We start from the raw sequence: 138483 nt of genomic DNA on the forward strand, positions 1-138483 counted from the left end.
CCGGTATTTTGCTCATTGAAATTGCAGTTCTCGCACCGTCAGTTACTGCGGTCCATTCATGTGGCTGCATTTCTCACACATACTAAACACATTTAAATGAGCCAGACATGGTGAGAAACCTTGAGCCAATAAAGGTTATGCATTTGCTTTAGGAATGTCTGGATTGGTATGATACGCATACAGTAGACATGCAATGTATTACATGTTCAATATCAGAATAATGAAGCAATGTACTTTTTTAGTCCATTTTAAAAATACAATAGTCTTACAATTTGAGAATAAATAATCAGGATAAGGATAAGTTCTTGGATTTTGGAAAATGGCCTTATGTGCACTGTTGGCCTATATAATTAATCAGGACAGGAAGATGGAAATCATTAAGACTGTTGTTGTTCTCACATTGCTATTGTCTACACTGTTTCTTTCCCATGCGCCTGCAAGCTTCCTGCCTAATTTACCTGCTCTACAAGAGTCTATCTTTCACATCACAACAACATGTCAATGTGTCCAAACTAATCACATTTCAACCATGTACACACTCTTTGAGCTTTCATGCCAAGGTGCCAGCAAGAGATAATGCCAACGATGTTTTAACATGAAGTGTAATTGTAGGCTATTGCTTTATTTTTGAACATAATCCAGTAATGTCCAATTCCTGCAGGTGACACAGAAACAAAAACATCAGCAGGATGACAGACGGACGCACATCAGAAGGAAACAAAATCCAGCAATAATACTTGCTATTTTGAGATGAATTTATTAGGATTCTTGTTAATAACATCTAGATATCATCTAACACATTCAGAGTATATGTAAAAATGAATACATTTATGGAATACATAAAATTCATTATAATGGTATAAAAACTTTGTTGTGAAACTATGCTGCTGATACAATACAGGAATCTTTCTCTACAGAATTCTTAATTATCAAACATAATAATTAACAAGAAAATATGTTTATATTTATAGTACAACAGCCAAAAATAATCTTAAAGTGCATACGCATTGTGTGCTCTACACTGTTAGCACTCTAAAATGTTCCAGTGCTATTCAATAAATTGCAAAGTACTCCAGCTTTTTTTGGCAAGATTAAATCTATTGTCTGTCATAAGGTCATAACAACAGATTGCAACAACACAACTGTCTGCATCACTTATGAATACATATAATGCTAGGTAAAGCTAAATTGATATGAAAATCAAGGGCAAAGTGGTCATCCTTATGCTATATTCTCAGAAACATCCTATTATTATGCCAACTTTGAGAGCATTTAGGTAACAAGGAATCCAGATTGTTGCAGTTTGGGGCTCCAATTGCCGCAGTCCAAGATGCCATCCTTTTTGGCATGACACTAAATTTGGAACAATTGTTTGTTAATAATTAACTACTCAAATATAGGTAATCTTTTGTCCCTACTAAAACATTAGTCAAGTTTTCTGTTTTGTTAAAACGGCTCCAATGGTGCCAATAAATTATAGAATTACTGCAGTTTCTAACTATCTGTGCTCTTCCAATCAACTTTCATTAGCACTTCACCTTTCTCTTTGATCTCTAACCATTTAAACTTGATGTTTTTTTGACTAGCTATGATCCTGTCAGGTAGCTCATAGCCACTTAGCTAACGTCCTGTTTGCACTACAGGACTGTCGCTAACAACTATCCCTCTTTTGTGCTGTCCCAGTGGATAGGTCTGACTTGCCTTCAACTCACAAATATCTCCTTCATGTCTCACAAGCCTTCATCTCTCCCATTCTGTCTTAAACGTGCGACAAAGGTTCCGTTTCCACAGGACTGTCCTTGATCAATGCTGCTTCTAGATCGCAGCGTATGCATGTTTTGCTGCCCCTGGTTTCACAAGGGACATTTTTTGTTCAAGTGCTCGCACTCCTATCTCTCCTCCAGGTTTAAGAACTTCATCTGTAGCCATGTTTACTGGCCTTGGATGCCTTTCCCAGGGCTCTGGCTCTAGCCCTTACGAGGTTCCTGTAAAATCAGATGGGTTTGTTGTACGTAATGGTGTTAATGAGGACACATTCACAGAATAAAGTGTGCAAACATGAATTTCGTGATTTGTGTAATGTGGCCTTACCTAAGGAAGGTTATGACGTCTGACCGAGCCCCAAGGGAGGAAGACTTTCCTAAAACTATAACTCCTGGACTAGCATTTTCTGAGTTATTTAGGGCAGTCAGTTGATCTGATTTGGGTTGTTCCTGTTTTTCAGGCACAGGTTCAGATGGGTGAACCAGCATGATGGCAGGATTCTCAGAGCTTGGAGAAATATGCGCAAAATTAGTAAAAAAAAAAAAAAAACACACCAAAAAAAAACATTCTTGGCAGTAAATGCATCAAAATAAACATTGCATTGTCCTAGATGACTGCTATAATGGCTAATGAATCTATTAAAAAGTCAATACGTGTCGGGGAAGCTACTTCAAACGTAGCTAGAAGCTAATTACAATTTCAAGTTTGGATGAAAAATTATCAGTTGCTACTTCTGTTGCATCATGTCTCTATAAACAGTATATAATGAAAGATTTGGTGATACACCACTAGGCCTACTCATTATGGGTACAGATAAGCTACCCTTTAAAAAAAGTAGTTAGCTACACTATAAACAACTGACAAATAGCTAACTATAAAATGTTTGGTTGTGCTACATTGTTAAACTACACTGTTAAACTAACTTTTTGAAAATGCTATTAAAAATCTAGCAACATTAGCAGCATTGTAGCTAGTTAAGGCCCGTTTACACCAATGAACAATATAACTGGAATCACTTTTAAAGTGACTTTTTTTGGCTGATAAATGATAAAGACATTGACACTAAACCAGCTAAGACCAGTTAACAGTTGGTTTTAGCTGTTTTTCTCAGCAGTTAATAGGAAAGTAATTCAGTTTTTGTGGGCAAGTCAAAACTATTGCCTATTTGGTTGTCATAACAACAAATTGTAACAACAAAACGGCATAGTTTATGGATACGTAACAGTGGTTAAAAGCTGATAATAAATAAGACTATTTTAATGACTAAGCAGCCTGTCATAATGACAATTATTCTTCTTGCAATATCAAATAGCAGTCATGACCTGAAAGCCATTAGATAAAACTCTGACTCATTAGATGAAACTCTCTCCATTTTAGTCATTCTAATTCAGAAACATTCTCCAGTCATATAGTCTGGATTCTCCAACAGTGTTTGTCTGGTATCACCTCACACCCTCATGATAACTCCACACGCCCTAATCGTGCACACCCCTGCATTAAAAATAGCCTTCTAAAGAAGAATGACTGCCACTTCCCACAAATTTGCGCATGGCTGTCACTTTATCGTTAAGATGCATATGAGAGATAAGGCTCACCTGTATTGACAGAATGCATTGCATGTCCGATCTGCAGGACTGGAACAGAAGCAGCGGCCTGTAGCCCTGCGCCGGCGAGCCAATGGACTGCCCAATCCATACACTGTGGTCTTACTGTGGAAGAGAGAAGACACCCAGAAAGCATCCAGTTATTGATTAACTCATCAGAGAGGGAATCACAGGAATACAAGACAATGGGACTTTGTACTTTTTTAACTTTAAGCATGAGAATTACAACTGGCGCCAAAAGTATTCTAGATAAACAGCAATAAAAAGCACAATAACTCAAAAGTGAATCTTTTTGAACTATAAAAACTCTTATTGGAGTCACAAATGTGCACTGGTTTATTGAAACGGAAACAGATTTACAGAATACGTCCTTAATGTTTCCTTTCAGCTTCTAAAGAGTCTTCGGCATTGGTTGAACTTCTGCTTTGGTTTACTTACATACAGTTTATGCAGGTTAGCCCATGCATGGGTGAACACTCACCTTGGCGTGTTCACCCAGATGATGTCCAGATGGCAGAAATAGTGGCATTCCGAATCCAGCTGGTTGTTGCAGGAGCAGCGTTTGCTCCTGACCCTATGGGTTGCAGACGGGTCACTCGGGTCAGTCTGGGGCACTAGAGGCAACCCCCAACCTGCAGACAAGAGATATATTGCGGTCCATAAAACTTTCCATAATTATATTCTGGGCCAAAAAGCTCAAGCAGAGACTATATGACTGAGTCTCAGAGAAATGATGAGCTCCGCACACCACATGTTATTATTATACTTTTACGATTTTGATTTATCACCTCACTCTATTCCCACTTCTTTCGCTATCTTATGTAATGACAAACAAGGTCTCAGATGTTTAATCTTAACGAATAGTGGGCAGCTGTAAAGTTCATAGCTATTCACACACATCTGTGCTGAGCTGTCAATTTTGGCTTTAATTGTCGACACCGAGGCGACAGATTAGTACAAAATGGATATGAACCCCTGACTGTGTTCACATATTGTCAGACAGATGTTTAAAATTATAAACAGTAATAGAACTGTATGAAGCGGAGTTTAAATGCTAAACTAGAAGTAAAAATAAGTATTTTTTTTTTAAATAAGTAAATAAGTAAAATGACAAATATTTCATCTCAACAATCTTAAGAATGAAGGCACAGTTAAAAAGGTATTTGAAATCTCAAACTTAGATTTATAATCAAGTAAAAGTAAAATCCTAATTCTAAAAATTCTAAAATCCTCATTTAAATGGGAAATATATATATGTAATTTATATATATAAATTATTGAAAAATACAATATATCAATATATTATATTTAAAATATAATATTTACAGTAAATGACATATACAGTACATAATAAAATATAGAAAATAAAAAATAACAAGAAATATCAAACACAAATGTTTTACCTTCAAGAAGAGTTGTGCACAAGGTGAAAATGAAGATCAGAGTAGTTCTTGAGTCCATGTTGCATGTATGTTTCAATAGAAAGAAGTGCAGATGTTCACCTAAGCAATCCCAATAGATCTTACTCAGCTGCAGGTGCTTGTCTAATGTTGAACTGTCCTGTTTGGCCACACTTATAGCTTGTGCTATGCACCACCCCTCACTAGGTTGGCTGTTGTGGGTGTTAGTTACACAACTCCAGCTTGTCTTTGCACTCTGCAAATTCCAATTATCTGCTACCTCATTGACAAACGATGTCACGGGATTGTTTGTGAGGAAGAGACCCAAGCTCCCGAACAATGATGATCAAGAGTAAAAAATAATAATAATTTTTCTTGCCTGGAACTTAACAGTGTGGAACTAAATTGACTAATGGGACTTAGGGGTGGGAAGAGGGTTGCTATGGAGGGCCAGCATGAAAAGAGGTGTCACAAGAGGATATCAGCAGATTTGCTGCTTTGCATTAATTCTGTTGCATGCACTTTGCAGGGAAAGACAGCGTCCCGTGGAAAGAAGGAACATTCTAGAGGGCAGCTCCTGTCTAAGAGGTCCAAGTGTGGGTGGACAGTGGGGAAAGAAGCTTCCTATGCCCTCTGGCCACTATTTGTTTCTGATTATACAAATTAGTCAGAGATATGAAAATGTAATTCAAAATTGATTTGATTATTTTGTGTTGCTACATACAGGGCCAGCATAAACCAGTTCATTTCCTTTAGATATCATTAAAGAGCTGTAGAGTACTTTGATAAAATGTAACATTTATGCATCATCTTGTATTAAATAGTTTCATAAATCGTTCACTTAATGCCACCACTTATATTTATATTTCAATAATCTAAAATGACTAATCTTCTAACATTTAGCATTTTCATTTAGTTAAATGTACTAAAATAACTAAAACCTAAAAATTAATAAAAATATTTAAAAAAGCAAGTTATTAAAAAGCAAAAACTAATAAAAGTAAATGCAAAGTAGGCTAAATGTAAGGTTTCCTATTTTTTTATTATATTTTTCTATAATATAAATAAAAACACTACTATTTACTAAAACCATCATTACAGGTGCATATTAAAAAGCAAACACTAATAAAAAATATTTTTTTGAACTAAAATTTAAATGAAAATAAAAAAAACAAGTTAAAAATCTTACAATACTGTAATAGTATCTCCATTATGCTAAAATAATATACAAATAATAAAATAAAATACAATGTAATTTGCATAAAAATAGAATGCACTGTAAGACAAAAGCATAAGTGCAAAGTAAATGAACATTTTAATAAAATAAAACTATTTAAAACTATCACTATAAAGATACATTACATTGTATGAGTGACAATAAACGTTGAGTGCCTCTGCACTGTCAAAGAAATCTGCCTTACAGGAAATGCAGATGAGCAATGCTCATTAGTGAATGAGCAAAGTTGGGTTTCCGTGATGGTTTTCCATGACCTGTGCAAAGATAAGACACAGCCTCGCAGGTATCTGGCTGAGTTTGCAAATGCAGCCCCCTAGCGTGGGATGTGCACATAGTGTCCATTCACAGACTTTCCAGCACATGTGTACTGAGAGTCAGCAGCAGCCGCTGTGGGTCATGCAAATGCATCATAACAATCTCACCACATAGTTTGATTAGAATGTTTTATCAATTACATCGTTAAACCCAGATGAGAGTTTGCTGAAGCACTTCTCTCATTGCAGCTGAGAAAAGTCCCTCATGCTGATAGGAATATTAATATGGAAATCTTATTGAATTACTAATCTGGACATACAGATTGCATACATCCCACACTCAGATGGAAAGATTTTACGCACTGCAAATATTTTGAATTGTGAAGAACAGGACACTTTAAATCACTTTTATATTTGATATATATATATATAGCTGCCGTATCCTATCTTCTGCAGATGGATGAAAGAATGTGTGACACTGTGGAGGAAGGCACTGCATAATTCATGATAAAACACATTCCTCTGCATTCCACAGACAGAGGAAATGTGCTCATCCCTCCAAAATCCTATCATGTTCTTTCCGGTCTCTTCCTTCAGAGCATGTTGATCAGAGAGCTGCCCCGAGGAGGGGAGGGGAGGGGAGTGCACTCTGATTAAAGACAGGTGTTACATTTTTGGCTTCTTTATCATTCTTGAAGAACAGTTAACACCGAATATGATTTTTTTTATATGATAAACTTTAGTTCACAGCACTTCAAGGAATTCTTGATTCTGATTGGTCAGTCGCATTCATTCATTCATTTGAAATGTATAAAACATATATTAAATATATAACTAAATGTTATGAGATTTCCTACACCATTGAGCTAGTTTAATATCTCTAAGTCTTTTTCTTCTCACATTATCAATTCCATCTCAAAACAATATTTCAGTTTCAATATTAAGTTAAATAAATTAACATTTATTTATTAAGTAGCCATAATGATCTTGACAGTGTACAATATTCAGGCCCTGAGTAACAGAAAATGACTGCATATTAACCTTGATTTATTTCCTATATTTGATGACTGTTTAAAAGTTTAAGGTCGGATTTATGTTTTTACCAAGGCTGAATTTGATAAAAAATATAGTAAAAACAGTAATATTGTGAACTATTATTACTATTTTAAAAACAGTTTTCAATTTTAATATATTTTAAAATGACTTTTATTCATGTGATTCCAGCCATTACTCCAGTTTTCAGTGTCACATGATCCTTCAGACATCATTCTAATATGCTGATATGATGCTCAAGGCTGGCTGCTTATTAGTTCTGTGGAAAATGTGATCATTTTCTTTTATGAAAAAAGAGAACAGTTATAACAATGATAAAGTCTTTATTATCAGTTTTAATGCTTCTTTGTTGAACAGATGAACACATTTCTTGCTTCTTGACTGATCTCAGTCTTACAGAATCCACCGCGCTCTACTAATATGTGTAATGTTTAAACTGTTGTTTCAAACAGTGCACACTTAAAATACTGTATCCTTACTTACCTTCAAGTAGTTTCACTTCTTGTTTCCTGGTTATAAAGGATTGCAGCAGAATCTTGGAGCCAGACCTGCACTTAAAAAAAAAAAAAAAGATGGATTCAGGCATAATAGGTTGATGTCATAACATACAATTTTACCATAAGTTATAAGGTAATTCATATACAAAAACAATATATAATTTGTACTATATTTGATTTCAGTAAAAATGAGCAATTCTGCAAAGACAGTTTTTTCTAATTATTTTCTATTAACTAAATAGCATTTTTACTTACAATAAAAAAAAAGTAAGAGTGTAATATACACACCTGCAATGCTTTGTGGTTATATCTTCCAGTGTTGTATAAAGACAATCCCAAGTGTCACACTGTTGCAAAAACAGAGACTGAACATAAAATACATTGTTGTGGAATGTATCACTTAATGGGATGGTTAATGTTTACCCCCGACTGTATTCAAGAGAAAGTGGTAACGATAAGGCAAATAAAGATACTGGTATGGCACTAACTGCACAAGGGTTAAACCACATTCAAATTTTAATCACTTGACCCATTTAACCTGTAGATTTACATTGATTAATGATTGTACTACTTACATTTTTGGTTTATGGCATGAGAATGATAATTACACAAAGCCTGATCCTGGTGGGATCATATAACTGAGCTCAATAGCATTGTTTCTATTGCATTTCTTATTGAAGGGAACCAGACTGAAACAGAACATTGCCTGTTCTTATTCACACAGATCCTCAGTAAACACTTGTTTAGTAGTATGAGCAACTGATTACAAGTAATAATCTAATATAAGATAGTCTGCATAAAATTAGTCAAGAATGATGAAACATTTCACATTACATCTTTTGTCTTACTGTACGTTTATGCCAATAGCACAGCTTGTACTTGAATCTTTTCAGAGAAAAATTTGACGAAATGATAGAGTGGCTTCAACGTCTGTGCAGCTGTGGAACTCTACATGGATAAAACAAAAAATATTACAATCACTGAGTTTGAAAAGTCTCAAGAAGAATGAACTAAAAAAAAGAGACACTTCTGAAATAGCTTTGGACAAACGGCCTTTAGGAAGTGAACGGATGATCTGCCACATCTCAGACTCGAATGTTTTTCGCCTGGAAATAGAAATTCTTGCAGAAGCCCAGATATTTGACTCTACAGTGCTATCTTTTTGTCCCGGAAACTATAAAAACCTGGTTGGAACAGGCCATGAATTTCTCCCACACAGCTCACATAAGTCCACCTGCTCAGGTCCCTGTGGGAGCGCTACAAAATGAGAATGAAAGTGGCATGAATAAACAAACTGCACCATCTGCTGGTCGCAAAACACTGGACATCATCAGAAGCAGGTTTAGTAATTCCTGGTGTACCTTTATTGGTTCAGAAATGCAAAATGTCTGACAAATTTGGAGGGCATTTGATCCACCCAGAACTTCGGCTATTGACCGACTTCACTGAAAACCTGTCCAGTTTCTTCATTTCAAGTCTTGAGGTCATAACTAAAAAAAACTAACTATTAACAAAAAGTGTAAAGAATAATAAAATTGACAATAGAAATCCCTTTGAAAACCAAAGTAAACAAAACATAGGCATTTTCATTTTTTTCACATGGCAATAAATATGGACCATAGACTTTCTATCTGTACAGAGACGATTTATCTAATCATTTAATCACTTGTATTATAAAAAAATAGGACTTCAGTGCAATTTCCCTGCAAGGCTCTCCGCCAAAACCTTTGTTTCTGGTCTATTCAACAGCAACGCCTGTCTCTTTTACTCTAATATATAAAGAAAATCCTTTCGTTTCTTCAAATACCAGCTCAGTTGAAACAAAAAAAACTATATTCATAAAAAGAATTCACAGCCTTTTATCTTTGACACTTCAAGCAGTAAATCTGGACAGAAAAAAGGCACACATCACTAGAATTTGCGCAATACTGGACAAGAGACGAAATATTGGAATTACTCTCTATTTAAGTTTTCATCTTGGTCATTTAGAAATGTATTCATACCCAATTCTTAATGTTTTGCAAGTACAAGTTTTTTTCTTTTTTACATATACATATTCAAATAGATATATTAAGATTGCAATGTCAATAAAGATACAGGAGGGACAGACGCAATCGATTTACAGAAATATTTTTTCCAAGAAAAAAAAAAAAGTGCATCATATTACAATCTTGAATATTGCAGAACAAACATTTACCAAGTTACCAATAGTATTGAAAATTTTGTATATAAAAAATAAGCGCATTACAAAACAAAACAATAGTAGTATTAGCAGTAGAAAGCATTTCACCATTGTGCACAGAGGCTTTTAAGTGCTATCTGTATCACCTTCCTGAACATCCTTCTGAAAAAGAGCCACATCCCCTGAGTGGCTTCGCTACAGGCTTTTCCATCTCACACAGCTGTCTGGTTTCACGTGAGGAACTCGCTGCATCCCCCTGCGAGATCCTCTTGGCTCCTTCATCACTGTCTGCCGCCGCTTTCCTGGATGTTTCGGGACCGAAGGTGCGAGTCTTTGTGGCGGAGCTCGAGTCGCCATATTGCTTTCTGACCTTTGCAGTCCGTTGCTCCCCTCCTCCTTGTTGTGAAGGGAGGAGTTTGGGTAACGTCGAGCTTGTACTGGGACAAGACAGGTCAGACTGGCTGGTTCCCTCATCTTGGTTTTTTGTCCTATTGTCCGCCAGAGTTCTTTGCGGACTGGCTTCCAGAAGTGAGATCCATGGATAATCCCTCCTGGTGAGGGAAAAAGGGGAGTCCTCTTTGGGAGAGGTGGGTGAAGGGGTGGAGGATGACTGTCGTTCCAGTTTGGGGCGTGATCGGGGTCTGAGCTGCACCATTTGGATGCCCCCAATGGGAATCATGTGATAGGGCATGCGGGCTTGATCTTGGGAGTGTAAAGGAAGGTGGCTGAACACGCGGTCCACTGTCCATGGCGTCACAGGACTCGGAGGGAAAGACTCGCTTGGAGAGAAGCGTAGGGATGGGGAAAGCAGGCAGGGATCCGGGGGCAAACGCTCCTGTAGAGTTGGTTGAGTACCAGGCTTGTCCTGTAGGGGGAGACATGGCATTGCAATCAAACTTGTATATTCCTTTGTTTTACTGGGAGTCTTCATTTTTTACACTGCTTTACTCATTGTTTTTGTCTTTTGACAAATGTTTTTGACGAGCAAATTTACAGTGATGTGCATTGTTAATATTTGTCTTTTTTCATAATAATTTCCTAGCCAGTGTATATTTTTAATATAACATTTTTTGGTTTGAGTTTAAAATATTTTCTGATTATCGTAATTTTCAATTTTTGTTCATAAAATCAAAAACATTAGTCAAAAAACATTCGTCAACATTCATTTAATAATAACTTTAAAAAAGTTTCCAGAAGAATGAAAATTAATGGCAGTAAAACACCAACTTTTTTACACAATTTATGCCCCCTGGGGCAGGGTGGATTATTATCTTCATGCAGTTCCTTGCATAATACTGTTATGACCTCAAAACACTTTTTAACATACATCATTTTTAAACTAATCACATAAACTACTCCATATGTATGTCTTTTTAACAAAGTAAACTTCCTTGGTAGCTCAGCTGGTATAGCACTGAACTTAGGATGCAGAACGCTTGGGTACGAGTCCCGTGAAACACAAAGACTAAAGTAAGTAAAAGTAAGCTAAAATGGCATAACCGCTCAATCAAATGCCGTTTTATTTCAGGTTTGCCTTTGCCGTGATGCATGCAACCAATATAATAAAATGTTGCCACAATAACATTCATCTGTTTCTAAGAAAACTGAGCTTTAATGTCACATTTGCCTTTGCTAGGTAGAGTTTAGTAGGTGGTACATTATTTTCAAACATGACAATGCACTCACTCCCGCCATACGTACAACAACCAACATCATAAAATTTTTTACTTTTAAATCACACGTTAGTCATTTAGGTGGTATGTTATTTTCAAATGTGACAACATTCGCCTTTCTTTTCTGAACTGCTGCAATATGTACAACAACCAACATAATATAATGTTGCCACATTCATGTTCATCTAATTTTTGTGCTTTTAGCTCACTTACTGGACATTTTACTTTGAAAGTGCCGAGTAGAAATGTAATATACTTATGCCAACCTGGTCTCATAAAAATACGTACCTCTGTGCACTTTCTGTGCGACACCGTTTTACGAACCTTACTGCACGTTTCGCCACAGTTTCAAAGAGAAATGTCCACTGAGTGGCACTAAAACACAGGTTAAATACGTGAACCCTGGCACGTTTTTATTATGTTGATATAGGCACGTATTGCTGTGTTTTTATTATGTTGCTACAGGTACGTACTGCAGCGGTTCAGATTTCAAATATTTGGGGTCTGTCCCTAAAAGTTAATGCTCTATCGTGTTGGAAATATGCCCTACCCAACCCTAAACCTACCCGAGAGTGTTAACAAATACAAAACTGGTATTCAAACGTATTTGTTGATGCAACCGTGCCATTTCAACTTCCTTTTATGCAGATTTGAACTGTTTTGTCGAACCATAGTTACACGGGATTCTCGCCTTCTAAGTATGGCTCCGTACTCCGTCAGCTACCGAACAAACTGTCCGTTTATCACCCATAGATAAGAAGGCTGGATATGTGCGATGCCAACATTCAAAAGCATCAGTTTTCAACTCTCCCAGCATATTAATATTGTTTTGAAGTCGTAACATGATATTCTTAAAGTAATTGTGCGAAAAATACTCTTTATTAATCAAAACTCTGTAAATTTGTGTGAAAGGGAGCAAAAGGTGTCAGTTTTACTGCCTCTAGTGTTTGTTTCTTTAGGAAACTTAAACTGCAGTAATATGTAGTTATTGGTACGTATTTCGTGTCTCGCTAAAGAGTGGACCCAAGTACGTAAATTCCATGAGACTAGGTTGACTTATGCAGAATTGTCATCACAGGCACGGTTTTCCAATAAGCCTGTATTGAAAACGTTATTTAAATTGTATCGCGTTACCCACCTTTTGACCCTCATTAGCTGGTGTGCTAGGCTCCCAGTGAAGCCCTGCAGGTGAGCTGTGTGGCCGATGCTGGTGCTTTAGGGGCGTATGAGAGGAGACAGCTCTTGCTCTTCTGTACCGCGCCGGGGAGACAGGCCTCAGAGCTGAGAGAGGCCTGAGAGGGGAGAGGGCTCTGATCGGTGACGGGCCCCTCTCTGGGGAGGGAGAGAGATGACGGCTGGGTGAGGGCAAATCGAGCCTTGGAGACAGGCTTCTAAGGGGAGAACCTTCACTGCTAGGAGAGAAGGTCCTCGGGGAAACCTCCCAGCTCTTGCGGAAGAACGACGCCCTCTTGCTGCCTGGAGACACGGCTCGTATGCCAGGCCACGGTCTGTGGGGTGAGGAGTATTCCTCTTTGGCTGTAGGGTCAGAGGGCTCTGTCTGTAAGCCTTGGCCACTTTCAGAGAGGTCACCTGTGGATTGACGAGTATCAGTGGAACAGGCTGAAGATGGTTCATCGTGGGAAGAGAAGTCTTCCTCCTCATCCTCATCATCTTCTGCTTCAGAATCTTCAACATCAGAGAACTGGTGCCCCTCCTGTTCTTCTGACTCACACACTTGCTCCTCACTGCCCCCTGTTGGAAAGAAATTAATGCGTTCATAAATGTTACAAAGGAGTCAACACACAAAACAAAGATTCAACAGTAACACTTTACAATAAGGTTCATTAGTTAACATTAGTTAACATGAACTAAGAATGAACAATACTTCTACAGCATTTACTTATTTTAGTTAATGTTTTTATGCATTTTTTTAAATGTATAGGACAGTGGAGAGAGATGACAGGAAAGCACTGGGGAGGAGAGAGGGAGCGGGAATCGAACGCGGGTCACCGTGAGCGCAGTTGCGCTGTAACCACGAGGCTATTGGCGCCGACTATCTTAGTCCATATTAATTTCAACATTTGCTAATGCATTATTAAAATCAAAAGTTATGCTTGTTAACATTAGTTAGTGCACTGTAAATTAACATGAACTAAGAGTGAACAACTGTATTTTCATTAACATTAACAAAGATTAATAAATACTGTAATAAATGTATTGTTTGTTCTTCATTCATGTTAGTTAATACAGTAACTAACATTAACTAATGGAACCTTATTGTAAAGTGTTACCGATACAACTTGTACAGATATAAAAAAATGAACCAAACAGGAGATCGGGGGCAGTTGTCACGCTTTTTAATCTAGTTAATATTTCTAGGTGTAGACTCATTTTTGAAAGTCATTTTAGTACTACTATTCAAAGGTCTGGGGTTGATAAGAAGTAATTTATGCTCACCAAGGCTGCATTTATTTGATCAAAATATCTAGGGAAAGGGGGAAAGGAAAGGGAAGGGCAAGTGGTGTGTGGCCAAGTATGGTAATAATAATAACCCTGGTCACATGATCCTTCAGAAATCATTCTAATATGCTTATTTGATTTAGGGGGAAGTCGTGGCCTAGTGGTTAGAGAGTCGGACTCGTAATCCAAAGGTTGCGGGTTCGAGTCTCGGGCTGGCAGGGATTGTAGGTGGGGGGAGTGAATGTCCAGCGCTCTCTCCACCCTCAATACCACGACTGAGGTGCCCTTGAGCAAGGCACTGAACCCCCAACTGCTCCCCGGGCGCCGCAACATAAGTGGCTGCCCACTGCTCCGCGTGTGTGTTCACGGTGTGTGTGTGTGTTCACTGCTGTGTGTGTGCACGTTGGATGGGTTAAATGCAGAGCACGAATTCCGAGTATGGGTCACCATACTTGGCAGTATGTCACTTCACTTCACTATTACTATTAAATGTTGAAAACAGTTGTGCTGCTTAATATTTCTGTGTAAACTGTATTTTGTTTCAGGATTTGATGAATGGAAAATACAATTTTTTTGTAACATTAATTATAAATGTCTTTACCATTACTTTTGATCAATTTGAAACATCCTTGAAAAAAATAAATAAAATACCAACCCCAAATTTTTGAACGGTAGTATATAACGTTTGAAAGGCATGTGGCAATTTGCCTCATCTTGACATCTATGAAAAATGTCCTTTTCTTGAAAACAATTCAAACTTTGGTTACAATTCTTCATTATATAGTTGATATTTGTCTGAATGTATACTAGATGTAGTTGTTTGATGAACAAGTGTACACAATAAAACCACAACAAAAATCAGGAAAATACACATGTATAATTGACTCAAAGCTCTTGTGACAACTAGCCCCAGTCTCCTCTCAAACTCTCATTAATCCCCCATGGAAAGCTATATATAACATTCAAATGCAAAAAAAAATAAATAAATTTTGAGTTGTGCTTCATTCATCAGCTACATTTAAAATCTAGAGTGTGGCTGAATGAAATGTCCTTGTAGCTCTTAGATGCACTGAGAATGAAAAATGTCAAGAAAAAGACAAAGTAAGAGAGAGAGAGAGAGAGAGAGAGAGAGACAGACAGGGAGAAAGGCAATTTTCAGTTCTGGCTTTATATAAACACAGTAAACTGAAGGTCAGTCTTGCTTCTCTTTATGGCAAACTATTTTCATTGGCTTCTTTCAATTTTCAAGTCAGAAAGCACACCGCAAGGTTGACATCACTTTTGCACCAATGAAGCAAACAAGCTAAAAAATATCTGGATATGGTGGAATATGTTCTAGAATTAGTCTGTAGCCCAAAGGGTGAGCAATTTAAGGTTTTGAAATTTATACTGAACTATACCACAAGCCATCTACATTTTCAATGTGTGAAGTATCATATGAATGTAATGTAACACACTAAACTACACCTGAATGTAAGGAATCATTACCGAGAACTGTGAAAGATGGCTTAAATTATCAAATTGCAGTTACATATCGTCATTCACACCCCTAATGTCCATCAAACCACAAAAGCTCTTTTTGGCAACCCTACCTGCTTCCTCAGACTCCAGCTCATCCACAGATGACTCTGACACACCCATCTCCAGGCATTTCTTGCCATGGGACTTAGACTTCATGTGTTTGGTAAGGTTCCCTTTGAGGAAATGGTATTCTCAATTACACAAAACTAAAATCACATCTTTTTGTGACAAGAACACAAACACAGAGGAACTGTGATGTAGCTGGATGGGATGCGTTTAGAAAAAGATATATGCCTACCTTTGGTTTTAAAGGCGAAGTTGCAGTGCTTACAGACGTAAGGACGGACGTCTGTATGAGTGCGAATGTGCTTTTTTAGCATGCTGGGCTTCTTGCAGCGAATCCCACATTCACCACACACATATTTTCCTCTCCCCCGACCCCGAACATATATATAGTCCTCATTTGATTTATACCTGCTCAGGTGAAAGAGAGGGAGAGAGAGAGAGAGAGAGATAGGTTAATAAAAATAACAGATTCGTTAATATGAATAATATAGAGTCTTCACTTTGTCAGGATACTGATATAAATTTTCTAAAACACTGAATCCCTCATTAGAAGAGGTCTGGACTGCCACTATATATTTTCAGCACTTGTCAGGCCACTGATGGTCTCAAGAAACCATGATTTGGCTCAAACTAGGTGTTTTTTTGCTGGCAAGACAATTCCAATTGAGGACAGAGAGATAAAATTGGCCATATATAAAAATCTACTAACTCCATTGTTACGTACCACCATATCATGCATCTACTGAAGGTCTCTTACAAAATACACGTTTTTTGTTGTATTAGACTATTCTTTTGAACAGACACATTAACCTAATCTAAGATAACTTAAATCCTCATTTCATATCCATATATTTATTTACTTCGTATGAGCAGTCAACAGAAAACTGCAGAGCCAGTCAGTCAGTATTGCAAAATAAACCTCTTTAAAGAAAATCAAAATGGTCCTAAATACCCTTTTGGGGTTAGCACATATACTTGATATATATTATAGCAACAAACATAAATCATTTTAAATAATACTTAATTTTATAAAAATATTAAATATAAAACAACTGAATAATACAAAATAAATAAGCATATATATTTTTTTTTATTTCACAAAAATAAGTATATAATTTAATATAATATTTTTAATAATTATTATTATATATTTAATGTTCACTGTTCAAAAGCTGGATGTGACCATCTTTGTTACAGGCTTATGAGGCAATGCTGCGAGTCCCACAGTCGCGGAGAATATATTAATGCATAATTTCATTATTGATGGCTAGAGTATGAATCCTGATCTGCTTTATGGCAGCTATGATAGCAGCAGGATGGGATGTGTTATTATAGACCGCATATGCATTTTGAAAGCTGTCTGTAGGCTTTCATGAAGTGTATAAATGGATGAGGTGGAGAGAAAACGACTTGCTAAACATCTGTTTCTAGGTAAAAAAAATTAAATAATCTAGTACACTCCATTTTGTAGGATCCAGCTTTCATTCAGGACACTGCAAATGCAATCAGAGGGATGACAGTAAAGTCTTTTAATATACAAACACACCTGTCGGCTATTTTTAGAAAGGTGTCTTTGAAAGGGGCCGGTGCCTACAGAAGAACTGGCACCTCTGTCCTTCAGTAAGACAGTGTTCTGCTCATGAGGAAGAAAGCAAACAACAAATACAGTTATGAGAGGTGCAAAGACAAAAGAGAGCTGATGGATGTGAGAAGTTTTGGAGACAAAATGGAGTGTGTGTGTGTGTGAGACAGAGCGCAGAGACTGATGTGATTAGGGAGTGCGTGGGTGTGCAAGGCGGAAGAACCGTATGAGCGAAATAAAGGCAGCGAGAGAGACAAAGGAAGCAGGGATAAAAATGCAGGCTGTAGTGAGTTGCTGCCGCAGTTTAAGCACTCAAACACATTGAGAGCCCCGCATAAGCAGATGAATTCAAGAGACCCAGCTAATGAATCCAAAGCTTTTGATGTTTACAGGTCAGCTTTCCTATCTCTCCTTTTTATTATCCATTCATCCATCAATCTGCTGTCCTTTAACTTTTTTTTATAATACATTTTTTTTTCAAATCATCTACTACAAACTAGGGTTGCACGATTATAACAAATCATTGTTTCCCTTCATAATGTACTCATGAATATTAATGTTGTGTAGCATTTTGATTACCTTATCTCAACAAATTAAACAAACAACAGCTAACTAACAAATGATTATCTCACTGTGAAGTTGTGCGTACATGAAATTCAATAGTTATTGTATTTATTCAAAGTGATTTTTAATCTTGATGTTTTTACTTGTTAACTGTGCTATGCAGATTTAGTTGGCACAACACTAATGAGCAGCAGACTTCAAAAATAAATCTGCAGAGCTACTATCTAAGTTATCAGCACTCACTCTACGCTCCATCCAAATTCATACCTTTGAGCAAGGAATGAATTCTGCAGACAACTGAACAAGGCAGGATCAATGAAGTCCCTAATGGTTCGTAGTCTCACCTATACTACCATATCTTTGTCACTCACACAGCAAATAAACAGAAAACCTCAAGCTGAGCGGTAACTGTGCTGTAATTGGCACTTACAAAAATGCACTTCCATGGCAGGAAGATAATGAATAAATTGCAATTCAAACAGCATATGCTATATAATTATTAGATAATGCTATAGGTAAATGGGGTACAACATTTACCTATAGTATTATCTAATAATTATAAAAATAATTGATAACAAATGGCATCTGCTGGTTAGGTATGTTTTGAAGGATGGCAGCTGGTTTGAGTTGGTTAAATCTGGTCCTTAATTGGTCATGAGCTGGTTTATGCTGACCCTGAGCAGGAGCTAGTTGCTCAACTAATTTATGACCAGCATATGCCCAGCTTAAACCAGCTAAGGACCAACTACGGACCAGCTTAAACCAGCTGCCTTGTTTCAAAACAGGATATATAATCAGCATATGTTTTTTTACAACAGGGTATGTAGGGAAGGTCAACTATTTTTAAATAATGCATTTTAAGTGACAAGCTACTTGTACCAATAAATAGTAGTCTAGTATGACAAAACGTTACATCGCTATTTTTACAATATTGTATTGTTGGTAGCTTGTAGTATAGCTAACTATTTAAGCTTGACTGTATCTAAACCACTTTATCTTATCTCGGCAAGCTACAATTTCAAAAATAACAAGTAAGAATTTACTCACCCGCCCTCAAAAATGCAAATATGCGCTGTCTCACTTTGTGTCGAAGTAGCGGGCACGTCATCAGCACTCTTCTTCTCTCCATCACCTTGTTCATTTGGTAGTTCCTCTTTTACTTTGATGGGTGTGTTGGGCGGAGAAGCATGTACCTACACTCCAGACAGGTTAATTCACAAACACTGTAGTAAATCTATACACAACAACACCAGCAGGCAGTTTATTTATTTTTTTATTAAACATTCTCTGCAATGTGTTGAAATGAAAAATTACAGTGATGTTTACCTCTGACCCACTGGTCGTCTTGCTGTCTGTAGGAACCAGCTTGTCAGTGGTTGGTGGTGGAGCTGTAGCCATAGTGTATGTCTCAGCACTATGTTTCTGTTTGGAGCGCAGCAGGGACAGTAATATTTTGGTGGACAAGCCAGGTATATTGGGGTTATGCATGCTAACACTCCACGAGGAATAGACAGAAGTTGAATCTCTATGTGTAGAGGGGTTGGGCTTTGTGTAATTCAAGTAGCACCAGCTGACGGATGTAGTGGTATGCAAACTGGGGTATGAGGGGTCCACAGTTCTCTCTGGACTTGTTACCCTTGGAGCATACAGATGTCCTGCCTCTTTCCTTCCCTCCTCATTTAAGGTCTCAGATTTGTGTTGGGTTAAGTCTTGCTTGCTTAACTTTTCAGGTTCTATTACTTCTCTTGGATCTTTGGCCCTCCCCGCTGTCTCCACTGTTAGCCTCTGCTTAATTTTTCCCTGACTCACCTCCTGAGATTTATTGTCACATTTGTTATCATCTTCCTTGTCACCCTCTTCTTTTTCCTCCTCCTCTTTCACCCGTTTTTGATGCCGTTGTGCCTCTAAACTGAGTTCTAGACTACCTGCAGGTGACAGCATTCGCTTACTTCCTCCAGCACCGAGCTGCCCACAGCTGTCATCAGATGAAGCACCTGCTCCTTGCTCGAGCGGGAGCGGGAGCGGCAATGGAATATAGCTCTTGGGGCTAGGTGAGGGCAGCCTAAGGTAAGATCTCTGAAGCTTGTCTTCCTCCAGCTTACCCATGATTACCATAGCTGTGCAGCAGACTGGATGTTGTGTTGTGGCTAAAATTTGTGAGATGGTTGTATACATGGCACTAGCATAGGTAGGAATGTGAGTCTGTAAGCGCACAGGCACTACAAGAGACACCACTGGCATAAGCTGTTGAAGGCAAGGGGCAATCACGGGATGGGGGTTGTGGCGGACAACTAGCTGCTGTTGTGAATGACCGGGAGTATGCAAGGAGGAAGGTGATGACCAAGACTCACTGAAAAGAGGCTCTGAGGGGACCTGAATAGTCAGACCACCTGGCATGGGAAAGCAAACAGCCTGAGCAACATCACTTGATTGTAGCGGGAATAAAGTGGTGAGTGGCTGAAGAGGTAATCCCAGGCGCTCTACATATTCTATGTGTCTTGGATGTGGTGGAGGTGGCTCACTGTGAAGGAAGGCTTGCTGAAACATCTGGGTAGAAACGACTGCTGTTGTGACTGGAAGGAATCTAGAGAGCTGACTTGGGGAATAAAAGTCAGGGTTTGCTTGTTGTAGGGGGAAAACTGCTGGTGGGAGTGAAAGAGGGGATTGGAAGAGCTGCAAGGTCTTCCCTATATGCTCTGAGCTAATCCTTGAAGTCCTGCCTCCCATTCTATGCTCTGTGAATGTGAATGGAGGATGACCTAGGTAGGACTGGCAAACAGCTGAGATGCCAGGTTTAGTACATGGCTCCTCCTGATCAGTTTCACCAAGGGTTCCGTGCTTCACCAAGAGACATTTCCTCCTCTCCTTCCAAGTGGCATAAGTGCGCTCTTGAGAGAGGGAGCCATAGTCAAATGACTTACTTCTTGTTTCCTCTACATGTGCAGGGTGTGGAGGACTTGCAGTTGCCTGTTCAGAGGTTGAGCGGCGCATCTCTCTGTGAGAATGATGGTGCTGATGGAGACTTGATGGAACAGTCAGCATGTGAGAGCCTTGGGAGCTCCAGGTACCACTTTGCATCTCAGAGTCTGGCCTTCCTGATTCCTCAAAGGATGCCGATCGACTGGAGGCATGGGAAAAATTGCTCTCTTGGCTTGGGCTGTGTGGCAAGGATACTGACTCAAAGCTAGACTCTCCTGATGATTGGGCTGCCTCAGCCAAACGGAGACGCTTCTTCTTTGGTGGTAGCTTCTCTGCAGGGAGTTGAGCTAGACTTTGGCTTCGCTGAGGCCACTGGAATTCCTCCACCTTCTCTGATTCTTTAGAGGGGTAAGTATTTGCTGGATGAGAGACCATCTCGGTATCTGGCTCCTCTGTAACCAGAATTTCTGGCACTTGAATGTTGGGTTGACGGATTAACCGGGATGTGGAGATTGGTTTTGGCTCCTGTGATGGCTCGTATTCTGGCTCTGCTTCCTGATTTGCCATAGAGATGCTTTCCTGCTTTTCAAAGGATCTAGTATGCTGGATAACAGAAATTTCTTTCCAGGAACTCCTTTTTTCTACCTCACTTTGAGAAAGGCCATAAGGTGTGCCCTGATGATCAATACTGCCTAGCATTGATGGAGGCTGTGTGCTGAAAGACACTGCTGTTGGACTTGGACTGGGAGGGTCTTCAAGACTTTCTTCTTTTTTTTTCCTCTTGCGCACAGCCATGGCCATTGCTTTGAACTTGTAGCTCATAATCCGTGGCCGATTCTCAAAAGAACTGCCTTCCTCACTTTGCAGACTGTGTGGAGATTTATTCATACACGCTAGTCTGTGTGCAGTGTAAGAGTCCTGCTTATTCAAGCGAATCCCACAAATTTCACACTCATAAAGGTGCAATTCTTTGTCTTGCTTCTTTCCTGATTCTACTTCTTCCAAAGTAGAAGAAGAACCTGCATCCTCATAAATGAGGTCCACTCCAACTGGCACCTCAATAGCAGGTTGGCGTCGTAACATTCGTTGATGTGGCCCAATCCTCATTTCAGCTGCTATGGCCTGCTTATCATCAAAAGAATGACTTAGACGAAAGCCGTGTGAAGCAGTATCTGAAGTAATACGAGAAGATGGCACTGATTGACTCCTATAAAGAAGAGCACTGGAGCTCTGACCAGTCAGTGTTTCTGTTTCAGCCAAGTATGAGCCAGGTAATTCACTTGAAAAACTACCAGGAATAAGTTGAACAGCGGAGCCACAAGAGCCTGGGGTATCCATTTTTGGTTCAAATACACAGGGTTCTTTGGGTGAAGAGAATTTTACAGACTCAATGCTACTTCTTCTAGAGAGTGAGGAACGTCTTGGTTTGACACTATCAATTTCACTTGTATCCACCACGGCTTCATTTATAGTAATTAGCTTAGTTATATGCTCAATGACTTGTGTCTTAGGAACAGTGAAAGGGATTGATTTTTCCTGTTGACCTGAAGATGATGATAATTGCAGTTGTTGATGTGAAATTCGTTGCTGTTGTCCTAGGCGTCCATACTTTCCTAGAATTATCTCAGCATACGTTTTAGCACTGGCATTTGGTGGGCTCACTTGAGAGAGCTCAGCACTCCCAGAACTGGAAAAATAGCCAGATTCTGTGCTCCCCTTGCTGCCGGGACCCAGTGAGGATCGGGTTTCATCTGAAGATGCTCTGGGAGCTCGCTTCCTCTCGCTAAGCCTCATTGCTAACCTTTGCTTGACTGCCTGTGAATCCTCTGTTTGGGGACCCTCCTCTATAAATGACAACTCCACTTTACTGCTTTTTTTCAGAGTTGGCCTGCCCTGTGAGGTAGATGGTTGGTGTTGCCCCGTCTCATCCTCAGAACCTGAACTCTCTCCTTCCGTACCCTCCTCTTGCTCATCTCCCAAGGCTCCACCTTCCGGCCCAATGAAACTGGTCTGTTCACGACTTGAGGCCATGCCTGCTTTTATTCGATGAGCATGGGATTTGCGGTGTTTGTACAGGTTGCTTTTGGTCTTGAAGGAGAAGCCACATGGGACACATGGATAAGGTCTCTCTCCAGTGTGAGATCGGATGTGCTTTTGGAGGACGCTAGGCTTAGCACAAGGACGGCCACAGTATGTGCACACATATTTCCCTGGTTTTTGGGGTTTACGTTCTCGTCTACATGGGGTGCCTTCCTGTAATTCCATATTGGGCAGAGACTGAGTTTGCTTAACATTATGAATTTGGGGAGATGGATCTCCCAGGCCAGAACAGCTGCCTCTTGAAGGACCAGGTACTTCTGAAAGCTGCCAAGATGACCCCCCCAACTGTGACTGTTGCTGCTGCTTCTGCCTTTGGAGCATTTCAAAGCGTTTTGTCTGCCTGTGTTGAAGGCGGCCATGTGATCCACGGACAGATTGCGAGGTAGCTTGTTGCTGTAACTGAGGCAGCTGTACTGCTAACAAAGACTCTGATGGCTGCTGTTGCCCACCAGACCGCCCCCCATCGGCCGACTGCTTTTCCTCCGCCTCCATAGGATGTGGGGAGGAGGCCTCAAGAACGCAATGGGAGTGCTGCTTTGAGAACCAATCCGATAAACATCATTGCATCAATACTCTTCCGATAGGAAAAAGTCTTTACGCTCGCTTTAGGGGGATAATTGTATTATGGCATAATTAATATAAGATTCCGGATTGTGCCTTAACTGAGAAAGGCATAATTAAACAGTGTCAGTATGCAGGCGCCATATATGTGAGTGCTGGTTTGGTGTTAAATGTCGCCTCTCCTGTTCACAAATAGTCTTGGTGAAATTCATCTTTGTCTGTCTTTTGGGCTGATGCCTGGCAATGGGGCTTGACAAAGAATGTCTTGCGATGCTTTTGAGGCACTTTCTCTGCTGACATCGAATAATTCTTTAAGACCTATTTGTCTCCCATCTTCAGCTTGTCACTTGTTAGAACTTCACTGGCCCTGCAGAGACACAGAAACAAAAGAAGTGGTTAGTGTTGTTGGGTAAGCTATTCAAAATTGAAAGTGAAAGTGAAGTGACATACGGCCAAGTATGGTGACCCATACTCGGAATTCGTGCTCTGCATTGTAACCCATCCGAAGTGCACACACACAGCAGTGAACACACACACACCGCGAACACACACCCGGAGCAGTGGGCAGCCATTTATGGGGGTTCGGTGCCTTGCTCAAGGGCACCTCAGTCGTGGTATTGAGGGTGGAGAGAGCGCTGCACATTCACTCCCCCCACACAATCCCTGCCGACCTTTGGATTACAAGTCCAACTCTCTAACCATTAGGCCACGACTTCCCCTTTAGGAAGCAAGCAACCAATTGCAATTGCAGTAACCGATTGCAGTAACCAACTACTGCTTAGCTCATTTTAAATTATTTAAATCAATCAACTTAAAAGATGAATTTGCAAATCATATTTTCCCATTCCTGAATCTAAACTGCTATAAGAGAACTCCAGACAGATAATTCTTTAAAACACTCTAATGGGAAATGAGACATGCTACTTGTTGACTTCATTTAATTGACCTACAGCATTGCTCTTTTAAAATTTCAAGTTGTTCCTTGAACACACAAGTTGAGATTGAACATTCAACCTTAGCTTTGTAAAAAGCGGTTGTGACAAGATGTCATCCCTTCAGCAAAAACAAAAATGAATGAAAGAAGAAACATAGCTTAGAAGCTGATTTTGTCCATGTACATACATCATATAAAACACTATGACAAGCCAAGGAGTGCTAGGTACCATCAGTGGTCTGACTCAATGATATATTCACTGCTACGTCCTGACTGGACGAGAGGAGGAGCTGGGGATGGAGGTGGGAGATTAGTTCCTGAGCGAAGCGATAGCTGCTGAATAATGACTGAAGGGACCTTATGAAGGGAATTATGACTGATGTCGTGATCCTATAGGTAGACGTGGATCAGCTGAGTGTCAGCTGATGCGAGCTTGACTAACATGGCCAGCCAAAACTACCACTATGCTCCATTAGTTTGTCAGCATTTATTAATCTTAGTTAATGTTCATTTCAACATTTGCTAATGCTTTATTAAAATCAACAGTTGTGCTTGTTAACAGTTAATGCACTCTGAATTAACATGAACTAACAGTGAACAATTGTATTATCATTAACATTAAGAAAAATGTATAAATACTGTAATAAATGTATCATTCATTGTTCGTTCATGTTAGTTAATACATTAACGCAAATTAACTAATGGAACCTTATTATAAAGTTTTACTCCTATTCCTTACCCGCCAGAGGTAATTCAATCAAAGACCACATTTTAGGCTATATTTTGAGATGGACAGAAATTCCACAAACAGTTTGTATAGTTTATTTCTGAACATTTTGTAGTTTTTCAACTCTCTAAGAAGAAAAGATTTGTCAGAAAAATGGTCATTAATTTTTGTGAATAAATTCAGGGCTCCAGGTTTCTGATTAAACTGGAAAAAATATTCTTCTTAATTAGCATTTAAGGCTTGTTGGTCACAAGTAAACAGCTTAAGACTTTTTTTTTTTGTTCAGGGAAAATATCTAGAATTAACTTTAGCCCATAAATTAAGCCTAAATTTAAAAACATACTTTATTCAATATACTGTAGGCTATACTCTCTGTAAACAAGTCTTAATATCTTACACAATTTTGCTTCTAGTAAATTTATATTTGGTATAATTTCACTGGAAAACAACTAAAATATTAGATTTGAGCAATTATTTACCGTTTCAGTGAGGTGTCTTACTCATTTTCCATATGTTCACAAAAACTATAGCATCTTAGGTTTCATTAGTTGGTGTTCACTGAGGGAAAAGCAGTGAGCAGAAAAAAAAAAAAAAAAAAAAACTGTTTTCCTCTTGAAATAACTTGACAGATTCTTGACTGAGTTTGCTTTCTCAAACAGCTGCTCCTGGCTGAGTGATGCACAACAATTTAATGAGCATTCTCAGAGCAGAGGTAGGCTTTGGTTACACAGTGTTTTTATCATCAGCAAGCAATTATAGAAGATATAACAATATAAGACCTTTATCATTATTCATGATAAAATAGGTATATATATTTGACTGCAAAAAGGACTGAACCACAAATTTATAATGAATTCACCGGATTTGCATAGGGTTTTTACTGCAAATGGGGTGTACCGTTTATTATAGAATTACACTGCTGGATTTATACAAACTAAAAGGGCAGAGAGACAAACATAGATAGGAGACTGTTGTTATCACTTCATAACGGATGTCTGTTCATACATCAGAAATAAGTGTAAGACAGCTTAAAAACCTCTGACACAGTATCTAAATCGCCCTCTTAAACAGGGCGGTTTAGAGGGTTTCAGACGGGGAGAGCACTATGTGAATTATTCATAGCTGTCTATGTGCAATGCACTGGACTGGGAGACCCTCTATTACGACATTTTCAAGCAGATAGAAAATACTGAAAGGAAGTTTGCACATGCTCAAGCACATACAAGGATCTCCAATCATTCATATTCTATCTCTGTGATCCAGTGGCGGCTGGTGAAAAATATTTTAGGTGGGGCTGTTATTGTGCGGGGGGTCTGGGGGCTCCTCCCCCATAAAAATTTTAATTTCATAGATGTGATTTCCTGCATTCTGGTGCATTTTAGGCCACCCATGTCCCTTGCTTATACCAATAAACTAACTCAAACCAGTCAATACCAATGGTCTAAATTTCTAAAAAGACAATATTATTTGAACTGCCATGTAGAAATCAACAGTTTCACAGGTAATGATAATGAACAAGTTGCATGTTTATTATGCTCCATGTCCAGATAGAAAAAGTGCAAACGCATAACGATAAATTATTATAGGAAATACAACAATCTAGTTCTTTAATCAATCCCCAACTGTAGACTACATATCTTTAAAGTTCACTGTAGACAAATTGGATAATGGATAACAGTCTGTGTTGATACTAGAGAAAGAGAGAAGGCTCTCAAAGAAAGGGTGGGACAACATTCTTGAAGAACACCAAGTATGAGAAGAAAAATTATTTTAATATTTTAACTAGTATGAAACACAGTAATCCAGCTCAGAACTTCGAAACAAAAAAAGCAAAGCAAACATACAGTTACATTCCTATTGAGATCACTATTTTAATGGCAAATGTGTGTGAAACGTGGTGTGTGACTGTGAGTGAGAGAGAGAGACTGAGTGAGTAAGAGAATGACAGCATAAAAATGAATACGCTATATTCACTCAAAATTGTGGCAACAGATTTCAAGCAATATTAAATACATTTAACAAATTAGAATTGAGTAATAATTAATCTAATTAATTTCTTAAAAGTTAACCATTTAAAATCAGTAAAATTTACAAAAAATTTTTTAAACAAAAATATCTGAATTCTTTTTTTTTTTATTTTTATTTACATTAATGCTACTCGACGTCGCCGGCGCTACCATACTGCACTCGCACTCCTCTGAGGTAAATGTCCCGCGCAGCAGGTGCACTGCTCTAATCTTGGTACTAGGGGCGATATTTTCAGAGCCCCCAAACCAAAAAATTCGACGACGATGATTGGCAAAATATAAACTTTTTTGCGTAGCAACAGGGGAACCATTGGCTTAAATTCCAGCACTGTAGGGCTGAGCGAACTGGCGCCCAGGGAAGACAGCCTATTGGCTACTACTACACCAACATGAAGTGAATGCAAATATCATTCTGGAGAGTTCTAAACACATTCTAAAGTAAAACCATTAATAGCATGTCATTAACACAGATAATTTTTCAAAATGAGAGATTATTAAAAACTTCTTATTAAATAAAAAAAAATAAAAAAAATAAAAAACTGGCAGGGAGGTCGGCGCCCCAGCGCCCTCTATGGGCGAGTCACTGCTGCTGTGATCACAAAGCAGCAGACAAAAAAATAAATAAATAAAAAAAGACCAGATCAGACTTTTCATATCGTCATAATTTATCTAAATGGAAAATTTGATCAGTTTACTAATGATGGCAACAATTGGCATTGAAAAGTGACCAAGTCAACAAGTCTTGGTGATTTACAGCTCCATTTAATTTCTGTCAAGAAATAATTATTTATTTGATATTTGCTTAATTATGTCTAAAATCTCACTCGAATTATAACAATGATACTGAAATTGCCCAACAGACAGAGAGAGAGAGAGAGAGAGAGAGAGAGAGAGAGAGAGAGAGAGAGAGAGAGAGAGAGAGAGAGAGAGAGAGAGAGACGTTGGCATGGCATGAGAAAGAATGTGGAAGAGTAGGGTATGGATTGTGCGTAGGCAGCAGAAGAAACAATAATGCTGGACCATGAACACTGGAGACCTAAAGAAAAAAAAATACTACTTTTTGTCAGCCTTTCTGTAACAGACTCATGTAACATCAACAACAGTGAGAAAACAAAGCCAGGCAGAGGTCAAATGAAGGATGAACTAAATACACAAGGAGAATGTGACAAAACATGACGCAAGATACTCTTTCTTCATTCTCTTGCTCCCTCTCTCAAACATATGGCCCTACAGCTGGAACCTCCTCAAACTGACATACAGACAGTTCTGTACTGACACTTCACAACACCATCCTACTTCCTATTTTGTAATTTACATGCATGTTAAAAGTGAATTTTTAATTTTAAATATTTACTTTCAGCAATGATATGCATTATTTTCATATATTCATATAGCAATGCGCTAAAAACATTGATAACTGCCCACAAAATAGTATGGTAATTATAGTTTTGAAAAGATAAGCACCATTAACATTTACTTTATATCTAGTTAATATTAATCTTGCACAAATATGGAAAAGACACTGAAATTCAAGGAAAAAACCCCCCAACTAATCTAAGTTTGATTTCACTTTCAAGATTTGCTGGCATGGTAATCCGATCTGGATCATGAACTAGTAAACTTTGCATGTCGAAAGTCTCACATATTGTGAAGAAAACGTAAAAAAAATATGCTTGAGTATATGAAATGATCAAACCATCAAGCCTTTTCATAGAATAGCCCACAGACACTTTTAGACAGCAGTGGAAAACACGTTTTAAAGCTCTCCCATCTTGCTTTTTCTCTGCCTCCCACTCTCCTAGTGACAACTCGGCAGATTTGATAACAGAAATGTCACCTTGTTCGTTGTATGTTAATTGCAACACCAAGAATGATATAAATATCTCTCGACTGGATGCGGTTGGCTCGTTTCTAGTGGTTTCCAGGTTAGCTGACCCTGCTGGTGTAGAACATGGGCTCTTTAATGGAGTTGAGAGTAGACTCGAGGACTCTAGAGGCCACGTGGCGGCTTGTCAAGACTGTAGTAAATAAGAAGACCATCTTGATTCAAGGAGCTAATTTTGTCTAATGCTTGCATAATTACAAACAATACTTACAAAACCGATGGCAGTGCGCTGGCTTTTAAGCGATCAGAATAATCCAATCACGCTGTATATGAAGACAATAACTCATTGTCTCCATAATGTCATGACCATTAAAATGGTGTTTTTTTATTATTAGTTTAGCAGAATGACGGATAAAGAGTTAGCGCTTCTCTTTCCAGCTCTTACTCTTGGCAAACTGGCTCCGGTTCCCATGGAGACAGGCCTACAGCTAGCCACGGCAGATGGAGGGTGAGCTGGAGGTCTAAATTTGTCCCCCAGCATCCTATCTGAGTGTAGTGGCACGCAGGCAAGAGGAAGTAGATAAACAGGCTGACCTCCGCACGCCAGTGGCAGCATCTCATGACCCCACGTGCCCCCTCGCTGAGACCTCAACATGTTCATCAAAGACAATCCGGAGGAGGCGGTGCCGCTGGTCCACGTTGCCAGAAGGCCCCTCCTGAATGTCACGCCGCAGGAGTCAGAGGCACACCTCACCACCCCGTCTGTACTGGCACAAACATCAATGTTCAGTAAAGATCATGGGGGGAAAGACATCACGACCCCTCTGAATCGTACTGGTTATCGTCCCTGTCCAACATCCTTTCCTTGCGACGGAATAATCACCGGAGACTTGTTAGACTAGAAAGATAGGCTGCACAGCTTTGTTTACAGAGCAATAGGCAGCCAATGTGAAAATTATTTTCTTATGCAAATCAGTCAGTTACCACAAACTATTTATGTATAGTCCACCGTAAAAGCATAGAATTACATATTGTGACTGTTTTCAGAAAAAGGACCTCACGTGGACGTCCACATGCCACACCCTGTCACAGGCCTGCAGTCTGTTGGCTCGACGAAGTTTGCATTTGTGTGGACTCCACCAAAACAAATGCTTGCTCTAAATCGGAAAACAAAACATGAGCTTTCCAACTTTGTGTGAACATTCAGTCTAAAAGCAAAGATGAATTTGGACAAAGGAGTACAACAAATGAATAGGACTTAGGATAACAAAAAAAAGTTATGCAGTACAAAGAAAAATAATAAAATCAATCAAATCAAAACAAGAAAAAAATTTAGAGAGCTCCATTCAAACATTTAGGGTCAGTAAGATTTTTTTTTTAAATTAAAAGTTATTCTGCAAGGACGCATTAAATCGATCACGTCCAAGACATTTACAGTGTAACAGAAGACTTCTATTTCAAATAAATGTTGTTCTTTTGAACTTCAAAGAATCCTGGGGATAAAAAAACCCATATGGTTTTCACACAACTGTTTTAACATTGATAAGAAATGTTTCTTCAGCACCAAATCAGCATATTGGAAGGATTTATGAAGGATCATGTGACACTAAAGACTGGTGTAATGGCTGCTGAAAATTCAGTTTTTCCATCACAGGAATAAATTACAATTTAACATTTATAGAAAACAGTTATAATAATATTTCACAATTTTACTGTTTTTACCATAATTTTTGGTCAAATAAATGTGAAAATGAGACTTTTCGAAAACACACACACATCTTAAAGACTCCAAACTTTTGAATTTATAACCAAAATTTACAGGCCTTATAAACTCGGGGCTACACTTAAATGAGCCTAATATCACCATGCATCACAAGAAAGACACCACTTGTAAAACACCAAACATGACTCTGAATGACTCTGAAATATTTGGTTTATCTCACAGACCTTTAGATGCTGGCAGAGAGACTTTAACGTTAAAAGGGGAGTTCAAGAGGCCTTTTGTGGTTACTTTGATTAAGGAGCAACAAGGGCAAATCAGGTCAGAGGGTCTTCAGTTTCACCAGCCCAAGGTGCTTTTTTCTGAGCAGGTATGCATATCAGCAAAAAAGCACAAGCCATGCTGGATCACTTTATTTGTTCAGCCTCACCTTACTTAGAACAGAAATGAATGATTTTCAATTAATAGCTGACTAAAACTAAATAATTCTGTGAATATCTGTGAAAATTTCAAGCTTAAAAGTTTTCCTGATACTTTTAAGCTTCAAAAAGCACCATAAATGTATCATGAGGTCTACGACTTGTACACTACTTTCTAGCTTTTCTGAAGTCATAGTTTTCTGTGAGGAATAGCCCCAAATTAATGTAGTTATTAACTAAAAGTCTTTGGCATTCATCTTCAGAGATCACAAGAGAAAAAAAACTCTTTCTTTCAAAACCAGTCCACTAAACCAGTTTGATTGACTCATTCACAAATCAGACTGATATGGTTAAGTGACTTAAGCGAGTCGCAATTTATGTAAATTTATGCATTTTGGTCCGTTCCTCAAACAAAACTACCGATTAGCTTCAGAAGATTTGAAATACAGTACACAAGCCATACGAATTGCTTTTATCATACCTTTATGGTGCTTTTAATCTTTTTTAAAGTTCATTCTTCAAAATCAATCTCTTTTTATTCTACACAACTGTATGCAAGAAAGTCACACGAGTTTGGAACAACTGTGGAAATACTGGCAGTTTTCATTTTTGATCAACTAAGGTTTAGACTGGTTAGATCATAAAAAAAAATACTAGGCGACACATGCCTACTTCAAGCGTACTGCTAAACACAGCCACTCAGGGCTTCCATAGTAACCCGAGACAAAGAATGAGAAAGATGAGCTGTGCGAGTTTCATTCACAGAGGAACAAGTGGAACGGCTCAGTCTTCCAAGCCACCCACAACATCATGCTCACGGGCCCGTCAATCACCTCACCCTTCGGCTTTCAGAGCACAGGGCTGATAGGAAAATTCCACCCACATCAGGAAGTGAATCAAGCAGTGCTTCTAACGGGGAGCGACGGTGAATCAGATGGCCCCCAGAACTCTAACAAGCGCACGGGCTGGCCCACACAGCCGCCACGGAGCGCTCTCATATGATTAGTCATACTCCGGCTGCATTTCTGAGTTTCTTTATTCCCTCGTTACTGCCACCTTTCGGGTCTCTCTTGGCTTTAAACTTCCAAAAACAAAGCAGCGTTAATGAGGAAGCCTATCAGGGCTTTTCAGAAGTGCACTTTACCTGTACTCCACATCCTCTTCCTGATGGAGAGATTCTCTAACTAAGACATGGAATATAAGGCCCCGGACACTGCAAGGAGTTCAAGCTCATCAGATTTGACACGCTAGCACACCGAGTTAAGGAAACATGGTGTTTCGCCTAAAGAGCCTACAATCACACAGCCTCAGGCAGTTTCAACTCAGCAGATTCTTAGAAAATGTTTAGTTAACAGGTTATTGAAAACGTGTAGAACATACAAGACAAACAAAGGAATGAGTCTTTGAATAATTTATGACGAATTTCCCCGGATACACAGAACATGTGAAAACACTGCAAAAAAAAAATATTTCATTTTCGTAGACATTATTTTATTTTCAGTAAAATATCTAAACATCAATAAAAAAATAAAAAAAGATGTTGTGGCCATGATTGTTCCCACAATCATGATTTGTTCTCATTGTAATTTGTTCCCACTATCTAGGTTCAGTTAAATCAGTGCCACAAGTTAAAACGAGGTAATGAATTAGTACAACATGGCCACAAATTAAATTGTGGGGCCTAATTAATTTGTGGCCAAGATAGCCATTTTTTCTTATTCATGTCATGAGTGGACCACCATATATACACGTTTTTGCCGCATGGTGTAACAATTTATTTTATTATAAATTTTTAATAAATGTATTTATTTAATATATTTTTATACAACATACATGCGTAGTTAATATATATATATATATATATATATATATATGGGTCAATGACGTGACGCCTACATTTTCTGTCCGACTGCATTTTTTTTTAAAATGCATAAAAAAAGATGCCATATATAAGAAGTACCTCTCCCACATATGCACCAACTTTAATTTGTCAAAAAACATTAGTTATTTGTAATTTTTCTGTTATTCAAAGTGTCAAAACATAATGTGGTGCGACCGTCCGGCCATAACTTTTGTTTTGGAAACATCTTTGAAATTACCATTTTGAAATTGCATTAAATTTATTCAGATTAATTTTCTGCACTATTTGGCATGTTTTCCAAAGGGTTTTTTAATCCTGTATAAAATTGCAAAGCATTTGTATTTATATCATAATATTCAAAACAAACTTTGTCCTATAATCTCCATTTTATGAAATATCATGTGGTGCGACCATTAGGAAACTACCATTTTGGTACTTTTATGTTGAAATCCATTCAAAGATAAGACTTTGCATCATATAACAATTTCCCAAGGACCCATAGACGCATCAAGCTCGTTTGTAACTCTTTCAAATTTGGAAGAAAATTACCTATTTAATGGCTGGTATGTAGTTACCACATTTGGATATCATGTGGTATGACCTCAAAAAAAAAAATCAACGAATATTATTTAAGTTAAGTTATTTCTACAAGCATTTATTTTTATTATAAATTGCATAGTGACCTTTCATGGGAAGCTAGCTTGTTTTGTTTAGGTGGCTAATTCTGTGCTGGTAAATTTTGACTGAATTTGAAAATATCATGTGGTGTGACCAAATATCATGTGGTGCGGCCACTGCAGAGTGTTTTCCATTATAGATACATGTCCCAGATTCACAATTTTTGTGCTTTTATTTTCAATTAATGGTTTATATACACAAAATACTTTATTTTAATATAATTTGGAGTAAATGTTTATGCAGTTTGTGTAATTGAGCGGTTTATGTGTAATTTGTACAATGAGAAAAAAATGTAAAAATAGTAATTTAGAGCATCTAATTTCAGTTTGGTAATTATGCATTTATTATATATTTATTATGTATTTAGTAATTTATTTTTTTACCAGATTCCACTGCCAAGCAGAGCAAAATAAACGCTCACCATAGGCAGCATGTTAATTCTGACCCTGCAGTCAAGCACAAACTCCAGATGTAATTTTACACACTTTTTAATTTTTCAAGTTCAAGTCCATCAACGTTAATCTACTCTCCTGTCTGGTTTGTTTGCCGGACAAAAATGGCAGATTTGGCATTATAATTGCTCAGATTGCCTGTTAATCAAACTCCCGGCGAAGGGTCAATTAAGCAGCCAAGGTTGGGCAAAGTTTAAAAATAACTGGGTCTAAAATAAATGATTGCAGTTAATGCAATATGCTGAACTTTTCACACGTTTCTTTAAATAGATTTTTAATGATGTAATGTCTTTGTGTCATTTGGAGCAACCACTCATCATGTGGTGCGACCAATAATAGCAATAACTGTATTAAATTAAAAATAAATTCTAATTTCTGTGGCTGAAATATGACTCACTGCTATAGTATGCTTAAGTGAATGGTATTTAAAAAATATTTTTCTCAGTTTTATGCAATTTACAGAAAAAAAAAAATCAGTCTGCTAATTACAATTAAGAAGGCAACTCTGAAATTATAGAACAAAAATGAGATCACAAAAACGCAAAAGAAATGGAAATACTTTGTTTCTAAACACTTCAGTTACTGAGAACATCTAAAAAAATGTTAAGCATGTTAAGGAAATTAATAAATTTTAATATAAATCATGGTCGCACCACATGACATTTTTTAAGGCTACGGATGATTCATCTAGATGAAAAAACACTAAAATCACTTAATTTAAAATTTTAATATAAGTGTGTGTGTGCGTGCGTGCGTATATATATATATATATATACACACACACACACATACATACACACACACATACACATATATATACACACGCAAATAAATAAAATTATTAATTTATTATTTTATTATTTATATATATTTATTATTTATAAACATAAGCCACTAATTTTGTATTTATACAAAACAAGAATGAAAAAAAAAAAGATCTGACATCTAATTTAAATGAATGAAATAAAATGACAATAAATAAAACTCATTTTACCATTTACTTTAATGGCATTTCAAACCTGTTTACATCGGTTTCTTAAATGAGAGATATTTAACAGATTGTCCATGCTGCTTATTTCCACACAATCAAAGTAGAAGTACAAAAGAAGGTCAAAAGGGTTTGGAATAACATAAGCTTAAGTTTATAAATCACAGGATTTTCATTTTAGGGGTATTATGTCATCATTTCAAGGTACATAATTATTACATAATTGACTTGAGAAGCAAAACTGCATAAGATGTTTGGGTATCTTTACTGAAAAAGAAGACCAAAAAAAAAAAAGATTAAGAAAATGTTTTTGCAGTGCGCACACACATTCAGTCTTGTGTAATGTAACTCAGACACCACGCACTCAAAAAAATGCAGTGACATTAAACTTAAACGCACAGTTAACAAAAACAGTGAAATACTCACTCTGAAAGCTGATCTCCTTATGTCTAGTAATTCCAGTTAGCGTTCATTTTCCAAACATAACAGAGCGTACGGTCGGATAGACGGCAGGTAGTGCCGTCCATTACCTGAGGAGTTCTGCCACCTCACACGGCTAAAGCATGAATGAAAGCCACCAAACGACACAGCGGATATGAATGTTTGCGTTTGAGTGGGTGTACTTCTGTGAAGTGAGTGAGGGGGAGGAGGGGAGAAAGACAGAGAGAGATGGGAGGAGGAGAGTAAGAGTGAAAAAAGACGGAGTAAGAAAGGGAGTGGGTGTGAGAGAGACATGGAGACACATGGCGGGAACGAGGTGGTGGAAAAGGGTGTGTGAATGAATACAGTTACAGTGATTGAATAACAGGCTTCTCCTCGATGCACAAGGACAACAAGGAGTGTTATTGCGGTGATGACCAACTGACTAAGCCAGAATACAGAATTGGTTATGTAGCTTATTACAGGGTCATCACATGATCATCACAGACATTGAGGGAGACATTTACACTTTAACATGAATCATAAATTCTCACTAGAATGGTTAACTTATAGCATTTCATTTTCTAAATTATTAAAAACAAAAATTAAATGTATTTTTAAATATATAATTTCGAAATATCGTGAATAAATAATTATACAGTATATAAATAAATACATCATATTTATACTACCAGTCAAAATTTGTTTGATTAAAAATACAGATGCAAATGCAATATCATGAAATATTATTACAATTCAAATTATGTTTTCTATTTTAATATATTTGAAAATTAATTTGTAATTTATTCCTGTGATGGAAAAGCCAAATTTTGAGCAGTCCTTACTCCAGTCTTCAATGTCATATGATTCTTCAGAAATCTGACTAATTTCCAGATTTGGTGTTTAAGAAATATTTATTATTATCAATGTTGAAAACAGTTGTGCTGCTTTATTTTTGTGGGAATTTTTTTGATGCACGGAAAGTTCAAAAGAACAGCGTTGACTTTAAATAGAAATCTTTGGTAACGTTATAAATGTCTTTGCATTAAATCAGTCAAAAGTGACCACAATCTTAACGAACAGAATTAATTTATTTAAAAAAAAATATTAGTGTCTATACTATTAGAAATAATTTTTAATAAAATACTTTAGATGCATGATACGTTGTAAATTGTTTTGTCCCAGTACATATGAATCAATCTACTGAGAATTCATCATGAGGAGATCATATGATGTCATTACACAAATGGGAATTTGTAAGCTTATGGTTAGTGAATTACTATCATGTCAACTCAGTTTGGCTTTCCTAACTTCCACAGTTCAATTAAAATGGGCAGCTCCATATTTGGATGATAACATCATGATGAGCTAGTCCACTGGCTGGGTGGAGCTCTCTCAACTTTGGAAGCACATATGACTACTGTATTTGTGAACGTGCACAAGTAATCACTGCCACACATTCTAAAGAATAAGAACTGATTTTGAGTCAGAAAAGATGCTCTAAGCCTTTTTTTTAGTAGTTCCTGGATAATGAGACCAAGCAGGATTTTGAGAAAAGTTGAATTTGATATACTGTACGAAAGATTCAAAGCAAGATATATACCACTACTGACAGATAACTACCGGCCAGGTCACAAATATTTATTCTTTCAAACAAAAAAAAAAAAATCAATCAACTTCTAGATTTACACACACATATCCACATGTGCACATGGCCAGATTTATCACAACAGCTCCTGAGCATGAAAACAGGTCACAGTTATAGGAAATTCCTCCAGGGCTGCGGCTCACAAATGTTCCTGCTGCACAAACAGAGAGCCGTAATGGTGCATTGTGGGCCGATGAATCAACACACTGCAAATGGGGCTTTCCCAGTGTACGAATGACATGAGCACTAAGAATCCTGGGAGAATTGAACTGCCTACTCGTGACACCAACGGCACTGAAAACACTCTTTATTAAGGTGGTTTTTAAATTAACCAGTCTTCCTGATTCGTGATTGCTGATTCATGCCACCACATTCTATAACAAATGGCCAACTAAAACAGGTAACTTACAAAGGTGAAACAAAATCTAATAAGAAAGCATGAAAAAGAGAAGCTTTGACTTGTAGATATCACCCTTTGTTTTCTACAGAAAATGAAAAATTTCTGGATTAATAAACCAACTAAAAATAGCAAAAATTGCATAGACAATTAAATGGAGTGTCTATTTACACTAAGTGCAAATAGCCTGCCTTGTTGGCAGAGGCTATTTACACTAACTTTCCTTGACAGAGTTCTCAAAAAACGCTTTTTTTCAACATCGCGTCATATTACGTCACATAAGGGAGTCGTGTGCCGCACTCTGCTTTGAGCGCGCGTGAGTCAGTGTTTTCGGTAGTTATTTTTATTTCAATTTATCATTGTCATGGTAAATTATTGTGTTTGTGAGAGGTTGCACAAACTCCAACCTGTCAGGACATCGAGTCCACAGGTTTCCTAACAAGAAATAGGACGGTATCTTCCGGGCCTCGGTGCGTTTGTGCAGCTGAAGAGACGGGACTTCACTAATGCATCTGCTTCAAACACCGCGGTGGTGTGTAACTTAACGATCACTTTACACCGGAGGATTATCATCATTGGAGTATATCTAGCACAGCCTTCACCATTTAACACACTTTAACAACACAGTGTGATACCCAGACTGAAAGATTGTTAAATGTTTTTAAATGGGTCAGATGGTATTTCTTTTGGTAGTATATGTTTGGTACATCTACATATACATATATATATATATTATTAACGGTTGAAATTTTGTGTTTTGAGTTGGGTATTAACAGTGCTATGAAATAATATTTATGATTTAGTGCTGTATAAATAAAACTGAATTGAATTAACCATAAATGCAGATCTGCTTGATTGTGATTTATTTTTTATTGATTGTCAACAAAATGGGGCCATTCAAAACCTTTATAAAGTCCTCCTTCCTCTGTAAACTATCTTCTAATGGCTGACACAACACATGCACCATAGGTCCAGCGGACAACTTGTCTGTATGCTGTCATTATTGATTGTGTTATACCAATGGCATCAAAAAGTGTTACTTATAGGTAGTCATGACCTAAATAGAGTTAACTTGTAATTGAGAATCAAAATTATTCAGACTGTTAAAGATTTTAATATTAAAACAATGTATTTATACATGTATACAAGTATTTAGCTTAGAGTAATAAATGATGTCTGCCCTAAAACGTGTCTGCTGGCCTGGAGAGGTCTATGCTCCTGACTGAAGTGCACAGAGGCTATCTGTAGCACATATGGGTTCAGACAGCAAGCCTCAAAGCCTGGGTGTAGAGTCGGACACTGCACATCAAGTGTGGGGGTCACATTCTCCACTAAGACCCGGTATCTAACTCCCTGCAGCACTGACTTTCCTCAGCTGTGACCATGGCCTCGTATTTCCCACACAAGCACCTATGAATCAAAAACGTGTTTCTCTCTCTCTCTCCTGCGGTGATAAGAAACCACTATCACGTAACGTTAGTGTCAGATATTAACGAGTGTGACACGCCTGATCAATGCTTATTAGTTTCTATTACTGGTAAGTATCAATACTCAGATGACCAATACTAGCATTGCTATTGCCTGATTACATTAGCTAATGTGTGTATATTATAACACCTGCCCTGTTCTCCTCACATCAACTCAATTTGTCTTCTCTGACCGTTGTTCTGTCTAATCCTGGCCTGTCCTGCTCTCTTGGCTGCATAGCAGGCTCATAATTTTATCTGTGCTCCGTCATACGAGTATAAATACACATTTAAAATTTCCTCAGCGTCCGAACTGTCATTGCGATCCATTGTTTTCCTGTGGTTTAAATGGACTGCTCTCCCTTTTGATGCGTCACTTCCGGTTTTGGTGCGTTTCAGATGCGGAAGTAAAATTCTCTCACAAAAACGACTCCAGAAGCCTTAGCATATTTTAAAGTATATTTTAAAGAAAATCTAGTTCCTACAGTATTTTTCTATAAATCGAATCACTGGAGTCTCTAACCTGCAATATGCTCTTTAAAAACCTTAAAAACTCTTCAATTTAGTTGTATCAAATTTAAGAACCCGTGTGAGCAATGTTCCCTCGGATTTTATTTCTTGCTGAGCAAAACTTTTCACTATTGGGCAGACATTTCGGGCACCTGATCAAAAGCATTCTTTATACCAGACCTATACAGCACGCACACAAATAAAGTGTGTAACTTAACTTGAATGTGGTATTTATATTTGATTTGACCCTTGATGTAACTAAATTATGTACATTTTAGGTTACCTGAGAATTTTTTTTTACTGTACAATACACTGCAGTTCAAAGTTTGTATCAATACATTTTTTTAAAGAAGTTTCTTATGCTCATCAAGGCTGTATATATTCGATAAAAAAAATACTGAATATTATTTCACAAAATAATGTTGTGAAATATTGCAATTTAAAATAAATGTTTTCTATTTTAATATACTTTAAAATTTAAATAATTCCTGTGAAGCAAAGCAGTATTTTCAGAGTCACATGATCCTTTAGAAGTCATTATAATATGCTGATTTTTAATCAATGTTGGAAACAGTTGCACTACTCTCTTTTTTCTTTTTTTTTCTTCATACGGTATTTTTTTGGATCTGTGATAATTAAAAACAAATAAAAAGTTAAAAAGAACAGTGTTTAGTCAAAATAGAGATTTTGTTACAATATAAACTATTCAAAAGTTTGGGGTCAGAATTATTATTATTTTTTTTAAAGATACTTTAAAAAAAGTTTAAAGAAAGTTAAATAAACTTTATTCAGCAAGGATGTGTTAAATGGATAAAACTGATAGTCAAGACTTTTGTTAGAAAATATTTCTATTTTGAATAAATGCTGTTCTTTTAAACTTTTTATTAAATCAAAGAATCAAAGAAAAAAGTAACAGGTTCCAAAAAAATATTAAGCAGCACAACAGTTTCAACACTGATAATAAATCAGAATATTTGAATGATTTCTGAAGGATCATGGGACACTAAAGACTGGAGTAATGATGCTGAAAATTCAGCTTTGATCATCACAGGAATAAATGCTATTTTATAGTATAGGTATTAAAATAGGAAACCAATATTAGAAATTGCAATAATATTTCACTATATCACTGTTTTTTCCGTATTTTTGAAATTAATACAGCCTTGAGCAAGAGACTCAAAGTCAAACACCTGATAAATAACTGATCTTGTTTTTGAGTCTATAATATATCTTATCAAAACAAACTATTTAAACTGATAGAATAGAATAGAATAGAATAGAATAGAATAGAATAGAATAGAATAGAATAGAAACTGAAGCAAAACTTAAGCTGAGATCTGTGTTAAATATAAAAAAAGTGAACATGAATTCTTCTATAGCGGTCTAAACATTGATATGAAGTACAGTTTGTACAATACTCTTGTGTGTGACTGTACGTGTCAGAGTTTTGTTACCGTTCTTTGCCCATCCTTCACTATTTCCAGCACTTAATCAAGCCACTATTTAATACATGAGGACGTTTTATTTCACATGTCATTGCGTTTGCGTTGGCTCTCGTGTTGAGCGCGTCGCAACCATTGAAGTATTCAGTTTCTACAGCGACTCATTTGGTGCATATCCTTCTCTTTCTATGAAACCTGTAAACCGCATTCACCGGCTCTAACTCTGTCGTGACATCAGCTCTATAGCGGTTTGCCCAAGCATTGCCATTCTTTCCCTTTTACTGGCGGCATTCAATCAAATGGCTTCCCAACTCATTTTTGTGTGAGCGAGGCACATTATTTCCTCTGCGCGGCCGCGGTGGAAGAAGAGCACGGTCGCACGCACGCTCAGCTTAGAGGGAACACTGCGTGGGAGCCCTGTATTTAAGGTAGCCCGTCGGGCAGGGCAGTGATACATTTTGGTAGTCCGACTGGAAAACACAATAGCCCCGGGACGTCGGGCTAGCGATTTTGTGAGCCCTGAATACCATATATAGCTAAGAAAATACCGCTATTTTCACAGTTTAAATTGAACCCATCCACTAGCATCTATCACTATTTTCACTTAGTGTAAATGGCATCCATGGGCAACATTTGACTCTCGAGTCAGGGGGGGCAAGAAAAAAAATATATATATTTTTTGGATGTAGCCAATGCATCAAAATGTGGTACTATATTGCAACACATTGTGTAAATACAGCGCAGAGAAGAATAATTTAAAGAGGTTGCCTGCATTTACTAAGCTGTGAAACTTTGACTCTTGCTGCTGATTTGAATGGCGATTGCTTATCACTGATATTTCGAGAATAAATCCAGCATCATTCCTGAAACTTTGCAGCATGCATGTGTCCGAAAAACGAAAGTTTCATTCGAATTCGAAGCTAACTAGACCTTACCCAAAATAAAAATAAAAAAAATAATATTTTATGGAAATTTCATGGATATAAATACATTATAATACAGTAATATGGTCCCTGGATTCTGGAACTGGTTTTCAGAAACATTATTAGCCCTAAAGAGAAGTCAATTTCTTTCCACACATTTTTACAGTTAGTTTTTTCTACCTCATTTCTTTTTTTCTTTCTTTCTTTCTCTCTCTCTCTGTCTGTTTTCTCAATTATCCTAAATGATTGTGTGACCTTCAGCGTCATGTGGAGCAGGGCAGTGTGCAGGCCCTGGGGCCGTGCGTGTATTGTGTCTGTCTGAATGTGATCTTTGTGGTAATGGTCAGCCTATTTAAAGGAGGGGGGGGGGGGGGGGGGGTCTGTGGCCAGGCATTGCCCATACTGTAGCCCTCTGGGAGGGTAACTCACATTTCCGTCATCTCTTTGTCTTCTGTTTTTCCAAGAAGAGATGGGACAACAGAGGCTCTGTAAATCTGATCAACAGGCCGAGTGCTGTACAACAATGGCATGACGGATTGTCTTGTTAGAGCGAGATCTCTGTTGCCACAGCATACGAAGAGAGCTGTGCCGGTGTCATTGGACCTTGTTAGACAATACAAGATAGGATATGAAATAAAATAAACTACATTGAATTATAACAATCCAGACTACCAATACCAGACCAAAACGAAAATAACTCTTGGAATACCTTGATATCATAAAAGCTACAGAGATTACATAAAAGAAGGTTTAGAGTACGTGTTGTTTCTACAAACTGGAACATCTCCAGGAAACGGTTCCAGCCTCAGGCTCCTCTCCGCTCAGGCATTTGTATAAGCATGACAGAGTGCGTAAAGACCACTACCTTACCAGGTGTGTTTACACCAGCTTGTATATTAAGAATTCAGGGGAGTGGCATTGTTACACAAAGAAATTTCATCCGCCCTCATGCCAGCCCTCTATATGAAATTCTCATTCTCAGACTATTGTGGCACAAAGCTCAAGTTCAACTTTTCAGACTGGTCTTGAGGAAGTACGTTTGGTCATTTTACACCTGGTCATCTTGGCCTTGCCTAACCCAAAGTATGAGCAATAGCAATTACTTAGCAAGCACTACTACTAAGAATGAGCTTTTTGTGGCTGCTGAAAGTCAGGTACTGCATTTCCTCCAGGTGGAATGACATGCATAAAGACGCTTGCCATTAGTCTGTACCTCCAGGGTGACATCTCCACATGACTCCTGTTTGTTATTCTCATTTAGGCTCTTATGCAACTAATGCGTCTTCTCCGGAAATTCAACTGCAGGCGCTAAAGCAACAGTTTAAACAGATGGGGTCCTGAAAATTTAAGGAAGTTATTTATAGAATGCAGACATCATTCTCAGTTTTAACTAAACTTAGGGCCCTATGATTTCTGCGATGCGGAAAACGTGCATGGAATTGCTGGATACAGTCATAAAAATTAAATTTACTGTATAATTCGGAATGTCATCATGGAATTTGCCAAATTTGGATGGATACATCAAAAGTAGGTCAGTACACTTAAATCAAAATGCAATATAGATGTCTGTGAATATTAAGCCACAAAAATACTTAATTTCATGAGCATTTTACCATTTCTTTTGAGAACAAATATCATCATATCATATACAAACAGAAACCTAAAAGGTGTTCAAGGCAACCTCTCAAAATAAATGTTTGGTTTAAATTGAAGAAATCGTGAAAGAAATATTAATACAATGCTAGTTCTACTTCTGCTAATAAAATTATTATTAAAACATTATCTTTACACAAATATTTACCAGACAAATTATTCACCAGAATATATTCAGCAGAAAAAAAAAAATGTAAATACACAACACCGTATTTCTGGATTTTTAAAAAAATAAAATCAATTAATTAGACATGCTTTTGATTATTAATATTTAATGAAGCCATTAAAATGGAATCCAGAAAATTAAAGACAAAAAATAAAATAAATAAATCTGAATTTGAGGGCCATACAAAATTATTAATAAATTGCTGTTTAATATTGTAAGTTTCATGATTTCAATTAATTAGACATACTTTCCGATAATACAATTTTATTTAACCATTAAAAAGGTCAAAAAAAAATAAAAAAATGAATTTGACAAAAAAAAACCCCAAAAAACACGTATTCCATAGGGGGTCTATAAACTGTGCGTGTACAAAAATGTATTTAACACTCTAAAACGGGACTGACAATTAGGGCTGGGTATCGTTCAAAAATGTTCGATACCGATACCTTGAATTCGATACCGGTTCCTGAACGATACTTTTTTCGATACCAGTTTTATGAAATCAGTTTTAATAAGATTACATTATATCAAAAAACTATTTTTTAATGTTGACATTTATACAGACTCAAAGCCTCATCTCCTGAGCCACTGCACAAAAGGAACAAAATATATTCAACACAATAAATAAATTATTTGAATAAAGTTCAAATTGTTTTCAGTTTACACATCTGTTAGGCTACGTTTACATTAGTGCGTGTTCATTTTAAAACACATCATCATTTCTAGGTTGTTAAAGACTTCAAGAAATTTAAAATCTTCATCCACTTTCATAAGTGGGTGTTTTATTTTCTTTCACCATATGTTTTATTGTTATTAAATTCTGGTGTAGTATGTCTAATTATTTGAATGCATAAAAACAACTTTGTTTATTTAAATTTATTCTTAAAACAGCCTTATGAATTGTTTTCTTTTTCCTCAGAAATTATGTGTTCTGTATCTGGTTTTCAAATGAAGGCATAAAACATTAATTTAATTTCTTTAAATTATTGAAAATCAAAGTTTATTTATTTTGGCAAACAAACGGGGTTTACTTTTAAAATAAAAAAAAATGGAATAACTGTTGTGTGATCATTACTAAAAAAAAATAAAAAAATTAAAGTTTTAATAATTGTAATAGTAGCCTAGTAGCAGTATGTACACTCTGCTGAACAATATTAATATATTTCTGCCGCAGTGTCTTCCAAGTTAAACCGAACTTTTATTTTGACGGGATTCCGGGAATACCTTTACAGTTCTGTGTGTATATGATATGAATCTAGTTTTACTCGAATCAAACTGTAAAATGCGCATGTACTGCCAAGTGAACATGGTCAGCGTGTCACCTATTCGAGCTGAAGTCACTCTCTAAAAAGAATTGAATTCATCTTTTATCAAATGTCATTAGAAGCACACAGATTTAGAGGGATTTAAAAAGGGTTTCTTGGACTAAAAATGCTGGCTCTACGGCAAACTGTCCCAGCCTCCTCAGCTAAAGCCTCACTTCTATTAGTGTTCTCCTGCAGTGGGAGTGATGAGGGTTTGTTTTTAGAGCGAGAGCGGTATAGGAGGCCTTTGTCTCCTCAACTGTCACCACCCAGCTTCTCTCCAGATGGGAGATGGTTAAAGGTGGGGGATTGAAAGTCAAAATAGCCCGATCCCCAACGATATAACACCCACACATGAAAAGGTGAATAACTCTCAGCCAATGACACTCCCTCACACCCCTGATGGCAAACAGAGATAGTAGTTTGGTTTGGAACAAGCATCCACAGTTCCCCTCGTTGTGGCCGTTATGTGGGTAATTCCACACTATTTTCTCTCTTAACCTGTCAGGCTTATCTGTTATTAAGTTTGCATGGGTAATCTTGTAACTTCAACATAAGTTATACTCCCTAGACGGGCGATGTGATGCAACGTGTACGTATCAAGCTTTACGAGGGACATTTATGTAATTTTGGCCCAATCCTGGACTGTAATTTAAATCAAATTAGTGGTCTTGGATTTGCAGACAGATGAAATGTATTTTTGCACCGCCGCCCACAAAATGAGGACCTATAAAAAGGGAAAAGGTAAAAATGGATCTGCTTGTGAAAATATTTGCACAGAGATTTCAAATGTTAGACTAAATGGACAACAGGATTTTGGGGTTCAAGAAAAGAAGAAATCAACAAACGAGCAATTCCTCAATTCATTGGGGGTTATTGACACTTGTTAAATGCTTTTTATCCGCAATGATGGTGGGGCAAGACTCGGATTTCTTTAAGTTCAGGTCAATCACGCCTACAAACTAAACTTGCAACTTTAGTAGCTCTCCTATAGTATAGCTGCTTTTGTAGCTCAACTGACTAGAACTAGAAAATCAATTCCCATGAACGTTTGGATGAGTCACTTTGGATTAAAGCATCTGCCAAATGCATTCATGCAAACAGACATAAAATGTACAGAATGTGTATGGCTGTAAATAAGTGGATAAATAATTCATGATTTATTTGATAAATACAGGAACATTTTAAAATATTTATATTTGAATTTATTTAAAAATGTAATTTACAGTATACCTATGATGGCAAAGATGAATTTTCAGCAGTCACAGGCAAACTCATCACTTCATCACAATTTCACCTTCCAGTTAGGCTCATCAACCATAACTCCTGCAAAAACAGCCAGAAACCTTGGAATTGTGATTGATGATAAGCTGAATTTCTCAAACCACATTGCTAAATCTGCCCGGTCCTGCAGATTTGCATTATACAATATTAAGAAGATCAGGCCCTTTCTCTCAGAACATGTAACACAACTCATTGTTCAAGCTCTTGTTCTGTCCAGACTTGACTATTGCAATGCTCTCTTGGCAGGTCTTCCAGCCAATTCCATCAAACCTCTACAACTAATCCAAAATGCCGCTGCAAGTTTAATCTTAAACGAACCAAAAAGAACGCACGTCACACCTCTGTTCATCAGTTTGCACTGGCTACCAATAGCTGCTTGCATTAAATTCACATTAATGTTTGCCTACAAAACCACCACTGGCTCTGCACCCCTTTACCTAAATTCAATACTTAAGACCTATGTGCCCTCTAGAAGCTTGTGTTCTGCAAGTGAATGACACATTATTGTGCCATCCCAAAGAGGCACAAAATCACTTTCACAGACTTTTTCATTAACTGTTCCCACCTGGTGGAATGACCTGCCCAACTCAATCAGAGCAGCTGAATCCTTAGCCATCTTCAAGAAATGTAAAATACATCTCTTCCATCTTTATTTGACCCTCTAACTCTAGCACTCTCTATTCTAATTCGATTTTATCTATCCGTCTTCTTTTTATATTAAAAAAAGTAAGTCGCTTTGGATAAAAGTGTCTGCTAAATGACTAAATGTAAATGCATATCTGAATGATTTCTGAAAAATCATGTGACACTGAAGACAGGAGTAATGACGGCAGAAAATTCACCTTTGCATCACAGGAATAAATTACATTTTAAATTATATTAAAATATAGAAGAGTTATTTTAAATTGTAAAAATATTTCACAACATTCATGTTCTGAGACTTTTTCAAAAACATAAAAACCTTAACTATTCCAAACATCTGGTCTACGTACACAACACACACACACACACACAAACAAACACAAACACATATATACAGTCGTGGTCAGAATTATTGGCACCCTTGGTAAATATGCTCAAAGAAGGTTCTGAAAATAAACCAGCATTATTAATCCTTTTGATCTTTTATTTGGGAAAAAAAAAAAAAAAAAAAAAAAAAAAAAAAAAAAAAAAAAAAAAAAATCACAAAAATCATTTGAACTAAAACAATTGAAAATGAGGGAAAATCTCATTATGAAAGAAATGTTTTTCTCAATTATACGTTGGACACAATTATTGGTACCCCTAGAAAATCTTAAACCCCTAAAATATCTCTTAAGTATTTTCCCATTCATATTTACAATTTTGAGCACTCCAGGGGGATTATGAACATTAAAATTACCCAGCCATGGCTTCCTGTTTCACATAAATATAAATAGGAGGGAAAACAAAGCCCAAATTCCCTTAAATCATCCATCACAATGAGAAAAACTAAAGAATATATTTCTGATGTGCAGCAAAAGATAATTGAGCTTCACAAATTAGTGAAGTTTAAGAAAAGAGCTATAGCAGTGAAAATGCCCATTTCCACCATCAGGGCAATAATTAAGAATTTCCAATCGACAGAAAATGTTATGAATCTGCCTGGAGGAGGACATGTGTCTATATTGTCCTAATGCACGGTGAGGAGGAGAATTTGAGTGGCCAAAGACGCTACAAGGACCACAACTGGGGAATTTTAGAGAAAGGTTGAGTTTCGGGGTCACAAAACCTTAAAAAAAAAAAAAAGGTCAATGGTGACTACATCACCACGTTGTTCGGGAGGGTTTCAAGAAAAATTCTCCTCACTCATCCAAAAACAATCTCCAGCATATTCAGTTGTCTGAATTGACTGGAACTTCAAATGGGACTGGCTTCTATGGTCTGATGAAACTAAACAAATTTTGCTTTTTAGCAGCGAACACTCAAGATGGGTTTGGTGCACACAGGGCCTATATTTCTGCTGGAGGTCCTGGACATCTTGTTTAAACGCATGGCATCATGGATTCTATCAAATACCAACAGATAAAAAAAGTCAACAAGTGACTGACTCTGTTAGAAATCTTATAATGGGCCATGTTTGGATCTTCCAACTGGACAATAATCCAAACACAAACCTCAAAAACAACACAAAAATGGGTCACTGAGCACAAAACCAAGCTTCTGCTATGGCCATTCCAGTCCTCTGACCTGAACCCTGTAGAAAATTAGTGAGGTGAACTGAAGAGAAGAAGCGCCGTCATGGAGCTGTGAATCTGAAGGATCTGGAGAGATTCTGGATGAATTAATGGTCTCTGATCTCTTGTCACGTGTTCTCTAACCTCATCAGGCATTATAGGAGAAAATGTAGAGCTGTTAAACTGGCAAATGGAGGTTTCAAAAAGTACTGAATAAAAGGGTGCCGTTAATTGTGGCCAATGTGTATTAGAGAAAAACATTTATTTCATAATGATATTTCCTCCCATTTTAAATTCTTATTCTCCAATGTAAGGTTAGATTTTTTGTGAATATTTTAAATAAAAGATCAAAAGGATTAACAATGCAGATTAATTTTCACAGCCTTCTTTGATCATATTTACCAATGGTGCCAATAATCCTGACCAAGAGTGTACATATAAGTCAAGCGGATAGACAGGGATGCACATGGATATCCTCCCACCCTACTGGCCTAATGTGAATGAGATGATAGACTGCTGCATGCAAGTCTTTTTTGTTTTATGATCGATCAATAAGGCTGCTCTTTGGCTTTGATATGTGATCTGATTATGTCTGAACATAGTAATCCTGATTCTGTGTATAGTTCGTGTCGCACTAGAGCACCAATATCCCTCACAATTCTCTTCACCGAGCCACAGTATACAGAAAAGCAGCCAAGATTCCCCCCCGAGTCATGGGCTCGATGCCAAATTCAAAATACACAAATCTAGACTGTTCCAACTCAGGTGGCACAGCGCAATACTGCGGCTTGAAGCTTTCAGCAGAAGTATGAGTAGGAGTGAAGCTCTCCGGTGTTATGTGTTGTGTAATACAGCACTTGTGCATCCTCCCCTATCATTTACATTACACTTATGCCTTTGGCAGACACTTCAGTACATTTTATTGGTATGTGTGTCCCCTGGGAATTGGACACATGACCCCGGTGTTACTAGCACTACGCTCTACCAGTTCAGCTACAGGAACTACTGTCGGCATCTTTGGGGCACATTAGAGGTTTTGCCTGTATTGCCATTATGAGGGACAAGAAAACGCTCTCTCTGTGAAAAACACACAAAAAAAAAAATACTGGCGAGGACGGGAGTAAACAATGTTTAGAATACGACCAAAGAACTGGGACGTCTGTGAAAGTAGAGGGGTAAAATGAGACATTCAGGCAGAAATTTCCAGCTGTCATGGCAACAATCAGAATCTCAAGTTACTTAGCGGAAGAAAAATTAAAGGGAGCAACAAAAGGTGAGAGAGAGAAATAAGCATGACATGTCATGGGAAGAGAACGCAAGCGATAAAAATAGAAGGAGGAAGTCACACTTTTAGAAGCCGCCTACTCATTTCGAAGCCGACAAGTTTCACTTGTCACTGCGTGGGTGACGAGGCTCAAAGCACAGGGAAACCACAACACACACTCTTCAATACACTCCCCAGCAACAACTTGAACTTGCTGAGACATGACCGACAAGACCAGGAAGTGGTCACTGAGGCAGGAAGTGACACTGATGAAAGAGAGGGCATGAAGTCAGAAAGAACAAAACTGGTTTCACTTGTGCTAGGTTACAAATGAGGGCATCTGAAGCGGCCCACATCAACCAGCAACTGATTTTTTAATTGTGTACTTTACCAGTCATTATTTTAGATATTAGCTCCTTTCAAATGTATCAGAAAATCAGCTCTTTTTCAAAGACATCAACCTGACAATGATCCAAGAAGGAATTTGTTAGTGTAAAAACAACGGAAGCATCATAAAATAAGCTAGTCTGATTTCTAACTTGGCAAAAGAACAGAGCTCCTCCAACCATGTGTGAAGAAAAAACAAACGCAGCCAAGGTCACGAGAGACGAACTCACTTTTTTTGACAGCAACAAACACATTCGAGACAACAAACATATTAAAACTCCATCATTTGCATGCATTGACTCCGATGTATCAAGTGCACCAGACTGAGTCCAGCACTTTGTGTGAGTACATCACACAAACAAAACACAAAAAATCTAAATGGGTCAAAGAAAGGTTGAATGCGACTGATCTAAACCCACAGCTGGAACAGTATTCCTCTTGGTCCTTGAAAAACAAAAATTACACCTTGGCAACTTATATACCCCTAATGTGCGCATAGTTCCCTAAAAAAAAAATAATACTAATATGCACCCTTTATGGGTAGAGAAAAGGTGCAAAAGGATCCCTTTAAGGGTTCTATCCCAGTGATAAGCTAAAGGTGCTGACAGAGCATCAACCATTCAACTTTTAGAGTTAGTGTTCAGATCTGAGATTAGGGGTTGAACAACATTCTTATCTGGTTGACCAACAAAGGTTTATATCATATATATACACGGGTGTGGTGTGTGTGTGTGTGTGTGTATATGTGCGTGCACACGCACACACGCACACACGCACACACACACAGTGGTTGATCAATATAGTAACAGCTGATTTAAAGGGATAATTCACCCTCAAATGAAAATTCTGTCATCATTTACTCACCCTCAAGTAGTTATAAACCTGTAGGAATTTCTTTGTTCTGCCGAAAACAAAGGAAGAAAAATTATGAAGAAAGTTTGTAACCAGGCTATTTTGGGGCACCACTGACTTCCATAGTAAGAAAAAAAATACTATTGAAGTCAATGGTGCCCCAGAAATGCTCTGTTTCCCAAATTCTTAGAATATCTTCCTTTGTGTTCAGCAGAACAAAGACATTCATACAAGTTTGGAACTACTTGAGGGTGAGTAAATGATGACAGAATTTTCATTTTTGGGTGAACTATCCCTTTAATATCTATAAAGCATTATTAAAGCCAAATACGTTATAATAACTACTGTACATACACCACAGTTCAAACGTTTGGGGAGAGTAAGAATTTTATTTTTAAAAGAAAATTTATACTTTATAATAAATTATTTATTTAAATGATATATTACTTAACAAGGATTACAGTAAAGCCATTATTTTTAAAGGGGTCATATGATGCTTTTTTAAAAATCATTATTTTGTGTATTTGGTGTAAAAGAATATGTTGACATGCTTTAATGTAAAAAAAACCCGACATTTTTCAAATACTGCACATTATTGTAGGTCCTCTATGCCCCGCCTCTCTCAAACGCTTCGTTTTCTACAAAGTCCCTCCTTCCAACAAGCGCAGTCTGCTCTGATTGGCCAACTGGCACATTGCATTGTGATTGGCCGAACACCACAAGCACTCGTCGGAAATGTAACACCCCTTTCCATAATCACGAGCTTCAGCTTTCAAAATAAAAGTAAAGACAGTTAATAATGTCCTTAGTTTTACCATCAGTTCAAGCCCGAGGGGAACAGGGTCACATGACAGACACAGTGATGAAGCTCATGTGTTTGCACACAAGCTGCGGTTAAGACAGCTGACTCCACTGTGATGTGACCCTCTCTCTCTCTCTCTCTCTCACATGCACGCACACACACACACGACGCGCAAAACTCCGCATTTGAACAGTCAATAGCAAATACTTAAACTAATAACAAAACATACAGTCACTGATTAAGAAAAAGTCAGAGTTACCTCCTCTCCTAGGTTCACAAAACGGTCGTCCATAAAATGCGTTGTGATAACATCTAGGTTGTGCTGTTCTGTTGCAAGTAATCTTGATGATTCCTTAATGCATCTACTTTCGAAAGGCCAAATAAAGTGCTTTTGCTTTCGCCTAGAAACACACAGCGTCTCCCTGACATGGCTGAATCAACACTACTGCGGTTACTGAAACCATGCCTTCTTTCTTTGCGTGGACATTTGGGTGGCATTTTGCAAATATTTCCACATCGTGATGTAGACATGTGGGGGGTGTGTTTGAATGAGCTGTTTTAGGGGGGCGTGGCAGTCTTAACATTGATAAATGTTCTTTGGTTTTGAGACTTTAGTCTTTGCAACTTCAGGGATCGTATCCATGCATGAACAGCTTGTAACACTCCAAAGAGAAAGGAAAACTTGAAATCGCATCATATAAACCCTTTAATAATTTTTTTTTTTTTTTGAGCTTTCTATTCATTTCTTGAGCACCAAATAAGCATATTAGAATTATTTCTAAAGAATCATGTGGCACTGTAATGATAACAAAACCGTAATAATGTTGCTAAAAATACATACATTTTTATTAAATTACATTTAAAAATATATTAAAATAGAAAAGTTATTTTAAATTCTAGAAATATTACACATTAGCCTTGACTAAAGGACTTTGTTTGAAAACAAAAAAAAATATATTGCTGACCCAAACTTTTGAACAGTAGTGTATGTAATACAAATCAATGAGAAAAAAAATTCAACCAAAAAAAATTATGGAAATTAAACGAATGCATTTCACACAATATTTGCACTAAAAATAAATAAAATTTGAATGCACAAAATGCTAATTTACCATTAAGGCTGCCAGTAGATTTGTAAATGACAATGTGGTCACATCAGTGGTCACTGACCAATACCTAAACCCAGAGGTGGGTAGTAACGAGTTACATTTACTTCGTTACATTTACTTGAGTAAATCTTTTGGGTAACTAATACTTTTAGAGTATATTTTAAAATGGGTACTTTTACTCTTACTCAAGTATATTTTTAGAGAAAAAAACGGTACTTTTACTTCGTTACTGTGGGCGACTCTCCTCTCGTTACTGTATCTTAATGCAACACAAGTTAAAAATGCTTCAGTTTATTCCAAACGCGCCGTCTACTTTTCTCTGTTCAATGAATGATGCCCATTCGCGAATGATTCATTCTTTTGAGTCGATTCTGTTTAAAGGCTTTATCAAACCAGTTGGCAAACCAGTGAATCGGTTCGCGAATCAGTTTGAATGATTCATTCAGTTCCCTGCCGCACGCGCTGAGTCTCTGAAGCGGTTCTCACTCAGATAACAGAGAGTTTAAGAACATCAAGAGCGCTGAAGACGTGGCTTTGGATCTACAGTCAGTTGAAAGCAAATCTGCAAAGGCTTGTTTGCTAGAGCTATATGAAGATCTTTTATTAGATGAACACCGCGTGTGCTGTCTACTGTTTCACAGGTATAGGCCACGATACCACTATGACATTACCAGTTTGTTGTACATGTACCTTACATTAAATACAATGTATCATTATACATTAAATAAGCTGTCACAGAGTATGAAATGAACACCCGCGGAACCCGCGTTAGCTCTGCGCAGCGGCGCGCGGCCTGTTCTAGACACAATTAATATTCATATTTTTACAATATTTACTTGCAAAAATATAGGCCACATTTGTTTACATTTTGCAGAACAGAAGATCCGTCAATATGCATTTGTTTCGTTATGTTCAGAGCACTCATGTGAGGCGTTTTCAGAGGTTTCAGTGTCAGAGGTTATAGGATAATACATAATTAATTTACTTTAAAATATAATTTAATTCAGTGATGCAAATCAGAATTTTCATCAGCTGTTATTCCAGTTTTCGGAGTCATATGATCCTTCAGAAATCATTATAATATATTGATTTATTACCAGTGTTGGAAACAGTTTTGCTGCTTAATATTTTTTGGAACCTGTGATATTTTGTTCAGGATTCTTTGATTAATAGAAAGCAAAAAAGAGCAGCACTGATAATAAATCAACATGATTTCTGAAGGATTATGTGACTCTGAAGACTGGGGTAAAGGCTGATGAAAATTCTGATTTGCATCACTGAAATAAATTACATTAAAATATATATTTTGAACAGCAGTGTGTGTGTGTATATACATATACACATTACATAAATGTAATCTATATATCTAAATAAAAATAGACTATATTCAGTACCTATATGATCCAAAGTAACTAGTAACTAACTACTTGAGTAGTTTTTTTATCCGGTACTTTTTTACTCTTACTCAAGTAACTATTCAGACGATTACTTTTACTTTTACTTGAGTACAGTTTTTGGCTACTCTACCCACCTCTGCCTAAACCCTCATTAGGACATTAATATACATGGTTGTAAATTTAATATATATCGGGCTAATGATACAATAATTTCCCTGTAATTCCCCCGCTGAGAAGTAATTATATCACATCCGAGCGTTAGCATTGGGTTATACAGTAGCACTGATGGAGACAGACACTTAATGAAACAGGCATTTAACTCAATCATATACTTTTCTCTATTTGCTTATTCTGTGCTGAAAAACGGTGTTTATCTTTCTAGACTTATGTCTAAATGGCAAAAGGGGGCTACATAAGATTACCAGTGCTGTTCAAGTGTTTTTCAGCCAATCAGAGTGCATGTGACAAATTCGTCCTCTGTTAGGGGAAAGGGAAAGGGAAGTGGTGTGTGGCCAAGTATGGTGACCCATACTCAGAATTTGTGCTCTGCATTTAACCCATCCAAGAGTATACACAGTAGTGAACATACACCCAGAGCACCCAGAGCAGTGGGCAGCTATGTTATTCATATGTACAGCAGTTGGGTCGCATACAGCCTGCTGCAGTCATCTAGTAGTTGTCATTTTAGAAATTCAAGTCACTTTCAGCTTTAATAGAATTAATCTATTTAATTTCGCCTGCACAGCTGTTTGCACAGCTCATATCACGCACAGCATATTTCCCGTAAGGCTCTCATTCTTAAAGGGCCATCTCTGTGTTTGCTTTTATCAAACACACATAAACATAGCTTGCAAGATAGCAGATATCTTCTCATCAAGTTCTCCTAATCAGCAGACATCTACAGTTGTGCACCATCTGCTCTCCATCTCTCGTCGAGCGCTGAGCTAAAGACACTGTAAATCACGCATGACAATAATATTAGGGACAGTTCAGCCAGTCGCACATTAAATTACAGTTGGCAGCCATCAGTGCAGTGCAGCTCCAGTGCAAAAATTACCGCAGTTTAGTCTTCGCAAATAAACTACACATTTCACGCCCAACAAATGACTGCCTGAAAGAAAAAGAAAAGGAAGAGCCTCAGACATAAACAAGCTAAATGGAGAAAAAAAAACTCATCTGCCCATTGGAAACGCTTAATTAGCTTTCAATAAGGGCACAATGGTTGGAAGTCAGTGACTTGGTGGTAGTTTCTCTTATACAAACGGCCTGAACAAAATGAGGCTTAATTCGCAGTTAGCTGTCGTTCAGAGACACATTAAGCCAGGGTAGGTTACTTTATGTTCTGTGGTTCCTGTTCCTGGATGAGAGCCGTCCCGAGGACTCTCCCCTGACACTGGCGTCTATTTCTATCCTTTCTTGCTCATGTCTCCTGGCTCGCTATTAGAGCTCGCAGAGAAACATGGGTTTGACTGTGCCTGATCTCCACTGCAGGCCTCCGTGGGGAGTGTACGGCTGGTGCACGAACACACACATGCAGACAAATATCATTTAGAAAGATATTTCTCAAGTAGGGGTCTGAAAAGCACCCCAGGGTTTAATGTCTAGCAAACTCATTCACAACAAGAACCTAATACAGCATTTTGGAGGGAAAACATGATGAACAGACCATTTAAAACTTCTCCTCCTGTAAGCATATCAATCAATCATTGTGATAAAAGTGAGCTAATGTTTCATAGTTCAGAGTAATTCTAGGTCATTATTCTAAAGGGGAGACAGCGATTTGCAGCGACAAAGCAACTAGAAGTCATTAATTTTAAATCAGAGTAGGAGATTTGTCTGTGCCATATCTCTGCAAATATTATTTTTTTTCGGTTGAAAATGAATATTTAATTGTGCATGCTCATTTCTGCTCACTTTTTATATTAATTCTACTGTTCGAAATTTTGGGGCTTTGTAATTAAAAAAAGGTTTTTTTTTTTTAAAGAAAATGCTTTTATTCACTTATTTATTATTAAGTTACTATTTAAAAATACAGTAGAAAAATTACAATTATGAACTACTATTACAATTAAAAATAATATAAAACAACAATAAATGTTAATATTAAACTATATTTAATAAATAATAATAAATATTAAACAAAACTGTAAAAATTCGATTTTCATATATTTTAAAGTGTAATTTATTCCTGTGATGGCACAAATTAATTTCAACAGGCATTACACTCCAATATTTTGATTTGGTGTTCAAGATTTCTTCTTATTAATGATAAACAGTTGTGCTGCTTAATATTTTTATGGAAAAAGGATTTTGAGGACTTTTTTGATTAATAGAAAGTTCAAACAAACAGCAATTATTTGAAATATAAAATGTAAGTGTATACATGTTAACAATGCAAAGTCTTTAGTATCACTTTTGATCAATTTAATACATTATTGCTAAATAAAAGTATTAATATAAATTTAAAAAAATACAAAAATGAGAAATTGAACAGTAGTGTACATGACCTTTGCCTTCATCTGAAGCTCAGATAAAATTACACTTTAAAAACAATAAAAACACTGTTAAATTCTTGTAAATTATACTGTTGTGCTGCCTAAATGTATTTGTAGCATTTAAAATTAATCATTTAAGTTTTTTCTAACTGCTTTATTTTATTTAAACCAAGCAGCTTAACATGAAAATAACTTGTGAATATCTTGTGGCTTGATTATAACATTAACTTGTTAGAGTGAGTTTTATTTAAAGGTGCAGAGACTGTATACCATTAGCAGCTGAAACATTAAAACTCATGTTATCTGCAATCTGATGCGGCTGGACATAGCATACAACAATAATGACTTAACACCTCCAGCGAGGTGTGAACGCACCTTTACAGAAGTCCGTAGGGACCAAAGCACAGTTAACTGTTACTACCTGGCAACAAACACATATAAGATTAAACAGCTATCAAATATCTAAAAAAAATTTAAAAAATAACGGGGTGGCTAGTGGTCCTGAGGACGAATTAAAAAGAAGCTGGCATGATGTGATACGGCAGTGCTAACCCTCTCTGGCATTAGTAAAAGATTCTTCTCAATTACAAACCCAACTGGCCCAGTTTTCCACCATCAACAAGGCAGAAGTGTGTCAGAGGAGCGAGCCAGGCTTGCTGGTGGTCTGGAATCAGGTCAGAATGGACTCCAGGGATGTGGTCACACACACCCAACGAGAAGCAACGTTATCTACCTTATGAGCGAGTGGATTTGTAGTCACATTGCTGCAGCAGAGAGGAAGAGGAGTGGTTGGGGATCCCTTTCACGGGCTGAAGCAGAAACCCTGATCTACTGTACAACTGTACAAGCAATGCATTTTGAATGACTGCTGACAAGGCAACTTTAGCCTACATCTCCATTCTATGCCACATGTGTCATTGAGAAGCTTAGGGTTGGCTCAAGTAATTGAGGCAGGGGTCACATGACTCTTGTCAGGGGGATTGGCACCACACTCCGGCAGCTGTCATCAACTCATAAAAATCTGTTGAGGGGAAATCTGACCTCGCTTCCACCGTGGCCCGTCGCTCCCAGCAGCTCTCAAACAAAACCCCTAGGATCTCATCTTCCCTCTCACTTTGACTCGGAGCTTGTGGGGAGGAGGGCACATATAAGTGTCTCTGCTTGATGGCTCAGAGCTTCTGTTGTGTATTGATTTTGTTCTCGCTCATTTTTTTTGTGTGCGAGTCGATGTGCCAACCAATTCCAACACATGCGGGAAAAGGGGACTACTTCTTGAACACTGGGAACAAATGGATGTAGAGAAAGAATACTCATATCCTGAAAATCTACCTTCATCGGGTTTAGGTGCTGTTGGTTAATGAAGTTCTACAGGATTCACTTTAAATGCACAGTTGGAACCAAATACTGCAAGTAGGCAGATCAAAATAAAAATAAATAAATAAATAAAACTACACACCATCTATAGCTGAGTAACTTCATTCTACTACTAATTTCGTTCTTCTGTTTTACCCCATTATTTTAGCTTTTTTTCCCATTAAGGATGCACAATATTTATGTAGCATATCAGTTATTCGCTGATACAAAATTTTTGGTTCCACTTTATATTAAGTGTCTCAAATACCGGTGTACTTTCATAGTAACTAGATGTGTACGTAGTATGTAACGGCAGTGTAAGTACATATTGGTACATAGTATCTACAGCTTTATTATTTCTGTAACTACACACATGAAACAACCCTCAAAATAGTATGTGTAAGTACAAATGTGTAACAGGTCATTGGTAACAACACTTTTCAATCACTTCATTAAGTACTCGTGTAACAGGAATCATATAACTACATTTTGTAACAACAGTAAGAGTAATTGGAACAGTTTGATCCAGGGGGTGGAAACATGTAGGTTTAGGGATATGTAAAGTGGGAGGAATTGGATCTCGAGTTGGTGGAGTTGGTGCATCACTGTAATACTCCTCAGGAACTGTCCACTTAATATAAAGTGTAACATTCTGGACACCAACCACAATTTATAAGTAAAGCCTAGCTTACTGGCTGCTGCTGTGTAACATCAAAGTAATTACATGGTAAATCCATAGGAATTGTCTACTTAATATAAAGTGTAACAACTTTCTTTAACAAAAAGTGCTGGTAGTCCTGTTACACATTTGTACTTACACATACCATTCAGTGGGTTGTTACATATGTGTAGTTACACAAACATTAGAGATAATGTTGGCACTATGCATCAATGTATGCATAGTGCCATACATTGATGTAGATACTATGCATCAATGTGTACTTACACTGTGGTTACATACTATGTACATATCTAGTTACTAAGTACACAGGTATTAGGGACAACACAAAGTGGGACCAAATTTTTTATTATTATTTTTATCTGTAAATTACAGAGCCCTTTAAGGGACATGGTGTGGGAAAAATTTGGGGTGCGTGAAAAAGATTTGGGGTGGGAGGAAAAAGTATATTTTTCAAATGTTTTGCATTCCCTCGCAAAGATATTTGTGTTCTCTCGCAAAGATGCGTTCCCTCGCAAAACTTTTGTATTACCTCACAAAGATATTTGAGCTCTCTCGCAAAACCAGTTGAGTTCTGACAAACTCTTCATGTTTACTTTACAGCTTGCAGTGGTTACAGCTCATATGTTAACAATGGAGTGGTTCATAGAGTTTTATTCTGAACTTGGACTCGAAGTAATACAGTCAGTGCTTAGTTCAAGGCATGGTTTTAGGACATTCTAAAACGCTTAATGTGGCTTAATGTTTTAAAACCGTGACATTGGAAGACTAAATTCGATAATAAATCCTGATAATAATTATTAGGCTAACATTAATAACCTTATTAATAATATTACTATTAATAAAGCAGAATATGAACGCATGTTCAGAATATGAATGCAACCCTGCACGTTAAGCCTTTTCTTCCCTATAGAAAACGCTTAAGGTAGGCTAATGAAAGGTTCATACAGCTCATATGTTCACAATGGAGCGGTTCATAAAGTTTTTATTTTGAACTTGGACTCGAAGTAATACAGTCAGTGCTTAGTTCAAGGCATGGTTTTAGGACATTCTAAAACGCTTATTGTGGCTTAATGTTTTAAAACAGTGACATTGGAAGACCAAATTCGATAATAATAAATACTAATAAAATTATTAGGCTAATATTAATAACCTTATAAATATTACTACTATTAATAATGCAGAATAGCCCAGAATATGAATGCAACGGATTTGGTATTTTTAAAATCACCGTTTTCATTCATTAGACTAACTTAAGTGTTTTATGGGGAAGAAAAAGCTTAGGCTACGTGCAGGGTGTTGCGTTCATATTCTGGGCAATTCTGCCTAGTAATATTATTAATAAGGTTATTAATATTAGCCTAATAATTATTATCAGGATTTATTATCGAATTTGGTCCTCCAATGTCACCGTTTTAAAACATTAAGCCACATTAAGCGTTTTAGAATGTCCCAAAACCATGCCTTGAACAAAGCACTGACTTATTTCTTTACTTAGAGTCCAAGTTCAAAATAAAACTCCATGAACCGCTCCATTGTGAACATACGGAGCTGTATTAACCACTGCAAGCTGTAAAGTAAACAGGAAGAGTTTGTCCGAACTCAACTGGTTTTGCAAGAGAACGCAAAAGTTTTGAGGGAATGCAAAACATTTGAAAAATATTTTTTCCTCCCACCACCATGTCCCTTAAAGGGCTTAGTGTGTGTCTATTTTATATACATATATATACATATATATACACATATATACACCATTATGGTATACTGGATAATTTCTCTATTTTTACATTTAGATTACCTTTGCAGTCAGCAAACACTCATTTAAAGTTTAAAAAAACACTAATAGTTCATAAAACCGTTAAATGTTATCTTTAGCAAATTTTAAAATATCCATCTTTGATATTATACATTATTATGTTGTGATGCTTTAAAACAACTGGTATGAGTTTTTTTTTTGTGAAATTAGTGTAGAATTTGAATACAAGTTATCAGCCATAAATGTAAATAATTATTGGCTTATCAGTACTAGGCCAGAATTTAGAATTGTGCATCCAGTTTAAATCAAGAGGATCATAATAAGGAACATAATAAAAAGGTAAAAAAATAAAATAAATTTAGGTGTGGTCACATTTACTGTTATTCAGCAAATTGTTAATAGGAATCATTGCATCAAGGAATTCTGTGCGAGGACGAAAGATTTCCCCACAGATTTCACAACCGATCAAGTTAGTTTCAACAGAAAGATGCTTGGTTTGAAAGTGATTCTGTGAAGTGAAGCTACGCTCCAAACATCACTTCATTATTGAGAAGACATTTTTTTGCCAGTGAAATTTCATAAACAATTCACTAATGTGACCTTGTGTCTGTCTAGAGACTGATGCAAAACAAATCTAAAATTATAGTTCAGACGAACACCAACAAATATGTATTTTCTATGAATACATGCTCATGAGGGCAGGTTAAAAAGCTACGTTATCTCTCACCTTTCAATTCAGCGCAAAAGTGAAATCACTTCAAACACAGGTAGCACTGCCAAAACTGCATCATCCCTCACCTTTAGGCCAATGACGGTGTCATTTAAGAGGACTGGATGAAATTCAAGTAAACTACAAATGTCAAACAAGGGTAGCAGCACTGCAATGTCCTTACAATAAACTAGCATGTGATAAATGACATCATGTTAATCTCTATCATGTTAATCTGAGTGTTTGTCAACCTGACCAGCCACACTGTCAACAGCGTTGCACATCAAGATGTTTTGACGGATGCTTGGTCTCTATTTTTAACGCATCATGCAAGATAACCTCACACAAGGTGATGCGTCACACCTAGTTAGAAGGAAAACATGTAACAATTCGAGAGGTAACATCTCCAAATTAAATTGAGAGAATGCAGACTTGTATTCAGCAAGGCATACTTATTTTACATACTGCAGAGACAAGGACAAAGGATAACAGCTGTAGGAGGATGTCAATGTTACGACACCCCAGAGAGATCATTCCAGCCGGCCCAAAAGGAGTTTAGTTGCAAAAATTAAATGCATTAGGTACAAGCTTTTTTAGATCATACAACATTCACGTATGATGAAACACCTGAGGTTTATGTTGCAGTCTTTATAGGTCCTTAGGTTGCTGACTTTGGCCTCATGATTTAATACCCGTCAAGTACTGAGCTCCAATAAAGACGCTTTACAATTTAAAACACTGCCTATTCTGTCTCTGATCTACCCGCTGCTTGAAGAGTAGTGATATGTGTGTGTGGAGGAAAATGTAGATGAGGAAGGGCTCTGATCCACTGAGCTCACAGCCTGTCTTCATTATACTCTAAATGTGCTGTACAACGACATCCTGCTGTTATGGAGCCAAGAGTGGCATAGTCACAGTATTCTGTCTGAACACTGACAAAATGCTTCATTAATCTTTCCTGATGATCCGGGGACACATCTGAATGATTCTGATGGGGTCTAAATGGTACATGTGCACAAATATCAGTTATTTTAAAGGGATAGTTCACCCCAAAACTTCTATGTTGTTCCAAATCTGTATGCTTTTCTTTCTTCTGTGGAACATTTTGAGAAATGTTTTGATATGCGTTCAGTTTGGCAGGGTTCCTACGCAGTGTTTGCTGCTTCCTAATCTCTGAGCATGGGATGTGTTAAATTTCAGTTTGCTTGACAAAATGCATTCATTCACAACACCCTGCAGTGTCACCACACAGACAAAACTCGATTTGCACATATCAGAGGACTTTGATGTATAATAATAATAATAAATAATTCAGATTAATTCGGATTAATAATGATAATACATGTCCGTAAATAAAAGTAATATAAATGACTGTACTTTGTACATATACAGTGGGTACAGAGAGTATTCAGACCCCCTTAAATTTTTCACTCTGTTATATTGCAGCCATTTGCTAAAATCATTTAAGTTGACAGAAAAACACAGAAGAGCCTTGGTGAGAGAGGTAAAGAAGAACCCAAAGATCACTGTGGCTGAGCTCCAGAGATGCAGTCGGGAGATGGGAGAAAGTTGTAGAAAGTCAACCATCACTGCAGCCCTCCACCAGTCGGGGCTTTATGGCAGAGTGGCCCAACGGAAGCCTCTCCTCAGTGCAAGACACAAAAAAACACCTGAAGGACTCCAAGATGTTGAGAAATAAGATTCTCTGATCTGATGAGACCAAGATAGAACTTTTTGGCCTTAATTCTAATCGGTATGTGTGGAGAAAACCAGGCACTGCTCATCACCTGTCCAATACAGTCCCAACAGTGAAGCATGTTGGTGGCAGCATCATGCTGTGGGGGTGTTTTTCAGCTGCAGGGACAGGGCGACTGGTTGCAATCGAAGGAAAGATGAATGCGGCCAAGTACAGGGATATCCTGGACGAAAACCTTCTCCAGAGTGCTCAGGACCTCAGACTGGGCTGAAGGTTTACCTTCCAACAAGACAATGACCCCAAGCACACAGCTAAAATAACGAAGGAGTGGCTTCACAACAACTCCCTGACTGTTCTTGAATGGCCCAGCCAGAGCCCTGACTTAAACCCAATTGAGCATCTCTGGAGAGACCTAAAAATGGCTGTCCACCAACGTTTACCATCCAACCTGACATAACTGGAGAGGATCTGCAAGGAGGAATGGCAGAGGATCCCCAAATCCAGGTGTGAAAAACTTGTTGCATCTTTCCCAAAAAGACTCATGGCTGTATTAGATCAAAAGGGTGCTTCTACTAAATACTGAGCAAAGGATCTGAATACTTAGGACCATGTGATATTTCAGTTTTTCTTTTTTAATAAATTTGCAAAAATGTCAACAATTCTGTGTTTTTCTGTCAATATGGGGTCCTGTGTGTACATTAATGAGGAAAAAAAAATGAACTTAAATGATTTTAGCAAATGACTGCAATATAACAAAGAGTGAAAAATTTAAGGGGGTCTGAATACTTTCCGTACCCACTGTACATGAGTATTTATATAAATATTATTATTATTAAACTAATATAAATGATCATTTTTGAAAGTGCTAAACTACATTATAAAAGCCTTTTGCTTTTATCATTTTAAATGTTTAATATGAAAATAAACATAATTTGTTTTATGTGCATTTTATCTTTAACCATAATCATGATGGTCGCACTTTAACCGCTGCATCTTGCACACTTTATACCCACAAACAACCATGTACAAAACACACTTGAGACTAATTAAGGTCAGTGTTAATAATGTTGGAACTAAACTGACTTCCCATTGACTTCCAATGTATGGACAAAAATACAATAGAAGTCAATGGGAACTAAAACTGTTTGATCACCAACATTCTTCAAAGCAACTTTTTTTTGTGAGTTTAGGTTTCATACATGTTTGGAATAAGATAAGGGTGAGTAAATGATGTCTGATCAATGATTTTCATCTTTGGGTGAACTATACCTTGAGATGATATGCAGTGACTTCCTAGTATGTTTTCCCTCGTTCCCTATGCTGTTCTCAGGGCCCTTCAAATGAAACATGCACATTCCATTCTGATTGGAACTCACGTAAGGTGGCAGAATGGACTGCACTGAAATCTCTTCACTCTACTGAAGGAAGAAAGTCATACAGGTTTGGAATGACATGAAAGGTGAGTAAATGACGAAATTGTCATTTTTGGGTGAAAGTATCCCTTTAAGTATGTGTGAAAAGCAAAAACGAGTGTGAACCAAAAATAGCAACTTGGAATTATGCTTTTACCATTTACATTACTGGAAAACATCTGATGCAACTTCAAATCTGCTTCAAACTTGCTAATGATTGTGATCTTTTGTATAACCCCTGAAAGCTCACTCCTTTTTAACAACATAATATTTTCTGAGAAAAGTGAGAGAACCAATATAGGGAATATAAACCACAATATCTGATATCCCAGGGCCTTTATCTCTGGATCCCACCAAATGACCTCAGCAGCTCCAAGCAAGAAATGAGGAGACAAAGAAAAGACATTCTCTCTCTCCCTATATCTCTCTCTCAAACTCTTCTACTCGTGAACTGCCACAGAATGGGAACGGGCCAAGGCCTTCAACTCCAGCACTGCACTCAGAAATCAATATACAGTGTGTATTGAGTTTGGAGAGCACACAGAGGAAGCAGAGATCAAGACTGTTTTATCGAGCACACCAATCTTGGGTTCCAGCCAGAATCTTTGTATTTCAAGGAACTGATCAACTTCTTTGACTTAAAACCAAACTGCTGTATAATGAGACCAAGGGAAAACGAAAGGAGAAGAAAATAAATCTGGTCTTCTGCAAGGTTTAATGAAAGCTAAATGTGAGTGAATACTTGAATATAATATCATCTGGCCTGTGTTTAAAGTCTTTTGATTGAAATGCCAAACCTTTTTTCCACAAACAAAAAGCAATCGTTCACAAAGTGCTTCAGATGAAATGTCCACTTTGAGCACAGATTTCCATTTTAATGGCCCTAATATGCTGCTGGTCAAATTTGCTGATCTGAAAACCACCATCTCACCATGTCCTACAGGTTAGTTAACTGCTAGTTAGGTACTGTTAACAATTATTACAAAAAAGCATTCAAAAATCCCTGTTCTGGGGTGGAGGGAGGGATTCCATTCTTTAACATCCATGGACACTTTTCATTGCAAAGTTCTTTATAGTGGAAAAAGGCCAAAAAAACAAATCTTTTAAGAACTGTTCATAGAAAGGTTATGTGGGGAAACCAAGATGGTTCTTGCATGGCACTGCGGTGAAAACCCCCTTTTGGAACCTTTATTTTTAAGTGTACGTTAAAATTAGCATTTACAGTATATTGTACAATATGTGGGTAGTAACACCTTAGAATGCTCACACTGATTATGTGTTGTCTACTACTTTTATACCTTGGAAAGGAACCCAGGAGATCAGTCAAGTGCAAGTTACCATGTTAAAATATTTGAAGCTTTTGAAGTGACCACTTACGGCCATGCAGCTCCAATAAGTTATCACTAATGAAAAGGTCAATGTGTCCTGACACATCAAAACAGACCTTTGCATCCTTGCATAAACACATATGTGACCCTGGACCACAAAACCAGTCGCTGGGGTATATTTGTAGCAATAGACAAAAATACATTGAATGGGTCAAAATTATCAATAGTTGTGAATAGTTATGACAAGCTACAACTAAAACTAGTACTGCTTTCGGCAACTGAAATAATGCAGAAGTTTTTTTTTTTTTTTTTACTAAAACTTACCATTAAAAAAAAACTGAAAATATATACAAATTTTAATAAATACTGTTATAGTACATAAATAATACTACAATAATACTGGAATGGATGACCACAAAACAGAAAGAGCTCATGAACCTTCTCTAAATTATGTAATACAATATTCCACTAGCTGAAACACATGGGAGGACTAAATGCTAATTGGGAAGGGCTCGAGAGCGTAAGCAGAAATAGTGGCGCTTCCTACTGAGTGTGAGACACAGGCAGACTGTTGCAGAACAGGGTTGCATCCTGTCCTCTGGCCCTCATCCAGTTACACAGCCACAGCCACCCTCCCTAACACTCCAGCTCCCACACACATATCGTCCTTAATCTTATTTACTGGTAAGCTGACATGTCCATTTTCTGGGTGCTAGCATGGCTGTAAGGGGTTGAGGTGGGGAGGTCTCCTCCACGCGGACTGAAGGGCTGAATCAGCTCTAACAAACACAATGCCAAGAGCACGATAGATATATCCAGTCACACCCAGCACAGGAGACAGAGGGGCCCCTGGGTCAGTCACATCCAGTCCACATACTGCACAGGGCCTCCATTGAGCTGTGTTTGGGCTAAACATCATACTCTTAAGGGCCGGTCACACTACACTTTTCATTCTATTGACTTCATTCAAATGCATGCGAGTGTAGGAGATAGGAAAAAAATTAATGTGAATTTTGTGATGAATTTGTTTCATGTATCGTGTGGTGTGACCAACAGAAGCTCGGTGTGACCTCTTAGCTGAATTTAAAAAACACAAACATTAAACCTGCAGGATTGCAGTGTTGAAGAGCAAAAAGCAGATTAAATACAGTATTTGTACATTTTGGATGCATTATATTTGGAATTGTGTTTTTAAAAAGACACCAAAAGTGTGATATCAAATTATGACTGTTTCAGTGTGTGTATTAATATTGCGTGCTCAATCTAGTGTGACCATGACATTTTTGTAAGATTCTGTTCCTTTAGTTATGTTCACAAACTAGCAACACAAAACTCATGTAAGAGTTAAACTCAAAAATAAATAAATAAAAAATATAATGTATACCTGTCAAATGTTTTAGATCAGTTATTGTATACAAAAAATAAGTTATAATATTAACAATGTTAATACAATATTTTATACTTATGTTTTTTCCCTTGTAAATCTAAAAGTGTAAATCGAATATATAAATGTAGTTTATATATTTTTTTTTATTATATAATATACATTTGTAACACTATATTTTGTGCTTTTTTTCATTTTTATTTTTACATTGATATTAAATGATAAAAATCTGCTTTGAGAGTGTTACGAATTCAAATTTTTAATACAAATTTTTCTTCTTTCTCTTCTCTCACCAACACAATGTCCCTATATTTTCCCCTCTTTTAAAATTCATAGCAATGCTTTTTGTGGATTTTTTTTTTATTTTGCTATTGAGGCAAATGACTGCACAAATAATAATTAGATAAGTTGCAGTTTCCTTTCATCACGATAGAAGTATTACTTCCCCCCCAGAAAAGGGTCTATTAAATATTTTAGATTAAAGAAGTATTTTAAAATGATACATTTGTTTCAGCCTTTTAAAATCTCAAGTCTTCTAGAGGAAAAAGCAACAACAAATAACTGAATCTTTTACTTTGGAATTTCAGCTGCAAATCATGCATCTATACTTCATTTCCATAACACCTATAAATTCATAAACGCATACTTGGGCCAAAATGTCAGCATGCCTGAAAGATGAAGTTCTTCATTATCAGTCCTCTGTTGTTAACCTGAAAATTGCTCAGACTAATTTCTGAACAAATTGTTCAGACTGGTTTTGTGACCTGAATAAACAGATTCATTGAAAAAAATAAGCTGGCGCACCCTAGCCAAAATAGAGTACAATGCTATTGAATGTGTATAAATAGCTGGAATGAGATTGGGGGCAAAAAACCTCTACAGTGACTAAGCACAGACGTTCCGGTACAGTCTTCCATAGACTACTGACACAGCCCAGCTGCTCCAAGTTGAGAAAACGGATGAAGTGAAAGAAAATAATGGATGTACACATCCACTCCGCTCCCTCCTGCTGGCGGCTGAGAGGAGCTGTCACAGCCTGGCAGGGTTGAGGAACTTCCGACGAAAGGAATCTGCATGTGTTTGCAGCATGTAAGCCTGTACATCTCAAAGCAAACACGCAGACAAAGAAAGGCACTGTCAGAGACACACTAAGGTGTTTGTGCTACACCGCACAATTTCCTGAAATTCAAAGGCATTCAGATAAGCAGAAGTCTTCAGAATCTAATACAGAAACTACTTTCGATCTTGTAACAAAAACATTAACAGACATTTCTCTGGAAAACGGCGCTGCATGCAGCAAGCAATACTGTATGCTGTGATCTCCGCTGGGTCAGGTGTGGGGTGGGAGGATGAGGCAGATACAAACCCATCCATCTTCGTGTGCAGAGGGAATTCCTCACAAAAACACAAAGCTATTACAAATGGCCTACTAGATTGACCATCATGGCTTGAGAGAGTGTAAATCGCCTTTTATGTTTCTAAAGAGCTGCAAAGAGAGACTGTAAGGCCGTGTTCACACTTGGCGTCTTTTTCGAAGCTGCCGGCGTCTGTTTTACATTATAATCCTATGGAGTAAACCGTGTTTTCAAAAACGTCCTGAGCGCTTTTTAAAACGCCACCGCCGGCGTCTTTTTCTGCAGCTCAGAGCGTTTTTCCGAGTTGAAAAAATTTCAACTTTTCTGAAAAAAACGCCCTACGTCAAGCGCCTTTTTGACAGCTGACCAATTACAAGCGAGTAGCGAGTTCTGTCGTTTCCATAACAACAAGAAGAAAAATGGAGAAGGTGCCGGTAGATAGACTGCTCGTACTAGTTTCGGAGCACAAGGAGCTGTATGATATGAGCACAAAACTCTATCATAATATTGGTTCCTTCCCCGTATAATGTCGTGCACCCACAAACGTCGTTGTGAATCGACATTTTCTTTCCCGTTAAATTCAAAAGCCGACGCAAGAGCCAACTTTTTACTCTTTCTTGACATTTCTGCAGTACACAGCGCTAGGCTACTGTTACAGCTGTTGCTATGACAACAAAAGACGCTCTCAGCTGCTATTTGTAACAGACGCTGCCAGCTTTGTTTTTCATTAAAACAACGCTCTTGTCAACTTTTTCTAGTCAAAAAAGACGCCAAGTGTGAACACGGCCTAAAGCAGCACACTAACCAGGTGTGAAGCAAATACCGAAACTGCAAAAAAATTATGAGCGATTGAACATTTTAGTGTTACAGTTGATTTCGTCACTGACAAAAAAGTAATTAAAATTCACAGTATTTTTCTAATTTTCCAATAAAAACATCTAAACATTTTTAAAACAAGAAAATTAACTTGTGAAGCACAAGTACATAGGACTGCTACTTTAAGAAAACATAGATCAAATAAAAAATAAGTAGAGTTTTGTTTAGGATAAACAATTCACAAAAAAAAAAAAAAAAAAAAAAAAAAAAAAAAAAAAAAAAAAAAATTAGGTTGCTTCAGGCAGTGGAGGACTGGCCATCTGGATAACCGAGAGTTTTCCCAGTGGGTCGCTGTACAATGTGGGCCGGCGCTTTGCGTAAATATATATCAAAATGAGTTGTAGTAAATGTATGTATATCCTTACATCGGCCCAGACGAATGGCCCGTGTGGCCCACTTGATTCAAAAATTCTAATTAATTGAATGTGCTCCGGCTCAAAAGCGCTCGTCAATGTCAAAATGTTTGAAATAGCCAATCAAAGTGTAGAAGGCGGGATTTACTGTTCACAGACGCTAAGCTGCGTGCAACTTGAATGCGAGCTGAGGTAAGATGTAAGCAGCTAAACATATGAATATTTGCCAAATTTAAAAAAAAAAAAAAAAAAAAAAGTTAAACGACAGACATTATCAGGAAGGCAAATTACTACTGGCCTTTTCAAATTTCTCAGATTTGAATGCCATTTATGTTATTCGTCACAAATGTACATAAAATAGCAGTTTTCAGCAGTGATGAGATAAGAGTTAATGTATATCTCTATATAGGCTTTCTTCCATGATTTCACATGTCTAAAGAAAATGTTTAAAAATCTATAAAAATCATTCTCAATCTTACTCTAGAACATTGTAATTCTGAAGACTTTTGCTTTCGAGTGCTGTACATAGAAAAGTGCTACATATATTAATAAAAATATAATTTGCTTATTAATTCACATGTATTATTTTATATACACACTGCTGGTTAAAAGTTTGAATGATTTCTGAAGGATCATGAGACACTGAAGACTGGAGTAATGATGCTGAAAAATCAGCTTTGATCACAGCGATAAATTAGATTTAACTTTAGCGATATTAATCAGTGCCTCGTAAATTTTTTTTTCATTATTATTTACTATTTGCCACATACACCAGGAAAGACCAATTATAATCTAAATAAAGCCAGTCATTTATGGTGTGTTGCGGACCGGGTTTGGCCCCAGTCCGCCCCTGGCTCCAGGGGGACTGACCCTGTACTGAATTCATGAAAGCCCATAAACCAAGAGAAGTGTGATCTCGGAATCTCATGACTGGCCAACACATCAAGGTGAAATTCATTTCTGAGCCAAGCGTCAATGACTGGACAGAGCCAGACATGCTTGCTTTACACCTCACAGACTGTAAGGTCTGTCGCTGACCCAGCATATACTCACGACTAGTCATAGATCTGTTGAGCTTTAACAAGGCTCAGTGAATATGCCATTGGTGCTTCGGATTTGGAGCAAGATCTCGAGCGAGTGCCGTGTGTCAGTGGTCAGCCTATTCAAAATCAGTGATCGTTGCCAAAACATTCAACTGGGTACTTCACTGACATTCCAAAACAGTCTATTTTTCACAAGTGGGAACAGTTGGGACCTGAGCCGAAGTTAGAGTTATCTGAGACTTCCAGCGTGTTTCCATGGTTACTGGTTTAGCGAGTGTGTCTGGGTTTTCATTTCATTTTAGGTTTCTAAGTTTAATATCATCACAGTATGGTAAAGACAGAGCTTAGATGAAGTCTGAAACTGGTGTGACATTTGTTTAACACACTTCCTTTTATTCATTTTATGAATGCAATTTTAGTGAGATTATCGTTGCCAAAAATTAGCACATGGGTAAGACAGAGCAAGTCCTCCATTTTGTCTTCCAGTCCTCCTAAAAACATCTTAAACCAGACTAAAGTGGTCAAACCCCACAAAGGCTCACTGCAGCAAAACCACAATAAAGTAATTAAATGATACCTATTATTGACAAAATATAACTAAACTATAACCTAAAACTATATATAAAAACAGTTCATATTCTAAAACACTTTTCCACTTTTTTTGGAATGGTGGAAGACGGCAACTCTGGGAGAAGAATTGCAGAATTAATTGTTATTGTTTTCTTTGCACACAAAATGTATTATTGTCTCTTTTTTTCCTTTCTCAATCCTATCCTGTTCTTCAAACTCGAAGCCTTTCTGCCAAACAAAACAATGACCAAATCACAGATCTAAGCCTTGTCCACACTAATACTTTTTCGTTTAAAAACACATAACACTGAGATGGCGTTTTTCTCAAGGAAAACTGAAGAAAACTTTTTGAAAACTCTCTCAAAAGTGGATAAATTTGAAAATGGCTTTTTCGCGTTGTAGTGTGGACTGTGAAAAGGCTTTGAAAATGATGACACATGTTTAATCATGTGACATATTGCACCGATATTGATATCTATGTTTATATGGGTATTGTGCCTTTTCTATTCACTTTCACACTATTGCTACAGATGTGTTACTTTGTACACTCAACATATCATAGTCCTGCAAAGATGACAGAAAATTCTCACAATTGCTGTTTGCGGCAAAACATGAGCACAGTTGCATTTTAGATCACATCATACAATTGTGAGTGAGTCAGTGAATGGTAATATTTTCCTAAATAAAATTATCCTGCCAGAAGAATTGCATGAAAACATATGTCTGCTCCATTTGCATCATCTCAGTGAGCATTTTTGAGGCTTGCGCAGTAAAGCAAATTTAACATTTTATGACGTTTTAGAGTGGATGAGAAACTTTTGAAAAACTCTAGTGTGGTCGGAGAGCATTTTAAAATGAAAACACCGTGTTCAAATGCATCTAGATTAGACAAATACCTAGTCTACTAAAGAACATACCCGTTACTCGCAGGTCAAACAACTTTTACCTGGAGATTTTCTAAGATTACTCAAGTTTTTTGTTCTTCTCCAGAATTCAGAAATTTCTTATATTAAGCAACCAAAATGAAAACATGAGGAACAAAATCACTATATGTCTTTGCATTTTCATTGAGTGGGTGCACTCTGAAATGGAGCATCACCATTCATAAAACCTGACCTATACAAATGTCACCCACTGCCTGACAAACAGGCTTTTTCATATTAGTATAAACAGAGTCAATGCTGCATAATATATAATTAATCTGCTGTTTATTTTCCAAATTACTGCAGCATATTTTTGCGTCATTGGGCAGAACGGGGGACACCCAGGCCTCCCTAGTGGTCTGAGGAGATTTCCTAAGGGGCACTGTAGTGCCACAGTGTGGAGACCCTTCAACAATGTACACTAGATGTACATATATAAAAACATACACCTGGAAAAGTGCAACAACCCTTAGCGTGCATGCTGGGTTATAATGCACTGAGAGACATGTTATGAAACAATTCAAGCTCTTAATGATAAATCTGGCTGCATTTAAGAAAACATTATCACTACTTGGCTGTGAAACATAGCACTTCAGCTCGATATCAAATGAAGTCCCTATCTTCTTTGGCCTGAGGGAAGAGGAATGAATTTGATGCTAATGGCGGGCAGTTTACAAGCTAACATCCGTTCCATTGGCTCATGCCATACAATGTGATATTACGGCAGCGCTGAAAATAGCTGCTGTTGTAGAAAGATGAACTGTGAGAGAAGCAGCACAGAGACATGAGTAGGCGTTCGTTTGTCAGAATATTTCTGTCCATTGAAATACCACACGGGCGTTGCGTAATGCAGCGCGGGCCATTATTGGATCTCAGGGATTTGAAGGAAATGAGCTAGTGCATTCAAGATTCTGTTTTACAGGTAAAGTGGTTCATGCAGAGCAGGAAAAAAAAACAATTGGTTCTCAAATCTCCTAAGAATAAACGTTTGCGTTTTATTTTAAGCTTTTTGCCACTTTTATTAAAAATAGAGAGAAAAGAATGGGGACATGATACAGGCAGGGTTGTTTCCCACCAATCTAGCTCAAATAAAAAGTTTGTTAAATCTAATAGAACGTTTATAAGAACTGCTCTCCTCTTTGCCTGCAGAAACAACAATAGCATTATTAGAGTTGTAACTGACTGCCGTATTATTGTTCGGTAATACTGAGAAACTATTATGGATTGGTGATATGACCGAAAGCTTATATCACAATACATGTAATTTTATTTCACAATAACAATATATATCCCAATGTAATTATTTTTGCTGGAAATATAATTGCTACAATCCGAAAATTTATAAATGACACTGAAAAGTCACAAATATACATTCTATACAATACTATGCTAGCCGAACTAACATAAGAAAAAAGTTCTCAAGCTTACTAAAGACAAGTAAACAGCCAGTTATAAAATTTTAAAGAAACCAATTACAACCAATTGACCCTTACCAGAAAGTTTTATTGACAGGCGATCTGGCCAATCATAACACTGAATCGCCATTTTGTCCAACAAACAAATCAGTCAGGAGAGTAGATTAATGTAGGTGGACTTAAACTTGAAAAATCGTGTGTATTGATGCCTTTCCAAGGTTGAAATAAAATACCGTCTGATGTTCATTCAAGTTTATCTCATGCTTTATGTAAATACAAAGAGACGATCGCTTCACGTGCTGCTTGAATTGAGGTGCTACAGAGATCTGTCACGACTTAGTAAAGAGCTACAAAATGGTATTTATTGTTTGCATTTAAAATTAGTCTTTTTAAAGAATTTCAAAGACTTTGTTTCATACCATAAGTAACCTGCTCTGTCTTTTTTGTTGGCACGTTGTAAGTGTCCTCTTTGCTCCGCGATTTATATGTCACTGTGTCAAACATAGCAACAGTAACTAAGGGGGCAGCTCTTGGTGAATGGTCAGTTTAAACCAGCACGACTAAAATCGCATGAAAAGGATAAACTTTCATGACGCCACAATGTCAATGGAGTGCAACTGCTATAAAGACAATAATCAAAAAATTATAATGTTTGAATAGGTAGCACTGATGTATAGGCTAACGATACCTGGATGATTTACTGCATTGGTTTATTTGAAAGTATGCAGCTAGTGAAATCTTTGCTATCCCATGAGGCCACTGGAAGCTGTTGAATATTAACATAAATATGGCAGAATAGCAAGCAGCCAAATAGCTTTTTTCAAGTGTTAATTAATCTGAATTTGTAAGAAAAACAAATATATATTAAAAAAAAAAAAAAAAAAAAATATATATATACACACACACACACATATATACACTCCCCTCTAAAAGTATTGGAACAGTGAGGCCAATTACTTTATTTTTGCTGTAGACTGAAAACATTTGGGTTTGATCAAAAGATGAATATGAGACAAGCGATCAGCATTTCAGCTTTTATTTACAGGTATTTTCATCTGGATCTGATACACAACTTAGAAGATAGCACCTTTTGTTTGAACCCACCCATTTTTCATGTTACCAAAAGTATTGGAACAGATAGAATTAACAGATTAAAGTGAAAAAGACTTAATATTTAGTTGTGAATCCTTTGCTTTCAATAACTGCATCAAGTCTGTGACCCATTGACATCACCAAACTTTTGCATTCTTCTTTTGTGATGCTTTTCCAGGCTTTCACTGCAGCCTCTTTCAGTTTTGGGGGGTTACTCCCTTCAGTCTCTTCTTTAGCAGGTAAAATGCATACTCTACAGGGTTTAAGTGTGGAGATTGACTTGGCCAGTCTAAAACCTTCCACTTCTTGCCCCTGACAAACTCCTTTGTTGTTTTGGCACTATGTTTTGGGTCATTATCTTGCTGCATGATGAAGGATCTCCCAATCAGTTTGGTTGCATCTTTCTGTAAATTGTCAGACAAAATATTTCTGTAGACTTCTGTAGAGTTAATTTTGCTGCTGCCATCATGTGTTACATCATTAATGAATTTTAATGAGCCTGTCCCAGAAGAAGCGATGAAAGCCCAAGCCATTACATTACTTGTGTAATGTGTACTATAATGTACACCTGTGTACACTGTGTTTCAGATGAGCTTGTATGTTTGAGATCATGAGCAGATCCTTTTTTTCTCCAAACTTTAGCCTTTCCATCACTTTGGGCCATAAAATCAGTTCATAAAACCTTGTCCCAGAATTTTTGAGTCTCGTCTCCTATTCTTCTGGCTAATGAGTGGTTTGCATCTTCTGGTGTAGCCTCTGTACTTTTGTTCATGAAATCTTCTGCAAACAGTAGATTGTGATACCTTCACTCCTGCCCTCTGGAGGTTGTTGCTTATGTCACTAACAGTTGTTTTAGGGTCTTTCTTTACAGCGGTCACAATGTTTCTGTCATCAACTGCAGATGTTTTCCTTGATCTACCCATTTGAGGTGTGTTACTTAGTACACCAGTGGTTTCTTTCTTCCTCAGGAGATTCCAAATGGTTGTACTTGCTATTGCCAGTGTTTGTGAAATGATTTGATTGATTTTTCATCTTCTCTCAGCTTCACAATTGCTAGTTTTTCACCCATAGACACCGCTCTGGTTTTCATGTTGGTTACACGTCTAACTAACTATAAATGCAGTCTGCACGGATCTGAAACAGAGTGCAGACATTCAGTGCTATTTATTGTTTGAATAATCAATTAATAGGACACACCAGGGCAACAAAACACACCTGTCAGTCACATGTTCCAATACTTTTGGTAACATGAAAAATGGGTGGGTTCAAACAAAAGATGCTATCTTCTAAGTTGTGTATCAGATCCAGATGAAAATACCTGTAAATAAAAGCGGAAATGCTAATCTCTCATCTCATATTCATCTTTCGATGTCAAACCCAAATGTTTTTAGTCTACAGCAAAAATAAAGGAATTGGCCTCACTGTTCCAATACTTTTGGAGGGGAGTGTGTGCGCGTGTATGCATGTATGCATGTATACACAGTGGGGCAAATACGTATTTGATACAATGCCGATTTTTCAAGTTTTCCCCACTTACAAATTACAGAGAGATCTGTAATTTTCATCGTAGGTACACCTCAACTGTGAGACAGAATATATATATATATATATATATATATAAAAACCCCCAGAAAATAACATTGTATGATTTTTAAATAATTAACTGCCATTTTATTGCATGAAATAAGTATTTGATCACCTACCAACCAGCAAGAATTCTGGCTCTCACAGACCTGTTAGTTTGTCTTTAAGAAGCCCTCCTATCCTCCACTCATTACCTGTATTAATTGCACCTGTTTGAACTCGTTACCTGTATAAAAGACACCTGTTCACACACTCAATCAATCAGACTCCAACCTCTCCATTATGGGCAAGACCAAAGAGCTGTCTAAGGACACTAGGGACAAAATTGTAGACCTGCACAAGGCTGGGATGGGCTACAGGACAATAGGCAAACAACTCGGTGAGAAGGCAACAACTGTTGGTGCAATTATTAGAAAATGGAAGAAATTCAAGATGACTGTCAATCTCCCTTGGACTGGGGCTCCATACAAGATCTCGCCTCGTGGAGTATCAATGATCCTGATAAAGGTGAGGGATCAGCCTAGAACTACACGGGAGGACCTGGTCAATGACCTGAAGAGAGCTGGGATCACAGTCTCAACGGTTACCATTAGTAACACACTACACCGTCATGGATTAAAATCCTGCAGCGCACGCAAGCAGGGGGACCATACACACACACACACACACACACACACAAATAAAACATTACTATGAGTGATAAGCGATTACAATCAAAAGACCCTAAAACGGGACTCGCGTCTAAACTTTTCTAGAAAATATTTATATTTTTCTCCATATCTTGGAATATTTTCAATATTTACCCATCAAAATGAAAACATGAGGAATAAAGTCACTTTGTCTTCACATTTTCATAGCAAGGGCAAGGATTTATTCCTTTCATATTTATTTCATATCAGTGCATCAGTAACCAGTACTGTACAGGTGCACCTCAGAAAATTAGAATATGGTGAAAGTGTTCATTTTTTCTTGTAACATTTCAAAAAGTGAAACTTTTATATATTTCAAATTCATTACATGTAAAGTAAAACATTTCAAAAGTTTTGTTTTAATTTTCATGATTAGAGCTTACAGATCATGAAAGTCAAAAATCAGTATCTCAATTTTAATATTTACTAAGAACAATCAAAAAAAGGATTTGCAAAACAGAAAATTTCAAGCTCTTTAAAGTATGTTCATTTATGCACTCAATACTTGGTCGGGGCTCTTTTAGCTCCTAAATTCCAGCATCAGTGAGGTGTAGCACTGCTGTGCTACACCTCACTGATGCTGGAAAAAAGCTATTTGGCTGCTTGCTATTCTGCCATATTTATGTTAAGCGATCAGCCTGTGGCACTGCTGAGGCACTATTGAGCCTTCAGCTCCTCTGGATTGTTGGATTGACGGTTTCTCATCTTTCTCTTGAAAATATCCCATAGATTCCATATGCGGTTCAGGTCAGGCATGTTGGCTGGCCAATCAAGTAATCACAGTAATATCATGGTCAGCAAAGCACTTGGAGGTGGTTTTGGCGGTGTGGGCAGGTGCTAAAGTCCTGCTGGAAAAGGTAATCAGCATCTCCATAAAGCTTGTCAGCAAATGGAAGTATAAAGTGCTCTAAAATCTCCTGGTAGACCGCTGCATTGACTTTGGACTTGATAGAACACAATGGACCAACACCAGCAGACGTCATGGCACCCCAAATCACTGACTATGGAAACTTCACACTGGACTTCAAGCAGCTTGGATTCTGTGCCTCTCCAGTCTTCCTCCAGACTCCAGACCTGGATTTCCAAATGAAAAGCAAAATTTACTTTTATCTGAAAAGAGGACTTTGGACCACTGAGCAACAGTCCAGTTCTTTTTCTCTTTAGCCCAGGTAAGATACTTCTGACGATGTTTCGGTTTCTGAAGTGGCTTGGTAGCCCTTTTCCTGAAGACGTCTGAGCGTGGTGAATCGATGCACTGACTCCAGCTTCAGTCCACTCCTTGTGAAGCGCTCCCAAGTGTTTGAATCGGCTTTGCTTGACCGTATTCTCAAGCTTGCAGTCATCCCTGTTGCTTGTGCACATTTTCCTACCCAATTTCTTCCTTCCAGTCAACTTTGCATTTAATATGCTTTGATACAGCACTCCTTGAACAGCCACCCCTTTCAGTAATGACCCTCTGTGACTTACCCTCTTTGTGGAGGGTGTCAATGATCGTCTTCTGGACCATTGCCAAGTCAGAAATGTTCCCCATTATTGTGGTTTCAAAGAACAAGAGATACCCATAATTTATACTGTATGGATGGTCATTTATTCTAATATTGAGATACTGATTTTTGACGTTCATTAGCTGTAAGCTCTAATAATCAAAACAAAAAAACTTTTGAAATGTTTTACTTTACATGTAATGAATCTAAAATATTTCAAAGTTTCACTTTTTGAAATGTTACAAGAAAAAAAAATGAACTTTTTCACCATATTCTAATTTTCTGAGATGCACCTGTATGTTATTAGTTTGCAATAGAAAAGCTAAATGATTCCAATGTGATATACAAAAAAATATATCTCCATAAAAAGAAATGTAAAAAACAGTTTCACGCCCGGTAAGACAATTATGGATGAAAATATTTGCAATTCACCTGCCACTGGATATTTTAGCATGTTAAATGATACAACATATAAACAATGACAAAAATAAAAGGATGCTAACTAGATGGTTAAGAAATCTTATAATTTGGCTTTGTTTGGCAATCGTGTAGATCCAAATCAGGTTATTCTTGTAGTCTTGTCATGTGCGAGGAGGCACAGACAAGTCTGAAAATGTGCCCTCTCTCACTCTCTCTCGCTGGCCGACAAAAAACCTCAGACAGTACAGCTGAGAACAGACTGTACTATGTCAAGAGGCAGGTAGCTCTCACTTAAGGAGGCTCAACGGTCATTCAAGCCTAACTTCATGCATTACTTGAGTTGCGTTTACAGAGGGCTGGGGCACAATCGCAAAACCAACATAACACAAACTGATACCTGATCTTTAAACGCACTAAAGTGCATACTAGTGTAAATACTCAGACAAACACAAGTCATGAGGTTGTTGCTCCTGTAACCAGGCAATGCAACAAACAATAGTACATTATGGTAATCCATTGTACATTACACAATGATTGAGCTTGAGTACACATCACAAAATACTGCCATTTGTATTTTGCTAGTATTTACTAAGTGTTTATTTACTTTGAATCTTTTGCTACCAGGTGCTTCCAAAAATGAAAAGTCATCACTTTGTTCCAAATCTTTTTTTTGTGGAACATGAGAGGAAAATTTGAAGAACTTAAACGGTCGTTTTTTTCTTGCAGTTCCAAGTGACAGGAGCTTTCAAGCTGCAAAAATGATGCAAAAGCATGATGAAAGTACCTTAAAATGATCCATGCGTCTTGTGCACTATATTATAAGTCTTCCGAAGTCCTTTGATAGCTTTGTGCAAGAAATAAAACATAAAAATATTGACAAAAGATACTTCCTTCCAAGAAGTGTTGTTAGGTTAACTAAAACTATAAAACATTTGTTAATTGAAACAAAACTGAAATAAAATAAAATATAAAAAGAGATGAAAAGCCTAAACTACAGGAAAATTTGAAATTTTGCCTTAATTTAAAAGTACCAAAATTACTAAGAGAAATAAAACTAAAACTGAAAACCTAAAACTGACTTAAAATTAAAAATGTAGACATTTTATAAAAACAAATACAAAAAATAAATGAGTGAAAACTGAAAAAGAAAAACAATATATATGTATATAAAATAATTCATAATATAACAAAACTATAATTGTATATGAATACTAAAATAACATTTACTAACGAATTACTCACTCACTTACACTGGATCAAATCATTTGTGATCTAAACATTCAACAACTGATTCACAGAAAAAAGAATAATTTCACAAATTCCACATCGATACTTCTCTTGTGCGCTCTCTTAAAAGAGCTAGAACGGATATCACAGTTTACAGTCAATTACTTTAATTACAGTCTGATTCTCATGCAAAGCTATCCGTATGACTTCAGGAGGCTTGTAATATAGCATGCAAACTTGTATAGAGCAAATTATGATGTTTTTGAAACTTGAAAGCTTTGGTCCACGCTGTTTGTAATTTTACTGAAAAGAGCGATCGACCACAGAAGAAAAAAAAAGTCACACTGGTCTGGAACGACATGAGGTTGAGTAAATAATGACTAAATAATGAAATAATCCATTGACACACCATATAAGTATCTGGTCCGATCATTCATTAGAACAAGGCATGAGATGTGAAAGACTGGATTGTCAAATGAAGGTGTAAAGTCAGCTTCTGTGTGATAGGAAGCTTCTGTTGGACTGTGAGGATGTTTGGCAGCTCTGACTGCTGGCAGCTGGGCAGACAGCTGCAGCGACAAGCGACTCGTAGGACGTGTGGTTATGTAACCATCAACAGATTCAGACACGCAGTTTAACATCAGCTGCTCCACAACCAGGACTAGCACTGATTGACATCTGATACAAATACACAAACATATCCCCGAGATGCTCCAGCAACCTGTGCAGCATATACAACAAATAATGGACAAAACATCATGTCCTCTGACAATGTACAACTTGTCCTCCACTTTGCAGTCCTAACCATTGTCTTCCACAGTACCATGCTTGTGCACACCGCATAATTCAAGCCCCTTTGAGGCTTAAAAGGCAGGCAGAACTCAGAATCACAGGTGCGGGATATCACAACTAGATCACGCTGAGAGGCCCGTCAGAGATTTAGGGAATTGAAGCGGCCCATGCTAATGACAGAGCTGATGCCAGAGATGCTTTGCTGGAGCTCAGCCTGGTGCTGTTGATCCCCTCTGCGCCTGGGGATTTACCAGCCAAAGCGCCCTAAACCCCTCCTTCCATCTGAGCAAAGAGAAAAGAAGCAGCTCCAGTCACACGGGTGATCGCCAGCCAATCAACACACTGTTTTCCACTCGTGAAACACATTAATCATCAATCAGGTTCTACATAGGCATATTACTTAGCTCCTCTATGCTCATTTATTAACAATTTATTAACTAATATACTGGCGAAGCTTTTCCATTTTTCGCTTCTTTTGAAAAGTTCGTAAAATCTTTGCAGCAGTATACTGAGAGCAGAGTTTAAATGAATATGTAAATATGTGCAGCGTGCCTTCCTCTCAATAACAAAAACAAATAACCAAAATGCCAGCAAAAACAGCAGTTAAGAAAGCATCTGATCATAGTGATATGACGAGTGGATATGTTTGCACCAGTTCAACAATTTGGCACTGTCAAGTTATGTCCCGTTTATTTAAATAGCACTTTATACAATACGTTGCAGATTTACAGCATTAAATATGAAAAATTAAAACAGTGTCAGTGCTTTCAATTAGAATTACAACTTCAATTTCCTCTATAAATCCCCTCTCAAGTGTGTTTGTTTTTAAAATCGCATCTGACCTAGATGGACTGAACGGAAGAAATTTTTCCAATGTCAAAGAAGGCAATCGCCACTGACTAATGGTTGTTCAAATATGTTCACTATCAATTTGTGAAAATTGAAAATTGTTTCAATGACAATGCCTTTCATTGTAGCATAGAGGTGTGTAGGAGCATCTGATTGTAAGAACTGATTGATAATGAACTAGTTGAATATTTTTTTTTTTTTAGCAGAACTAATGCAATTAGCATGGCGAAAGATATTTTCGCTGAAAAGTTGCATGGCTAAATTCATGCCGTTTGAAGCACCATCTATACAACCTTACGTAGGTGGACTTCCTTGGCCATTGTGTCACATTTCACAGTTTGACAAATGACAAAGTTATATATAGTCCAACTTTTAAAACATGTTTCAAAATTATGTGTTCTCTTTCAATCTGTAGGCGAGTCATTCAGCTGTTTTAATGCAAGATTATATACGTGTCCAGTTAAATAATCTAAATGCTTTAGTTGGTCAGACCAAGTCAGACTAAGGTCCAAGCTAGTGTTAGTTCCAAAATGCTAGAAAATACGTACAAACATATGCATAGCATACCTGATGATGAAATTTACGTGACATACACTGTGTGCATACCTTAGCGTATGCATAATAATAAGTATACTTTGGGCAAATTAAGCCTATAGCTTGATAATAAAAATCAGCTGTAGTTCGATTATAACCGCGCGTGTAAACATAACTTGTACTTTGTAGATTTTGAAAATCTATTCCAAAATTTATTCCATCCCTTGTAAGACCGCAAGGGATGTAGGGAGGAGGAATGTGTGTGAGAGTGAAACAGACAGTGAGTGTCTGTCTCTGACTGCTGAGCTCAGTCGTGGTCAAGCGCCTCACGCTCTTTTCTCTCACTCACACACACACACACATAAACCACTCCGATATTCAAGGAAGAAGTTAGGCCAGGCCAAGCGTGAAGACACATGCAGATACACATGTTTTCAGGGAGAAAAGAACGAGAGGCAGAGAAGTCTTAGATTTTGGATCGGCTTTCCTTGGGTTAGAGAATCTTATTTCTGTATAACGTTGAAGTCAAGAGCTTCTCCTGGTTGTTAGCACTCAGATTCTGGGAAATTGTATACATTTGACCCTAAGAGCAACAAGATAAGACAGTTTAAAATATCATAGTACAACAGTGTAGAACTGAAAGAGCCGAGTGTTCTCCTCCCGTTCAATACGATCCATTTCAGACCAATCAATAATTATGCAAGTAAACCGCAAACATCAGACAAAAGCCCATCAAACAAATGTCTTTGCACTCCAGCGAATCTTACAGCTGTGGCTAATCTAAATAATTGAAACATTACTTTTGGGTAACGTTGTGACAGTAAACAAAGTCAGTCTGGAAGATGTTCCAAAGTACATCAATCCAAAAACAACCCTATTGAATTGAATTCGGTCCTAGAACAGAAATATTTATATGCAGACTACATAAGGGTAAACTCAGCAAGAGAACTAGCCACTGATATAATGAAATCTGCAATGAAATCTTTAGGGATGCAAAACTAAACTAAACATTTTTTCACATTCTACATTAAAAAGTTTCTTTCGAGTTGGGAAAGCCTTGCAAAAATTTGACAAAAAAAAAAAAAAAAAAAAAAGCAACTTGTGATGCTTTGATCAGCTGTTTGGATGGCACCCAAAAACCGCACAGAATTCAATGTGAGCAAGTGATGTAATGCTAAATTTCTCCAAGATGTAGATGAGTTTGTTTCCTCATTGGAACAGATTTGGAGTAAATTTCCATCAGTTCAACTTTCATTTCTGGAACTATTCCTTTAATTTTAAGTTGTTACAGCTTAGTTGGTTGTCACTACACTGCGGAAACTGTAACTATTCTACTTTTGCCAATAGGAGTATTTTTTGGGTACGGCCTAGGACAGCCTCTGACAAACAGGAGCCATTTGATGTCTTGAAAACGTGCAGGACAAAATACGAACCTTTAAAAGAACACCAATAAAAAACATCAGTAATAAAAAGAACAAGGGACCTGAGGGAAGAGTGAGGAATTATTGCTCCTACTTCATTAACTCCCAAGATATAATTCCTGATCTACATCTGCCTGCTTTAATAAACATGCAACACAAAATATAGAAAGCAATGATGTGTTATTGTTTAGGCTGTCATTAGTGTTGGCCATGCCCATAGTTATTTGCATTACGGGAGCTGGCCATCCTTGCCAGTATCAGACAAGGAAATGCAACCCTCATCAGCAGTGGTAGCCAACAGTCCCCTGGGATCAAGCCAGACGATGATCAACAACTGCACAGCGCAAACAAACACCTGACCCAAATTTTGCACAATAAGACACTGCTAAATGATACAACTAAAAGGTTGTGCATAGAATGATGTAATTTATTAGCCATTTTCAAGGCATAAAGCGAACTCACCCCAATTACACTCCAAATGTTAGCCTAAATGCAAATAATAAAACACAGACTAAAATGGAAGATCAACAAAGGCCTTAAAAGGATAGTTCACCCAAAAATGAAAATTCTTCCATTAAATTCTCACCCTCATGTCATTCCAAATCCGTAAGCCCTTTGTTTATCTTCGGAACACAAATTTATATTTTTTATGAAATCTCAACTACCACGTTCAACGCCCAGGAAGGTAGTAAGGACATTGTTAAAATAGTCATCGACATCGGTGGTTCAACCTTAATTTTATGAAGGTATGAGAATACTTATGCACAAAGAAAAACAAAAATAAATGACTTTTTTCAACAATTTCTTCTCTTCCAAGTCGGTCTTCGATGCGTGTTCATGAGAGTACCACAACAACCATAGCTTCGTAAAATTATGGTTGAACCACTGATGTCACATTGACTATTTTAACGATGTCCTTACAACCTTTTTGGGTCTTAAATGTGGTGGTTGCATTGCTCTCTATACAGGGTCAGAAAGCTCTCGGATTTCATAAAAAACATCTTAATGTGTGTTCTGAAAGTCTTACGGGTTTTTACAACAGCATGAGGTGAACTATCCCTTAAATATATTATCAAGACTGAACCAAGAAGAAAAAAAAAAAAAATTATAAAAAATAACACTTACAACACACTACAAAAACTATAAACTGAGAATATGCTTTCAAACACTCTGAAACCCCGAAGATCGACAAAATCTCATTAATGTTATGCATTGTGAAGCTAAAGCCGTTGACTTTTTAAAGTACCTTGAGAGACTGGTTGGAATGTGGATAGTAATGTATGTGACGGCACCCAAACTGGTATGTGGAACTGTTGTGGAAGGACTAATGATTAACCCATTTCAGCTGTGGGCACAGTGCTTATTCACAGCAAAGTGCGCAAATGTCATCTATTGGGGTAGACTGACCAAAAGTGGAATAAATTTATATAGGCAACAGAAAAAGGCAACTGGTCACGCATGTAATACACAACATGCAAATACAGTAGGGTCCAAAATCCAATAGTATTTTCTAACTTAACACAAATTAGATGTTTATTATACATTATATTATTAGCTGAACAAAATATTGTGCAATATTTTCTCATTTAACAAATTAGATGTTAAATATGGTAAATTCATTACAAATTATATTATTTATCATCTTATATCATCTCATGTATCAGCTTATCTTCAATGGAAGCCAGTGTTATCACTGTTAACTACAAATAAAGCTATTAAAAAAAATGCTGAAATACTAAAATTACTAAAAATAAAAAAATAAAATATAAGTAAATAGAAAAGTAAAAGCTAATTAATTTTCTTTAAAACAATATAAAATATATTTTATCATTGAATTAAAATTTTAATTTGTTTTAGCTTTGTTCTCAGATTTTGGGCCCAACTCTATATGTGCTTCTCCAGCAGCAGGAATGCTTTCATAAACAGGATGCCAACACGAGGGAGGTGCCAGACTACAGATGATGGTGACAATAACCTCCTGTTCTCTTGCTATTGCTATACCAGAGGCACCACATTCTTTTGAAAGCGAAGAACAGAAAGTTGTCATTTCCTGCTCCTGAAACCAAGAGCTAAATGCTCAGCACTGGTGTATGTGAAAGGTAGAGGAAAAATATGAAAGCCCGGTGATCAGTGGATCTCCCAGAGCTTTGCTACTTATCAGGCAGTAAATCAAAGAGCAGGGAGTGAGCGTTCAGGTGTCATTTTTCCCTGTGGCATGGCAAACACAGGGTGAGTCCCTGACTGATAGCCGATGAGGGATATCAGGCTCATTCACTGTGGAATTATAGCACCTGCTGCCCTTTCCAGACATTCCCATTCATTTCTCCTCTCGTCGCAGGCTGCCGTACGTCACTAGAAGACCCTCAGTAGGGAACAATGGTGTGATGACTGGGCATTTAATCAGTTTGGGTTGTTTAAGATAACGGCTAAACTCTTATCTTTCTGCAATAACATACCTGACAGGATGATGATTCTGTTTTCCTAATGTGCTGCTGATACGGTGTCCCTAAAGAACACTTTCCTGCATTTCAGATATTTGGAATATAAACCGTTGCAAACCACCCAGCAGTTTGTATATTAACCACCCAGAGTCCATATTTGGAGGGCTACTGTGGAATTACATTTTTTCAGTTTATCCAAATTGCATCAAAAATTCGGAATTTTTAATATTATTGCACTTCAATGAAAATGTAATGGCTCTCTCTATCAGAAGACAGAAAACTGTAATACAATATTAAAATTACAGATTATATTATAAGTGACATGATGTGACATATGGCCAAGTATGGTTACCCATACTCGAATTAGTGCTCTGCATTTAACCCATCCAAAGTGCACACACACAGCAGTGAACACACACACAAACACACCGTGAACACACACCCGGAGCAGTGGGCAGCCATTTATGCTGCGGCGCCCGGGGAGCAGTTGGGGGCTCGGCACCTTGCTTAAGGGCACCTCAGTCGTGGTATTGAGGGTGGAGAAAGCGCTGTACATTCACTCCCCTCAACTACAATTCCTGCCAGCCCTGAGACTCTAACCTTTAGGCCACAACTTCCCTTATAACTTTTACTGTCTACTGCAATACAGAAATTTGCATTTAAATAAGGTTAAGTGTACTCTACATTTCTACAAAATTTATTTTCATTCACACTGACCAAATTTGATAATGTTGCAAAATCATTCTGCTTGGTAAAAACTGGTAAAAATCACAATAAACAGTTCATTAAATGCAATATGTAGTGATAGTTTTTAACAGTAAGAAACCTGTAAGAAAATGATAAAATATTATTAAAACTAAAATCTTAAGAAAACATTTGTTACTTGAAACTATATAAATATATAAACTTAAATAAAATAGTTAACTGGCTATATTTTATCTAGTTGCCAATGCAACATTTCTCATTTCCATTTAGTTTAACTTTAAGTTCCATAACAACTAAAACTAACTAAAACTAAATGAAAAATGAATTGAGTGTACATAAATATATAAAAAATAAATAAAATGACAAAACAACAAATTTACTAAAACTTTCAATAAAATTAAAGTGAAAACAGACCAAAAAAAAAAAAAAGTAATCTAATTCAAAATATTAACAGAACTTTAACATCATCTCAATAATACTAAAATAACTGCTGTTATTCATCTAAAAGCATCAAAAAAATTAAAAACCACTGGACTATAGCATTACAAAATGATCCAGAATAGTTAATTTAAGAACATGCAAGTTCACAATGATTTGTAGAACTTTATAAATGATGGACCCGCTAAAAATGAAATAATCAGTGTCAAAACCAGATTTTGTTTTCTGGCCAGCTAATTTTTAGGAGTTGTTATTTTGAAGAATTTCTCTGCATTCAAGCAACATTTTAAATATGCCAAGTATTTTTACTGTAGCACGTCTTAGGTAGAGAAAGCCTGCTCTAAGCAGTGCAAGCAGTAAGCAGCAAGCAGTGAACTTGATGTCCAACCGGTGCATTCATGTTTGTGAATATGTTTGAGGATGAGGTGAAAAGGAGAAAAGAGAAGCAATGTGGGCTGGTAAGGACAAGGCACTAGGCACATACTGTGATAATGGCCAGTGAGCTCTTCCTCAGATCTACAACACTTCATGCCATCCGCCACTGATGCTGCCCGTGTGGCATGCTTGCATGAAACAAAGGACATTAACATCAGCAGAGAACGTTATTACTTTTCCTCACAGTGTGAATTTCAATGCCATTGTTTTACTGAAACAAATCTTTCATGTCCTCCATTTTACATGTGAAAGAAATGGAAATGGAGCAGTTAAAGCCTGAGAAAACTTCAAGACGAAATTCCGCCAACAGCTCATTAGTCTAATGGTTAGAACACACCACAGGTGCTGCGGTGTCCTGCCTAACGAGGTAAGCAATGGTCATTAAAGATTCTCTTACACTTACCAGCGACACACGGCCGTTAACCTTGGCAACCTCGGTGGATTTCAAGAGAGTTTGACTATGAAAGTTACAAATGTTTTTTTGACCTTGCCATGCTCTTTTCTAATGAAACCATTAGGAGGAAGACACGCGATTAAAATTCTGTTTCCTTAGAAATATAGTTTATTTCAACATAATAGAGCCATCTTTAAAATAATTAAAAAGACAATTCACGGAAAAAATCTATATTTTGTCATTAATTACTCATGGTTGTGTCTTTACAAAATTGTATAACTTTATTTTCCATGTGGAAAATAGTAGGCTACAGTGGATATAAAAAGTCTACACACCCCTGTTAAAATGCCAGGTTTCTGTGATGTAAAAAAATGAGACAAAGATAAATCATTTAAAAACATTTTCCACCTCTAATGCAACCTATAACCTGTACAACTCAATTAAAAAGCAAACTGAAATCTTTTAGGAAAGGTGGAGTAAAACTAAAAAACTAAAAATGTATTAAAATAATGTGGTTGCATAAGTGTGCACACCCTCTTATAGCTAAGGATGTGGCTGTGGTCAGAATTAAGCAATCACATTCAAACTCATGTTAAAGAGGAGTCAGTATACACCTGCCATCATTTAAAGCGTCTCTGATTAAACCCAAATAAAGTTTAGCTGTTCTAGTAGGCTTTTCCTGACATTTTCTTAAATCGCATCTTACAGCAAAAGCCATGGTCCACAGAGAGCTTCCAAAGCATCAGAGGGATCTCATTGTTAAAAGGTATCAGTCAGGAGAAGGGTACAAAAGAATTTCCAAGGCATTAAATATACCATGGAACACAGTGAAGACAGTTATCATCAAGTGGAGAAAATATGGCACAACAGTAATATTACCAAGCACTGGATGTCCCTCCGAAATTGATAAAAAAAAAGATAAGAAAACTGGTCAGGGAGGCTGCCAAGAGGCCTACAGCACCATTAATGGAGCTGCAGGAATTTCCGGCAAGTACTAGCTGTGTAGTACACGTGACAACAGTCTCCCATATTCTTCATATGTCTGGAGTAGGGTGGCAAGAAAAACTTCCAAGCCCGGCTAAATTTTGCAAAAACACATTTCAAGTCTCCCAAAAAGCATATGGGAAAATGTGTTATGGTCTGATGAAACCAAGGTTGAACTTTTTGGTCATAATTCTAAAAAGTTAGAGTCATGGCCAAAAATATCGGCACCCTTGGTAAATATGATTAAAGAAGGCAGTGAAAATTAATCTGCATTGTTAATACTTTTTGTTCTTTTATTTTAAAAAAATTCTCAAAAATATAACCTTTCATTGGATAATAAGAACTTAAAATGGTGGGAAATATCATTATGAAATAAATGTTTTTCTCAAATACACGTTGGACAATTATTGGCACCCCTATAAATTCTTATGAATAAAATATCTCTGAAGTATATTCCCATTCATATTCACAATTTTGAGCACTCCAGGGTGATTATGAACATGAAATTATCCAGCCTTCCTGTTTCACAGAAATATAAAAAGGAGACAAAAAGCCCAAATTCCCTTAATCATCCATCACAATGAGAAAAACCAAAGAATATATTTCTGATGTGCAGCAAAAGATAATTGAGCTTCACAAATAAGTGAAATTGCTTTAAGAAAAGAGCTAGAGCAGTGAAAATTCCCATTTCCACCATCAGGGCAATAATTAAGAATTTCCAATCAACAGAAAATGTTATGAAACTGCCTGGAAGAGGACGTGTGTCTATATCGTCCTAATGCACAGTGAGGAGGAGAATTTGAGTGGCTAAAGACTCTCCAAGGACCACAGCTGGAGAATTGCAGAAAATAGTTGAGTCTCGGGGTCAGAAAGCCCGAGAAGAAAAAAAAAAGTCAAACAGCACCTACATCACCACATGTTGTTTGGCAGGGTTTCAAGAAAAATTCTCCTAGCTCATCCAAAAACAAACTCCAGCATATTCAGTTATCAGACACGACTGGAACTTCAAATGGGACTGGCTTCTATGGTCAGATGAAACTCTAAAAAAAAGCTTTTTAGCAGCAAACACTCAAGATGGGTTTGGTGCACACAGGGATAAAAAGTACCCCATGTGTACAATTAAATATACTGCTGTATTTTTAATGTTGTGGGCCTATATTTCTGCTGGAGGTCCTGGACATCTTGTTTAAACACATGGCATCATGGATTCTATCAAATACCAACAGATAAAAAAAAAATCAACAAGTGACTGACTCTGTTAGAAATCTTATAATGGGCCATGTTTGGATTTTCCAACCATACAATAATCCAAACACAAACCTCAAAAACAACACAAAAATGGGTCACTGAGCACAAAACCAAGCTTCTGCTATGGCCATTCCAGTCCTCTGACCTGAACCCTGTAGAAAATGAGTTAGATGAACTGAAGAGATGCACCACCAACATCATGGAGCTGGGAATCTGAAGGGTCTGGAGTGATTCTGGATGAAGGAATGGTCTCTGATCTCTTGTCAGGTGTTCTCTAACCTCATCAGGCATTATAGGAGAAAATTTAGAGCTGTTAAACTGGCAAATGGAGGTTTCAAGAAGTACTGAATAAAAGGGTACCATTAATTGTGACCAATGTGTATTAGAGAAAAACATTTTTCATAATGATATTTCCCCCAATTTTAAATTCTTATTATCCAATGTAAGGTTAGATTTTTGTGATTTTTTTTTAAAATAAAAGATCAAAAGGATTAACAATGCCGATTAATTTTCACAACCTTCTTTGATCATATTTACCAAGGGTGCCGATATTTTTGGCCATGACTATATGTTTGGCACAAAAACAACACTGCACATCAAAGGAACACCATACCCACAGTTAAGCATGGTGGTGGCAGCATCACACTTTAGGGCTGTTTTTCTTCAGCTGGAACTGGGGTCTTAGTCAAGGTGGAGGGAATTATGAACAGTTCCAAATACAAGTCAATATTAGCACAAAACCTTCAGGCTTCTGCTAGAAAGCTGAAGATGAAGAGGAACTTCATCTTTCAGCACGATAACAACCCAAAGCATACATCCAAATCAACAAAAGAATGGCTTCACCAGAAGAAGATTGAAGTTTTGGAATGGCCTTGCCAGAACCTAGACCTGAATCCGATTGAAAATCTGTGGGGTGATCTGAAGAGGGCTGTGCACAGGAGATGCCCTGACAATCTGACAGATTTGGAGCATGTTTTGCAAAGAAGAGTGGGCAAATATTGCCAAGTCAAGATGTGCCATGCTGATAGACTCATATCCAAAAAGACTGAGTGGTGTAATAAAATCAAAAGGTGCTTTAACAAAGTATTAGTTTAAAAATGTGCACATTTATGCAACCACATTATTTTTTTATTTTTACTCCCCCTTTTCTAAAAGATTTCTATTTGTTTTTTAATTGAGTTGTACAGGTTATAGTCTACATTGAAGGTGGAAAAAGTTCTGAAATTATTTATCTTGGTCTCATTTTTTTACATCACAGAAACCTGGCATTTTAACAGGGGTGTGTAGAATTTTTATATCCACTGTATATTGTGGAAGTATTTATTTAGGCATTTATTTGCTTACATTGTTTTATAAATACTGTGTATTTATAAAACATAGGAAATATAGGAATCTACGCATTATCCATGCAACAGGACACTTTACTCAGCATCAACAAACCGGTGCAAGTAACCGCTTGTTAACTATTTAGATGTGCTTCTAGGCTTCGACCCCTTTTGATTAAGGTGATGTAATTCTTTGATGGTTCTAACAGGTTGTGTTTAGCTGATGTGCAAATCCTGCCATTATGCTCTCTCTTGCGCATGAGCGCTCTCTCTCTCTCTCGCTCTCCCCATGCCTTCCTTCCGTTGGCATCTATGTCTAGTGTGTGTATGTTTGTGTTTAGTTCAATGTTACATGTTCTCCTGTAGTGTAGTTTAATAAACATCCATATGTATTCACACTTGGTTGTCTGTGTCTGCGGCTCACAGGTGGTCACTTCAACGTTCCGGTTTTGTTGCATGCTCTATGAGCGATGTATTAGTAAGGAAATTAATTTTCCGTGGCCAGAGAAATAATTTTCCTTAGAGTCAAAAGACAATTAAAACTGTCCGTACTGCGGACTAACAAATAATTTTATTGTACTATTAATGCTACAGTTAATTCCTGAAGATGAATATATAATTGATAACAACCCGTTATGATTAATTATGTTCATCTCACTTTGAGCTAATTTGCAAAAATATTACCGTCTCTGGTGGGACATGTAACAAGCTGTTCGTATTTTGGCAGTTCACGAGAGAGATTTGCTTTATTAAAGTCCCCGAGAATGATTAAAACAGAGTCCGGGTGTTGTTGTTCTGTGTCTGTGATCAGATCAGTGAGTTTCTGTAAAGCTGTGCTCATGTGCGCTTGCGGTGGAATATAGACACTCACGAGAATGAACAAGCAGAACTCCCGCGGCGAGTAGAAAGGCTTACAGTTAATGAAGAGCGTTTCTAGATCTGAACAGCACATCTTCTTTAACACGGCTACATCTGTACACCACCTCTCATTGATGTAAAAGCATGTCCCGCCGCCATGGGATTTCCCCGTTGATTCCGCGTCACGATCTGCTCTGATCAGCTGGAAATTAGGCAGATGTAAGGCGCTGTATGGAATGGTGTCGTTCAGCCAGGTTTCCGTGAAACACAGAGCAGCAGAGTTTGAAAAGTCCTTGTTAAACCGGGAAAGCAGAAGGAGTTCGTCCGTTTTGTTGGGTAGAGAGCGGAGATTCGCCAGATGGATGCTAGGCAATGGCATTCGAAATCCACGCTGTCTGAGCTTCACAAGCGCGCCGGCTCGCTTCCCCCATCTGTGCATCCTAAAGCGTCTGAACAGCGTCGCAGCTCCGCCGACTACTATGTTCAGCAAAACATCCGAATAATCGAAAACCGGTTGGAGATTTTGTGGAGTGTTCTGCCGACTGTTCAGCAGTTCTTCCTCGGTGAAACTGATAGTGTTAGACAAACAAAAAACAGGAAAAACTAACAAAAACACTAAAACAACTGGAGAGCCAAGCACAATGGCTGCCATGCGCGGCGCCATCTTGATCTACATCATGATTGATGATCAGCTGAATTTCTCAGACCACATTGCTAAAACTGCCTGGTCCTGCAGATTTGCTTTATTCAACATCAAGAAGATCAGGCCCTTTCTTTCGGAACATGCTTCACAACTCCTTGTTCAGGCTCTTGTTCTGTCCAGGCTGGACAATTGCAATGCTCTCTTGGCAGGTCTTCCAGCCACTTCCATCAAACCTCTACAACTAATCCAAAATGCCGCTGCAAGATTAATTTTTAATGAGCCAAAAAGAATGCACGTCACACCTCTGTTTATCAATTTGCACTGGCTACCAATAGCTGCTCGCATAAAATTCAAGGCATTAATGTTTGCCTACAAAACCACCTCTGGCTCTGCTCCCCATTACCTAAATTCATTACTTCAGACTTATGTGCCCTCTTGAAACTTGCGTTCCATTTATTGTGCCATCCCAAAGAGGCACAAAATCACTTTTCACAGACTTTTAAATTAACTGTTCCCTCCTGGTGGAATGATCTGCCCAACTCAATCTAAGCAGCTGAGTCCTTAGCCATTTTCAAGAATCGGCTAAAAACGCATCTCTTCCATCTTTATTTGACCCTCTAACTCTAGCACTCTCTATTCTAATTCTATTCTTAAAAAAAAAAAAAAAAACTTGTCCCTTTTAGACTTGCACTCTATTCATTTACTGCTTGTTTTCTTTATATAAAAAAAAAAAAAAAAAAAAAAAAAAAAAAACTAACATTAGCTTTTCTAGTCTTTTTGTATACTATTTGATTTATTTTGATTTATTCTACAATTAACAGAAGCAAAAAAGGTCTCTAACATTAGATTGCTCTATTCTTTTTCTATTCTATCCGTTTTCTTTTTAGATATTATATAATAAAAAAAAAAACCTTGCTACGTGTTCTGCGTTAAGCTAACAGAGACTTGTTATAGCACTTGCAAATCATTGTTCTTTTCTTGATTTTGATTGCTTCCATTGTCCTCATTTGTAAGTCGCTTTGGATAAAAGCATCAGCTAAATGACTATATGTAAATGTATTACTTATTTAAATTACTTGGAGAGTAGGCCTATGCGATTTCTGATGCAACCACTGACTCTCTTACAAATTTTGGTCACTATGAACTGGGTTTTTTTTTTTTTTTTTTTTTTTTTTTTAATGGAAAAAGACCATACACAAGATTTTCATAAATGATTTTCTAGTCCACAGGAAAAATAACAGCATACAAGTTAGGAATGACATGAAGGGGTGCGTAAATAAATGACAAAACTTTTATTTTTTATATATCTTTTCCATAATCACACCTGAAAGTTTGCTCACATCAGCTAGCAACACATTGTATTCAGTCACTGTTGCCAAAAAAATCACTTAAAAATATTTAAAATTGAAAACAAGTATTGATAATGAAAATGAAAAGTGGTCTAACTTAATGCACTGCATACAGGTGCTGGTCATAAAATTAGAATATCATGAAAAAGTTGATTTCAGTAATACCATTCAAAAAGTGAAACTTGTATATTAGATTCATTCATTACACACAGACTGATATATTTCAAATGTTTATTTCCTTTTATTTTGATGATTATAACTGACAACTAATGAAAGTCCCAAATTCAGTATTCCAGAAAATTAGAATATTGTGAAAATGTTCAATATTGAAGACACCTGGTGCCACACTCTAATCAGCTAATTAACTCAAAACACCTGCAAAAGCCTTTAAATGGTCTCTCAGTCTAGTTCTGTAGGCTACACAATCATGGGGAAGACTGCTGACTTGACAGTTGTCCAAAAGACGACCATTGACACCTTGCACACCTTGCACAGACTGCAGCTGGAGTCAGTGCTTCAAGAACCACCACGCACAGACGTATGCAAGACATGGGTTTCAGCTGTCGCATTACTTGTGTCAAGCAACTCTTGAACAAGAGACAGCGTCAGAAGCGTCTTGACTGGACTGCTGCTGAGTGGTCCAAAGTTATGTTCTCTGATGAAAGTAAATTTTGCATTTCCTTTGGAAATCAAGGTCCCAGAGTCTGGAGGAAGAGAGGAGAGGCACATAATCCACGTTGCTTGAGGTCCAGTGTAAAGTTTCCACAGTCATTGATGGTTTGGGGTGGCGTGTCATCTGCTGGTGTTGGTCCATTGTGTTTTCTGAGGTCCAAGGTTAACGCAGCCGTCTACCAGGAAGTTTTAGAGCACTTCATGCTTCCTGCTGCTGACCAACTTTATGGAGATGCAGATTTCATTTTCCAACAGGACTTGGCACCTGCACACACTGCCAAAGCTACCAGTACCTGGTTTAAGGACCATGGTATCCCAGTTCTTTATTGGCCAGCAAACTCGCCCTTCTTTAACCCCATAGAAAACCTATGGGGTATTGTGAAGAGGAAGATGCAATACGCCAGACCCAACAATTCAGAAGAGCTGAAGGCCACTATCAGAGCAACATGGGCTCTCATAACACCTGAGCAGTGCCACAGACTGATCGACTCCATGCCACGCTGCACTGCTGCAGTAATCCAGGCCAAAGGAGCCCCAACTAAATATTGAGTGCTGTACATGCTCATACTTTTCATGTTCATATTTTTCAGTTGGCCAACATTTCTAAAAATCATTTTTTTTGCATTGGTCTTAATTGATATTCTAATTTTCTGAGATACTGAATTTGGGACTTTCATTAGTTGTCAGTTATAATTATCAAAATTAAAGGAAATAAACATTTGAAATATATCAGTGTGTGTGTAATGACTGACTCTAATATACAAGTTTCACTTTTTTTTAAATGGTATTACTGAAATAAATTAACTTTTTCATGATATTCTAACTTTATGACCAGCACCTGTATAGTGCCATACAGAGACAATGAGTAATTTAGTCTCTAGTCCATTTAAGGAAGATTAAAGCTTAAAAACAAATGTATTATTTAATGCAGTTTGCAGTGTAACTCCAAATTACCAGGCTAAAAGAAACCATTTTTCCTGGGTATCAGAAAAACAAACTGTCCCTCTTTACAAAAGTCTTGCTTATAATACATTCAAACAATTGTGACAATATAGTAAACAAAAAAAAAGGAAAGAAGACAACACCATTCCTCACTTCAGATTCTGCTCAAGCTCCAGTTCAAGCAATAACACGTCTCAATCGCAGAGTTCTTCGTTTTGTGCTGATACACTCAAAAATAATATCATTAAGCCCTCCCTCCTCACCACTACACACTGCATTAAATGAAACTAGCTCTAGTCAAGTGTGTCTGAGGCAAACGAAGCCAAGTTTTTCATGTTACTTGATATAATGGAAACTGTTTGCATTACATTAGAGAGTTGACTCCAAACAAAACCAGCCAGAATCAAACGCTGACATCAAGAACAGTGCATATGGAACATACTGTTCAAATGCATGATAACACTGACACCGGCAAAACTGAGTGAATGAACTTGAATGGTTCAGAACTAAAACATGTCTTTCATGTGAGGATATGAATCATCTGGTTGACAACTGATAAACATGATTATATAATCCCAATATGAAATATGATCATAATAATTATGACACAGCAAACCTTCCAGATTATACCATTACAATGTACAATGTTGACTTTAACGTCACAACGAAACAGAAGTAGCAACATTTTTCTTCCTTATTGAGACATAGGCTACATGAAATGGATTATCGAAAAAAGAAAAATGTAGCGCAGGAACTTTGTTCTATTCATAAGATTGAGATGCAGGCGTAGTACTCAAAAGTGGAGGCGGATGAACATGAGCTTGAAGGGGCAGAGTTTTATCAGACAAAATGATTGGATAAGTTCTACATAAGTCAACAAATAAAGTCTGTTGTCAGTCTGGAAGGTCCAATTATGACATTTTCATTAAACATTACGAGGTCAAAACATTTATAAAAAATGAAACCTATACATAGATAATTCACATAGTAATAGTTCACAATAATATCTATAGGCATTTAGAAAACACAAGGGTGAGTTTACATTTAATTTCATGCCAATTTTGAAGTGTTCCTCACAGAAATCGATCAGAAAAATGGAAATGAGCTTTTAAAATAATAGTTCTCCTAAATTTTACTGAGCCTCATGTTGTTCCAATCCTGTATGAATTTATTTAATGAAATGTTAGGAACAATGACAGCCTCACTTTCACTTTATGGAAAAAAGATGCAATGGAAGTGGATGGTGACTGAGGCTGTTGGTCCCTAACATCCTGCCTCGGCTCATCTCGCTTTGTGTTCCACGGAGTTTGGAACAACATGAGGGTGAATATTTACAGATAGAGTTTCTGAGTGAACTACCCCGTTAAGCATCTCTTTTCTAGGAGCAAACGTCCAGTGCTCCCTGTATACCCCCCACACAGGGGACTCCGTCTATGTTCTGTCATTTCCAAGAATTAGGAAAGAGCGTCAGATTCCTGCGGCGTGTGGTTTGCCGTGTTACTCTAATGTAGCAAAACGTTATTCTTGGCTGACCGTCGGGACAAAACCATGGGCTGAAAATGCGTGCTTGCGCTACATTTCTCAACTTGTTTGAACAATCCAGAGCTGATTTGACTCATATTGTGCCGCATTGTTTACAGGAAGTCAATCTTCATATTTAAGATATGAAAAGTGTAACAGCTTCCACGAATTTCATTTAAAAGAGTAAATCTTGCAAAACGCAAAGTCTAAGTTTTACTAACAGACTTCATAAAATGTTATTCCTGCCGAATCAAGACATCAAAGAAAAATACTTACTAAACATGTTTACTAATCAATCTCAACTAAGACGAATATGTAAAACACAAAACATTTACACGCTAGACCATACCTGACAGGGCTGTTGGCGTTGCTGTGGCCATTTACTCTCCAGGGCAGCGTGCCGTGGTCCGCATCCCATCGCTTGTCAAACGGAATCGCTGCTGACGCCTCTCTCGGCGTTATTTGGAGGCTCGTAAGCTAACAGGGCTTCCCCTCCTGCTTGTCAAACTGGAAGCGCAATCATGCGTTCAGCTGAACAGCCCAACAACAACAGCCACAGTGTCGCTCAAAGCAAACAGTTCACACCGCACCACCCTGCACGCGACGCCCAGGGGCCCCGCCCCCTCCCATGCTCTCGCAGTTTTAGGGGTGATTAATAATCATGAGGTAGTATACTTCCGCGACGCTCATTGGCCGAAGTAAGTACCTTAATTTTGAGCTCCCTCCTCGCTGTCAGCCACTGCGAGGTTACGTCATGGAACATTCCAAAAATTCCTTGTCCCGGTATTCTTCATTTTAAGGGGACCCTGCAAAAGTTGTGTGTTGATATTATTCACAATCAGTATTCCTGGTTTGTCTGCTTTCTCATATATTTTTTGTATATCTTACTATTTTAAATGGAAACGAAAATTCTGTCATCATTTACTCACCCGCATGTTGTTCTAAACCTGTGATTTTCTATTTTCTTTCTGCAGTAGGCTATTATATATATAAACAATGCAATCATGTATAATTATATCTTTATCATATTTTTAACAATATGAGGATGAGTAAATATGATTTGTGTAGATAATATTCACAATCAATACTCCAAGGACTTTTATTAATTTTATTTATGCTATTAAACACACACACACACACACACACACGACGACGACGACCCTGGACCACAAAACCAGTCATAAGTAGCAAGGGTATATTTGTAGCAATAGCCAACAATGCATTGTATGAGTAAAAACTATAATTTTTTCCTTTTATGCCAAAAATCATTAGAATATTAAGTAAAGATCATGTTCCATGGAGATATTTTATAAATTTCCTACAGTAAATATATCAAAACGTAATTTTTGATTAGTAATATGCATTGCTAAGAACTTAATTTGGACAACTTTAAAGGCGACTTTCTCAATATTTAGATTATTTTATTAATTTTTTTGCACCCCGATTCCAGATTTTCAAATAGTTGTATCTTAACAAACCATACATCAATGGAAAACTTATTCATTTTTTTTAGGATGATGTATAAATCTTCAAAACATTGACGCTTATGACTGGTTTTGTGGACCCATGGGTCACAATGTATTACCAATAATTTCATATAATTAATATTCCTACTTAATTGCTTGTGGAATATCAGCTAAACTGGTATTGTTAAATGTCATCATAACCAAAGTCACAAATTTTATGGAATATTAGGGTAAGAATGCCTTAACACATCCAGAGCAAGTGTTTCATGAGCTGGCCTGTCTGGGGGATGCATACTGGGTTGCATATGTCAGCACAATTCCCTGACTCGGTTGTACTCTTTAGTAGGACTGAAGCTTCTCAGTTGCACTAATTGTAGCATGGCCCACATGGGTACTATTAGTGGGGTTAACCATCAGCATGGACTTTAATTCATTTAACCCTTTCCCAGGGGCATGGAGAAAAAGTAAACCAGAACATTACTAAACTCCCAAGAATGTGCGGTTATTCCCAAGTATTATAAACAAACCTGAGTGAATTATCACTCCGTGTTTTCCCCAAACTTTCCAAAAGCCCTTTGTATACCAATTCCCAAGAAAGAAGAACTAAAAAGGTCAAAGCCACACCATACCTGTTGGGAATAATTTGTCTTTCATTTTCCCTGTTGGATTTATATTTCCAAACAGATTACTTCCTCATTGACCCATCTTTTAACACAGCCTTCAAAAATTCCCAGACCATGTTAAGTTGAGTTCAATGAAACACAATGAAGCTTGCTTGGGTATCTGTTCTGTTGTTTGTCTCTGAATATGCTATAGTGTTCACAACACTATGAATCTAAATACAGTCACCATGACTACCATATGACAAGCAGTTGACAAAGGAATGCTTTGTTTAACAGATGCAAATACAGTGCTGGTCGATACCCCAAGGACAGTTTAATTACTGGGCATAAATATAGCTTTCCAAACTCTACTCCTGCTGGGCCTCCAACCTGTTATTATGCTTTTTTATATTTATTTCACAAGAATAAAATTACTTTCAAGGAAGCACAATAGTGGTGCTTGAGGAACTGAGCAAAAACTAGAAAAACTTGAATGCGTAAGAATAATAATAATTTTCAAAATCCCCAAAGATTTTGAATAGCAGACTTTTAATGTGGTCTCAGACTTTTGGACTCCACTGTATACCAAATACCATCATATAACATCTGATATCACCCAGTGTTATTTTAAAATTATTTTTTATAACATTATAGTATATTTAATAATAAATTAAGTTTTCAATTTGATTTTTACTTTGTGCTTATCTTTTTTTTATAATTTTTTCCTTTAATATAAATTTCTCTTAATTTATTTTCATTATTATATATTATATTTTATTATTTTGTCCTTTAATATAAATTTCCCTTAATTTATTTTCATTATTATATATTATATTATATCATATTTTAGTTTTAGTCATTTTAGTATGCTACCAAGCCAAGTTACTTTTTTTATAGGTTTTTAAGTTTTTTTTAAGTATACGTTTTTATATTTTATTTTATAATTTTTGTATTTATTTCAGTTTTATTTCAATTAACAAAAATTATTTTTGATAGTTTTTGTTTCATTTTAGTTTAAGTTCAACTCTGCCTCTGCTGGGCCTCTAACTTGTTATTATTCTTTTTTATATTTATTTCAAAGTCAAGTCAAATTACTTTAAAGGAAGCACAAAAGTGTTGCTTGAGGAACTGAGCGAAAACTATCAAAACTTGAATGCATAAGAAGGTCACCATGGGGTGAATTAGAGCGACATTGCGTGACAAAACCAGCACGTTATTGTTCCTTTTCCCACCGGAATGCCCAGTGATGCAAAAATAATGTCGGACTGAATGTCTTGCTGTTGAGTAGGTCAATGTGTTGGCTCTAAAATTAGTGAAGAGATAAGGTGAGACTCTCACCAACTCAGTGGGGTCAGTGCTGTGTATTTAGAAGGCTTAGATGGACTCCTGGAGACTCTTGGGTGTCCGGTAAAGTTCACCTGGCATTCAGGTGATGAGTCATAGCCCGCAGCTGCCTGATCCTGTCACTGGATGCCACTGTCGTTCAGACTCCCCATGGAGAACGAGAGGGCTGCTGGCTCCATCGTCATGACAGCCGCCATCCTCGCCTGAGTCAAACAGGACACCTGACTGGGCGTGTAGCTGTGAGGTGCGTGACGGCCGCGTGGGTGGGGGGGTTTAAGCCATGCAGAGAGGTCTGCTTTGATTGGCTGAAGCGTGATTGCACAGTTTGCGCTCTTTGAACTGCATTGGACCACCCATTTGTCGGGTTTTCTATCCCAAGAGCAAGAGAGAGAGGGAAGCACAGTAGCAAGGACACTGCGTTGTGAATGCTCTACAGTGTGACAATATGATCCTAACTGGCTTATGTAACAGGGATGCCTGCATGCTCGTCTTCCAGCAGACAACGGCTGCACCGACTGTTATATAACTAGATCAGCCTCCCCACAGAGCCGGCCTGCGCCTGTGCACGGCACACAGCAGCCTGCCAAAGAGAGCGAGCGAGAGACAATGCTGCCTGCTGCAGGAACACAAAGAGAGTCAAAGATAATGCAGGAGTGAATTAAAACATTCGGAAGAGGATACTATCAGCAGCTTAACGTTAAAAGTAATGCATTAAATAATCAAGCCATTGATTACAAAAAAGTATTTTGGTATTACTATAGTTTTAAATTTTTTATGGGGCATGTATGTACAATGGCAATAGTGTTATATACTCAGAAATTATTCAGTACCATTGTAGACAGTAGGGTCAAAGAGTCTAAGACTGTTAAATTAAATTATATTATATTTGGTTAGTGACCAAGAAAAAATAATAAGCTCAATTTCAAAGTCCCCATCTTTCTGTTTATGTCCAGGTTTAAATAAATCGGTATGTATAATATAAAATTGTCTCAGACTTTTGGACTATATACTTTTATAGTATTCATTTGTATATTTAATCAGCTATAATTTCAGTTGTTTCATTTTAGTTTAAGTTTTGTACGTTTATTAGGCCCTTTTTGTCATTTTAATTTAATTTTTTTAATTTATATTTACCTTTTAATTTATTTTTTATTTCAGTTTTAGTTGTAGAAATTTTAGTACTTCAACTCAAATCTATTTTACTTGAGTTCGTTACCATGGCGACATTTAAAAAAAAAAAATATAACAGTTTTTTTAGGTTGAAGTTTTTCATCATTTATATTTTATTTAAACTAACATTTTACAACAAAGATTAACAAATCAACAATTTTCATAGTTTCGGTTTCATTTTAGTTTCAGTTAACTATGGCAAGACTGATAACACCGTAGTACTTCTAGTGTACTTTCTGTAAAGGACATGAGATATATAGTGACCCCACATATCATGTGTGTAAATATTTGATTTTGATACACATGCAACATAATAGCTCAGAGTAAAATCAATAGGTTGTAATACATCTCACTTTGTTGGTAATGTACACCATCACCCTTGTAGTATCTGATATTTCGTTGTCCATTACTTGAAGTACACGTACATCTGAGCCTTCCCCCATTACATGGAGTTCATATTGTCCCAAATGTATTCCATATATAATGGCTGACAACATCATTTGATGAACAAGCTGAGATGAAATATAATTATGGAGGGGGATCTGCAGAATGGATTTAAACATGGTAAAACATCATATATGGAGATATAGCCCATACAGTATCGTTAATTTTGAATAAACACACATGAGCCTGACAGCGAGGAACTACAAGGATTATCTTGTGTTTTCATTTATGACCTTTATATTCCCTCAGAAGTTCCTCTTGTCACATGCACAAGAGGATAATTAATGTAGTATTTTTGCATAGTGCAGCAAAAGCTAGAGGCAGTTGCTCTTGGGATTCGGAGCAGATAAATCCACACTTGCAGGAAGGCATCACAATCCTCTGCCACTCTGCTGCCAGACTTTGGGCTGTGTGGAGTCTAATTGGTGGTAATGTTGGGTAAATGTTTCCAGCACACATGTGCCAGCAGGACCAAAACTCAATTAGCTTTGCTACATACTGCCGTGTAATCCAATGTGCTTGGGTTTTACACTTAGAATGCAATTACACCACTGACAGCCGCTTTCAGTCATTTCACTATAAGAGCAGCGCCTGCAAATCGAGTACAGTTGCTCTCAAAATGATTTTTCTCCTCTCAAAAAGATTTTGTACTAAAAACCAGTTACAACTAGTTTTGTAGACTCTCAAATGGTCACATAAAAACAGAAGACTCCCAGGAAATAAAATTGTTTTTGAAACTTCTTTCTGCTTGTGGTGTAAGTCCTGGAGCATGTTAGGAACGTGGTAGTCTCCCAAAGCCAATCAATGGGTCTTACTGCAGCTTATCCTGGAGTAAACCATCCACTTAGACAGGAAAGGGGCATCTGACTGATATATAAAGTGAACAATCACAGTTTATTGGGTGGGTAAATACATTTACAGTAAGTATAGAAAGACGATCGAGACAGACAGGTACACAGACAGACAGGGAGACAGTCAGTCAGTCAGACACAGACAGATAGACAGACAGACAGATAGCTGGATGGATAGATAGATAGATGGATAGACAGACAGGCAAATAGATAGATGGATGGATAGATAGACAGACAGATACTGTAGATAGATAGATAGGAGTTCTTTAGATTGTTCAGATGATCGAACAGAATAAAATACTATGGTACTCTACATAAGTTTGGTTGGTGAAAACTTAAAATATTCAATGATGCAGACAATGACGGATGCAGAATTTCTTTAGCTAAACTGATGTTGTTATAATGCACAACTGCACGTCACATCCCACTGACAGCGGGCCAAGTATCGGCATTGTGATTTCACACTCGGTTAAAGGGATCCCAGGAGATACACTTACCAGTCTGGCTCTGGGAACTCAGGAGCAGAGAGGGTCAAAGCGGAGACAGAACATCCTGCAGCACTGCTGAGTCAGTGTGTGTGTGCTGGTGCTGAGGGAGTGAGATCATTTTGTTGATGTGTCTCTCTCCCTTGTTCATTGTTAGGCAAGCCTGCCAGAGAAGGAGAGTTTCCAGACAGGAGTAAGTAGTTTATATGAATTGATGAGGGGAGTTATTTTTCTTTTATGCTTCTTCCAAAGTTTGTTTCTCATGTAGCAATGATATATTGTGAGTGCAGCTCTGAGAGAACAACACAAGCACAGACTTAAAGCTCAACAATGTCCCTGATGAATAAACAGCATGGTTTGCTTGTCTTAGCTGGTTTTCACTGGTCTCCTAAGCTAAAAAAGCAGCCAAAACTGATGGCCAGCCAGAAATACCAGCTAACCATATTAGGTTGGTGTTTCTAAAATGTTAATGGAGAAAACAGGAAAGAGATACATCATTGTTCAACAGTTTGGGGTTGGTATGGTTTATGTTTCTGAAAGAAATCTATTATGCTCACGAAGGCTGCATTTTTGATTAAAAATAGAATAAAACCAGCAATATTGATTACATTATTAATATTATTACAATTTAAAACAACTGTTTTCTATTTAAATACATTTTAAAATGTAATTTATTCTGGTAAAGTTGAATTTTCAGCAGCTATTACTTTAGTGTCAAACATTCTAATATGCTGAATTGGTGCTAAACAAACATGCCTTTTTATTATTTTAATATCGGTTTTTGATATCTATGAATAGAGAGTTCAAAAGAACAGCATTTTTTTTATTATATATTTTTGTAACAATATAAGACTTTGTCACTTTTTTTATTTTTAAAGCATCCTTGCAGAATAAAAATACTACTTTCTTTTAAAAATATCTTGCTGACCCCAAACGTTTGGGGGTCAATGGTATAGTATTGTAAAATAGAAAAAAATACAAATAAAATAAAACAATTACATGTTAAACCAGCTTAAACTGCTGATCTCATTCTGGTTTAGAGGGCTCAAGTTGTGAAACCAACTGGCCACCCCAGCTAAACACCAGGTTGACTGGACTGGGAGACTATCAAAAACCAGTTAAGACCAGCAAAGCAGATTTTCCTGCATAATTTCATTTTGGGGCATTATTTAAGTGATGAAATGGTTGTCATTCTCATAGTAAAATCATAAAAACAGAAGAATGCTTCAAGCTTACTCTGATTTCATCTAATATCATGTTTGTTTTTGTCTGGCATGGAGAAAGACACACAGTTACTGCACTGGACAGCTGCAAAGCCCCATTTGCAAAGCAGAAAAACACACCCTCCCTGGCACATTTATTATCCTCAGACCATGTTTTCAAGTGGTTTTGATTTGGCACCAAGTTCATAGTTCTTAGAACCTCTGTTCCATACTAGGCAGAGTCCCAAGATGCTGAACTCTAACAAGAAGAAACCAAAGGTTTCTGGCATCAGCTACAAGACAGACCTGATTAAAAATGAGGACAAAGACAATGTGAAATCTTATACTCCACTACAGCAGCCAAAATCAACAGTATATTCTGGTAGCCGAGCTGAGAGAGAGTTCTGTGACACAGCAGCTCTGTGGATCAAGAGTAACGTCCTACAGCGAGTTCAGTCAATATCTCTTCGCTAATTGGGAAGCTTTATCTCTGCAAACACACATTAGCTCTCTGTCTTTATTACTCAGCATTAGAGTCATTATCGTCTCTCCTCATTGGCTGTTCTATAAAATATAGCTAAGGACATTTCAATCCTCTAACTCTCTTTAGTTATTTTTAAGTCAAAGTGAAACTCGAAAAACCATTTAACTTCAGTAACGCGATGGCTTAAAAGTTGAGGGTCAGTATGATTTTGAAAGAAGTTTCTTATGCTCAGCATTTGGCAGAAAAAAAAACTGAATATAGTATTACATTTCAAGTAACTGTTTTCTATTTTAATATATTTTAAATGTATTTTATAAAAAATAAAATAAATTCATAAATAAAAATATAAATTTCCTTCAAAAAAGAAAAAAAAAAGTACCATACTGATTGACACTAAATGTTTAGTAATAAAAATAGTAATAATAATAATAATAGGGTAAGACTTGATTTATCTGGAGCCTATTTGATTATGAAAGGTGTTTCAGATCAGATTTGAGACACAAATGCAAGTTCACAGTAAACTCATCCAAATAGCTATAACATAGTTATTTTGAAAAAACTGAATGTGTTGTATAAACATAGCCTACTGTATATTCTCTGCAGATCCCCTGGTTAAAAAAACCTAAAACTGGGCCTAAAACTGTCTAAATAGATCTTTTTTTCTCTCTTCAACATTATTTTCCCTGCCCCAACTTTCCTAGCAAAAAAGTGAAGCAATTTCAGCGTTTTTTTTATTTATTTATGAAATATTGAAATATTGCAGTCATGCAAGATCTTGTCTTCGTGAATGACAAGTCATACCAAATAAGACTAGGAACATGTATTAAGAAAGTCAATTTGACTTCTGGCTATAGTAATGCATTTTTCCTGCAAATGCTTCCAAAGGCTACACAATTGTGAGCGTGATAATTGCTTGTAACTGGAAGAGGGTTTTATAGTGAGGCCAGTTTGGGGCACTGAGACTAAATTGGGTAAACAAAAAAAAAAGCATAAACATAGATGGAGAAAGAGGAACAAAAGTGCTTAAATGACACATTGGTGGAGGTTTTTTTAATCTATGAAAAAGTGCTGATATGAAATTGTATAACTGGAGTAGTATCAAGTAATTAAAGGCTACATTGTTTGGCCAGTGATGACCATCAGCATTGAGCAATGAATTTCATCCATGACAAGGAAGATATAATCAACAGAACATCAGTTCCACCTGGTGGGCAAACAGCAAATAAAAATACAACCTTCTCATTCTGTTGTATAAGCTAAACATTATTTAAAATAAAAATGCATAATTATTCAAATTTAAATGTATTTTACACACACACACACATGCTGGTTTTTGTGGTTTATGGGGACTCTCCATAGGCGTAATGGTTTTTATACTGAACAAACTGTGTGTGCTATTGCCCTACACCAACCCTACACCTAAACTTAGCCCTCACAGGAAACTTTGTGCATTTTTAGATTTTCAAAAAAAACACCATTTAGTATGTTTTTTTTTTAAGCATTTTGAATTACGGGGACATAGGCAGTGTCCTCATAAACCACCTTCATATTGTAATACCTCTGTCATACCCATGTCATTATACAAATTTGTGTCCTTATAAACATGCGCGCGCACACACACACACACACACACACACACACCCCTCCAAAAGTATTGGAACAGTGAGGTCAATTCCTTTATTTTTGCTGTAGACTGTAAACATTTGGGTTTGACACCAAAATACGAATGAGAGATTAACATTTCAGCTTTTATTTTCATCTGGATCTGATACACAACTTGATAGCACCTTTTGTTTGAACCCAACCATTTTTTATATTACCAAAAGTATTGGAACATGTGACTGACAGGTGTGTTTTGTTGCCCTGGTGTGTCCTATTAATTGATTATTCAAACAATAAATAGCACTGAATGTCTGCGCTCAGTTTCAGATCCGTGCAGACTGCATTTATAGTTAGTTAGACGTGTAACCAACATGAAAACCAGAGCGGTGTCTATGGGTGAAAAACTAGCAATTGTGAAGCTGAGAGAAGATGAAAAATCAATCAAACCATTTCACAAACACTGGCAATAGCAAGTACAACCATTTGGAATCTCCTGAGGAAGAAAGAAACCACTGGTGTACGAAGTAACACACCTCAAACGGGTAGATCAAGGAAAACATCTGCAGTTGATGACAGAAACATTGTGACAGCTGTAAAGAAAGACCCTAAAACAACTGTTAGTGACATCAGCAACAACCTCCAGAGGGCAGGAGTGAAGGTAGCACAATCTACTGTTCGCAGAAAATTTCATGAACAAAAGTACAGAGGCTACACCAGAAGATGCAAACCACTCATTAGCAAGAAGAATAGGAGACGAGCCTCAAAAATAAGGTTTTATGAACTGATTTTATGGACCAAAGTGATGGAAAGGCTAAAGTTTGGAGAAAGAAAGGATCTGCTCATGATCCCAAACATACAAGCTCATATGAAACACAGTGTACACAGGTGTACATTATAGTACACATTACACAAGTAATGTAATGGCTTGGGCTTTCATCGCTTCTTCTGGGACAGGCTCATTAAAATTCATTAATGATGTAACATGATGGCAGCAGCAAAATTAACTCAGAAGTCTACAGAAATATTTTGTCTGACAATTTACAGAAAGATGCAACCAAACTGATTGGGAGATCCTTCATAATGCAGCAAGATAATGACCCAAAACATAGTGCCAAAACAACAAAGAGTTCATCAGGGGCAAGAAGTGGAAGGTTTTAGACTGGCCAAGTCAATCTCCACACTTAAACCCTGTAGAGTATGCATTTTACCTGCTAAAGAAGAGACTGAAGGGAGTAACCCCCCAAAACTGAAAGAGGCTGCAGTGAAAGCCAGGAAAAGCATCACAAAAGAAGAATGCAAAAGTTTGGTGATGTCAATGGGTCACAGACTTGATGCAGTTATTGAAAGCAAAGGATTTGCAACTAAATATTAAGTCTTTTTCACTTTAATCTGTTAATTCTATCTGTTCCAATACTTTTGGTAAACATGAAAAATGAGTGGGTTCAAACAAAAGGTGCTATCTTCTAAGTTGTGTATCAGATCCAGATGAAAATACCTGTAAATAAAAGCTGAAATGTTAATCTCTCATCTCATATTCATCTTTTGATGTCAAACCCAAATGTTTTCAGTCTACAGCAAAAATAAAGGAATTGGCCTCACTGTTCCAATACTTGTGGAGGGCACTGTATATATAGTTTAAATTATTTCTATATTGTAAATTAAATCTTCTTTGGTGAGGCCTGCAGAAATATTATTATTGTTTAGCCCTAAACAAACTTAAACTATGTTGTAAATTCTACATCCAATAATAAAGTGCACGACTTTTAATTTTGATTGGCAGTCAGATCAATACAGTTGATTGGAAAGACTAACAACTAACCAACAGTTTACATGAGTTTATTGAAATATATACAGCATTAGCACAGATTGAACAGCACCAGATCACTAAAAAACTACTTCTACAGAAACAACCAAAAGAGAAATATTGTCCATGGTATGAAAAATGAAATGTTATAAAACAGAAAAGGCACTTTTTCATAGGTCTGAAATAAACCTGGTCGCTTTTGATAAGAAATTATCGTAAAAAGGCACATGAAGAATTACTAATCTTGCATGTTGCTCCTAATAATAGACTACAGATGAACTGTCATGCTTATGTCAAACTACTTTGGGAAAAGCTCAAATATACTTTATTTATACAGTAGGGATGCACGATATTGGATTTTGCCAATATCCGATATGCTGATATTTTTCAACTCATTTTGGCCGATACCGATATATTTCCTTTTGTTTGGAAACAACACCAAATCTCTCCTGTGCAGAAATTAAACAACAAAAATAAAGGTTTTCTGACATTACATTGAAGCTTTGAAAATAACTATAAATAAACTATATATCAATTTCTGCATCCCCCCGCAGTACTTTGATGTCATACAGTGATAATTCTGCACAGCGCTGCTTCAAGACGAACGCGCCTAAAATCACACACCGAACATGTCATTCTGTAGGTGCTTTCACAGATTAAATGCAGTGATCCAAAAGTGTGAATCTAATCATCATTCAGAAAAAACTTTGCTTCAAGAATGAGCCACACTGCTGACGTGATCTAATCACTAGCACACCTTGAGCACATTTGAGTTAACATATTCCTCTTATCGGCAAGACATATCGGCATAATTTTTCATATCGGGCCGATGCCGATATTTACATTTAAAGCCATTATCGGGCGATTCCGATATCAGTCCGATAGTATCGTGCATCCCTAATATACAGTACATACTTCACAATCAGTTTCTTCCAATGTCACTAGCACAGCACAGGCAATACCGAATGACTTGAGGCAGACACACCTACAATACTTAGTTATGAAATTTGCCAACTTCATATTTTGCTTTCATAACACAGCTTTTTTTAGCAATTTTACACAAATGTAAACTAAATGTGTGGTCACTTTTAGAACATTTTCTTATGTAATTTTACTCCAGCATGTGCTTACAAATTAATAACAAAAAAGTAATAAAGAAAAAAAAAACACTAAAAGTATACAAAGTGTCACAGGTGGAAGGATTAACATTCAGTTTTCAGAAACATTTACTGATTAAATATATCAACTTTAACATATTAACCAGCCCTGAACTGTTCATTTATAACTATAACTAAATTATCTATTGCCACACCAAACTATTCTGCCAAACAACAAGCTAGATATGTTAACGTGCCTCTGATGGATTGACAGCACCATAATATATTAATTTGGATCAGCGATTAATATTACAGCACAGTCTGTTGTTCATGGCAGTGCGGTAGACCCCGGTCAGAGTGTGGTGTAGTGAGCTGTACGGGGGAAGGGTGTGTCGGATTGGGCTTATCTGCTGGATGCACAAGTTCCAGGGGCTCTACAGAGGACATGGAGTGAAAACGGCCCCCTGTTTAAGCCCCTCAGCGCACATGGGCTGCCCACGGCCCTATCTCCCCATTGCTTGAGAAAAAAGTGCTAAATCGGAGTGAAATGATATATTATAGAGTGTCTATCGTACAATGCATTGAACCCTGAATTTGAAATGCTATCATTGTAAAAAAGGTTTCTTCTTCAGGTAGAGTAGGTTTCTAGCAGCAGTATCATGCATATTTGAATTCGTGGCTAGGACCACTACGTTGATGATCTGTAGGATAGTTATTGTGTTTATTTGTTGCACTGGAAATGTGTGGCCTTAGGTTTGAGTAGCTTGCACCTGTTAAACCAACGAATAGTGCCAAAAACAAGATAAACTAGTAATATTGACTTTATAAAACATACTTAACAGCCATACTGAGTATGACAGCGAAATAACCCTTAAGGACCATAAGATGTGAATTATTCAGGATATCGACAACACGGTAGAAGCGACTAGTTTATATAACTCATTTCATTCATTTATCCTTCATGTGTGGAGACACAGCGACTCTTTTGCTAGAAGTACACTACTGTTCAAATGTTTGGGGTCAGTAAGATTTTTTTCCCCACATTAAAATATAAAATAAAATAACACTTTCATTAAGCAGGGGATGCATTAAATTGATCAAAATGGCAGAAAAGACTTTCACAAAAAATCTATTTCAAATACATTCTTAATAAATGTTTTTACAAAATATTGTGCAACGCAACTGTTTTCACTACTGCTAATAATAATTGCTAATAATTCTTGAGCACACAATTAGCAGTTTTCATGTGACACTGAAAACTGGAGTAAAGGATTCTGAAAATTCAGCTTTGTTGTTACTAAATGAAGGATATTTTAATATATAATAAAACAGAGAACATTTATTTTAAATTGTAATCATTTTGCACAATATTATGGTTTTACAGTATTTTTGACCAAATAAATGCATCTTTGGTAAGCATAAGAGATTACTGTAATTTTAAAAATCTTACAGATGCCAAACATTTGAACGGTAGTGTGACAAATGAGACAGCAGTGAATCACTCATTAAGCAAAAAGGGTGCTTCTCATTTCCTTAATTGTCCATCCACCTTACCTTTACTTGAATTTTAGCTCTTTTAATCTTAAGATCTTAAGGACGTGAGTACGAGATAAAAGGACGGAGGAATCAAAGCAAAACGGAATTTCGTGTTCACTTGAGCACTACGTCAAACTGACATTTTTGTGCAGCTATATTACTCTAAAAAAATGTGTGTGCTTCAGGTGTGCTAATGGTGAATGGCGACTTTCTGCACAGCAGTAATACTCACGTCATGCGTTTAATTTACTGAACAGCTGAAACAGACTTAAATACCTGTCACGGCATCATATACTTTTGTTGTTGTCCATGTTTTTTTTTTTTTTTATATGTGTAAGTACCTACCAGGTCTGTTTCAGATTTGAACCGCTTTCAGTCTTGGCTATTTAATGGTTCTTGGAGATTGTAATATTTCTAACATAGCACAAACATGGCCAGCTTGAATAGGTGAGAGAGTCTCACCCACTCAAGCTCAGTTGAAGTCTCGATTGGGGAAAATGACAGGAGCCACAAGCGTCCACAGGTAGAGCCCCAGACCCAGCCAGCTGGAGCTGATCTTCACCCACACTGCAGGCATAGTGCTCTGCATGGCCTGAGTGGTTATATCAGGTCTGAAGATAGTTGTGAGGAAAAGGCAGAAAAAAAATAACAATATTTAGGCCTCAGCTAATCTATGCTGCAGTTATGTTGTATTCTTTGTGACTGCATGAAAGAATGACCAGTACACCCTTGAAAATTCAAAAGAATCAAATTTAAAGAATGCCATACAGGTTTGGAACTAAATGATGATTATTTTCATTACTCGGTGAACTATTCCTTTAAACTATAATAGGTGAAAGTATTTTTAAATTTAAAACTTGAACTTTTTGGTTCAATCCAAAATCCAAAAGTGGAAGAATGAGCACTTACTTGTACCAGTTAGTGAGTGTCATCATAATGTAGAGAGAGGCCAGTAAGAGGTGGAAGTGGAAAAAGGAATAGTTGTATGTGACGCCATCCTCCTCATTGTCCACGACATGCCGCATTCCGTCTTTGCCCACCTCCTCCCCTCCCATAGCACCTTTCCCTTCCTCTGTCTGCATCAGCCTGTTCACCTGAGCATTACTGGATGAACGGATGCTGAAAAGAGAAAAGACATCACATGGACACTAGCATGAGAATGATGTTCACTTCTCTCAGATTCATATTTAGTTGATGATGAGCTAGATTGGGGGTAGAGTTTAAAGGCAGAGAGGCTGTTTTTTCTGACTTGGCAAAATGTATAATTTTCTCACACTTGCCAATGGATGGCAAATTAATTGAGGAAATTTGGATGTCAAAGGTTAATAAATTTATTTAGGAAAGATCAATACTGACAGTAGAGAAAAAATATTTCAAATACAGTAAACGCTGTTCTATTAAACTTTATATTCATCAAAGAACCTCAAAAAAAGTTCATGATTGGTTTCCAAAAAAAATATTAAGCAGCAGAACTGTTTTCAACATGAACAGTAATAAACATGTCTTAAGCATCAAATTAGCATATTAGAATAATTTCTGAAGGATCATGTGACATGGAAGACTGGAGTAATGATGCTGAAATTAAACTTCGCATTAAAGAAATAACATTTTAAAATTTACATAAAGAAAAAGGGTTATTTTACATTTTTACAATCTCTCACAATAATACTGCTTTTATTGTGTTTTTAATCAAATAGATGCAGCTTTTTTGAGCATTATAGACTTCTTTTTAAACAAACAAAAAAAAAACCAAAAAACTTACCAACCCCAAACTTTTGAAATAGTGTATATTATTAGTGCCATTCAAAAGTCTGAATGAAGATGAATACAAATCTGCTTTGAAATAAAATTTTAACCTGCAAAAACTTTTGATCTTTTATTAAAAGCTTTTGGATTCTGGAAAATCTAAAGAAATGCTGATGCAAACTGAATACAAATGTTTAACATTTTAAGCATAACTAATCTATAACTAATAAAATAACACATTTAATGACACTGACCATGTTAAAGTTACATTTTAACTAGTGACTCTTATTGCCAAGGCCAATTTTTGAACGCACAGTTGCTGTTTGGCAAATATTAATTTTGGACCCTGCCTACAGGTGTCAACATCTGAGTCTGACACCACTAATCAGTCAATCAACCCATGCCTCTGTGCAGCTGGTTGTGAATGTCAAATTGAAATCTACAATGAATCAGCATAGACAACACCAGTTAACTACAGCGGCTGATGTAGAAATGTACTTGAGATTATCTTTATGCATTTTAAAATCATATACTGACAATAACAAGAGCTCAATGAAAGAAGAAAAAGTCATGTTCAAATTGTTTGTTTAGCTTAGTGTACCTGGCATAAAAGGTGCAGAAGAGGAAGATAACTAATCCCACAATGCCTTGAGCATCCCACCACTGCACCATCCCAGGCGAGCTTGTAGGCATGGCCTCAGTTGTGCTGATATTAGACACCAGGCTGAGCAAACTAGGGTTACATTCACGATCTATGCGTGGAGCCAGACAAATGAAGATTTAAAAGTGAACATATATACTACATTACATATAATATAATACATTACAACTACTACGCCAATTAATCACATACTTCACTACTAAAGACCATGATCACACCTATAATGGTCAGGTAATCACATTTTTAAAGCTTATCTAGGCTGCTAATAGGTATACTTAATAGGTCATAACAGAATGTGGGGATAGTAGTGGGTTACATTTATAATCTGGATTCTAGCAGGTAATTTGGCTTTATTCAGTAACAAGCATCAGGAGACTATAAAAGATGAGCATCTGGTTTGTATGGCACCACAAAACTCACCAAATATTGCATCAACCTGAGTAGGAACAAAATGAAAGCTCATAAAATGAAAAGAGAGACCAAAGACAGACAGTAAATATTTTCTGGGATTTTTTTGTGTGTAACTTACTAGGATTGTTGGTCATGGCTGACCAGGTAACGTACATAGTGTACAGAGTTATAATAGAGGACTGAAGCAGACCAGACTGAGGTGAGGCATCCTGCAAACACATACAAAAATAGAGAAACATATTTAACAAAGCACAAATCAGATTTTGTCTACCCTTGTAAGAAACAACCCAATATAAACTGCAGATTTTAATGGCTGGCACAGTAAAGAAAGCTTGTCTGTTGTGCCAGCATTGATATTCTTTATGCAAAGAAGGAAACAAAGAAGTTTCCTTACAAAGACAAAAGCTGGAGGCTAATGTAAACAGTAGATGACCTTCAGTACAACGGAGAGGCTGTTTTCTTATGCACACTACTATAAATCCGCATTCATGTCAGGATGTGTGTGTTGAAGCAATCGCATATTTGCAACAGCTAGTTAAAGCAGTTTTATCATTTCCTGTTTGCTGCTTTATGTTCAAGGTCTTAATGCTGCTTAATATCATAATATGGAGTTGTTTGGCCTTTTATCAGGGATTTGAAATTGGGTGCAGAGATGAGACGTAAATTAAAAGCACTGCAACATGCTTTACCTGTACTTTTGGCAGAATGGAAACCACAGATATGATGACGCAGACAATAAGGTTGAAGCTGATGAAGAACTTGTGGTCGGTGCAATTGTCAGGTTTGGTGTAGTAGAGATAAAACAGCACAACTGCAGCAAAGGCCAGGGCGTAATGCAGGACAGTGAAGAACAACAGACCTGTGGGCATAGAAAACGGTCTCATGTTTCGTTCTCTGAAAAGAGCGGATTTGGACACACATGTTTGCAAACCTATTGTGATGAACAGGGTGTCTTTCAGTATATCTGCTCTCTACGTACCCGAGAACCAACACTTGCTGTTGCCTTCCTCAGCATTCCTCACCCACACCTCATTCCAGGAGTGGGCAAAGTCGATCAGGAGGATGAGCTGGATCAGGATGAACATGAAGGAGCCCACAATACCAAAGTAGAACCAAACTGTGATTTAAAAAAATAAGTTATGCTTCAGTTGCATATTGGTTAAATGTGCTTAACCACAACATAAAATCAAAAACAAGCCTTTTTACTATCTAAATAAATGATCATCAGTGATCTTCAAATCTCTTATGCTCACCATGGCTGCATTTATTTGAATAAGAACACAGTAACCCTAACAGTAATACAGTGAAATATTACTATTTAAAATAACTGGTTTCTATTTTAATATGTTTTAAAATGTAGTTTATTCCTGTGATGGCAAAGCTGAATTTTCAGCAGTCATTACTCCAGTCTTCAGTGTCACATGGTCCTTCAGAAATCATTATGCTTAAAATATGCTGATTTGGTGCTCAAACATGTTTTATTAATATCAATGTTGAAAATAGTCGCACTGCTTAATATTTTGCGGAAACCATGATACTTTATTTCAGGATTTTATTATTATTATTTTTTTTAACAAAAAGTTTAAAAGAAGCGTTTATTTAGAATATAAATCTTTTGTAACCTCTGATCAATTCAATGCACGGAATAAAAGTATATTTTCTTAAAAAAAAGAAAAAACTAACTAACTTTGAATGGTATTAAATGTGTGATTATTATTATAATATTATAATAAACTTGTATGACTTTTTTTTTCCCAGTGAAACAAACAAAGATATTTAAAATAATGCTGGTAACCAAACACTTCTGGTGACAATTGACTTTTACTGTACAGACAGAAAAAACAACAATGGGATATTTCTCAAAATATCTTTTTTTGTGTTCCACAGAAAAAGGAAAGCCATACAGGTTTGGAAAGACATGAGGGGGAGCAAATGATGACAGAATTTTAGTTTTTGGGTGAACACTTTACACTACATTTATAACTATGTTTAATAAAACATGCATCTCTTAAGGGGCTGTATTTTCATACTTAAATTCACAATGAAACATACTAATGTCAAGATCTTGTTTTGGAAGTTACCCGTGATCTCTGAACACAATGTTCTTGTGCATCTTTAATTCCACACCATGACAATTCTGGCAAGACAGCAACAACGCGTTCTCACTGCTAATGTAATATGCTATGAAAAAATAATAACATCCTATTCCACTTTCAATACGGTCTTTTCCCATGCATCTCATAACATTCAAAATAGTCATTAAAAAGTAACTGACTTCTTCCCTGCAGGAGACCAGGCGTTTTCTGCATCCCTTGAAATTTAGCCCTACGTTATGACAATGCTTCCCAGAATAACATTATCATGACTATTGCTGCATTTAGAGCTTAACATCATTGCCATGTTGTCGTTGCTTTTATGTATTTCCCAATGTGAATATATGAAAATGGAATTTGTTCTATTATGTGCCGTTAACGGAATAGTTCCACCTAAAATGTACCATCATGAAATGTTCCATCTGGGATGAAAAAGGCTCCGACAGTGATGCCAACAAGTATCAGAAACTTGAAGAACCAGAACCTGACAAAATAGCCAATGTTAAATCAAGCAAATTTCAATTCATTTAGTAAATGATACAATAACAATAGCATAATAATATAACAGTACATTAATCATAAATCAGGGTTACCCGCTCTGAATAGCGGCACGAGGGTCTTTGCTGCTCTTTACACGAATCATGATTGCGGAAAACAGGAAAAAGAAGCATGCCATAGCAAAGCACATGCGGTACACTGATTTGTAGCCTACGATCACGTCACAGTTAACATGGTTCTCGACTCCTGGTATTGTGGTTCCTCCTTGACAAAAGCCAGGAATCTGAAGAGACATTAAAAACAGAATATTAACACAATGCACCGAAAGCACAAGTGAGGCAGATGAAGACTGATGGTGGGCCCACCTTGCGGAGCTGCGTCTCCATGCCAGGCAAGATCATGATTACAGACACCAGTGTCCCCAGGAGGAGGAAGAAAGAGAAGACCAGCCGGGTGACGGTGGAGTTATTGGAAGAAGGACAACAGCCACAGAGGAGACATGGAGCGGAGCCACACAAACATGAGGCCTGTAACGTGAAAGGAGTAAGAGAAAGAGCAATTATATCACCAGTTCAAGTATTTATTGTTTAAAGGGGTGGCTGACTGTTTTTTTTTCTAGGCTTGATTTTGTTTATGTGGTGCAGTCTAAGATGTGTTAATACTTTGATTAAAAAATGCATTATTTTTCACACAATTTACCTTTATTCTACACCGCTCTGTCCCTTCTCCCTTGAACGCACCGATTATTTCCTGTTTTTATGAAGCCCCTCCCTCAGAAATACGCAATGGGCTCTGAGCTGGCCCAGTGTGTTGTGATTCGTTACACGCCCAGTGCACGTGGTTGTATTGTAAATAATGGCATTGTCGATATTGCAATTATCATCAATTTGAGCCCAATTGATACGCAGAGAATATTAGTGAAGAGGATCGCGCATGGCTCTTATTGGTATGTTTTTTGTTTGTTGTTGTCTCATACTTTTAGATACGCAGTCATTTGTAAATGCTACTGCTTATGTTAACTTTTAATATGTGGTTTTATCCTGATTAAAGCTTTAATACAGCACGGCAAACACGTGCATCCATGTTTAACGCTTCTCAGTCATAGCTATGTGAAAAATATCTGTCTGTCTATGCATATAAAGTGTATAATTGGAACAGTTTATTGGAGCTGATGAGGTGAGAGAGAGAGATGCAGAGCAGGGGATGTGTGGAACAGGATTAAGAACCGCTGCTTTAGAACATTGATTTTGAAACTTGTGAATCCATTAGAATCGTTAGAGGACAGAATCTCGATTCATATTTGAATAGATTTTTTCATGCACCCCCAGATTTGACGGCATGGCAACAGCTCTTCCTCTTCTCTAAAGCAGCGCAACATAGCCTCAACCCCTTTGTTGCATGTTCCCGGGGGCGGGGCTTATCAGGATTTGTGACGTCACAATCCCGGGAAGTAACTCGTAGTCCCTACAAGCCGTTTTTGTAGACATTAAACTGCCATAATTTTAAAACAACTTTCAGCGCAGTAACTTTGCAGATATGCTCAAACAACAACATTACACACTAACGAACATTAAAAAAAAAAGTGAAATTGCAATCAGCCACCCCTTTAATTGCCATAGTTCACAAAAGAATCTGCAAAACATTATGCAGTGTAATACAGTAGTCAACATTTGAAGTGGATCAAAACCTTTCAAAGTTGTCCTAAAACCTAAACTCAATATGTGCTCCTGTCTTCGGACACCTTTGATGAAATTTTTTGATCCACTTCAAATGTTGACTACTGTACATATTGCACTGAAAGAGATAATTTGGGGTTGTTAGATAAAAAAAAAAAAAACTGTACAAACTGTAAAATTTTGAAATATTACCTTTTTAAGTAACTACTTTGTGTTGTATTTTAAAATGTAACTTATTCCTGTGACTACAAAGATGACATTTTTCCAGTCTTCAGTGTCATATGACCTTTTAGAAATCATTCTAATATGCTAAAAAACAACAACAACAAAAAAAATATTACCAATGCTGAAAACTGTGCTGCTTAAAATTGTGGAAATCATAATACATTTTGCTCAGGATTCTTTGATGAATATAAAGTTTCCTCCATTAAAGTATTCCACTCATTTTCATGACATTCATGGTCTAATTTATATATGATGGCAGAAGAAGGAAGAAGGGTTGTTCTGTTGCATGAAACAGTGAGGAAATCATTGTTAAAGACTTTGATCCTTGTAAATCCAGTCATGTGCACTGTATAAAAGTTAATTAAAAAACATTCAACATGACTGTTACTCATGCTAGGAGTGGCTGATCAGCTGATTATCCAAGGCTGATTATATATATATATATATATATATATATATATGTATATATATATATATATATATATATATATATTTATATTTATTTATGTAGTCATTTAGCAGATGCTTTTATCCAAATATATACAAAATATATATATAGTCACTCGTTTCATATTTCTCAAGCTGTATTATAAATCAAGCAAAAAGGAAGACTGTATTACAGACAAAAAAGACAAGGTGTGTCTTACTGGCACAAATAATAAGCGTTTAATACAAAACACTGCTTTTGCAACACATTGTAACAAATTTTAATCATAATGTAAAGTGTATTTGGCTGTACTTAGAGCAGATTTGACTCTCTTGCAGTGTGTGCTGTACCACCAGCAAGTAGATAAACGTTTACAGAAAGTGGCTCAAGCAGCATGGCTTGGGTTTCAAATGCAAAACTGAACATACCAAATTGCTGAAAACCAGCAGATGAAAGATCTAGTTTCTACAGGTTCATCAACATCTTGAATCGTGATGTTGGAAATGAAATAAATGCATTCAATATGTACAAATATATTTATTAATCTATATATAATATATATATATATAAACATATTATATCAGATTCTTTATTACCACATTTTTTCATCTAAAAAACATTTTTCGTAGCTATATCTTGGTACAGGTCAGTCCTTCACTTCTTACACTTAAGTATTAAACTGCTGTGTAAGCTTCCATTCTTTGAAAATGGGCGAGAAACATTATTACAGGTGAACCCAAATTGTTATTCTCAATTACAAAAACTGACTCCGAAAACTGAAAACCTGAAAAATCATCTAAAAATAAAACACATCGAAACTACAAGACTAATCACACCAAAGACTACATTATACAAAAACCATTAACAGCTGACATGGAATTATCATCCCTGGCACTGCTGTATAATTTCTTTAAATGATTCAGTTAATCATATGACTGTTATTTGTTAGGAAGTCATGGAGGATCTCTGCTATAGTTAATCTCAATGTAAATATGAGCACTCTTCCGTGTGCTGTTGTTTTCCAGCCAACAGCTCTTTAAATATCGCAGTCCATTACGTTAACTTTTTATAAATATGTTGTCTTAGTTATACTGTTCTCTATTTTCGGTTCATTTATTGATTTAGCGACGCTGTTAGGTAGCAGCTCGATTAGCATGAAACCATGAAAAATAAAACAGCACACTTACACAGCTCGCAAGAGAACACAACGCCATACAGGCTCCCATTTTGTATTAATAAACAAACGACTCCAAACTTTCAGAGGATGAATTAACAGTCAATTACAGCATGAGCTATTTCTCGTTCTGTCACTTGATTCCGGTGTTTGAAGGTGACGACTCTAACAGGCAATTCATTCTAATTCATAATAAAAGTCCGTTTCCTCAATTCCCCATAAACTCTACAAAAACATTGAACAAAACAATACAAATGAAACTTAATAAAACTAACCAACTAAAAAACATATAATTTTCCCCACTTTTTTTGTGGCATTAGATTTTAAGCTAAGGCTTGTTTATATTAGTTTCCTGCTTGTGCTGAAGTCCATATGCAAATGAAGCAAACATGGCTATTATAATGTAATATGCTATTAGATATAACTATAACTACGCAGTCTAATATACAGTATTTTAATTGTCTTAATTTCTTATTTATATTAATATAGGCTATGAATATGTAAATGAAAATAGGCAGTTTATGGACATGGTAATTTTATTTTGAAAGGTGAGCTTAGCACAAAACATAAATGGCTTTAAACAACAACAACATATACCTCTATAAATAAATACGAAAATAATAATTTATATGTGATATTTAAATTAACTTGATATTCCAGATAATTACATTTCATTGATGATATTTGTACATTTGTAACTGATAGCCTAACATATTTTGATTAAGAAGGTCAAATAGGCTATTTCACAAACAAATGTATTTAAGCTACATATCTGTTTTGCATTGCAGTGGCATTGAATACAACAATACGTTTATATGTTATAGATATGTGATTTCACTCTTACTGTCCAGAAAGCAATCCCCACTGGCCATAGCTGTGGTTACAAACTTTACTGAAGTGACAAATTTGAGTGTAGGCTACTATAGGGAATGGTACTGACATTTTAAGTTTAATAAATATAATAATAAAATATAGCAGTAGAGTGTGCTTCACCTCTCTGACTTGTTGAATCAACCTAATCCGATTGTAGAAAAAACATGCATGATAAATAATAAACAACAATAAGAAAATCATTATTTTGCCATCTTAACGCCATGGTTATTTGAAATAACAACGATTTTATTCAGTAGTCATTCTCGCTGCATTGTATTGTCTCCCCTACGAATAATGAATGGTATCGTCCTCTTTGCCCCTGTCATTTATTCCTCTGAAATCATGATCGCAAACGGGAGCCGAGATGGTGTCAAGCCTTAGGACTGGGGCAGGTGCTTTCAAAACACACTGTCTCCCGTAAAAACGGTGCATTAATTTATCAGTACCGTGTAAAATCTGCATCAGTCAGGGATATTGTGGATATCTCTCTACACCGCTGGTAAGTTCTCGCCTCTTATGCTTTTTGAGCTCGGCATGAGCTTAATCTTCCATCACAGTGTATGAAATTCATTCATTATCATTATTAAGGTGAAACACTGACACGTTGTTCGAGGCTTTGTTATAACGATCACTTATAAAGATTAATTCTGCTACAGTGATATATATCTGGACTCGGGAGAATGAACACCCCTTTTATTGACTAAAATCAAATAAGGACGACAGCACAATTATACATATTGAAATAAACGCACTTATTAGATTAAAACTGTTGAATTGCGATATTTGATGATGAGGCATCAGGGGACTCGTGTGCAACATTATGAACACCCATGGCCACGCACTGCTGTCAGATCAATTTCAGCTGTAACCCGAGGGCAACTTTCATAAATTCACTGTAGAAATGAAAAAGAAAATGTTGGAGTAGACTTCAATGATTTAGCAAACTAGTTTATATATAGAAGTAAAAAGCATTAATCACCTTTATAATTTGGTGAACATTTGATCATTTTATTTTTTAATCTTGCATATCACAAAAAAACCCTAAAAATTCTCTGCTTATAAGATAAAAGATTCTACAACAAATGAATATATATATATATATATATATATATATATTCATTTTTTGTAGAATCTTTTGTATATGTGAAGAGTTAATTTGCAAAAACAGATAACTCCGTTTTTAACAATTCTCAGAAATCATGTTTTTTTCATTGTGCATTCCAATTAATCTCAATCAAACTGCAGTTGGGTTATTTTGACAAGGTTAAAAAAAACAGCTAACTAACACAATAAAACACAATAAAAACATGATAACATACATTCTAAAAAAATGGTGCTATATAGCACTAAAAGGGGTTCTTGGCTAGTAATCATAGGGGAACCACTTTTGGTGCTGTATAGGACCATATCTTTAAAGGTGTTATACAGCACCTTTGTCAAATGGTGCTATATGTAGAACCATAAGGGGTGCCATATTGCATTGTATTTCTTCAACAAAAATAGTGCTAAACAGCACCAACAGTGGTTCTTTGGCTCGTAAAGAACCTTTAAAGGGGCTTAACAGGTTCTTCGTACGGCAGTGGTGCTATATAGCTCCTTAATCACCCCAAAGAACCACTGAAGAACCGCTGAAGAACCATACAAGAGCTTAGCAGGTTCTGTATGGTAGTGGTGCTATATAGCACCTCAGTCATGCCAAAGAGCCGGTGAAGAACCACTGAAGCACCAAGATTTGTTGGTGAAAAGTGTAACCAAAAGTGGTTCCCCTATGATTACGAGCCAAATAACCACTTTTAGTGCCATATAGCACCATTTTTTTAGAGTGTAATAAAAAACATGTTTTTTGAAAATTAAAAAAACAAAACAGAGTTATCTGTTTTTGCAAATAAACTCTTCATACATTTACTTATATATATATATATATAAGTAAATGTATGAATAAAAAATTACCTGCTTAAATGTGTGAAAAAATAACACATAAAACAACAGATGTTATTTAATATTTTATTATCCTGTGTGTTATCTGTGTTTCTAGGTAACACTGAGCTCTGTTTTTATTTTATTGTTAGACACAATTGCCAGAGAGGCCCGTTTTGAACTTTAAAATCATCATGTGTCCCATTTGCGTCATCACACATTTTTTATAATGTTTTGCAGATTGAATAGGTTTGTATATTACATTTACATGAAATACATTTAGAAACGGAAAAATATACAGTCAGTGCTGATAAACACAGTATTTGGCTGTAGGGATCAAATAATGTCTGAATTCAATATTTGTGTAACATACTGTTTACTAAGATGCTTTTATCTCATCAGATTTTTAAGGCAGTATATCCTTCATTGTCGATAATATTCCACAGTCCTGCATGTTGGAGCAGCTGAAAGAAGTAAACTGTTCCATAAATGTCCATTGTTTAATTTTTTTTCAACGTATGATTCTATTTCTAACGAGTAATTTGCCTAATTATTTCTAAAGCTCATATGAATTTGTTCCAGATCATTAGACATTATGTTATGGTGCCTTGGAAGTCTGCGTGAAACCTGTAGAGGAAGTACCTTCATACACAAACACCACCTGAGAAGTCATTACCTGGCAAGTGAGGCATTGTCACTAGATTTTTACTGTAAAACATGATTAACAGGATTAACATGACATCATCTGCTCCTCTTGATCACAGGGAAATTAAGAGGAAGAAGTATCTGTCATCTTGAGAATGATCACATGACAGTTCTTAAGATCACTTTAGTCTTGTCCCATGTTGATGTCCTAAGATTGCCCTAATGCAGTGTCCAAATGTGTCGTCCAGTTTGAGAGACAGTATGAGGTCATGCCCAAAGTGTGGCCAAAGTTGTTCAGTCTGAATGCTTGGAGAAGTGAAGTGACCCCTGCGGTCCACTTCTATTTGTTTATACAGCCTGTCATAGAAAGTCTGTCACTTCCCTTGCATCTTATACAATACTCTCTCTTTGGACTCTTGTTGGACGGACACTAACAATGGACATCAGGCTTGATATTTTGCTTTTCTGTGGATACAGAACAATCAAAAGATGACATCTTTCAACAGAATGTAATATCAGTAATCTGGGTGCACCGTGTCTCCTCTAACAGAATTAGGTTTTCAATGAGAAGGTCATTGCTTTGGGCTTCCAGCTGTTGCGTGACAGATCATGTGAGTCTGATAGAAAAACAAATCCATCATCCAAAAAAGTGCATTCGATCTGCGCCATGTTTAACGTACAGCAGGTTAGAGTCTTTTACCCAACCGCAGATTGTGTTTTGCTTTTATTTGGCTATTTGTGTGAGAAAGCAAACCGGTACAGATGGTGTAATTTTGCACAAGCTGCTTAAACGAACCCATTACTTTCCTACAAGAGTTATTTGCAGATTATTCCTTAAGCAAAAGTTGTCAGGGACAAACAGGTTAAACAGTAAAACAGCCATCACAGGAGTTAATATTTCTATAATGTACATTATATAAAAAAGCTATGGTTGGCAACATATTTTCCAGTACAGTATGATTTAAAAAAAAAAAAAAACACACACATTTAATATTGTTTTCATTTAAAGATTAAAGATAAATTCACTATCATTGTCGGTTTGTTAACTGGGTTAATTAGTTTTATAGTTAATGTTAAAAAATTTAAGCACTGTAAGTAAGTAAGAAAGAAATGAAAACTTTTATTCAACACGGACATATTAAAATAATCCAAATTAACAAACGATTCAAAAGATTTCTATTTCAAATAAATGCTGTTCTTTTGACCTTTTTATTCATCAGAGAATCCTAAAAAAAATGATCAAGGTTTCCACAAAAATATTAAGCATTTTATAAATGTTGTACTTTTATAACATTCTGGCCCGGTTTCACAGACAGGGCTTAGACTAAACCAGGATTAGGCCATTGTTCAATTAGGAAATTTAAGTCATTTTTATTAACATGCCTTAATAAAAACATTACTGGTGTGCATCTCGAGACAAAACAAAGGCACTGATATATTTTAAGATCAGTCAGTGCAAGTTTCTTTCAGTTAAAACAGCTCAGACTTACACTTTAGTCTGGGACTAGGCTTAAGCCTTGTCTGTGAAACCGGGGGAATAAAAATGACACTGAAGACTGGAGTAATGAGTGCAGAAAATTCAGCTCTGCCACTACAGGAATAAATCACAATTTAAAATACATTTAAAATAGAAAATTAAAGTGTAATAATAATATTTCACAACATAAAAACAGCTTTGATGATCATAGGAGACCTTCAAATACATTATAAAAATCTTTTAATTTTTTGTTTCAAATAACATCATCTTTCAGTTGTCTTTTTTTGCATTTCTCCAACTTGTACATCAAATTTTAATCAGCGACTGAACTTTGAACTTTGTTTCCTGCAGTTGCGTGATACAGGCACACTTACTGAAAGCAGAAGATTACACGTTTTCCATCTACTTATCTACTAGTCTGTAATTCTTGGGTGAGGTTTTGGATGAAATTAAGAGACACTGCTCTTTGTATCTTAAACTTTAAAGCAATGACATCTAGTTTAGTTGAAGATCTGTGGTTAAGTCTGGACGAATGAGAAGTTTAAATAAAGAGGGGTTAAAATAAATGATAATAAATAAGAAGTGTAGCTGAGAGTGCATTGGACCCACTCCAGCGCTGTCTCTCATCTGTAATCCTCCAGCTTCATACAATATGGATTATAAAACTACAAGAGCCACAGCTAGTCAGGCAGCCTGCCAGGAGATAGACAAACAGGATGAGAGAGGGACTGATGCTGTCTTTAGCCTAGCTGTGCTTTTACCAGTGAATAGTGTTTAAAGGAACGGTTCACCTAAAAACGTAAACAATTTGCTGAAAATGTACTCCCCTTGAGGCCATCTAAGATATAGATGAGTTTGTTTTTTCAACAGAACAAATTTGGAGAAATTTAGCATTACATCACTTGCTCACCCCATGGATCCTCTGCAGTGAATGGGTGCCGTCAGAATGAGAGTCCAAACAGCTGATAAAAACATCACAAGCACTTCACATTGGACTCCAGTCTACCAATTAATGTCTTGTGAAGTGAAAAGCTGCATGTTGTCCTCCTAAAACAAAATTCACTGACTCATTTGTTTTGAATGGTTTTGTACTGTTTTTACTTGTAAACAGTGCTTAATGAATGTTAATTAATGGACTGGTCGATTACTTATCAATTATTGTGATGTTTTTATCAGCTGTTTGAGCTCTCACTCTGACGGCACCCATTCACTGCAGAGGATCCACTGGATCCATGTGTCCAAATCTGTTGTCTCCAAAACTCATCTAATTCTTGGTTGGCCTGACATTGAGTAAATTTTCATTTTTGGGTGAATTATTCCTTTAATAGCCTGAGAAGAGTTTTTGAGATCCTTGGCTGAGAGCCGTTAATATCCATTTTTTATAGCATTAGTAGGCCATAAAATTATGCCCACATTTATTTTTGGTTTATCAATGTTGTATGGATGTTTTATCTTCCATCAGGCAAAAAGGTACTTAGGAAAATAAATTAATAAAACGGTATATTTAAGGGATGATGTTTAATTCACCCTTTTGAAAAAAGTATAAACCGTAATTGCAGTGGTCAGTGAGCAAAGGTTCAGTGTATAAAAATGTATGTGCAAATTATACTACCTTTGCACTTTACACAATAAACACTTGAATCATGCCAGAAAAACAAATGAAGTATGACGTTTTATGTCTCCCATCATAAAGATATGTTATCTTTATTAATACGTGTCAAAGGAAATCTCTGCATTAAAGACCTACTTTCAATTTTCAGTTCCTGTTCAGCATGGGTTTAGGCGTCAATGATTTATTTATACTGTATATGCACACTCATTTATTAGGCTGTTTTTGAAAGTTGCATTGACAGAGTGTGTGACCAGGTCTTATAAACCAGTTGAACAGGCCTTGATGTAATCAGCAGATTGATGCTGGTCCTGATGGTCTGAAGATGCACTCGTGGCATGCAAGTTTTGCTATATTTATGCACAGACATATGTTTGGGCAAGCACATGCTAAGACAGGGATGTGAATGCATGCATATGGTTAAGTCACCTAAGTGTTCACGTACACATGCATGTGAGTGCATATACAGAGACTGGGCTCACGTGGAAAAATAGCTTACTTGTGGCAACAGCCGTGTCAAAAGAAAACAGAGCAAAAGTGCATGTCAGCACTGTTTGTCAGAAGAGATTACCTGTTGCTAGCAATATAGGTGAGCCATCCTGTTGCCAAGGCAACTGCTTCCTGACAGAGAGAGAATGGAGAGTGATTTGGGAAGGCTTTGCGTTCTGTAAAGTGGCCTATTTGTGCTTGTGAAAGACAAGCCTCGGGCCACGATGGAACCATTGAGATGGGTCAAGCATAAAAATGTTTGCTTATATAATTATGTTTTTCCTCCTGTGGGCTATACATTTCTGGTGTGCTACCTCCATCTAGTGGTCAGAAAAGACAATGCATGTACAGTATTTGGATAATGATATGTTTTGTATTGACTGCAAGCCTCATGTGAGCTCTGTGTTTTTATAGAGATGACAGAAGTGGAGCCGGTGTTGGATTTTGCCTCATCGGGCCGCTCTGGCCGTCGCAACGCACTGCCCGACATCCTGGGGTCTCCTGTTGGAGTCCCGCCTGACCTGACTCTTAAACTGGCAGAACTATCCCTCACAGGTAACTTTTTTTTATGATTTGAATATTATTTAATTCATATTTATTATTTTAATAATAATAATAATAATAATACATATTTAATCAAATAAAAATAATAATAAAAATGTAATAATAAAATAGAATTAATAATAAACACACACACATATATATATATATATATATATATATATATATAGAGAGAGAGAGAGAGAGAGAGAGAGAATATATATTCTTATATATTCGAATATATATATAGTTATATTTTATTTGTTTTAAAATTGAATAATATTTTACAATATTTTTCTTTATTTTTGACCAAATAAATGCAGCCTTGATGAGCAAAAGATACGTCTTTAAGAAACATAATTTTTTTTTTGCTGATCCCAAACTTTTGAACGACAGTGTATGTAATTATATAGGCTTAGCTTTATATTATAATAATATATTATTATATTATTATATATACATTATATTATTGATGCATATAGTTATATAGGGTTTCATGTTAAACCTGGAAATATTGATTTTACAGTCTGGAAAAGTCACAGAAATGAATAAAGTTTTAGTGAATACATTTTTTCAAATTATGCTTAGTTATGTAATATGTATTCTAAAAATATTTTTCTTGTGCAGAGTACTTGCTTGTAAGCTATTCCTTCCAGTTATCACAACTGATTGGAAAATCTGAAGGAAATTAAAAAAGTGTGGGAACTCTGGTATCAGGTTTAATGATAATTTCAATACTGAACAATAAAAACGTCTGTTATTCCTCAGTCATTTTTTATGTCTCTTTGTTTCAGACGGTCCAGGTGATGCTCAGTCCCCATCTACAGAGGAACCCCCCACTCCTACAGAGAGCCCAGAGGTGAAAGAGGGTTCCTAGGTGGATGAGTCTATGTCTAGACCGCAGAGATGGGGCCTCAGCCGCCCCCACCTTTCCCCTGAAGCTCATCCTCTACCGACTGTTCCTGATGCCTGTCAGACTGCATTATAGGAAGCAACAGAGGGCAGCTAAAATGTGAAATGAAGGACGAGGTCTTCAAAGGGTCCGTGCAATGAAAAAAAAACTGAATGCCCAAAAACAGGAAAGGAAGCAGAATACTGAAAGAGGATGTCGAAGAGGAATCCTCACTTTTTTTTTTAAACGCAGACAAGCCAAAACGCGGGGGGACCTGCTTGGGAATGCTTTAATGAATTTTACGCATTTGTTTGACAAAATGCTGTTCTTTTTATGAGCTTTCTATCCAATAATGACTATTGTGAGTAACGTAAACATCCAGTTGTGGTTTGATATTGTATGATATTATGTGATCTTAGTAATGTGTCTTTGAATATCGCCTCAGTTTTTGGAAAGGGTAAGTGTGTACGAATACAAGCAGATGTTTGCGAATATTCAAGCGTCATGTAGCATTATCTTCAGCCTTCAAAATAATAATAATAATAATAAATTTGAAAAAAGACATAAAATTACTTTTCAAAAAAAACCTAATATATATATATATATATACAGTATATACATACAAATATCAGAACGGCCAAACATGAAATGCAGTACGAAAAGGCATAAATCAGGAAGGGAAGTATAATTAATCATAAAGTTAAGAGTATACAGTACTAGGAAAAAATAGTTTGCAGTGTTTTGATAAATATTCAAAATGCCCTCCACACACAGGTTTTTTATTTAAATTTGAATGGTCCAGCATATTAAAATAAACAAAATGCTAAACTAATTTAATCTCAGTGTGCAAAGGATTTTATAACTTTAAAAATAAAAAACTTGCCCACTTTGTATCCTCTATAAACTCTCATACTGTATGTAATAGAGTTTTGTATAGACTGTCCTTATTGAACAGAGTGTACCTACAATATATGTTTATGTTTAGTAGATCTTTGATGTCAATTTGATTCAAACTCAAGTTTGAATAATTGAGCTAATCCAAACTATAGGATAAAAAAAGAGTACTTGTACATTTTTTGAATGTGTGGTGTGAGGATGTCTAAGAGCCATCGCCTTTTTAAGGTCTATATAGCCTAAACATGCAAACTGAAGGGAGGGATATGACTGTGATGTTTGATAAGTCCAGAGAGATCTTTTTTTAGTGTCTGTGTCACGATACATGTGAAACTTGTATTATTTATTAAGTGTGGGGTGTTTTGGGATGCTGATTTTTGTCTATTTTAATACTTTGTTTATTTTACAGTATCGTCCCATTTATACGCTACACTGATAACTGTTAATGTATCAGTGTAAAATGTTGTAATTGCCAAACTGGGATAAAATTGCCTTTCTTTGTATGTTTTTACACTACAGTAACTGTGCTGTTAAAAACACATCGATGAAGTCACACAATGTGTGTATTGTATCTAACATTACAAAGACAGTGAAGCTGTACCTGTGTATACACAAATATAAAAAATGTATGATACTGAAAGGGACCAGAATGAGAAAATCAATTGAAACCTGCTGTACCTCAGAACTCATTTAAATGCATTAAGTGCTGTTGTTCACCACCAGGTGGAGCCACTGTTCACACGTGGGCAATGCAAGCTACACGCCATTTGTTGTCAATATGAAACAATAAGAGGGTGACTGAGCCTGCGTCCCAATGTACATACTATGCATCCTAAATTCTATGTGATATTAGTAATTTTCATTACTATTTAGGGTAAAAAGGGTATGCACCCTTTTTACGGGGTATGATAGTATGCACATTGGGACGCAGGGCATGTGTTTCTCTGCAATAAACGTCTAATGTCATACACATATTTATTTTATTTATTTATTTAGTCATTTAGCAGATGCTTTTATCCAAAGCGACTTACAAATTAGGACATTAGAAGCAATCAAAACCAACAAAAGAGCAACAACATGCAAGTGCTATTCCAAGTCTTGGTTAGCCTAACGCAGTACACATAAAAAGAAAACGAGTAGATAGAATATAGAAAAAAGAAATCTAGTGTTTTTTTTTATTATTATTTATAAGAAACTAGTAGATAGAATAGAAAAAATAAAGCTAATGTTAGTTTTACAAGAATAGCTAGCAGTTAGAGTATAAATATGCAATTGATAGAAGGTCAAATGTTTTTTTTAAATAAAAAGAAGACAGATAGATAAAATAGAATTAGAATAGAGAGTGCTAGAGTTAGAGGGTCAAGTAAAGATGGAAGAGATGTGTTTTTAGCCGTTTCTTGAAGATTGGTAAGGATTCAGCTGCTCTGATTGAGTTGGGCAGGTCATTCCACCAGATGGGAACAGTTAATGAAAAAGTCAGTGAAAGTGATTTTGTGCCTCTTTGGGATGGCACAATAATGCGTTGTTCACTTGCAGAACGCAAGCTTCTAGAGGGCACATAAGTCTGAAGTAATGAATTTACGTAAAGGGGTGAAGAGCCAGTGGTGGTTCTGTAGACAAACATTAATGCCTTGAATTTAATGCGAGCAGCTATTGGTAGCCAGTGCAAATTGATGAACAGAGGTGTGACGTGCATTCTTTTTGGCTCATTAAAGATTAATCTTGCAGCGGCATTTTGGATTAGTTGTAGAGGTTTGATGGAATTGGCTGGAAGACCTGCCAAGAGAGCAATGCAATTCCGGCTTTGCTACTGTTCGGACGCTCTTGCTTATTGCTCTCCGCTTTGCTCCCTATTTTTGCATTTTTCTCATATCTCTCCAAGATTTTAACTTCAGCAGATCAGCACAGTGCTCAGACAACACATTTTTTTGGGGGGGAAACTTAAGACTTTCTCCCAGCAGTTTACATTCCAGAGACGGAAAAATACAGCTGTCTACATTCAAACAGACTAGAGAAAATGCCTCTCGTGGAATCTACTTGCTGCATGAACTGCCACAAACTTCTACAAAGGATTGCGGTTCTTGAAACAAAGTTACTTACTGGACTTCCAAAACAGGCGGAACACACAGCAGACGGTCAACACGGACCCCCTCAGCATACAGCTGGTGAGTCCTCTGAATCTCAAAAGTTTATACAAAGTGTAGAGGAAAAAGCCGAAACAGATCGACAGACAAATCGATGGCACAAACAGGGAGCGAGACCCAAAGGCAATCGAGACATCAGATTATCACGAGTATCTCGTATTGCTGCCGTAGCATCCTCTACCCCAGATACGGCTATGACAAGACTTGTAAACACTGGCATTCTATCACCCCCAATACATCTTGAGAACAGATTTGAAGCATTAATGAATGTGGGTGAGAAATCCGCAAATGTGACTAAACACGGATCGAATCTGCCAGCAGCTAACATCGCTACTAACAGGCGCTCAAGGTCGAGCAGACAGCGGCTTTCAGCTCAGAGCGCAGCCGAGCCCAGGACTCTGATAGTGGGCGACTCTATTATCAGAAACATCAGTTGCAGGACTACAACTACATACTGCCGTCCTCAAGCAAATGTCTCTGATGTGAACAAAGAACTTCGGAACATTTTGATGAAGCACAAGACTGCAAATCGAGTCATCATCCATGTGGGGAAGAATGATATTCGGAAGGAGCAGTCAGAACTCCTTAAGAAGGATTTCAGTGAACTATTTGAAACGCTTCAAAGTCTTGAAGTTCAGTCGTTCATCAGTGGACCACTCCCAGCAAGGGGAACTAACATGTTCTCACGGTTGCTTGGGCTGAATACATGGCTACAAAGAACCTGCAGTATAAAAGGAGTCAACTTCATCGACAACTTCAATCTTTTCTGGGGCCACAGACAACTGTTTAAACTAGATGGCCTCCACCCAAACAGACTCGGTGCAAGAGTGCTTAAGGACAATATCTATTTCTCCCTCCGTCATCCTTCAGCGGTGTGTGCCAATCTACTCGGCCTGAATGGCACACACACACCTGGACAGTATATGAGTGACCACAGGACTTCATGTCAGCTTCTGAGTCAACATGTGGTTGACACATCCCACAAGGACACTGATAACACCACGCAGCCACAACAAGCACTGCTCATGGACATCCCAGCTGAGCCCTGCCCACAGAGCTCATCACATGCAGACTGTGACGTACTACAACAGCTCCAAGACTCAGCACCCAAGGACGACTTTCTGGAAAACAGCCAGGGAAGCCAGAACGACATCTCACAGCCAGCGGAAACACCAGAGCCAGAGCCCTGCTCACCAGATACACTATCACTCTCCCCAGAATCTCCACTTCTAAGCTTCTCACAGAAAATGGAGGAACTGGTGTATGCTGGGACCAAACTCTCCCACTCTTTCGCTTCAAGTCCCCAGATATCAACTAAAAAACGGCGGGCCCCACAACCACCAAAGACTGCAGGCCCAGCTCACCCTCCTCCTCCTGCGAGAGCTCTCCGGCCGCTGCCACAACGTCAGGGCCCAAACCCCTCTCCATCTGGTGTAGGTGAACCAAAAACAACTGATAACAGCTCTCAGTGATGTGTGTCGGGTCCCCGCTATATTAGCAGCAACATTCACAAATGTTTACAGAACAAGCAGGAACCCAGTGTGCCTGTAGCCTCCTCTATTTCTGTTTTATTAAGCAATAGAAAGTCTAAGGCCTTCTCAAGCCGTACGGCTGACCCATCTAACCTGCGGCCTATAATGCATCAATCTAAGATTGCTGTAGAGACAAAATGTAATTCCATCAAGTTAGCATTTTTAAACATTCGCTCACTTAAAAATAAATCATTTCTGATCAACGATTTAATAACCACAAACAACCTGGATTTTATGTTTTTAAATGAAACATGGTTAGAAGACAGCTGCAGTTCAACAGTCCTCACTGAAACAGCCCCTCCTAACTTTAATTTTATAAGTGTTTGCAGGACTGTTAGGAGAGGTGGAGGTGTAGCTGCTCTGTTTAAAGATGTTTATCAGTGCAAGCAAATGTCATTTGGTCAATATTCATCTTTTGAATACCTAGGTATTGTGCTGAAAGGTGCTCCACACACCCTGTTTATCATTATTTACAGGCCTCCAAAATATTCTCCAGCCTTTGTTGATGATTTCACTGAACTGTTATCAATGATTTCCTCAGAGTTTGACTGTTTTGCTATTGCAGGGGATTTTAATATTCACATAGATAATGCAGAAATCAAAACTACAAAAGAAATTATAACTGTTTTAAACACTTTTGACCTGAGTCAGCATGTGCACGGACCAACACACAATCGTGGACACACTCTAGATTTACTCATCAGTAGAGGTCTAAACATCTCATCCATTGTAATTAAGGATGTAGCACTATCTGATCACTTCTGTATTTTCTTTGATATATTGATCTCGGTCACCACTGAATCTAGATCTGTCTCTATCAGAAAGAGATGCATTAACGACAACACTAGTGCGCTATTTATGGCGGCAATATCATTAACACCAAGCATTTCTGCAGACTCTGTTGATCTTCTCCTGGAGTCTTTTAACTCAAAAATTAAGAATGTTATTGATGATATTGCCCCGATAAAGGTCAGCAAGAAGACGGGGAAACAGAAATCAATTTGGAGAAAATCAACAGCAGTTCAGAGCATGAAAAGACAATGCAGAAAAGCTGAGCGGATGTGGCGGAAGACAAAACTCGAAATTCACTATAGCATCTATAAAGACAGCCTTCATGCTTTCAATGTGGAACTAGCCACAGCTAGACAGACTTTCTTTTCAAACCTTATAAACAGTAACTTAAACAACACCCGCACTCTTTTTGCGACTGTTGAGAGACTGACAAACCCCCCAAGTCAGATTCCCAGTGAAATGCTCTCCGACAGCAAATGCAATGAGTTTGCTTCCTTCTTTTCTGAGAAGATCAATAATATCAGAAAGGAGATTGGCACATCCTCAAGTTATGCAGAGGTCACACAGATTCGACCGCAATTTCAAAAAGAAGTGACTATGTGTGTTTTTAAAGAAATTGATAACAAAATTTTGGAAGAAATAGTACAGCACCTTAAATCTTCAACCTGCTATCTTGACACACTTCCCACATCCTTTTTCAAAAATGTGCTTAACTGTTTAGAAGCTGATCTCTTAGAAGTGGTGAACGCCTCACTTCTCTCTGGGACTTTTCCAAACTCCCTTAAAACTGCAGTTGTTAAGCCCCTTCTGAAAAAGCGCAATCTTGATAACACCATGTTGAGCAACTATAGACCCATATCAAATCTTCCTTTCATAGGTAAGATAATTGAAAAGGTAGTTTCTAATCAGCTGAACAACTACTTAAAGTCAAATGGATACCTGGACAATTTTCAATCTGGTTTCCGAGCACATCACAGCACAGAGACAGCACTCGTTAAGATAATAAATGATATTCGCGTCAATTCTGATTCTGGCAAAATATCAGTGCTGGTACTACTAGATCTTAGTGCTGCGTTTGACACTGTAGATCATAACATACTTTTAGAGAGACTGGAAAACTGGGTCGGGCTTTCTGGGATGGCACTCAAATGGTTCAGATCATACTTAGAAGGGAGAGGTTATTATGTGAGTATAGGAGAGCATAAGTCTAAGTGGACGGCCATGACATGTGGAGTCCCACAAGGCTCAATTCTTGCACCGCTCTTGTTTAATCTGTATATGCTCCCACTAAGTCAGATAATGAGGAAGAACCAAATTGCCTATCACAGCTATGCTGATGATACCCAGATTTACCTAGCCTTATCTCCAAATGACTACAGCCCCATTGACTCCCTCTGCCAATGCATTGATGAAATTAACAGTTGGATGTGCCAGAACTTTCTTCAGTTAAACAAGGAGAAAACTGAAGTCATTGCATTTGGAAATAAAGATGAAGTTCTCAAGGTGAATGCATACCTTGACTCTAGGGGTCAAACAACTAAAAATCAAGTCAGAAATCTTGGGGTGATTCTGGAGACAGACCTTAGTTTCAGTAGTCATGTCAAAGCAATAACTAAATCAGCATACTATCATCTCAAAAATATTGCAAGAATTAGATGTTTTGTTTCCAGTCAAGACTTGGAGAAACTTGTTCATGCCTTTATCACCAGCAGGGTGGATTACTGTAATGGTCTCCTCACCGGCCTTCCCAAGAAGACCATTAGACAACTGCAGCTCATCCAGAACGCTGCTGCCAGGATTCTGACTAGAACCAGAAAATCTGAGCATATCACACCAGTCCTCAGGTCCCTACACTGGCTTCCAGTTACATTTAGGATTGATTTTAAAGTACTTTTACTCGTTTATAAGTCACTCAATGGCCTAGGACCTAAATATATTGCTGATATGCTCACTGAATATAAACCAAACAGACCACTCAGATCATTAGGATCGAGTCAGTTAGAAATACCAAGGGTTCACACAAAACAAGGGGAGTCTGCTTTTAGCTATTATGCGGCCCGCAGTTGGAACCAGCTTCCAGAAGAGATCAGATGTGCTAAAACATTAGCCACATTTAAATCAAGACTCAAAACTCATCTGTTTAACTGTGCATTTGTTGAATGAGCACTGTGCTATATGTCCGAACTGACTGCAATACATTTTATGTATAATCATTTTCTTTAAATTTATTTTAAATCATTTTCTATATCATTTTAAAATTCTTTGTTTTTATTATTTTTATTTCCATGTTTTTATTGATTTTAAATGTCTATTTCACTTTCTTTTATGTAAAGCACTTTGAATTACCACTGTGTATGAAATGTGCTATATAAATAAACTTGCCTTGCCTTGCCTTGCCTTGCCTAGTAAAGTCTGGACAGAACAAGAGCCTGAACAAGGAGTTGTGTTGCATGTTCCGAGAGAAAGGGCCTGATCTTCGTAATATTGTATAATGCAAATCTGCAGGACCGGGCAGTTTTAGCAATGTGGTCTGAGAAAGTCAGCTTATCATCAATCACAACTCCAAGGTTTTTGGCTGTTTTTGCAGGAGTTATGGTTGATGAGCCTAACTGGAAGGTGAAATTGTGATAAAGTGATGGGTTTGCTGCAACTACAAGCAGTTCTGTCTTAGCTAGGTTGAGTTGAAGGTGATGGTCCTTCATGCAGCAAGAAATGTCTGTTAGACATGCTGAGATGCGAGCAGCTATTGTTGGATCATCAGGATGGAATGAGAAGTAGAGTTGAGTGTCATCAGCATAGCAGTGATATGAAAAGCCATGTTTCTGAATGACAGAACCTAGTGATGCCATATAGACAGAAAAGAGAAGTGGTCCAAGAACTGAGCCCTGAGGCACCCCAGTAGCTAGATGTTGCGACTTGGATACCTCACCTCTCCAAGATACTTTGAAGAACCTATCTGAGAGGTAAGACTCAAACCACTGGAGTGCAGTTCCTGAGATGCCCTTTCTCAATAGGGTTGACAAGAGGATCTGGTGGTTGACCGTATCAAAAGCAGCAGATAGATCCAGCAAGATAAATAATGAAGACTTGGAAGCCGCTCTTGCAAGTCTTAGGGCTTTAACAACAGAGAGCAAGGCAGTTTCGGTCGAATGTCCACTTCTGAAGCCAGATTGGTTACTGTCCAGGAGGTTGTTCTGTGTGAGAAAGACAGAGACTTGGTTGAACACAACTCGTTGAAGTGTTTTTGCAATGAAAGGTAGAAGGGAAACTGGTCTATAGTTCCCTAAAAGAGTTGGGTTAAGAGTGGGTTTTTTAAGAAGTGGAGTCATACGAGCCTGTTTAAATGCTGAGGGAAAAATTCCAGTGTGAAGGAATATGTTAACGATGTGAGTGAGTGCAGGTACAACTGCAGGAGAAATGGCTTGAAGGAGATGAGAAGGAATAGGATCAAGCGGACAAGTAGTAGGATGACTGAAAAGGATGAGTTTAGAGACTTCTGCCTCAGAGAGTGGAGAGAAAGATGTGAACGAGTGTATGTTTGCTGGTAAGATGCGTTTGATAGATTGTGGTGTGGAAAATTGTGCAGTGAGGTTTGTAATTTTATTAATGAAGAATGTGGCAAAGTCGTCAGCTGTTAGAGTTTATGAAGGAGGGGGAGGACAAAGGAGGGAGGAAAATGTTTTAAAGTGCATGCGAGAGTTAGGCAAATTGTTAATTTTGTCATGATAGTATGTCCTTTTAGCAGTGGAAACATTAGCAGGGAAGTCAGAGAGGAGTGATCGATATAAATTAAGGTAAGTAGGATTTTGTGATTTACGCCATACCCTTTCTGCAGCCCTGAGTTTAGAACGATGTTCGCAGAGAACATCAGATATTGCCAAGGGGCAGAAGGGGTGGTACGGGCTGGTCTGGAAGATAAGGGGCAGAAAGTATCTAAACAAGACGTCAGAGTGGAGCAGAAAATATCAGTAGCACTGTTAGCATCAAGAGATGATAACTG

General features: G+C 37.1%; 3 protein-coding genes across 3 annotated transcripts; all 3 read right to left on the reverse strand.

Annotated features, from left to right (window-relative positions):
• Positions 1–719: 719 nt before the first annotated feature.
• Positions 720–4829, reverse strand: LOC306878564 (uncharacterized protein; the record flags this gene model as incomplete). The annotated part of the gene is made up of 5 exons (XM_079430992.1): positions 720–1985; positions 2092–2271; positions 3360–3473; positions 3850–4000; positions 4772–4829. 5 exons carry the CDS (start codon positions 4827–4829, stop codon positions 1916–1918), a joined length of 573 nt encoding a protein of 190 aa, XP_079287118.1. The 3' UTR covers positions 720–1915.
• Positions 4830–8797: 3968 nt separating this feature from the next.
• On the reverse strand, positions 8798–98277 carry LOC306878129 (transcription factor HIVEP3-like). Its single transcript, XM_079430262.1, has 7 exons — positions 98031–98277; positions 19184–23804; positions 18905–19050; positions 15944–16119; positions 15717–15818; positions 12803–13416; positions 8798–10856 (listed from the first exon to the last, which is right to left on the reverse strand). The coding sequence occupies exons 2-7, from the start codon at positions 23366–23368 to the stop codon at positions 10134–10136; spliced, it is 5946 nt and encodes a 1981-aa protein (XP_079286388.1). The 5' UTR covers positions 23369–23804; positions 98031–98277; the 3' UTR covers positions 8798–10133.
• Positions 98278–109151: 10874 nt separating this feature from the next.
• Positions 109152–120870, reverse strand: LOC306878075 (serine incorporator 1-like). The gene is made up of 10 exons (XM_079430172.1): positions 120693–120870; positions 117543–117704; positions 117273–117460; positions 117084–117163; positions 115566–115703; positions 115276–115445; positions 114705–114795; positions 114116–114266; positions 112678–112887; positions 109152–112379 (listed from the first exon to the last, which is right to left on the reverse strand). The coding sequence occupies exons 1-10, from the start codon at positions 120729–120731 to the stop codon at positions 112241–112243; spliced, it is 1368 nt and encodes a 455-aa protein (XP_079286298.1). The 5' UTR covers positions 120732–120870; the 3' UTR covers positions 109152–112240.
• Between the last annotated feature and the right edge of the window lie 17613 nt (positions 120871–138483).

The sequence above is a fragment of the Barbus barbus genome (assembly GCF_936440315.1).
Source record: "Barbus barbus genome assembly, chromosome: 12".
Lineage (NCBI taxonomy): Eukaryota > Metazoa > Chordata > Actinopteri > Cypriniformes > Cyprinidae > Barbus > Barbus barbus.

Bases quoted from the DNA above. Each gene is read 5' to 3' on its own strand.
- LOC306878129 (XM_079430262.1), bottom strand. From the start codon at position 23,368: ATGGAGGCGGAGGAAAAGCAGTCGGCCGATGGGGGGCGGTCTGGTGGG. The intron at 16,120-18,904 runs GTGAGTAAATTC...TCACCTGAGCAG, and splicing joins ATTTGCATTTTTGAGGGCGG to GTATAAATCAAATGAGGACT. The intron at 13,417-15,716 runs GTAGGGTTGCCA...TCTTTCCAACAG, and splicing joins GCTGGAGTCTGAGGAAGCAG to GGGGCAGTGAGGAGCAAGTG.
- LOC306878075 (XM_079430172.1), bottom strand. From the start codon at position 120,731: ATGGGAGCCTGTATGGCGTTGTGTTCTCTTGCGAGCTGT. The intron at 115,704-117,083 runs GTACATTTTAGG...TTTAAATCACAG, and splicing joins AGATGGAACATTTCATGATG to TTTGGTTCTACTTTGGTATT. The intron at 114,267-114,704 runs GTAAGTTACACA...CTCCACGCATAG, and splicing joins AGCCATGACCAACAATCCTA to ATCGTGAATGTAACCCTAGT.